The 143,217-nt window shown below is 43.9% G+C and overlaps 7 protein-coding genes and 1 long non-coding RNA gene across 16 annotated transcripts in view; 2 read left to right on the top strand and 6 right to left on the bottom strand.

Annotated features, from left to right (window-relative positions):
* Positions 1–1,507: 1,507 nt before the first annotated feature.
* Positions 1,508–9,768, bottom strand: laptm4b (lysosomal protein transmembrane 4 beta). Its single transcript, XM_054764180.1, has 7 exons — positions 9,485–9,768; positions 8,387–8,504; positions 7,126–7,199; positions 6,923–7,045; positions 6,533–6,631; positions 4,261–4,356; positions 1,508–2,641 (listed from the first exon to the last, which is right to left on the bottom strand). The coding sequence occupies exons 1-7, from the start codon at positions 9,575–9,577 to the stop codon at positions 2,567–2,569; spliced, it is 678 nt and encodes a 225-aa protein (XP_054620155.1). The 5' UTR covers positions 9,578–9,768; the 3' UTR covers positions 1,508–2,566.
* Positions 9,769–12,969: 3,201 nt separating this feature from the next.
* Positions 12,970–20,432, bottom strand: mtdha (metadherin a). 2 transcript variants are annotated; one of them, XM_054764667.1, is made up of 13 exons: positions 20,417–20,432; positions 19,806–20,265; positions 18,358–18,453; positions 18,176–18,290; positions 17,548–17,694; positions 17,416–17,466; positions 17,169–17,327; positions 16,098–16,178; positions 15,953–16,024; positions 14,807–14,931; positions 14,621–14,731; positions 14,458–14,542; positions 12,970–14,385 (listed from the first exon to the last, which is right to left on the bottom strand). In XM_054764667.1, exons 2-13 carry the CDS (start codon positions 20,163–20,165, stop codon positions 14,318–14,320), a joined length of 1,470 nt encoding a protein of 489 aa, XP_054620642.1. In that variant the 5' UTR covers positions 20,166–20,265; positions 20,417–20,432; the 3' UTR covers positions 12,970–14,317. The 2 variants fall into 2 exon arrangements, with proteins under 2 accessions (XP_054620642.1, XP_054620641.1); XM_054764666.1 differs by lacking the exon at positions 20,417–20,432 and having other exon boundaries at positions 19,806–20,415.
* A 652-nt stretch (positions 20,433–21,084) lies between these two features.
* rrm2b (ribonucleotide reductase M2 b) lies at positions 21,085–25,338 on the bottom strand. Of its 2 annotated transcripts, none has more exons than XM_054763215.1 (9): positions 25,153–25,338; positions 24,012–24,173; positions 23,817–23,933; positions 23,623–23,768; positions 22,584–22,678; positions 22,377–22,510; positions 21,897–22,001; positions 21,709–21,822; positions 21,085–21,641 (listed from the first exon to the last, which is right to left on the bottom strand). In XM_054763215.1, exons 1-9 carry the CDS (start codon positions 25,219–25,221, stop codon positions 21,489–21,491), a joined length of 1,095 nt encoding a protein of 364 aa, XP_054619190.1. In that variant the 5' UTR covers positions 25,222–25,338; the 3' UTR covers positions 21,085–21,488. The 2 variants fall into 2 exon arrangements, with proteins under 2 accessions (XP_054619190.1, XP_054619191.1); XM_054763216.1 differs by having other exon boundaries at positions 21,095–21,641; positions 23,623–23,756.
* Positions 25,339–25,487: 149 nt separating this feature from the next.
* LOC129172935 (nuclear transport factor 2-like) lies at positions 25,488–28,813 on the bottom strand. Of its 3 annotated transcripts, none has more exons than XM_054763220.1 (5): positions 28,665–28,813; positions 26,824–26,944; positions 26,669–26,740; positions 25,831–25,929; positions 25,488–25,725 (listed from the first exon to the last, which is right to left on the bottom strand). In XM_054763220.1, exons 2-5 carry the CDS (start codon positions 26,926–26,928, stop codon positions 25,609–25,611), a joined length of 393 nt encoding a protein of 130 aa, XP_054619195.1. In that variant the 5' UTR covers positions 26,929–26,944; positions 28,665–28,813; the 3' UTR covers positions 25,488–25,608. The 3 variants fall into 3 exon arrangements, with proteins under 3 accessions (XP_054619195.1, XP_054619193.1, XP_054619194.1); XM_054763218.1 differs by lacking the exon at positions 28,665–28,813 and adding an exon at positions 27,507–27,709; XM_054763219.1 differs by lacking the exon at positions 28,665–28,813 and adding an exon at positions 27,290–27,437.
* Positions 28,814–29,000: 187 nt separating this feature from the next.
* bloc1s4 (biogenesis of lysosomal organelles complex-1, subunit 4, cappuccino) lies at positions 29,001–30,997 on the bottom strand. The gene is made up of 5 exons (XM_054763217.1): positions 30,595–30,997; positions 29,835–29,906; positions 29,642–29,743; positions 29,229–29,363; positions 29,001–29,147 (listed from the first exon to the last, which is right to left on the bottom strand). Exons 1-5 carry the CDS (start codon positions 30,901–30,903, stop codon positions 29,049–29,051), a joined length of 717 nt encoding a protein of 238 aa, XP_054619192.1. The 5' UTR covers positions 30,904–30,997; the 3' UTR covers positions 29,001–29,048.
* A 455-nt stretch (positions 30,998–31,452) lies between these two features.
* On the bottom strand, positions 31,453–58,414 carry pard6gb (par-6 family cell polarity regulator gamma b). Its single transcript, XM_054763213.1, has 3 exons — positions 58,097–58,414; positions 55,040–55,262; positions 31,453–33,171 (listed from the first exon to the last, which is right to left on the bottom strand). Exons 1-3 carry the CDS (start codon positions 58,166–58,168, stop codon positions 32,114–32,116), a joined length of 1,353 nt encoding a protein of 450 aa, XP_054619188.1. The 5' UTR covers positions 58,169–58,414; the 3' UTR covers positions 31,453–32,113.
* Positions 58,415–59,945: 1,531 nt separating this feature from the next.
* LOC129172936 (uncharacterized) lies at positions 59,946–77,274 on the top strand. 5 transcript variants are annotated; one of them, XR_008567134.1, is made up of 7 exons: positions 59,946–60,010; positions 60,659–60,771; positions 60,954–61,096; positions 63,575–63,721; positions 74,593–74,638; positions 76,356–76,437; positions 76,544–77,274. It is a non-coding gene; the product is annotated as an uncharacterized LOC129172936 (long non-coding RNA). The 5 variants fall into 5 exon arrangements; XR_008567132.1 differs by lacking the exons at positions 59,946–60,010; positions 74,593–74,638; positions 76,356–76,437; positions 76,544–77,274 and adding exons at positions 60,136–60,219; positions 60,340–60,422; positions 66,465–70,511; XR_008567133.1 differs by lacking the exons at positions 74,593–74,638; positions 76,356–76,437; positions 76,544–77,274 and adding an exon at positions 65,795–70,511.
* Positions 77,275–118,613: 41,339 nt separating this feature from the next.
* jarid2b (jumonji, AT rich interactive domain 2b) overlaps positions 118,614–143,217 on the top strand; it is a 94,285-nt gene continuing 69,681 nt past the window's right edge. Inside the window, 1 exon segment of the mRNA XM_054762859.1 lies at positions 118,614–119,246. Coding sequence (XP_054618834.1) covers positions 119,202–119,246 — 45 coding nt within the window. The 5' untranslated portion in view covers positions 118,614–119,201.

A 143,217-nucleotide genomic window follows, 5' to 3' on the forward strand; every position in this document is an offset into this window, starting at 1 on the left:
GGCTTGTGTGCTGTATTTGTCTCCGTCACCAAGAAAAGAGACAGCTTGTGACCCACTTGTCCCTCCTGACAAAGTAGGTGAGCGTTTATCTGTCTGCTTCCGCCACCGCTGTCACATCCGAGGTAACGCCTCGACTCCAATAAATCCTTCTGGGAACGGGATGCTGGACACTCCCACGGCGGCCATGTTTAATATCGGGAGTACGGTGCCTCCTTGCATTAAAGCTGACAGACTTATTGAGTGTGACAATGAACCTTGACTCTTGCTAGTCGACGCGTACTGTAGGCTTCATCCTCACACCGCTGAAACCACTCTTTTCAAGGTTGGGACTGAGTGACGTTCATCACACTAAATGTCAGCAAGTTTTTGAACCAGATGGCTTGCAGTGTCCTTTTCGGACATTTTAGGTACACTGCATTGGTCTCACTTGAATGCGGCGAGAATCCCCCAGTTATATTTTAACATTCACAGCCTATTTTTTTAAAAACATTTTTAAATACACACAAAAAGTTCCTTCAAAAGAAATGTATTGATAATGACATAATTTTTTATTGAAGCGATTACTATTTGCAATGTTTTATTCACTTAAGTCATCTTTTAACATTGTGTGGCGTTCCACAGAGGCCTGATCTTAGCCCATTCATTATTTTCATTAAAAATACACACAAAAAGTCATGTCTTTGTTACATTAGTTCAAATAATTTTTTGTGTGTTTATTTTCATTCACTTACTACTTGTTCCAGTTGGGGGAATAGATCCAGAAAAATGGTAAAAATGTGGTAAATAAATATATGAAATAGAACGTATATCTTCAATGAATTCATATACATTTTAAATTAAACCTCCAAGGAAAAATAAGTCATTTCTTTTTAACGTTGCGTAGAGTGCAACAGGGATCTGATTTTTCGCGTTATCCCAAAAATTACCCCAAAAATTTCTACTTTCTGTATTCCATATAAATGAATCACTATAGAAATACATAATTACATCATATATGATATTTAAAATATTAGTTTATGAAAGTTTTCATTGTTTTTTTTAAATTTTCATTCACTTACTATTTGCTCCAGTTGGTTGAATGTAACCAAAAAATCTGGCCAAAAAATGTAAAAAAATGAAAAAGGAGTAAATAAATCAGCTTTATGAACTATAAAGATATTTTGTAAATATAGTCAGTGAATTTTAAATTCGGCCTCTGTGACAAAATAGGATATTTCTATTTAGCGTTGTGCGGAGTGCCACGGTCTGCTCTTGGCCCATGTATTGTTTGTCAAATTTATTTTTTAAAAAGGTGAGAGATAGAGATAGAAAATAAATATACATTTGAAAATCATCTTTATGAATGTAACTTATTGTTTGTGTTTTTTTTTTAGTTCACTATAAAATATAGCAACATAGCATGGTGTCCCACAGAGGTCTGATCTTCGCCCATTTGTGTTGTGATAAACCGGCTGCGATTATCCACAAAAATGCAGAAAATATGAAAATAAGCCACTAACAGACAGCATTTCATGGTTATTTCTTTGTATTATTTATTTACAACTGAGCACATGAGCTGACAAAACTCCCAACAAGAGGATGTCTTACTGGATCTCAACGTAGGATCGTCAAGGGATTGATTGAGGTATCTCACTCTAAACTTTTTTTTTTCCTCTCCAAACGCGACCCTGCTGAGTATCAAACCGCTCTGCAGCTTTTTTTCCCCCAAACGAAACGTTTTTTTTGTCTGACTTTATAAAGTGCAACAATTTGACTCGCGCAAACGACGTGATCATGACTCGCGTGAAGGCGCCCTCTAATGGCTGCACCATCCACTACACTAATTATGCAATTCTTTTGAAATGCGCTCTTGCATAGACTGTATGTACTGGATGATGGTTATAGTGGCATTTAGCATTTAGAAAATATTCAATCAGTGTTATACGGCATACTGCTTTGTGCTATTACTATGCTAAGCTAATATGCCTTTGATCCCTTCCCATCCGTGTTGTGTCACATGTACCGCATGAGAGACACACACACACACACACACACGCACTCAAGTCCAACTGGCCGATGACACGTGACACCCTAGAAAAAGAAAAGACACCACAAGGAAGACGTCGCTCGCTAATTTGGTCACATGATACGCCGATTTCCGATCCATTCCGGGTGTCACGAGGAAGACTTTTCCGGTCCGAGCGAGGGCACAGCGTTACGGCCACGCCAAACCCCTTTCGTCGCCATACAAAAAAAGTCGTACAAAAATACCCCGACGTTACATTCAAAGAGGGAATTGATCCTTTTTTTTTCCCCGGGGGGGGGGGGGGAAGTGCTCTTGCTGATTCACAGTTTCGGAGGGATAACAGTTGGTGGCCGACTCAAGAGTTCAAATGAAAAGTGCATGTCCTTGGTGGGGGGGTGGGTGGGGGGGACGAAACGATACAGCATCCAAAAGAGTTGCTAGTCTCAAGGTGGCGCTAAGTAATGTTGTCAAAAGTCACAACAACAGCTTCCAGGATTTGCTACAGCTAACAAATGGAGGGGGGGGGCAGGTTAAGACAAGGGGTAAGTTGGGGGGAGTCTCTCATGCCTCCACATACTGGGGAGGGGGCTCCTTAGGCGGGATGGCGACCACCTCCTCATATGGTGGCAGTAGAACCTGAAAACAGACAAAGAATAGTTTTTTTTCCCCCCCCAAAAATGTTGATTTCTATTTTTGGAATCTCTTAGTGTTTATAATGTGAATTTAACATTGCGGGGTGTCCCACAGGGCTGTGTTTGTGGCCCATTCCTAAAGTTACAATTACTCACTGGCCAATAAAAACCTGTAATCTCCTAATCTCCTTCAAATAAAAAGACAAAATATTGGAATATACTAAATATTTAGGATCAATTTGATTTGTTTTGATTTGAAAAAAAAGATTTTTTGGGACTTGGGAAAATGTTATAGCACGTCTTTGTACCAGTGTGTGGTGTCCCACACAGGTCTGTTCTTGGCCCATTTGTGGATTGAGCAAATACATTCTGAAGAAAAACATGGTTAATGTTTTTACTGAACTACTGTAATTAATCCACGTATCAGAAAAGCGTATGCTCGTGGAGTCCCGCAGGGGTCTGTTCTAGGCCCATTTGTGTTTTTTCCCCACAATTTCCAATTTGTTTTTCCGAAAATGTTGCAAAAATATAGAAAAAGGATAACAGTAAATACATTCTGGGGTTAAAAATGACTCCACGTTCAATTAAAAACGAGGTTCCTCTCGTCACTTTTTATCCTTTAGGAACAATAAAAGGAAGACAATATTTGTGTTTAAATGTAAATATTTATCATCCTAAATATAAATGAAAAATGTCCATTAAAAGTCAATGATGTCCTTTTATTTATGAAATGCATCCATGAACGTGTTGATATTCTTTTATTTTGGCTTCCAACGGTTGGACTTGTTGTGTTGGCATGGGGGCTCACCGACCAAAAACACAAAAAAGTGCTTTCAACACACTGGAGCTGCAAAAACGGGTAATAAAAGGCAAGTGAAAGTCTTTTGCCGTTAATGGCGTTATAAAACCAGCGCTGCGGCTGCTGCTAATTCGGGACAATGTGCTCCGAGGGGACGCGATTGTGAGGCAGCGGCCGGGGGAGGCCCTGCGAACACATCACAGCGAGGATTTGAAATGAAGCGGACAAGCAGACCGTTACGTAACGTGTCCACAAGAAGAGAGGACGGATGCATGAAGACATATAAAGCACTTTCATGGCGTGTCAGATAAGGAGGGCAGCTCCGTGATGTTGATGAAAGCCATTTCCATCCACTGCTGGCTTTTTATTTTGGAATGTGAATAAAAGACGCAGCACGCCATTCATTGAAGATGGAAGCTGCCGTGAACATTCATGGAAGTGATGCTTCCACACTGACTCAACTCATCACAACAAGGACACCGCAGCGACCCGGATGATGATCTATGTGACGGGCGCGAGGAGGCGAGGACAGATTAATGTCTTATGTATCAGTGTTGGGGATTAGCGCAGACGCGCAGATGGAAACTGTGACCACGCTAAAGCCTCCCAGAGGACCCGACGTTATTTGGACATGATGTCACCTCTAATCTGCTGGCTCGCTTCATCACCTGCACTAACGAGATGGTCTACTATGCTTCTTCTACGTCACGCCGCGTGTGCTTACCTTGCACCTTGAGCGGTATCAACTCACTCAACTGCAATAACAGAGGCCTGGTAAATATGGTGGCGGGCGGAAGGGGCGGAGTCAAGAGGCGAGGACTCACCGTGGTGTCGTTGGTGGTGACGTAAACGAGGACCTCGGTGGTGCCTCTGCCGCTCACGTATCTGTAGCAGTTCCACACGCAGCCGATCAGGTAGGCCTGTAACAAAACACACACACACACACACACACACACACACACACACACACACACTAGCTTAGTCTGGAATTCTAGTCTGACAAGATAGGACAGCTCTCATCTAGCGCTCTAGTCTGACGAGAGTTGTCATATCTAGTTTTTAAATTCATGCTGAAAGCTTAAATAAGGCAGCTCTCGTATAGAGCTCTAGTTGAACTAGACAGGACAGTTCTTATCTAGCCCTCTAGTCTGACTAGATAAAACAGCTCTAGTCTAAAGACCTGCTCTGACTCAAGCTGCCCTGTCTTGTCTTTAAGTTCATGCTCAAATATTGGATATAACAGCCATATTCTAGAGCTCTAGTCAGACTAGAGCTGTCCTATGTAGTCTTCCAGTTCATGTTCAAAGACTAGATAGGACAGCTCTAGTCCAGGGCTCTAGTGTGACTAGACAGGACAGCTCTGGTGTAGCATTCTAGCTGTAGTGTAGCGCTCTACTCTGACTCTGACATTTTGTGTGTTTGTGTCCTACCATGCTAGCATTAGCGTGACCAGCTTTTGAAGCATCGTTGAGTGTTATTAGGAAGACCAGTATTACTACAAAGATGACTGGGTTGTTCTCATCAGGCCTGATTGGCGCTGAGGTTGATCCTGGCAGAGGAACAGCAGGTTCATTGTGTGCTTGTGTGAGAGCGGCGTGCTGGGGTGGATCGCCCTGCCAACAACAGTAAGACCAGCGGGCCGGTCCGACGTGCTCTGTGCCATCTGCTGGCGATAAACTGAGAGACTGCGGAAGAACAAGCATCTTCCAGGGCTACGTGTCTGCCGGGGCCTTCAGGGTACGTATACACGAGCGCGACTGCTCCACATCAGCGGAACCGCAAGCTTCTCGGCGGACGTAGGACATGTGATCCCTGACGTCTCTTCTTCCAGTGGCTGCTTTTCCACGCCAAAAAGCCCTCCCCCGTCTTTGGACGTGTGCCCGGTGAAGTGATTTGATTGCACGGGCAGCGTCTTGGAGGAGCACCCACCCATGCAATGACGCTTCCTGCTGCTCTCTGACTGTGTGATCATCTCACAGAGGACATTGATCCAGCGGACGTGTGCGCATATTTTAGTACGCACGCCGCGGAGCTGGCAGTGACATCCATTTATGAGTTCATGATACCATGAACTCATCTTGAGCAATGTTCACTGCGTGTGCAACAACGTGCTCCTCGTGCGCTACGCTTAGTGCTAGCATTTCATTCTATTCAAATAAATATTCAAATATAATAATGGTATATACATTTTGCTGAAAAAAATACCATTATTATATTGGCTGGTGACCAGCTGGGATAGGCTCCAGCATGCCCCGCGACCCTAATGAGGAGAAGCAGTATAGAAAATGGATGGATGGATGGATATTGTACTTATATTGTACTGTGCATATGACAATAAAACTCTTGAATCTTGAATCTTATATTTATTTATTTTACTTATCTTCAATATATACATATATATATATATTATATAAGTACACTTCATAATACATTTAGCTAAATGTTACATTTTCTAAATGTTGCACTTAGATTTAAATATAATAAATCCATCATATTTCACAATATTTTGTTAATTTTATTTATATTATTTTACTGTTTTATTATTATTATTATTTAATTAATTAATTATTTAAATTTTTGTCTAGATTTTCTAAATGTTGTACTTGTATTTTTATATTTAGCAATAATAAATATAATATAATATAAATATAAATAAATTACATTTTTTATATCATTTTATTTATGAACTACAATAAAATAAATATTCATATATAATATTATAAAGCAACATATTGAATAATAGTCATAATATAATTATGATTTCACTTCCACTTCTTCAAATGTTTCTATTTTTTCCCAGGTTTTCCAAATGATGATTTATTTCATGACAGTAAAATAACACTATAGAATATGCGCATTTGGCAACATTTTGTTGAATTTAACTAGTATTTTTTCCCAGTAATCTGAGTGTTGTTTTTTAGCAAACTGAGAGCACAACAATGTGAAATGACTCTAGCCTGACAGCGTCGGTCACAGGTGAGCACTATTATCTTAGTGAAGGCAACATTTTGGATGCAGCTCTCATACGGGACGCCATTATCTTTGTGCAGGCGTGCCTAATAAAGTGTGGCGTGATGAAGTTGTCATGCGGTTTACCTTGAAGGAGAGGATGCAGCCAATGAAGAGGAGGACTGCGAAGACGAGGCACATATTATTGGTGGACATGATGTCCTCTTTGTAAGGGAAAGTCCCCGGCTGCCAACACAAAGAACCAAACATGAAAATGAGCCACATTTACAAAAAACCCCAAAACAACAGCGATGACCTTTGCGTGCTTCACATTGAAGAGATTTAAAAGCTCATCTACATAACTAAAGAGCAGAACATCATGCCTGGGTGAGCAAACCACCCTCCCCCCGCCCTCCCGCCACGCTTTCACCTCTTGTTTAGCAACAGATGCTACGTAGCGCACATGTCTTCCAAAAGGTTAGGCAATAAGCGCCAGCTTTAGTTGCCACTTTGGGATGCCGTTTCCTCCGCACTCACCAGCTGCTGGAGGTAGTCCTGCACCGTGTTGGGGTACACCACCACGCTGATGGCCACCAGGGTGTTAAGGGCAAAGTCGAAGATTTGGTAGCAGAAGAACGGAATGATCCAGGCGGCGTGTTGCTGCGTGGAGGAGAATTTCAATGAGGAGTGGGATGTTTGTTAACGGGACAAAAAGGGCTGAATGTGTTTTGTTTACTCACCTTGTATGCGCCGTATGTCGCCATGCCACATATTAGAATCATGAGGAGGGATATGGCGGTTGCTATGCAGATATCTGCCAGGGCAAAACAGAGCACCAGAGTAGTTAAGAGGGGGGGACAGTGCTGATATGGACAAGTAAAGAGCTTTTCAATCATCTGTGGCCATCAGCTGGCATAACAGACGCGCTGGCGCCGCATTTTCAACGGCAATATGAAATTAAAGAGTTCATTTTCATTTATTGTATGATTCATTCATTCATTCATTTATTATAGTCCCAAGCCTACGGCCCACGAGACTTTTTTTTTTTCCTGAACGAGAAATCTTGTCACGTTTTAATCTTCCGAGATCTTCCGACAAGAGATCCTGTGACACATACAGCCGTTATTGTCTAAATCAGACGCCGGCGGACTGCTCAATCGTAGCGGAATCTCATCACAAACACTAACCCGCCCCCTCCCAAACTAAACAATGTTGAAACGGTGGCCTAACACTGGTGAAAGTTGGCGAAAAACTTGGAAACTCCTCTCTTACGGCGTGCAAATGGAAGCTAGTAGAGATGCAGGAGAACTTCCTTTTCAAAACCATAACTTTCTGCTTCTCCAGACCGCTATGGTGCCCACTACCTTTTTTATATCTACTTTTCTAAAAATTTAGGTTTAACTGTAGTTTGTGCACAGCTGGAGGCAAGAAAGACGGGAACAAATTAGGATTTGTTGATGTGTCCTAATGAAATATGATGGCATGACTACCACCACCTGACTACTATCAAGAGAACCAGAGGATAGAGGGGGAGGAGCCACCTGGCATGGCCCAGCAAGGTGCACTGTATTCGGGCACACGCTCCGAGCAGCCGGTGTGACGCCACGGAGGTCTCTGGCAAACCTTTTGCACTTTTCAAATGTTTCAGGTGTCTGATGAGGATTTTTGTGTGCTCCATGAGGTTTTTCCCCCCTCACCACGCAGCATTCGGTACAACTAGCATGAGGAATGTCTTCCTCAGACAGTGAACGTTTGCTTACATGTGAGCTCAGGGGATGAAAAAAGGCGCGCTTGATTTGGTCACCCGCACAGTACGGGTAATCTCGCCTCATTGGAGCGTGTTTTTTTAATTTTAATTTTAGGTTTATTACATGAATTTAAAACGTTATTTATGTCATAATTCCCTGATATCGGCCCGGTAATTATCGTGCACCCCTAGGTGTTACCCAAGATAACACACGGTGAAATTAAAAACGTGGAAGCGTGCGGCGCTACACTCACTTGCGTCGTCCATGACGTCGATGTCGGTCCCCAGCTCGGAGCTGGTGAGGTGGTAGCGGTATTGCACGGGGTCGTTGAGAGCCGACAACAGGATGAGTAGGACCACCGCGTTGATGAGCTGGGGGGGTGGGAAAAAAAAAGGACCACAAAAGTGTTTTTTGCAGATGAAGCAGCGACTTTGACCTCAGGTTAAATGCACTCATACACACTTTCAAGTAGAGTGTGAGGTCACAGTGACTTTGAGTGTTCTTCTATAGAACGCAAGCAGCGGACACAAGCATTATCGTGTTTATCAGGAACTGACAGACTAATGCTCTTGCTACTGTATATTGTTGCTATACCACATAATGAACGCCAGTGCACTTTTTGCTTGCTCCCTCCAGTATCTTTCCCTGGACACACAACACGGTACGCCCACAGACTTACAAAAGCCAAGGGATTTAGCAGGCTTAGGAGGTGCACTATGTTTAAAACCTCAGGTTGGGTTAAAAGCAGAGGGGAACGTCTAAATTTAACCAAGACACTATACTTGTACAAATGTAGGACAAATCGCATCACGCAATTCCCATTTCTGTTCAACTTTAGACTTGATAAAAAAAAAACACCACTCTATATTAATGTTGGTGACAGGACTCAACATTAGGTACAACAACAAAGAAGACAATTATTAACATTTTATTGACAATTATTAAATATGCAGCAAAAGTGATGGAGCCCCATTGCAAACTGCAACCACAGAATGAATGAAACAAATTGGAAATCGATACCCCTAAAACTAAGCACCGTAATATTTGTAAAGGCCACATTTGTGATATAATCATTCTATGTCGTGTAGTGTTGTGGCCGATGAGCAGGTGCTCTTGTTATGTTTCTTAAATTATCCCAGAATCACTTTGACATGCAAAAAAAAAAAAATACGATAAACGTGAGTGGAAAAACAACACAAAAAACAAACGAGAATTGTCATTGTTGGGCTAGCTAGCTAGTTCAACATCCATCGGCATTTGGCCAACCCTCGCTAGCATGCCTTATTTTTTCAATTCTCAACAGTGTAGTCGGATAATGCTGACTTTCAAGTTATTTAAATATCATATTTACCATGTACCAAATCCCCAAAATAATGGTTCCGGTCCGGACATGGCAGCAAAGGCAGCAACTCGTCGAGTACCACCGGTCCCACGGCGAAATCATCTTGAATGGTCCTTTTCTCAAAATAGTAAAAATGTCCACAAATCACATGAAGGCTGCCGGGAAATGATGTATAGTATTTTAAGAAGATGTATTTTCATTAAAAAAGATAGTCGGTGTCGTCCTTGGCGCTACATCCAGCGTATCCGGAGAGAGATGCTCGCCCGATGGAGTGGAAGGCAGAGTGGACTCCAAGCTAAACCAGCAGTCGCTAATCTCGCTCATCCTCCAGTCACGTGACCACCTAGGGGATTTATTTCTTTATTTTGATTATATATTTATTTTTAGGATGAGGAGATGGAACAGGGGAAACACTACACTGGTACATTTATTTAAAAAAATGTATAAGCTTAAATTGCACTTTTCAGTGATTTAACAATTGCTTATATTCTGCTTCATAGCAGTAATTATGTTTTTTTTTAATGAAGAGACTGAAAAGGGATACTTGTCGATGGTGTGCTTCAGCGTTCAAAAACACCTTTTCCCCTCCAGAATATAATTCAAAAACAGTTTTCATAAGTAAATAATGAATTCTATTTTATATTCTAAATTGTAATTCTAATTATTTTATTCTTCAGGAGAAAATGAAAAAATATAAACATTTGAATAAATTCTGTTTGATATTATTCTTTACGATTTTATTTGTATTTTCCACCCCATGGTTGTTGAGTGGTTAATCAACACTGCAAACATTGCTTTTCATCATTTTTCAATGATATTATTCATTTTTTAATCATTCATTTGAATTGTAATCTGGGTGATTACACGGTACTTATTTGTAATATTATTAGTTTTTTATTTCTATGTGATTTTTAACACACTTTTGTGGGGTATAATTTCCATAATTTTTAAAAATATATTTTACATTTTTTTCCTTCACTCTTCCAGGGGCAGTTCAAAATTCTCTGTGGTGCAAGCACAGAAATAGCCCATCTCTTCCACGGAGGCTGGTAAAAACATGACATATACTTAATTGATTTTAAAGACATATATGTTGTTTTTCACGCTATACACTGACTTTACGCACCGTATGTGAATAGATGTATCTGTCGGGTCATTAGCGTAATTCATGAAAGTCCTTAAGTGCACTAATTTTACATTAACAAGCCATGTTATCTTATAGATTTATGTGTTTTTTCCCCCTACATGAATGGGTAATTTTTAGGGGAAAAAGTGTGGTTTATCTGCTCTATTTTCCTGTTGTTCGGCTGTCATCTGGGCAAACATGCAGGATGACGGCTGGCAGATGGGCGACAACGCTAAGCTCCACATCATTGCGGTCACATTAGGGGATTTTCCTTCGGTTGCTTAAAAGACCTCACCGCATGACTACAAGCTCTTTAGAGGGAAATCTCAATGGTGAACATTCCCGACTATTCAGCAGCACAGGTGTTGAATGACTCCGCCTCCTGCCTGCAAAACACTTGAGAGTATTAAACAGTGGGCACGACTCATCATAATCCTTGCACACATCTGCTTGTTTACACATTCTGTTTTAGGACGGCCCGTAACATCTTTTCTGACAAAACATTTTCAGCACGCATCCATCAGTGACCTTAATTAAAGTCCTGTAAAAAGCATCCCCCGGCAAAGAAAACCAGAACATTATCTCTCCGTCTAAAGTGAAGGTGAATGGGCCGCCAGCCCGAGATTAAACGCCGCTAAATCCTACATGGAAGCGCAAATAAGGGATGAAGAGCGAAGGAGGTCAGCCCGTGTAAGCGTGCCACGAGACCGAGGCACCACATTGAATGGCGGCGGGCCTCGCAAGGGTCAGCGTGGAGCAGGACTGACATACTTTTGTACGGTGGAAAAATAGTGAAAAGATGCAAACAGACAGTAAACGCGCTCAATGAAGCGATGACGTATTTATAGTTAAGGTATGCTGACATGCGGTTCCAACAGAATTCAGTACGAGTGCAAAAAAAACACTCATGTAAAAAGAAAAACCTAAGATCAATGATACAAAAAAAAAAGTTGCAATTTAGTTCAGGGGTGTCCAAACTTTTTCCAGCGAGGGCCACATCATGAAAAATGAAAGGATGCAAGGTTGCCACTCTTGGTGTTTTGTAAAGCAACACACTTAGATATGCTAAGAAGTTAGATGTGCTTCAAGAAAAAACTGCATGGCAGCTTTGTAAGGCAAGCGAAGAAGCCTTTCTTTTTCTTTCAACTTTGCTCTTCGCGCTTCTTTTTCAGATTCAGATTCAGATTCAGATTCAAGAGAGTTTTATTGTCATGTGCATAGTAAAACAGCAGTTATACCATGCAATGAAAATCTTATTCTGTTCATTCTCCCAAGAAAAGAAAGAAAACACAAGAAAGAATAAGAACATAAGAAACATAAACACATAAACATATATACCAATAAATTAAGCAACAACAACATTTTTGCTGCTTTTTTTTTGTAACTTTCCAAATATTTCAAGTTTCTTCTTAAATCGTCTATGTTCATTTTCTTTTTGGAATATTTTGACTTTGTTCCCAAAATAATATTTCCTTAATAGATCAACTGTATGCTACTAAAATGACATTATTTCTAGAGTCATGATTGTCATCACCATTACTGTCATTCTTAGAGAATACAGTTTTGGTTCTCTTCAGATTTGGACTTAATTCTCGTAAAATACAGCAGTTTTTTTTTTTTTTTAATTGTCCAACTTTTTCTTCTTGTAAATTTTCTTCTCTGATTATGGCTTTATTCCCGTAATACTTAATTCTTACTTAATTCTCATAACATTATACCTTTTTTCCCAACCGAATTTTCCAAAAAATACCAAAGTACTTGTAATATTTTAAATATTTAGTATTACTTTTAATATTTCTACTAGTACTGCTAAAATGACATTATTTTTCCTGATTATATTACCACATTCTTGCTGTCAAATTACAACTTTTTCTCGTTAGATTTTTTGGTCTTAATATTTTGACTTTATTCTTGCAAAATTACTGCTGATTTTTCCATTTTGTTGTTGCGTTTTTTTGTGTTGTTTTTTTTAGTTTTCTTATTCAATTATATTTGTAGGCCAATAAAAAAAGAAGCACTTTGGACACCCCTGACTAAGTTGAACTAGAATGAAATCTGTTTAAGGCAAAATAGATTTAAAAAATGAACAATAATTTCTGAATATAAAATCATGTAGCGTGCCCTGGAGGGGGGCCTGTGCACAAATTAAAAAATGAAATGGAAATGAAAAAAAAAACCCATTCACATGGATTTTACTTGTAAAAGTTACAAATGACATCATTTTTAAGATACTGTAGTTTTAAAATAATCCATCATGGCCTTATTTGGGCTACTTGATTAGGGATGACTTTACTTTTTTTGTCATGTAAATTGCAGAGGGAAAAGCAATTATTAGATTTTTAGCTGGTTAAATAAAACTTCCAATAGATCAAATCAAGCAATTCTTATTTATTTGTATTTTTTTATACATAGAAATATCATCTGTATCACCTCAATAAAGAAATCATTCACAAATGAAGTAATATAAATACATTGATTCCATCATCAGTAAAAACCTAGTCCAAAAAATAAAGGAGGTGCCTACAATCGTAGTAATATTTATTTTGTTCTATTTTCTTCTACTAACCACCAGCTCATCGTGGAACAACAAACACAACAACAACAACAACAACAACAACAGTACTGCTCATGTCTACTAAAGAGGAAAAACTGCCATTTGTTTTTTTTAATTGAGTTTAAAAAAAAGAAAAAGCTATCATACACAGTGGATTTACACCTCAAGGACAAAAACAGGCAAAGCTGCTTTAGATTTCATGTACACAAGTAGTACTATCATTATTATTATCAAAGTCATGCAAGACTCAATTGACATCAAAACTTACAATTGGATGGAAATTTTTAAAAAAGTCTGCAATGCACGCTTATATACACAACTACAAGTTAAGGCAATGGAATCCAATTCCCATAATAAAGACATAAAGAAGTACAATTAAAGCTGCTGCCAAGGTCGTCATTCATGGTTAATGCAACAACAACAAAAAAAGACAAACCAAAAACAGCCTTTTGCACAGTGCAAAGGTGGGGGAAAAGTCCAGCGTGTGGTCTTTTCCGGCACATAAAATGGGAAAATTGTCCAATTCTGGAGCAGACCGACTGATCCATGTCTGCTCAGAGACATAATAAATATCGGCTGTCAGTACAGTACTACTACGCACCGTGCTGTTGCATCAGGGGATAATCCCACTCAGCCTTTAATAGTCACGTTACAGTGCCTCCTGGTGGCCATCATTGGTGACGGTCTAAAGAACCGCTCTCTGCTGTTCACGTGTAAAGCGAACATGACGTCTTGAGAAACGTTGAATAATGGGAGAATTTTGTTTTACATTTAATAAGGGGTGGGAAATTGTAAACGAAAAGTGCAACATTCCAGGAAGCAAGTTACCCAAAAATGATAAAAATATACACAATGCAACAACAAAAAAGGATTTGATTCCATTCAAAAAATAAACATTATACAAAGTTGTACCTCCACTGCAGTGCAGCAAAAATAGTGCAAATTAGATTTAAGTCCATAGGACCCTCCCCCCCCCATCCACCCTTCCTTTAATCACTTAACAGAACCAAGCAAGTGACTTTTCTTCTTATTATTAATATTATGAATATTTTCAGAAACTGATAAAAAGTGTATCCCAGAAAGAAGAAGCTCTGTACCTGGTAATAATTATTGCATATGACTACTTCAACAATCGTTTGCATAAACGGTTTAACAGGACCTTTTAGGCGTCCCTTCTGACCTTTTTCTTGTGGGAGGGCTTGGCCGCCTCCACCACATGCTCAGGTGGCTCTACAAGTACATGAAAAGGGATTTTAGTGCATTTTTACCACCTTCCTTCCCTTTCAAATATTTAGGACTTACTCTGAGCTGGTGAGGATGCGCTGGGGTTGGGCTTTTTGGAGGCGGCGGTAGGAAGTTCTTGAGGTTTAAGAACTGCGTTGACCACCTAGCATCCGGAGAGAATACATGAAATTCCTATTTTTGCTGTATGGCTCCAAGTTTCATTTTGAGCGTTTCTTCTCACCCGAGCCTCGGACGTTGCCTCGTCTTCTGTTTTCTTCTTCTTTTTCCTTTTCTTCTTGGACTTGGCGGCCCCCCCTGCTGGATCCTCGCAGTCCTTATCATCCTCCGACACCTACGACAACACATTTGATTTTAGAAAGCCGGTCAGATGAAATAAAACAGTGCGGGGCGGGGGAATTAGTCGGACCTTGTTGGGCACGGGTTGTTCCTTGAGCTGAACCAGTTTCAACCCCGCGGGGGGCTCCTCGTAGTTCCCCCAGTGCTCCACTGGTGCGTTCCAGTCGGACGTGGGATCCACAGGGGCCACCCCGTCTGAGATAAAGCATCCAAAGAAGTCTGACTCTAAAATGAACCTTCATCCGGAGGTTGCCTACAGCCACACCTGTTAATGGTAATATTTTCTGACCTGGCGCTAATTAGATACTATGGTGGCTATTTACTTTTGTAGCTAGACCACACCCCCCGTGAAGACTGCAATATTGCAGTTCGAGTATCGCTCCCTCACTTTATCACGGTTTAGAAAATAAAAATAATAATGAATAAAATAATTTTGAGGTTGACTATGGCCTATTATTAATTTTAAACAGCATATTTAAGCACATTGTACTTCTTCTTGGCCTAAATGAACCTTTTTCAAGCATCAAAAGAGCTACATTAAGTAACTAAATGAACTGAAATACAAATACAAGGCAGAAGGAGCATTGTACTGTAGCTGTGACTGTAGTACTGTTTTCTACATTTCCACTCTGTGCCTCCTCACTAAGGTTCCCTCTTGAGCAAGACTTTTATTTATGCCTTACACGCCTTGTTTACGGTACTTTTTATTCTGTTGACTATTTTGGGTAATACGAGTGTAAAGCCATCTCCAGCTGCAAGGAAGTACGCTGTCTAGACAAAAACGACAGGGAATTGCTAACCTGTGAGTCTATGTTACCTTATTTATGTCTAATATGTCTTATTTTCTCTGATTATAACTACTAGATTGGGTAATACAAATGTAAAGGTGACTATAGGGGTGTTATTTCACATCTTGAGGGCTCGAATAATGTTAAAAAAATGTATTAAGATGCTTGCAAATGGGATTTTAAGGCACTAACTCCGACAATATTCAGTTTATTCATATAGAACTCTACTTCAGGGAAATTCACTTACCGCGGTCAGGTCTGGAACCAATTAACCGCGATAAACGAGGGATTACTGTATACATAGAAACTGTCCATCATCTACGACTGTAGTAAATAGAGGCGTAAAGTGCAGCATTTACAGCATGCAACTTCCTGTCATTCTGCCCAAGATGGTATATTTATTTATTTTACTCTGTAAAAACACTCACTTATACCGCCCCATTCATCGTCGGCGTCAGCATGGCTGGTCCACTGCATCTCCATGGACTTTGACAGAGGGTCTAGCGGGGACAAGAGGGACAGAATGACGTGTCTTATGCGCTCTGAGACAAGGCTTGCTCTCGTCTCGCTTGCCTGCAGCGTTGAGTCGCAGCATGGAGAAAGAGACCGGGCTGAGGTCCGACTTCATCTGGCCATCGATGCCGCTCCACGCCGCTGAAAAGAAACACAGCTTGCACTTGCTGAATTCATCCTTTTCAACAATGAAAGCTTTTCTAGAGTTCTCCTGCCTTTTGGCGACTACATATTTACCTTGCAGTACCACTTCTGACCACCAGTAGGCTCAGTTGCTCACAGTACTGAACGATAGAATGGTTTAAAGGAGCTTTTATGACAATAATCAAACAAATCTTTATTATTATCATATATTATCATGAGCATTTTTGGGTTATCGATCGCATTTTATAACAGTTCCTCTGATGTTTTTTTTAAATTGCATGGCTTAAGTCGCAAATTTTGTTCCCCGATCAGACCCAAGATCTCCATTATTGTCGTCCCTCGTTTGTAGCAGTTCATTGGTTCAATGTTAATAAATTGAATATTTTGTGGTTAGAACATAAAAACCCTGTTTATGACTTTCTAAATACAGATTTTAACATTATTAGTGCCCTGTAGACATCAAATAACACGCCTATTGTCACCTTTACACTCCTATTACTCACTGTTTGCAAAACATTGCTCAGCTTTTATGACGCAGGGACTCGAGACGGCCGCTAGCGAGCTAACCAGTTAGCCTCAAATGGATCTGTTCTAAACTTAGGAAGCCAAAGACTTACCACTTTCACATGGAATGGGAGGAGAACCTGTATTTCACCATGTTTGGACTAATAATAGACCATACTCTACCACAAAACAGACTGCCAGAGATAGATTTGGTGCAACTTAAAAAAAAAATGTAGCTTTGGTGCTAAGTGTTTGTCCTTGCTCACAAACAAACGATGAACCATCAAGAATGTTTCTTTAATCGCCTGTGCATGCTATAAGGCAGTCATAGCCATTTATGCACATTTTGGGGGCAATGAAATGATTATTACTGACTTCCACTGGAGAGTGCACTGCAAATAAAGCTGTGTTGGCAACCGCAACCGATGCAATCCACCAATGGTACATTTATTTAAAACACACACTATTGATGCCGAGTGGTACCTTGCGACTCCTGCGTCCAGGCCTGGGCTTCAGGTTGTGTCTGGTAGTGTGGAGCCCACTTATTCGCCTCCATAGAAGCCACCTGAGCAGGAATCTTCATGGAAAAGTTATTCCACCCGCCGCCATTGATGGAAGACACCTCTCCCTGGGTGGACAGCGCTGTGGACAAACATTGTGCTCCTTTTGTTTTTAACTGTTGTTGTCGCGTTTTAAAAAACAACAAAAAGATATGGAGTTCTTTCAGTACCAGCTGCTCTGGATGAGTCCACTTTAGCAGACGATCTTGAACGCTGAGATTCTGAAACAAAGTCAACAACTCACTGGTCACTTCATTGGGTACACCAATGAGCTGCAACGGCTCTCGTACTTATGTACATACCTGCTCTGTTCTTCTTAACCTTCAATGACGCCTCGGCGTGGCTCCGGGCACCGTCTGCCCCCTGTGGCCCACCAAGGGCCTCAGGGCCCTTGTCCTTCCGCCGCTGCTGCCTCTTCTCTCGGTTGCTAACTTTGGTCTCCCATGCGCCTAAGTGTTTTGCATTAAATACAAATTACACTGATGATTGTACAGATCCCGGTCAACTGAGATGGCAACTGAGTAGATAACTGTGTTGCGTCATTAATATACTGTATAAGAAAAATAACAGTGGCCCTAAAGCAGACCCTTGTGGGACTCCTTTCTAGACATTCAGATAGTTTGTTCGGAAACCATCAGCCACCATAGCTGGGGCTCGACCAGATAAATAATCCACTGCATTTCAGCCCTGACACAAAAGGACCAGCTGACATCATGTGCGTGATGCTCTGGTTAACAAAATGTCACTGTAGCCTGGTTAATATGAAGGTCACTTTATGTAAATGGAGCGTTGCTGGCGCTTTTTGGACTTTTTTTCCAGAAAGCTTTATAGGCAGAATAGGTGCGTCCCATTACGTGCACTCTTAGCTGTCTCTCGTTTATCTGTTTTTATGTCTATGAGTGTAAGATGTCGTGTGACGTTGGGGTTTACCATCATCAGGCTCCTTCCCGTCATGTGTCGACACACTGTGGACTACTTTGACGCTCGTTTTGGCTTTTTTCTTGGCTTTTTTCACCAGCACTGGAGGCGCTTGCACTTCAGGGGCCTGTCAATAAATCAGGGATGTCTTTGCTCTGAAACAAACAGCTTTAAATGACAGAGAGCTGACGAACCTTCCGGGTTTTGGTCTGTGGGGGTGGCGACTTGGAAAGCACTTTGACTTCCTCTTGAAGCACAGAGGCAGGCTGTCCGTTAGGCTGCTGAGTCTTCTGTGTGAACATTAAGCACATTAATGTTAGTGGTGGTAAATTTGGTTCATTTTATGGGCTCGGGTTACCCTGAGTCACTCACTAAAATGATCCGATTCACTTGGCTAAGTGTTGAGTGAAGACTGTAAGTCAAGTCATCTGAGCATGCATTGTTTCCAGTGAGTCCACTGACTCGAGACAGTGAATCGATTCAAACAAATCATGTGGGTCTGCTGTGTTTCTAGTGAGTCCACCGACCCAAGTCTGTGGTGATGCTGGTAAGTCGCTACCTCGGGTCAGTGAACCAATATCGACGAATCAGTGTTCCTGGTGAGCCCTCTGACTCCAGTTAGTCAACTAATTCAAACGAATCATCTGAGACTGTGTTTCCGGTAAGTTCACCAATACGAGTCAGTAAACCAATTCAAATGAATCATTGGAGTCCATCGTGTTTCTGGTAAGTCTGTGAACCAATTCAAACGAATCACGTGAGTATGCTGTGTTTCAGGTGAGTCCATTAACCGGACTTAGTAAAACAATTCAAATGAATCATCCGAGCCTGCGGTGTTCCTGCTGAGTCTACAGTGTACCTGGTGAGTCCGATACATTGAGTCAGTGAACCAATCTGAACGAATCAGCAGAGTCCGCTGACTCAAAGCAGTGAGCTGAATCAAACAAATAATTACAATCTACTAGTGATGACGACCAGAGTCGGTGAATCAATTCAACAGTATCATCTGAGTCTGCCATGTTTCCGGTGAATCCACTAAGTCTAGTCAGTGAACCAAGTCAAACAAATCTGCAGTCTTCCCGTGAGTCTGCTAACTCGGGCATGTGCACTTCGCAGCTGCCACAAGTCATAAGATCTGGGTTAGTGGAGACCTCAGACTCATGACTCATGATTCACGATTCAGTAACTGGTCGGCTCTAATTTATATTGTCTGGCCTCTGCATTTGGAACACAAGCTAATAATAACATCCAGTACAGGAGCTGTGAAAGAATTTGTGCCTTTACGAATATAATAATGCTAAGTTGACACTGTTTGACAATATGTTTATTACTATTTTTGTTTGTGTAGAACTGCCCTACATATTTTGATTACCAAGGAAAAAGTGTTTGTTGATATAATACTGCTAAACATTAGTGTCCCGTCATTAGCTAGGAGATTAGCCAACATGTAATTGCGGAAGAGATTTAAGAAACACATTTGTTGATTATTGCCAAATACCTTCCTCTTTTTGTTGTAACTGGACGACTTTATTAATTATTTTATAGATAATTTAGCAAAACTAGCTGGCGAGACGTATCTAAACAACAGTAGGCTTTGCGAGCTGAATTAATAATAAAAACAAAAAAAAAAACAACTCCAAACCTTTTCTCGCACTTTCTTTTGGTTCCTTTTCTTCACCTCTTCTGGCTTAGCAGGTTTGGTCGTCAAGAGGGTCTTGGCAGGATGCTCGCTGCCGACGCGGGGGACCGGGCATCCCCGCCGCCTCCTGCCGGCCATCAGCCCGCCACAGACGGCGGCCCAGGACACAGCGAGCAGCAGCAGTACACCCACGGCGGCCGTGGTCAGCATCAGCCACGTCGGGTACAGCTCGGGCTTCATACCCAAGTCCAAGCCGAACTGGCTCCGGACGTACGCTTGTCCGGAGGAGAGCAGGTCCTTCAAGCGGCCGGAAAGGAGTTCGGCTTCGTCCAGCAAAGCAAAGCCTCGCCAGTCTCCAGCCATGGCTTCGAATGGAGCCGAGCACAGCTAGCCGTTAGCTGTTAGCTGCTAACGGTTAGCAGCCGCATGCTAACGGAGGAGTGGCATCCGCTAGCTAGCTAAGCTGCAATCAAAACAAAACCAAAAGCGGACACATGAGACACTGCATTATGTACTCCCCCGCAGTCTAATCAGATCAATACCTATATGTTTGTCAAAAACGCCCGTCCAGTTAACTAGAAGTGTATGTCATTGACGACGGCAACGTAACCCACCTGACATCCGAGTGTTGTTTACATTTGGAGTCCTCCACCCATAAATTTACTATTTTGGATTTTCTATTTTGGAAAATGAGGTCTTGTAAAAAATTAAACAATGCAGTGTCTAAAAGTACTATAAAGATCATTTGTGCAGTAAATGTGTCAATTCTAAAGGTGACCTCCAGAAATGGGCAGATCGATTCAAATACGGTAGTGTAAAAACGGTACTTTTCAGTTCTCTTCTATGCTTATTTTTTGTTATTTACAATACATTTACATAGTTGTATTGTTTGCAAACTCATGGAATAAGTTCTTGTACATAGAAGTGGTTATATTGGGATCGAAAAGCCGAAGGATTCAAATGAGAGCAAATAGTAGTTCTGCAATGATTGACTTTATGTTGCAAAAATTATTCTATGTAATAAAAGAATAATGGCGTCATTTTGTTAGTATTGCTCATTATCTGATATTGTTTTGATATAGTTAAATTCAGAAATACGTTTTGTAAATTAAGTTTTATTTGCCTAAAATCGTTTGTTTCACGTGTAATTATGATTATAATCATGATCATCAAATTAAAGGCAAAAATCATTAATAAGCATGTAAAATGTCCAAATATTGGTGATACTGGGCCTGTTTTTACTTGTATCAGATCGTTACCAAGATTTGTAGTATCTATACATACTCCATAAATGATGACTTGTAGCAACGGTTATACTTTAATCCAACAATTTGATTTTGCTGAAGTAAAAGACGATTTGTGTTTGTAAAACATTTATTTTGCATCAAACATGAAGAAATGATCACACCATATGTCACACAACCAGTTGACACCATAAGATATACTTTACTTTTTTTTTTTTTTTTTTTTTTTTTTAAATAGGTACAAAACCCTTGAATTCAATCGTTTTAAAAGTTCATACCAAGGTCACACATTTTTGTCAGTGATGCTGTCAGTCCTTTATGGCAAAATGTTGTGGATGAATGCTTCAACCCGTCAAGCAAAATGACTGCGAATATTTTTTTGGTATTTGCAAGCTGACACATGAAGAAAGTAAAATAAAAATAAATATCACAAAGAGCAGCATCAGAAGTCCGCATCCAGAGTGAACTCGCAGTCCATCATGCTCGACATGACCCCTAACCTCTGGTACTCGCCTACCCGTTTCTCAAAGAAATTGGTCTTTCCCTCCAGGGAAATGGACTCCATGAAGTCGAACGGGTTCTCCGCCTGGTAAATCTTGAATCACAGGGAGAGATTGGCAAGATTATTGACTATACGACAGGAAATCACTCAATGGACTTACCTTGGCAAGTCCCAGGTCACAGAGAAGGCGGTCGGCCACAAATTCGATGTACTGCTTCATCAGAAAGCTGTTGATTCCAATGAGGTCCACGGGCAAGGCCTCCGTCAAAAACTCCTGTCTCAGCGTAATGGAACATTTATTCCTTAACATTTACGCTCAGTCTGTTCCAAAAGTAAACACCGGCTGACCTGTTCGAGGCTAACAGCCTTGGTGATTATGTCCTTCACTCTGTCCTCTGAGGGCTTCTTCAGGAGGTAGCTGTACAGCAGGCAGGCAAAGTTGCAGTGTAGTCCCTACACGAGACATCACATGACATTCCACACAACTACCAACATTCATATTTTAAAAGGAAAACTGCACTTTTTTTCCCCATCCACAATCCTTATGTGAGGCATACATGTAAAAACATGCAGGCACATGCAGGATAACAAAAAACAAAAGTTCAGCAGCAGCGGCGGCGGCAGCAGCTCCAATACGTAGCGTTACCTTTCACTAGTGGCCTGAGCCATTGTGAACGCGCGTGTGGTGTGGCAAGGTGTCACTACGCCACTAACGTAGTTCTTGGCCGTAACAATGTTAATAACAATGATAATGCCGCTGCAGCTTGGTTAATATGCAGGTCATAAAAACAGTGCAGTTTTCCTTTAGCTTCTCCAGCTTTTTCCTACTTCGTCCCGGCTGATCAGCTCATTGGAGTAGGTGAGGCCGGGCATGAGGCCTCTCTTCTTTAACCAGTAGATGGCGGCAAAGGATCCAGAGAAGAAGATGCCCTCCACTGCTGCAAAGGCCACAATTCTCTCCCCTGCCAGCACAAGTAAATAACAAACACTGTTAGATGCATGGTTATGAATGACGTGCATGTGATTCTTCCTCACCAAATGTGGACTGGCTGTCATTTATCCACTGGAGGGCCCAGTCCGCCTTACGCATCACACAAGGCATGGTTTGAATGGCGTTAAATAAATAGTCCCTGAATAGAAACAAAAAAGGCATTTGCACAATCTATCACAAACACAATTTTTTTACAGTTAACTGAATAGGTTGTAGTTTGTGGCGTATAACATAAGGTTGTGAACGATAAACCGCGAGACAAGCGAGAGATGCTACTGCGTCACTAGCAGCCTCCTGGATCAATAAGAATCCATAAATCCTTCGATTATTCGATTGGAAAGACATGCACCGGGTATCGCTCCCATGTAGCAAAAAAAAAAAAAAGTATGCAATATATTACAATAAAATATTTGTTTTCCCCTCACAACTGGTCTTTTAAATTACATTTATCAGCTTTAAAGTTGTTTTTTAACCCTTGCTTGTTTATTACTATTGTAGTACATTTATTTATTGCTTTTACTACTTCACTGTAATTATTGTAATATTTGATACTGCATTCACTGCGTACGTGACCGCAAGCTGTGAAAACATAACCGAAGCATAACCAAACCGAATTTGATGAATGAACCATTTTATATATAAAAAAGTGAACTGTAGTAATATATTATTCAACATACTATGTCAGACTTTAATTCATAAATAAAGAATTTAATACATTTTAATTCACTATTTAATAGCTTCAGATTTCTTCCGAGAGTACTTCACAAAAAACCTTCACTCAGTACGGCTTACAGCTTTTTTTTTTTTTTGCCTATTAATGAATATTTTTCATGCAGAAAATGTCTATTGTAAGCCAAATGAAATTGCCGTTTTGTGGCTAGAAAAAAAAAGAAAAAAAAAAAAAAAGAAAAAGAAGATAACGACAGTGCAACAGATGCGAAAGCCACAAAACTGTTAAAAGTGGTCAGGACACATCCTGTTGTGAACACCTGCACTTCCCAACAGTGTGTTTGCTCCGCCGAGCCCTGTTCCCCAAAGCCATCGTTGTCATTCAAAGACGAAAACAGAAAGTAATCGGTTGACCTTTCCTTCAGGTCTTGGATGTAAGTGTTGATGAGCATGCTGTACATCTCTGAGTGAACCGTTTCTATCAGGATCTGGAAGCTGTAGAAGGAGCGTGCTTCGGGGACCTGCACCTCCTGGCAGAACCTTTGTACCTGCCAAAAAACCTATGATGTGTTCAGGCTCACAACAACGTGCATTTAATGAACTCTCACCAGGTTCTCGTTGACAATGCCGTCACTGGCCGCGAAGAAGGCCAAAACGTGAGAGATGAAATGCTTCTCCTCGGGTTTTAGACGGTCCCAGTGCTGCAGGTCTTTGGAAAGATCCACCTGGAAGACAAACAGCACACAAAGATGTGTAACCATACATTACATTAGAGGATGATGTGATAAAACAGTATTATTTACCTCCTCCACTGTCCAGAAAGACGCCTGCGCCTGCTTGTACATCCTCCAGATGTCGGGGTACTGGATTGGGAAGATGACGAAGCGTCTGGGATTCTCTCGGAGCAAAGGTTCTTCTTCCTGTGAAACATTCTGGCAGCCTCCATCTTCTTCTTTTAAGCCATTCTATATTTAAAAAGCAAAATATTATGACTCATAAACATGCCATTTAAACACGCCTTTCCAAAGAAAGTAAGGCTACTAGTGATGTGTGGGTCCAAACTGATACTTCCATACTTCCCATACCAGCTCCATGCTCTGAAATCGATTCCATAATCAAAATTTCGATACTTCGGTCATGTTCGTCTGAAACGTTTGTTGAAATGTTGACAGATAAAAACCGTAGCCATGTTTGAACAGTGAATAAAGTTTTCATTCTGAAAGTACTTATTAATTAATATTTTAATCGTTTTACTTTATTATTTTTAGTGTTTAAAATACAATTTTCACATATTTTATATGATCTTGCCCTGTTTTTCCTCTTGTATATTAGCTTGGCTATATTGTATACCAGCTCTTCACGTTCTGGAATTGAATCGCAAATCTAAATTTCCATACTTCAGTCATTTGAGGTCACGTTCGTCTGTTGAAGGGTTGGCCGATTGTAAACGGAACCATGTGTGAACTGTGAATAAAGTTTTCATTCTTAAAGTAGTTTTTCTGTTGTATATTAGCTTGGTTATGCTGTAAAGCACCCCGCTTCAGGGTTTAAAGTAAATCAGTTACATAAATTAGTAATTTATTTCATTACTAAATTAATGATTCTTTATGCCATACAAATACTTTCTAAAATCTACCAGACACATAGATTAGGTGAATTTGCATGTATTCTGTCATTTAATTACAAACTAACTCTTGCGCATGCGCATTAACGCCGACCCATCCTCCAAAACAAAGGACATTTACAAAATACGCACAAAATGTTGCAACTTCCATTACATATACACATGCTTAAGACATTTATACAATGCAAAGAGTCCTGTTTTTCACATTTATACACATTTACGGACAATCCTGTCTCTCGCTGTTGTATCATGTAGCTAGCATTAGCATACAATGCTAGTAACTTACAACATACCTACAACAGCGTTAACATTCGTCTTACCGGTTCTCTGCGCGTGTTAGCCTTCTGGTTGTCCCTAAAACAGTCCATGTCTTTATTTCTCGGTGTCATTCCGCTGGACTTTCAAGAATCGACACACACCTACTCGGCGGTGTACTGTTAAATGTAAGCCATTTAACTGACAAGTAACTGACAAGAGGGAGGGACAGTGGACCTCTAGCGGTCAGCCGTGGTACTGCAGGTCGCCGCCGGACACATAAACACGTGCACACATCTAAGGTACGCTGCAGCAAGAATTCTGCCTTAAGATGAAACAACTGAATAAACACCTTATTTTCAAGCAGCTTGTGACAAATGACAGACACCTGACATCAGTATTCTGGGAAAAAAATTTCATTTTTACTCGCCTGGAACTCTGACATGACATTAATAGCAGGATCAGCAAATACTGAGGAACTTCGAAAACTTGTCCATATTAACACAGTGCACCGTTGATTGTTACACCGGTATGTTGTGTATACCCAACCGGAACACATCATTCGTGCAGACCCAGTTACAGTTATGGACCTTCAGCATGAACACTTGATGAAAGGCCATTGGTGGATCGTTGTCGGTCTGTTGCATAAAACCAAACATGAACGCATCATCAGGTTGTGTGTCTGTACTGTTGATCATTTGCTGAACACATTTCCTCAAATAGTGGCCAACTGCAGAGCTTACCTTTAGCTGTCCAAACACCATGATGAGTATGCTATTATCCACTGTAGGCTGCACATCCTGGTCTGTGATAATGTGCTTAATTTGCTGGAAAGGCAAGCTCTGCGGATGCAAGCATAACAAGCGCCATCACCCCCAGAGTATACATTATAGCATGGGTTGTCAAAGGGTGTGACACAGTGAACCTTGCCTCAAATAATAAAGTACAATTACAGCCACCAAAAAGCCTATTTTGTGCACTTTTCCGCTAAACCCAAGACTCAGTTTATTCAATGTATGAACAAAAAAATAATTCATTTTTGCTAACTTAACATAACATAAGTTAGCTAAGCAGGTTTGGAAATTTTTGTTGCTGCGTCTCCCCTGAAGGCAACCCCTTGCAATGTAGTGAAATGTATGAGTTTGGTTATCAGGAGAAGAGATAAGTCTGACACTCTTTTCAATCTTTAGTGAAGCAATTGTCTTGAAGATGTCACAAAGCTCAGCTCTGGACATCAGTCCATCCAATGTGAGGAGAAAGAAGCCCCCAAACGAGGTGACAGCTCCATTATCCTATTCGGGGGTCCCACTCACGCAGGGGTGGTACCGCAGTGGTGCGGCCATCTGACTAAATCTAACTGGTTCCAGCTCGTGTCAGTCTAGGGTATGAGTGTGTGTCTTCTAAGTGGAGCAAGCTGCAGCAAGCAGATAAGGTTGTCATGCAACCAATCTTTATGAAGTTCAAACATAGTGCCGCTATTGTTTAATTCTACAGTGCTTCTATTCTTTAATACTAGTCATCTCTAACAGTAGCTATTAATAAAAATGCACGTTATCTCTTTCCTGCTGATGCAACACCTACAGTAAGTTTGCTACCAATGGCTTCTCTCCCATGGTAGAAGGTCCCTTCCCACGTCATAGTGGCACCTTCAGCCTACAAATTGAGCAGACATGGGTGACACAGTTGCAATATTTACATTGATATCGAGGCCTACAAGCAATATAAGCCAAGCTCACGTATAGGTTAACCAGGTCCATCCTGTTGGTGTTGTCAAACTGGTTGTAGTACACCTGCACAAAACCTTCGCCAATCTTCTGCCAGAAATTGTCACATTGCTGCATGGCTGAAGCCTTGGAACTACAAAATGAAAACAGACGAGTTAATTCCACTGTAATTTGAATTTGTCCATGTGGGAATGAAAATAGTGTGCAGATCTCCCATAACAACGTGAGGTAAATCAGCGTAAACACACACGAAAAGAACATTTGAAACTATATGCCAAGAAACGGGGAGATTGCATCCACAGCTACAATCTGTAGCCACACTACGTCAACTGAATGCTAACACATGGATATAGTTAGCATAACATGTCGTTTCCCATTTAATGCTTTGCTGCCTGCAAAATTAACGGAGTACCCGAGTAAAATAATTTCACAAAGGAATTGAAGACGCAAGTATATAATTTCATATAAAGTACTTTACCGTGTCACGGGTTTTAATCTACTTTATTCGATCACCGACCGGCCTATACACCTCTATTCTGAAGTGAAGTGACGCGAGGGACAACGCAAAAATAAAAATGGAGGACTCCCGCTAACCTCTCAACCTACTACGTGACTCATGAGCCGACCAATGAGAGAGCGTTACAGAGCCGCCTGCTCCCCTCATCTGGCTTTATTTGTCTTACGTCATTGCTAACCATTCTCGCACATCTAAGGCTGCCTTCCAATCGCAGTTTAACGCCCTCGGAGGAATCCCGCTTGCCATCATAGGTGTTCCATTTGTCTGAAGAGCTGAAGTGAACTGGGAACAAACTTCAGAGGGCTGAGGTATAGATGGGCTGAGGGAGTCAACATTGATGGTCACGCGAGAGTTGAGTATTACCCACAATGCGTTGCAGTGGTGCAAGAAAAACACATCCATGGGGTGGCAGTAATGAACATCAAATATTGGTCTGATTGGTACAAATGTTTGTGATGTCTCCACGATTTAAAGTATTTTTTTTTGTAAACCTATTAATTTTGACTGTGACGATATATATTAATAGGGCGACTTAAATCGCCCAAGTGGTGACGTGTGTATACAGTACAGGTAATTCGGTTTTCTATCCATTTTGCATTGCGCCCAAACGCAAAATGGAGGTTCTACGGTTCTTTTTTGACACATCGTTTAAGGGCTATCAGAAGATATATATCTGCTAGTTTCCAGACTTTGTTTCTCCTTCACTGCCAACAGAACTTCTCGATAAGCTTCGAAAAGACTTGTCAATGGTGCCATGGCAACAGTGTGGCACGCTAGCGGTCTTCTGCGCCTGCGCATTCCTAGCCAGTTTCCGGGGTCGTCTTCCATTATATTTTTGCGAACACGAATAATTCAGCTATGTCAGATGTTATAAAACTTTATTACATTTGAAAATGTGATCAAAATAAAAATGTGACGTCCTATTTGGGGCCAGGGAAGACTCAAGTACTTAATCATAGAGCCATTAGTGTAATCATTGTCGCTAAACAACGTCGGGGTGACGTCACATCAATAAGGTCCAGTTGTCTTGCCAAAAAGCTCCCAGCAGTGTAAATAAAAATCCCCCAAAAACTTAGGCACATTTTCACTACTAAGCCAAACTTTGATGCACTTGTGCAACTAACACGTGTAAATATTGAGTGTGCTTTGCTTATGACAAATTTCGGCACCAAATATGCAGCCAGTAATAAGCTAAAAACTAGTATTTTGAAATGGAAGACATCGAGTACTTGACGATCAGGTCGATATTGCTTGCGGTGACTGAATAGACAATGGAAAACTGACAAAACAGCATGCAGAATTGTGCAAACACAACAAACAGGAAGGATATTCATACCAAAAAAAGCTTCTGTGTTGATTCTTTACAGAGTACAACTCCTCTTATTGTACCTGCGTTGACGGCTGATATAGGAATTGCCTTCAGGTTTCAAGCTATCAAACGCCATTGTTTTCTTCACTGTACGCATAAACAAATGAGATAACATAACAGTTTAGGCACTTATTAAAAATCAAATCACGTTTTTGCTACAGTTCAGTGCTCGATGCTGCCATGAGAGCGAAACACAAGCGCATCTCCTCACGGACATCCTGTGATTGAGAAAGCCAGCTATTGCTTGACTGAGCAGGCTGCACGTGGAGACCCTCTCTTGGCAATCTACGGCAGTAAAATATTAACGCTTTCTCCGGGAGTCTCTCTTGAGGTCATAGTGCTGCAGCCGTGTCACTGCTCAGGCTGAGATGTGATGTAATCGTCCGTGCGGAACACTCTGGGGACTTCTTGGTGCTGCTGTGGCGCTGTTTTTCTCGGGCTGTTTGGTTTCTATGACAGACCAAAAATCATAAAAACCGCACAATGCGTACAAGAAATGCATATATTCATGTGAAATAAGAGCGCGCTCACGTTTAAAAAGCCCGGGACGCTCATTGTGCGGAGGATCTTCTTGAACGCGCCCGGTAGCGTTCCCAGTTCTCCTTCTGCCTGCGTGACCTGCTCCTCCATGGCGTTGACGTTAGCTCCCACCATCTTTACGAAGCTCTGCAAGCACAAGTTCATTCAATACTTTGACATCCAATTGAAATCTGTCTGAGAACATTGATGACACAAACCTGAACACTTTGTTGAAGCTGTTTGAGTGGATTAGCTTGGAATATATGTTACCAAAAAGCGCAAAAACACACCAGAGTTAATCCTTTGATGCTGACTGATTTTAGCTGCATGTTTTTCCGAGAAAAATGTGGTAAAAATGTGATTCCATCAAATAAAACCCCTTTAACATAGAGTTTTCAACACCCTTAAACTATAACATCCCTCACCTCTAAATTGTCTATCCGTCTGTATATTTGTCTCATTTCCTCAGACTTCTGTTGGATTTGAGGTAGGTTTTCCTTTACTATCTGGGAGGTATCAGTACGGATCTGAGGACGTAACACAAAAGGATAAGCAGCAAGTGAGACTAATGCATACATTAAATCAGATAAGACACAAATAGTGGACATATGCTCATACCATATCCAGCATTCCAACAAACTCGTCCACTCTTGTCAGCATTTCCTCCAGGCTTTTCTCTAAGCACAGAATCTAGAGGAGGGAAAGGTTGGCCATTCAGGCCAAAATATGGCAAGCTTAAATTCAGTAAATTGCACTGACAGACAGCTTTTTGTCTCCCTTCCTGCCAGCCAACTGGGCCATGCTTACACAATTATGTGGTATCACAAGCATTCAGTCAACCTGTAAAGCTATGTTTTTTTCCCATCCAGCCAGTATTTCCAATATTTAATTCATGTATACGTAAAATGAACTTGCCTTGGAATAATTTAATAGGTAATACACAATAGAAGCTCTGTGCACTTCTGCAAGTGGCTCGTGCAGAACTGTCACATGACCAGAGAAGACAGCATCAAAGCAATATTTGTAATCGATGCGACATATTTTTCTGTTACTGGTTTTGTGAATAATGAATGACAAACTCTTTATGTTGTTTGCGCAATTTAGAACACAGTCAAAGCCGGAGAAGTACTGTCGGTTTAGTTAGCGATGCACTAGATGAGCTTCAATTACCCGCCAATCTCAAGTGCGAACGTTTTAGCACTTGGAAGATACTTCCAGTACTGTCAATTTAGTAAAGTGTGAGTCGTATCAAGACATAAAACGGCTGGCCCCTGTGCTGCAAACTCTCTCCCGAGCTGTCAAAATAGAGTGTTGCTTAGCAACGTCGCTAACCATTAACCTCTAAGCTAGCACAACTTCCGCCAGTGCTAGCACTAACCTCTTCTCCGGCCGTCGCCCTCACATAGGAGGAATACATGAGGGTCGTTTGGGTCAGAGCATCGTCGTCCTGTCCCGGGTCGTGCTGGTGAGACTGCTCGGCGTCGTGGAGGCTTGGACTCGGCGAGACGACATTAGCCGACGCTCCGAAGCTGGGGCTCTGCGACACTGTGCCGCTGCTGAGGATGTCGCTCACCATCGACAGGCTGCTGGCACTCTGCGAGACGATGCCGCTGTCTCGGCTGATCTCGGCGCTCGACTCCTCCAGGGGGGACAGGAGGCCCACCCTGTCCATGCGACGGTGGTCCATGTCGCCTGGCCTCGCTGTGTGTTGTGTGTGCTATGCTACTAGCTAGATTCTGCCGTGTTTGGCTAGTCAACTCACAGGGTCACGTGTGCGGAAGTCGACGGTGGCTTGCGAAGGTCCGACCAGTCTAAACAACAAAATCGCGAAAATAAATCCATTTTGTGGTTAAACCGACAGTCTTACAGTCCCGTAAAAGAACATACAATTATTTTGTTATTTTATAGTAACTGGATCTGTTATAAAATTAATTCCGCTTGCAACTTCGACCGGCAGATGGCAGCGTTGTCCATTACATAGCGAAGGAATGCAGGAACATGGTTGCACTCAAGTTTTTTCTGTACCGATTTCCTTACAGTATACTGTATAATGCATTGGATGGAGAGTAAAGTGCACGGGGGTAGTGTCAACGTAACATACTTATAATCCAACTCAACATTACTGACAAATAAGGAATTTGAGTGTTTTTGCACACAAATGAGACAAACTAATTGCAGAAATAACCCGAAAAGCATGTGTATGGGTCATTAGAGCTACATGTAAACCAAAGCTAGTGACTTAACTTGCATGTACTGAAAAACTTGTATAAATCACTTGAAGGTGATAGTGGATCCAGATTGGCAATCTACTGATTGATTGATGGTGCAGACAATGCCAATTTATTTGGACAATATGGCATCTTGTGTAAACACTGGAAAAAAAAAAGTTCATTAGCAGGCTGGTGAGAGAGGTTTCTTGCTTCTGGAGGACCTCTGGCCGAGGTAAAACCCTCGTAGCTGACTACATTTCAGTGAGATTCAAATACTTCAGAATGAGAAGTGAAAATAAAAGTAAAACGGTGAAACTTAGAATAATTTATTGAAACAGATACAAGGGTTTGATCATCAAAAAGCATAAAAGAACAATTAAAAACCATACTCTATGCATGTACTTATCCAAATATAAGAAATATAGATTTACCCAGTTTGGTCCCAGTTTTAAGAATGAGGGGAAAAAAGTGGTCACTTAAAAAAATACAGCATACAGTGGAGACAGGTATTTGTTCTGATGCATTATTACATACATACATTTTTTGACAAGACAAGAAAGAATTCAGAGTCCTGGGAATATTTACAGTACAATACATGCGCCTCCATTCTTCCTGTTATTATCATAGCCGTGGAGAATAAAACTTAATTTGTATCCAAGTCTTTTGTGGCAGTCTGAGTTTTGAGTATTATAGCGTGATGACCGTGCCATCCTCCTCCACCCCGCCCCTCGGCAGGGCCAGGCTATGTCGCTGGTCCGTTTTCAGGGAGTTGAGGATTTTGTGCAGGCTTACGTTGCTGTGGCGGAGGGTCGGGTTGCTGCTGTGATAAGGCGTCTGCGAGCTGGGCTGACTGTGCTGGAGGTTGAGGTCTCTGAGGAGCTGGTAGCTCAGGCTGCTGTGTTGGTGGTGGTGGTGGGGGGGCCCTCCGTTGAGGCTTGTGTGGGAATGGAAGGAAGCGGTGGACACCACCGAAGGGGGACGTGACGGGGGACTGGGTGGTGCCGCAGGACCCGAGGCGGCCGTGGTGGGCGTCTGCTGCTGTAAGCGAGCCACGGTGGACGCCAAGGAAGCGTTGGACCTCTGAGATGGACGCTTCAGGCTGCTCTCGATGACGATATCCGTCTCGTCGTCGCTCTCCAGGTCGTCTTGGTAGCCGTGAGCCCCTGAAGGCACCATCCCCGCGGGGGGCGCTGACAAAGCCGGGTAGCCGGTGGAACCGCTGCTGTCTGACGACTGCCCCGAGCTGCCGGAGATCCGGCTGCTGCGCACAACGTTGTTGCGCTGATTGACGGGCTTGACGGTCACGATCAGGTTGTGGCTGTTGGCGATCATCATGTCGGTGACTTGATCCAACGACTTCCCGCTCACCTCGATGCCGTTCACCTCCAGGACCTCGTCGTTGACCGCCAGCAGCCCGGTGCTCTCCGCCAAGCCGCCAGGGACCAGCCGGGATATGAAGATCCCCGGCACTTTTTCCAAGCCGTGGGCCGTCACACGGACGCTGGTTCCGTCGCGGATGTAAAAGCCCAGCGGTTTGTCCGAGCCGTGGCGGTACAGGCGGACGCGGCGGTGGGATTCAGGCAGGATGTCCACGTCGATGATGGAGGAGACGGGTCGGAAGTCCTGCGGCATGCCAATGCGGATGTGCGGCCGCTTGCGGTTGAGGTCATTGTTGCGCAGGGTGACCACCGCCTTCTTCTTGCGCGTGAGAGTGTTGGTGCCAAAGTTGGCGTAGTCCACCTCTTCTGCAAAGCAACATTAGAGAAGGTTTACACATTGGAACAAAAATATATGAACTTTTAAAAATGTCCCCTGTTGTGCAAAACTGTGTTAATTATCCTGTTTATCATCTCCCTCACTTTTGAGATTAAGAGGCCCCGTGGGGGTGGGGGCTGGGAGAAAAGGCTTCGCTACACATTGTTAAATAAAGCTTTGCCAACTGTCTGTCAGCTACAGACGTGGGAGCTGTAAGTCTGATCGTTTAGTTTTTCTTCAGCAAATAGGCTAGCCTAGCATGATGTTGCTGTTCAAATGCGAGCGTAATGATAGCACTGTAGCTCACATAGCTATGCTAGTGTGGCTAACATTTGCTCCTTAATGTTACATTGTTCTATGCGATAGAGAGCATTTATTGGACAATATGTTGGGCAAGAGTTACAGTGTATTTTTAAAAAGTGGATAAAGCACACTTCTTGGAGACACCCACTCTGTTGGAGAGAGGTGTGGACAAACACAGCTCATTAGCATTAAAGCTAAAGTGTTCCCTCTGGGGCTTACAGTTCTAAAAGCACTTTTAAACTGTTTAAATTCCAGCATCAAGATTTTAGACAACACACTATTGTGGGACCTTTTATGTGAAATTGTTGAAAAATAGTAGAACATGTAAGCCTTAAATCCCAACCACGCTCCCTTGGAGTTAAATCACACACAGATGTACTCCCTGGAAATTTTCCTTTGGGAGAAATCATTTTCACTTTTTGCACCAGCTCTTTTTTACCAAGGCCGTAAAAAAATAAAGTTTCATTCAGAAGAATACAAAATAAAGGGTGACAAATGATACGTCCATTATACTCACACAGTGTTACCAATGAGGCTGTGTGTGTGTGTGTGTGTGTGTGGAATGCTGAGTGTGCAGAGCGTTCCCGTACGCGCTGTACATGAAGTGACCCTCCTTTCAGCTACCAGGAAGGCCGCTTTTGGGATGACTACAACCCTTTTTACACTGAACAGGACACCATTTTCTACCGTCAAGAAGAGAAGCCAACTTCTTGATGTACGACCCCCCCCACCAAGAACACCAAATGCTCCATGTTCGCCACTGTGGTCTTCCTCTTCAGCCCACAACGGAAACTTAAGCCAAACCACATTCACCATTGCAAACTGCAGCTTGCGTTGCTGGACCACTTGGAGGAAACATGGCTTACAGCAGGGGGTGTCCAAAGGGCGGCCCGGTGGCCTTTTGTGGCCCACAAAAAAAATGATTTTGGACCACCACATACTGCAAAAAATGAAATTAAACATGGCTCCCATCAGAACACTACAAAGGACAATTAGGGCCACGTTGAAAAGAATAAAATACATTGTAATGTTAAAAGACTACTCGCTTTGTCACTTCTGTCACTTATAAACACAACTGAAGCACACAGATTTATGCAAAAAATATATGATTTATACCAGTATTTCATTTTGATCTTATTATAATTATTATTCATAAATAGAAATGAAATCAAAATGTATTGTTCAGAAAAATACAATTATTATTATTTTTGCAGCATCGTTGAGTGTTTGGCAAACTTAAAAATGAAAATTTGACTCTGACATCCAATTCCACTTCAAATACAAATATAGCAAATTGATCCAATGGGAATTTGATAATTAGACGTATTTAAGACAAGGGGGTGTCACGAGACACCCAATGGGGATGACACACGAGATTGGGTCTACAAGAACGAGACTTTAACATTACTTTTGGATTGTTTGTATAAAAATGGCATCTTACATTTGAAAATCCACATTTTGATCCATTGCAATATCGCTAATCCATCCATCCATCCACCCATCTTCATTACTGCTTATCCTCTTTAGGGCCGCGAAGGGTATGTTGGAGCCTTTGGGCGAGAGGCGAGGTACACCCTGAACTGGTTGCCAGCCAATCACAGGGCACATACAGACTAATAACCAATCATACCTATGGACAATTTAGAGTCGCCAATTAACCCAACATGCATGTTTTTTGGAATGTGGGAGGAAACCAAAGTATCCGCAAAAACACACGCACGCATGCACGGGGAGAACGTGCAATATCGGTAATCCCTTCTCTAAACATCCACCTTATTATGAGCCTGTGTGAAAGCGGGAAAGAATCGTCTTTCAGGTTGGCGCTGTTGGAAAATCTCTCCGACTAAACAAACAGCAGCCAAATTTGGGGGCTATCAAACAATGGAGACCTTCATGGTGGAACTGATAACGCTCCCAAAAAGAGAGAGAGAGCATGTGACTTCTTCAGGGACAAAGACGGGCAGTCTAAACATGCTGGCTCCTGCCATCGGATTGAAACGGAGGTGACAGCGTGGAGTGCAAATGATGCACCTTGATAGTGCATGAACATGCACGGGCTTGTTTGAGATGAGCCGGCAACAGCCTCCACGAAGCGCTCAGCTATCTAATCTTCCCTTCTCACAGACAGGAAATGTGGACACAGGAAGTGAGGAAGTCTGGCCCCCTCCCGCTGCTTTGGGACACCTGAATGATCTTTCCTTTCTGGTCTTTGCAGGGGAGGCAGCTGGCTTTCTTCATCTTTTCCCTGCAGCTCCCTACTGCTAAAATTGCTCACTCATCATGAAGATATGACCTCTCCCTGGACCCCGCCCTCCGCTATCTTCCTGTGCGGAATGTTGGCTAAGCCTGTGTCTGCCAACCTTTATTAAGCCGGGCTCTGGACATCCTTGCCAGAGAGAGACAAAAGGGCTGGGAACTAGTGGACACTGGGAGTACTACAGGTCTACGGATAAAGGTTATCTTGGCATCGATTCATCCCACGCTGAAGTACCATCAATGCAATTAATGCTGCAATAACAACGTGTAATCCCTTAAAACCAAAAGCCAAACCCCCAGTAGAGTCCTCTGAAAATGAGGTTCCCCTGCAACTCCATGCAAGGTCAGGGGGTAGAGGTCAGGGGTGAAGAGACGGCCTCCATGTGAGCATGTGACTCCCCTCACAGGAATGTAGTTTACAAATGTGAACAGGTTGAAGCCCCCCCAAAGCAACTGGCTAACTAAGATAAGGTCAGGAAGCCCAACAGGGTCACATGATCAAACACAGGAAGTAACTTTTTAAATGAGACTCACTAGTGTGCTAGCTTGGCTGTGTTCCACTGGACATGGTTGCCTCGTTAAGAAAAATCCCCCCCCGACCGCAGTAAAAAGACACAAAAAGGTTTTATGATCAAGCATTAGAGCCGCCCCGGTGCACACTTGCTCCTGGCAGCACTTCACACACTCGGACACGGACGTTACAGAAATGAACCGAAACAGAACACTCTTTTTCAGATGTGTGCAGCGTGTAAACACACACGAGTAGGGGTCTAGTATGTAACGTTGCGGCGGCGCTACGACCACTAAGGGTCAGGTGGGACATTTCACATGTCTTTCTTTCCAGGAAGCTTTGTGGAGGGGGGCGGCGCGTGGGCGAAGAACGAAAACATTACATTTCGGTGCAGATCGTGATAAAGGAGAGATTTTTGTAAGCCTACGTGAGGCAGTGACTCACCAAATCCAGGGGATGATGCTGCGCTGCCGACTGGCACACAAGTTGTAGTGTGCATTACTGCCATGCATAGGACTGGAGTGGAACTGCATTGCTTGAAAAAAACCAAACACGTTTGCTGTAATATGCACGCCAGGCCACTGGCTGGCGATGTCAGAAACTCTGCACACACCATCTTCAGACGAGAAATGTTTTTTGAACACCCTTAGTTGCCGTATGTGTGGATTATATAGGATTCAATGCTAATAAATGGAATGTTTTTGTAGTTAGAGCATAGAAAACCTGTTTATGACTTCTAAATATGTTTTTTAACATTATTAGAGCCCTGTAGACATGAAATAACACCCCTATAGTCATCATTACACTCCGATTATTCTTTCTTTAAACAACTATTATGCTACAGGGACTTGAGATGGCCGCTAGCTAGCAAGCTAGTGAGCTAACCAGTTAGCCTTGAATAAAAAAGGGTTTCAAACGCAGTGGCGAAGAAGGACAAAGTAAGAAGCCACAAACTTACCATTTCCACACGGAATGGGAGGAGCTTTTTTTCACTCTGTGTTCGTGACTGGCTACATGGAGTGCAAGGTAGGATAAAGTAATAAGGATGGATGTCTCATCGATGTAACATCACTGCTGCCGAGTGGCCAGAATATTGCATATCACTTGCATTTGAATATTTTGACTAATAACAGACCGTAGTCTACCACAGTACAGCAATACTGTGAGGGATGACTGTACATGCAAACACGTTGTCACTTCATACGTCCACACTGAGCACTGCAGCCCATTAATTCCACGCAAGTCGCATTCCTGCACCCCGACAACCCTTCTGACGCCCCCCCCCCCGCCCCAAAAAAACCCTCATGATGGCGTGACAAAGTACTTAGTGACAGAAGAGCCCATAATCGCTGGAGAAAAGGGGGGGATGATGAGGCACACTAGGGCAACTAGTGAATAGTGCGAGCATGAGGTCACTGGCTGCTGTGGCAGTGGGATTCATTCCTGAACCCCCCCCCCCCCCACACACACACAACAAACACACCTGGGTGAACCCACAATGTGACCTAAACACAACGTGACACGCAGAATGGAACTGGAGAAGCGTCCCTGCGCAGCTAAATTTGTTCTCCTGCATTGAGTTGAGTATATTATTAAATGTAATTCAGAGGGCTTTTGTGCTGCTCTTTCCCCGCAGCGTGGGATGACAAATCGCTGCTTTTTGAGATCCCCCTGCAGTCTCTAGCACGGAAAAAGGAGACAAACGGGGAAAATTCCTTTGTTTCTCTCCCTTAAACTACATTCCGTCTCTATAAAAGCACGCAGAGTACCTTTAAAGTACCCACCTATCTTCAAATAAAAAAGGGAGGTCTTGGACGTCTCCCCTTGTCCACATCGGAGACGGCCCTGCAAGGCAGTCTGTGTGTTTAGAGCCGGATGGCTGCCAAGGCACATCCAGCAGAGCGCTAACATGGAAAAAGAAGGCCAGACTGAGCAAAAAGGCAACATATTTCACATTCTTTGAGGGAGGGCCTGGATGGAAATTTGGACCGGTTCAATAAATGTAGGTGGTTGTTATTTTAAAAAAAACAGAAAGAAAGTGTAATCCACACAAACCAAAACTGCGTCACTGCCAATATGAGAAGGCAGACTCCGGTTATTGGCAGGTGCGTCCCTGGAGAAAGAGGAATGTCCTGTTTTGGAATGATCACACACCTGGCTACAAAAAGTGCACAATGTACCTGGCAGCCAGGTCGGACTGAGGTCAGAACACAGATGAGCTGGACTGCCGTTTACCGTAAACGCTCCTATTATAAATTAATTAGAAGGAGAGAGGCTGCTACCTCTCAAATTTCAGTAAAAACAGTTCATTTGTAAACTTTAATAATGATTTGGAGCGCATGGGAAAGTGGAAAGGAATACATACAGTAGCTCTGTGTCCACATGGTATACTGCACAGCACAGCAGCAACAGAACCAATGTTGTAACAGCGTGAAGGAAGCATTAATACGGCAGACGAGCTGATTGTAAACAACAGTACAGCGAGTGTAACACGCACAAGTTTCACACCCACCAACACTTTAAAGCGCATGCAGAGACTGGTGATATGTCAAATGCAACAACTACAGTACCTCCATCTTGTGGAGTTGATACAAAAACTTCATCAGGAGGTGGCCTACAGCCACAGCTGTTCATGTTTGTCTTGTCTTTTCACAATAAGAGACTTATGGTTCATAGTTTACAGCATTTGTAATTGTACAATGGTCGTTTTGGACCATATTGGCGCCCATATGAATGAACACATGAACAAACATATAAGAAGAAACAATTACGGTCTCTGAGAATGCGAGAATGAGCTGATGAAGCCTGCTCGGGTGAGAGGAGAAACGTCTTCTAAAACAACCTGAACAGTCCAGTTGCGATCGACCGAAAGCTCTGAGAATGCAAGGACGGATGGGTGGATGAATGGGAATATTCACAGGCAGTAATAACGTATGCTGCCTAAACAGGCTTTGGGAGAAATCCAAACAGTAAGTTAAAGCACACGTTCAAGCAACAAGGAGAATGATTGGGAACAGGAAGTCATTTTTCGCAGCCTGTTCAAGGCGGGATATTCGGGTAGCTGTTCAACGGAATGTGGGTACCACGCTGTCTTGTTGATGTTCCTATTTTGCTGGATCTCTGTGGAAAAGAGGCTACAAACTGGTGAATGGCGTGAGGTTCCCTTGAGTAGTGGCAGAAGTGCATTTGATAAGCGCTCTGCGTGGATCTTTTCTGCATGTATTAACACGCTCGACAGCAAGGAGGAAGTGAGAGAGCGTGGAGGAGTGTAGCGTGCAGAAGGTTACGCATTGTAGGGGAATTTTAATGCATGCACACGCTCTACACACAGTTTAGTTCCAAATGTGAAAATTGGAAATAGTTCATGGTGTTATATTTGTAAATTGTTATTTTGATGTAAAACACCCCCTTTTTTGTGTTATGTTGTGGTATAGTTGCTTAGATATGCGAGTTGTCACAAACACAAAAAATATTTGTGTCAAAGTGAAAGTTATGCTTGAAATGTATCTTTCACTAAAAGCTGGTTGTCTCCCTTTTCTAGTCACTACAGTATGTTCTACTGCTGATTACTAAACAACGCAAAAAGGCTTTTTTTTTCCCTGATGAAAGACAAAAGTAATCTTTCCTTTGGTAGGCTCCATGTTTATATAACCATAGAACACAATAGTATGTGTGCCTTGTAATATCTGTTGGTACTGAAGTGGTCGTCTTTTGAAAAATGTCTGGGATTGAATGAGTTCATGACTTTTGCTGCTGTGTTTTTGTCAAAACGGAAGCATACGCATCAACAGTTTAAGAATCTGGTTAGTCAGGTAGAAGAATCTCTGCGGGAGAATGAGGTAAAACAGGTTTTCTTGCTGATAAAAGCATGCGTCCTCCCCCTCACTCGGTGCCGCGCCCCTGCCGCTCCTCAACTCCCTGCAAATATTCCGGCGGCAGGCACACAAAGGGCCGCACACATCTGGGACGACTTAAACCGGGACTGCCTCGGCCTGCGCGCAGGGGTGGGGAGGGAGTATAGGATTCTCTGCAGGTGTCGCCTTCTATGTAATTAATATGCGCCAACACGATGGGCTAATCACCAAGGAGGAAAGCGTATTTAAAAAGGGAAGGGGGTCGTGTGGAGGGAGCGTTAAAGTGCCGACATCAAAGCATTCCTTGCGTCTTTCAATAGGAACAATTATATTACCAAACGCCGCTCCCCTTCCTCACATGTTGTCCATTTTAGACCCTGCAGCACCTCGCTCACCACTCACCCCCAATGTGGACTTACAATCAAAAGCCACACTGGAGCGATTCCATTTTCTCTAGTGACAATACTGTAAACTGACAATGTATCAACACACAACACAGCCATTATTGGCTAAGCAGCTGGCAACACAAGTGAGTAGCACGGTAACGGTGCCTTGCCCACAGTCAAGCATGGCGCTAACGTGCATGAGTGCTGCTGGCACTGGGGGAGCTGTGGTTCATTGAGAAGAATTCCAACTTGTGCTGTGATGGTGTGAAGCAGAAACTGGTCCGCGTAGCAGTTTACAGACATGATAAGGGGGCAAAACACACCTCCAAGATGATCAAGGGCCTGGCTTAGGATGGAGCAGGCCAGACCTTCACCTGAACTGAATGGAGCACCTGTGGGGCATCTTCAAGAGGAAGGAGGGAAGGAAGGAAGGTGTCCACCAGTGATGTCACATCATGAATTCTAGTGTGCAGCTCTGGTGAATTCCATGCTCAGGAGGCTTGAGGCAGTGCTAGATAACAAAAGGCGCTCACTAGCCTGTCACGGTAATAAATAAAAACAAACTCGATAATTTTGCCGGCCTTGATATATTGACATGTGCATGCCTGTATGTTCTCCTCCTCTCTCTCTCAACCCAACAGGCTGGATGACGAGGATTCACTCACCTGGGCACGTTGGGTCTATGGCGGAATAAACGGAGTGAGTGAACCCTCCTCTCAGTCGCTCAGTCTACTTGTCCCAGTGAGGAGAGGCGCGCTACGAGCTAGCAAGTGCACTACATGCTAGCTGTGTGTGCTACACCATAGAATAATTTCTTCGTGTCGTTGTGTATAAAACATGACCTCATGTCAATTTCAGCCCGTCTGTGCCATTTTGTGACATAAAAACGTTTGTGACAAGGACAATTTAATGAATAATACAAAAAGGGTGGAAACTCCGTTGGTGCTGCCTTGATTCCTGAAGTATAACACCTCTTTTTGCTGCAAAACATGTACTCTGACCAAACGCTGGCAAAACGTTACACCTCATTAACCCTGAACAGCGTATTTACTTGATATACCATTTTATTTACTGTTGTGTGTGGTTTTTATTGAAGTGTTTTTTTTAACAGACGGTCTATTTTTTAATTGTTTTTGGTTGTGGTTTTTATTCAAGTGCAATTTTTGCTAAAAGAGACTGAGAGTCCGTTTTATCGTCATTTGCTTTTGTTTGTTTTGTTTAATTTGTTATGTTGTTTGTTTCATTTATTTTATTTAAAAGCTATTGACATTCCAATTATTCCAGTCTTGAGAAATTCAAGTTTATGGCTTTTGATACAGTGTACTTGCACTACTACGCCATATATCAACATTACATGAATGGAAAAAGTGGTCTCAAAATAATGTTGACAATGATATTGTCTGTATCTGCTCATAATCATGGCAAATCTATTCGCCATGCCAGACCAAGCACCTTTGAACAGCAACGCCATGTCTGCTCAGCGACGGATCGGCTAAAGCGGATACGATCGTTTCTGTTTGCTTTTCTCATGCTTACAAACCAAAACGCAACATGGCTTCAAGCCTTTTCGGCCCATGGCTGCTTTTATTTGCTTCAGAACACAGTCGCTGCTCCCTTTAGAAGCGGAAAGCCATTGAAGACAGTTTGCAGCGGAGCAGAATGAAGGGCGTGTGGTGTGTGTCGCTTGAGTTGCCATGACGAGAGATAGCAGAAATAAACACACACACACACACACACACACACACACACACGAAAGCAAAAAAAAGACACATGACGCCGAATTCAGTGAACCCGATGACGTCATGCCCCCCCCATTTGATGTCTCAATATCTGCTAAATATAGCGAGCTGTCACTGGAGTCATACGAGAGATGTTTTTCTTCTTTAAAGTCGTCCTGGGGTCACTTTCTAATCTTTTACTGGCTGCGGTTGACAGACAACAAGCAGGCAAACGGGATTATGTGCTTGCTACCCCCCCCTCCCACACACACACACACACACACACACACACACACACACTCTCACACACAGCTGCAGGAATGCAGTGGTTCACGTGAAAAGATAAGACGAGCAGCGTCAGATTAAACAAATGACTCATTTCCTTCAACACAGGTGAATAAAGACTACGTTTACCAAAATATTTGCACCGTACCACTTTTTGCCAGCCTCTCTAGTAGACCAGCCAGTGTTCAGGAGGTCCTCGGGTTACGTACGAGTACCGTTCCAACACTGTCTTGGTGTCAGTCGGACCTAAAATCATACTTAAATTAACTCTTAAGTCACTCGGACATAAAATAGAGTAATCACACCCTAAATACAAGAATTACATTAAACAGTAATAAACTTTTCCTTCTCAATAGTAAGACCACTACACTGCTTGATTATTACTGTTGCTTTCAGAGTCTGTGAACCTGACATGAGTCCTGTGTGTGTGTGTGTGTGTGTGTGTGTGCATATAGAGAGGACAGTTGAGGATGCTGATGTTGTTTTGGAGTTGTTTGGTTCGATTATCGCTCCCTCGCAATATCACGTTTTATAGGTGAATTAGCCTATATCGTGTTTTTTCCAAAATGAATGCATTAATAAATGATCTATTAGACCTATTATTTGTGAAAAATGCACATTTAAGCAAATTTTACTTATTCTTAGCCTAAATTGAGCATTTTCAAGCATAAAAATGGCTACCTGAACTAAATGAAGCAAAATACAAATACAAGGCAGAAGAAACACTGTAATTGTGAATGTAGTACTGTAGTCTACATTGCCATGTTCCCAAGGGAACACATTTGGTGTGACACTGCGCGATCAGGAGTTATATTTGCGTCTTACATGGCTTATTTCCTCTTATTCTGTCTACTATATTGGGTAATAAGAGTGTAAAGCCATTTAAAGCCGCAAGGAAGTAGGCTGTCCAGACAAAAAACAAGGAATTGCTAACATGTGAGTCTGTTATTTATTTTCTCTGTTTATATCTACTATATTGGGCAATACAAGTGTAAAGGTGACTATAGGGGTGTTATTTCATGTCTCGAGGGCTCTAATCATGTTAAAAACCATATTTAGAAGATTGTAAACAGGTTTTCAATGCCAACTACGAAAATATTCCATTCATTAACAATGAATCCTACTTTGCGGAAATTCACTTATCGTGGTCGGGTCTGGAACCAATTAACCTCGATAAACGAGGGATTACTGTATTCGAGATTGTTGATCGACTACCTCCTCGTCACCCTAACAACATCTGGGAGAACGCATTATTTGGGTATGGAAGAGGTGGAGCTAAACGCACTACCGCCCTTTTGATTGGTCAACAGAGACTCATCACCTCAGAACTACCTTTTTCTAAAGCACGCGCAAACAAGAAAAGCCAGAATGTCCTCCATTGTTGTTGACAACTGTGTTGCCACACTATGATGTCACACTGCTGACCACGATTCCTCAAGCCAGATCACGACTTCCAAAGCACTCCGTGTCGACCCAGGACATGCACTTTACATCAAAGCACTGCAGCGCTATAAGAGACAGCATCTGGAGATATTCAGCACAAGACGGGGGAGTTATTATTATCATAACTAAAACATATTACCACACTAACTTTTCATTTGTGCGCAGCCAGATGAAATGTTATCATCAGAGAGTTCAAAGTGATCTGTCATTTGTTGTTCCTTCTCCTTTGAAGGGACAAAAGTATTTAGACACCTGGCCACGACACGTATGATAACATATGTAGTGTAGCGATGACAACCTATAGTCTGGGAAGACTTTTTGCAAGATTTGGGAGTGTGTCTGTGGGAATTTATACAATATAGTCCACCTCCAATGTGTCTTGATAGGCTGCCAAACCAAAATGTCCTGCCGAGACGCTAAAAACGACCACTTATTTGTCAAAGAGGCTTTAATGATGTTCTAACTGCAAAATGTGTGCCCAAGCTTGCAAACCTCATTAATCTCACAAATGGTCCTTCCTGTCCCACAGGTGAGCCCCCTCCTCCTTCAGTTTGTTCCAAATGTGCAAACCCTTGGCGAGCTTCAACAGGCTCACCTGAAAGCACCCACTTTTACGCAACAACACAAGCATAGCAAGAAAACTTCCTGCGCATGCTGACACATATCCTCAGCCTCTTCCTGAACACCCCCACCCCCACCCTCGCCCGCTTTGCTCCACTGACTCCGTTTGCGGGGTCTGACGTCATCCCATCCAACATGTCAGTGCGAGTATTTCCACACGAGCTGTCATGTGCCTATTGTTTTCCGGCCAGTCAAGAGTCAGGGCCCGGTCCTCCCCTTGCGCCGTGGCTTTCCTTCCTCTCCCGTCCTGAAGTGCTGAGGTGGCCTGATTCAAGCTACCAACAGTGTGGCCCGCACGGTTACAACGGGGCAGGGGGATGGGGTGGAGAGATAAAGGGCACGGTCTTCTCACGGTGTGGGTGTCTCGACTATTCCTGGCAAAGTTTTGTGAGCGGATGTTTTTGTCCTCCTCCTTTCCCCTTACACACGACACTCATTTCACACTTTACTAGGCACAGGCTCATTTTGTACACCTATATGAAGATGGTGACGTGCACTCACGGCGCCAAGATTAATGTGAGGACAATAGATGGTGGTGGGGGGCGCACAACAGCTTGTCCCATTGTTTTGGCCTCGTGACCTACATATACAGTACATATACATATACAGGCTTCCGGCACACACTGGAGCTGTAATGTCCAATAAGAAATGAGGTGCGCTCATGTTTGACACTTACAGGTTGTGCTCAAAATGCATGGGAAGACATGCTAGCATACATGTAGTAGAGATACTCACATCTTTACAATCATTAGACAAATGGTCAATAACTTATGAACAATTAGTTGCCAAGTAAGCAAGACGTTTCCCAACCAATCTTGCTCAAATTTTCACACACGTGCTTGTCAGCGCCCTAAGGGTTTAATGGTTTAATTCATCCTGAACATGCATGAGTCAAACTGGAGCACATCACATAGTACAATTCAAAATGTTGCATGTCCAAAAAGGAGTAGGAAGAAGCAAGGCTTATTTAATCCTACCCCTCATCAGTTGCAATACATTTATTCACCTCTTGGTAAAAGGTGTGTACCAAATCTGGTGGTGATTTGGCAAAACACTAACAGTTGCATTGAGTGCATTGTCGAGTTGTGTGAGAAATTTCAGGTCAATCCGACTTATGGGGTGCATTTGTCAGAAAAGCAATAGCAAAGGCAGCAACAATACGGTTTTCCATCCTTTGGTGGCAGCGGTTCAGGAGCACAAGAGTTAGCTTACGGAAAATAACACTATTTTCTCTTTATAGTCACACAAACGTAAACAGGAAGAAGTTTGGAGAAATGATAAAGTGATTGCTGATAAAGTGGCAGAGAAAATTAACAATGACTTGATTATTTCGGATGGGACAGCACACTAGTTGAGTTTGAGTCAACAGCGCCTCTGCTGGTTGCAAGCAAGTAGTGCACGGCATTTTGCATCGATACGCTGCGATAATACTGCAACATAATAACTTAGGGACTCGAAACGAGCTGTGATACGCAAAACACCTTTGTGATGTGCAGCCAAGCATGAAAATTGGCTGCTGTTGCCTGCCGCAGGAAGTGAACATGTGTTTGTGCACTGGCAGATGAAAGCAATGTCCGCATGCACTAAAAGGACAAGCTCCTCAGGCTGTGAGCAGAACGGACAATAAGTGACCTGACATGCTTGGTGGGCGTGCTGCATTGCAACGTATAGTTCTTCAAAACATACTCTGTGCCTTGCAGGAACCTCTTTTAGATATAAGTGGGATGGGCTGCTGGCGGTGTGGGGAGTGTGAGCTGTGGTGAAGCAAAGCTGCTCTCTTCTTTGTAATTATGGACTCCCAAAAATATCGCTTTGCAGACAAAACGCTAAGTTAAGGCCTGTAAACCTCTCTCTCAGCAACTTAACTTGTTAACATCTTAGCACGGCAACTGTATGCTGAGAATGCTTAAAACTTCCCTTAGATGCGACGTTAACTGTAAACATGAATGGGGTGTTTGTTGAAGGCTGCACCGTGGCTCCTTTATAGCAAGAAAATGATGCAACCCCTGTGAGACGGACACAATTCTTTTGTCCATGCTTGTGTCAATGAGCGAGTTTTCGGATGCACAGCGAGAGCAAGCCCAGCCTCGCCTTGCTGGAGCAGAGCTGTAATTAAGGAGGAGTCGCACAGCGAGCAGCCGCAACGCCAACCGGCAACTCGGCCCCTCACAAAACCCACAACACCCATTCAGAGTCCATCCATATTTTCTCCACTGGAGCACAGAAAATCTCCCTTTTCTTTAAATTCAATCACAGTTCTGGTCTACAAAGTTGATGCATGGGACTTTCCGCTGGACTACTTTAGGGCAAGAACTTTGACTCCTTGTTCGGGGCTGCCAGTTTGTGTGATTTCTATAAAATGCCGCAGTATTCCTTTTCATGTTGCCCAAAGGCTGCAAATAACGCATCGATTCATCTATCGCACTCTGCTCTAAACATGTAAAGTTGTAAATATCTCAACATATTCACACCCTCAATATTCTTGTAAATAACGCTGTAATGCTATGGTTCTATTTATAGTTCTTGTGCTGCTGTTTTGCACTGCTACACTGTCATTTTTGGATGTTTTTTAATATTTATATTTCTATCTTAGACGTTCTTTTCCCACCACAACAAATTCCTCGTATCGTGTGATCTATAACTGGCAATAAAAGCAGATTCTGATTCTCAATAGTTGCCGGGAGCATGGTTTATAAAACCATAATGACCAGTTAGGTCACAAAATTGTCATTGACAGTTGCGGCTGTAGGCAACCTCCTGGTAATAGCTTTTTAATGAAATCCAAAGCTTTACCTCTGCTTTGAACCTCAGCTGTTGGTGTGAACCTCGTGCATGTCACACTTGCCTTACTGTTGCTCCTTACCGCTATTACAGTATTGGTTCTGTTGCTGCTGTGTTGTGCAATATACTTAAATGACCATGTGGTCAAAAAGAGCTACATTTTGCTTTCCCCTTTCTAATGCCCCTTATTAAAAAGACACAAAATGAACTTGCCTGCTTTTAATTCATGCCCCATCCTCTTTGCAGTTGACCTAAAGCAGGGGTCGGCAACCTTTAGCATCAAAAGAGCCTTTTGGCCACAAACACCTATTTGCCCACTAAATTGAAGATAGCGTTACATTTATAGTTTCCTGAGGTAAAAACACACCCCGGCCGTCATGGCAGCATCCTAATACTTTCTGCAGGTGCTGTCAAAAGTCTGTAAAATCCCTTTCTGCACGGCTTTTCTAAAACGACACCATGACACCAGACGGGTGTCACACACGTCACAAGAGCTGAAGAAACAAGCAAGCACAAGCGTTCCAAGGCTGTTTTTGTCCTCTTTGAAGGCAGATGCTGACGAAGGAAGTTGTTTCTCCCTTGAAGGCCGGATATAATCATCACATTTGGAAAATAGAACAACTTAGGGGGACTCATTGTAAGAATCCTGTCAAGACTCCCTGCTGGCAACAAATGGCTACCAATATATTCAAAAAGAGAAAATGTGCAGGAAACATGCAAATAAACTTGGGTACAAATAACTTTGAAGTTCTCGTGAAGGGCGACAAATTGAAGAAACCCTGAGACAAAAAAAATCACTGCCCAACAATGTCTGGAAAATTTCTCTGTGGGGGAGGAGAAGGTGGAGGGTGGGGTGGGGGTCAGGGTTCAAAGCGTGGTTGTAAAGCAAAATGAAAGCCAGAGGAAACACAAACACCCATGCGGGTTTGCCAAACACAACAAACCCTTACCAGTTTAATTAAAAAGATGGAGGAGCCCCCCCGCCTCCCACTGGTTTGTAGACCAAGAGAGAATACTTGAAAGGAAGGGTTGTGGTACTACAGTGGGGTTATGATCTAAAAATGATCCCGTCTGGCTGCATGTTCTGGGATTGGTGCTCCCTGATTTACGGGACGGGCCACACTGGCTTGGGGCACAAAGAGGGGCACCAGCCATCTCCCTTCAAGAGAGACAGCATTGTCTAAAAGACATTATGGAGGAAGGCCACACGCAGGTTTTTACTGCGTGGCCCACACACACACACACACACACACACACACACACACACACACACACACACACACACACACACACACACCTCTTTAAAGAGCGGAGACGTGGATGTATTCAGTGGAGCTCAGGGACGCCACGGGCCACATGCACGCATAGCTGGTTGCAAACAGGGTTTGGACGCGTCCCTTTCTGCGAGAGATGAAGCTTTTCCAGAGGTAGCCGAGGTTCCCATGCATGTGACCCAGATGTGGCTTCAAAGTGCCCAATAAAAGCCAAAAGGTTCCTTTCAGGAGCTTTCAGTTTTCCGAAGACACTTTCTTTGATTTCTGCTCACGTTGCAGCAAGGAATAGCACCCCGACCGCAGGGGGGAGGCGGCCTCAACCTGCACAGCATCTTCCTTCCTCCTGGCTGCCAGGGCTATTCCCCCACGCCCCCCTGACAACTTAGTCATCCTCCAGCTGTGCTGTGAAGGGTCTGGGGATCTGAATGTTAAGGTAGCCCTTAGGGCAGTCTGACAGATGAGGTGCAGGGTTTTGTTGGGCTTTAGACTTTAAGCACGGGGCATCCATCACCAACCCGCAGAACAGGGAGTCAGCCTTGGCGATGAGTGCATCATCTCCTTAACCCTTTCCTGGGAGTACAACTGGATGATTTTGGAAGTTAACTTTTAAGACATCTTGCAAGTCCATCAGATCTTCTGAGGTCCAAGTACTGCTGTTCAGGAGGGGTTCCTTTTTTGGTTCCCATCGTTGTCATTGCCTTGTTTATGTTTATGATCACAGGTACGCTTGTGGAAGGCTGTGCAAAACAAGACTTGGGACTCGGAGGCCAACGAGAGCAAACTGATGCTGAAGCACTTTATTGCATCTTGTCCTTTTCTTTGTTCACGTTCAGGACTCTTTTTAGGTCAAATTCCGAGTCACCAACCATGTACACATTTGAAGAAGTGTCTTGTAAAAGGATAATCCAACAATGACGCAGTACAGTACTGCATACCGGCATTAGCCATACAAACGGTAGGACGTCCTTTGTCTGGTATTTTTACAGATTGCCCAATTAGTGTAAAGTGCACAAAGAACCATTAACTGGATTCAGTCCCTGGTGTTTTTACCAATGACGTTTTCGCGTTCTCTGTTTGGCGATCAATGGAATCCAGTATAGCTCCACCCGAAGCCGAACGTGTTTGCGAAGGGCATCAAGATGTTTTTAAACCTTTAACCTGACCGATGATGTGTAAAACTGGTGGGAAAGCGTTTGAGAGAAGCGACAAACACATGCAAGCGTCCAATCAGTGTCAGAAAAGGACAAAGAGTCAGTGCCTTCCCATGGCCGACAGAACTGCTGGTATGAGGAAGAAAGGCCTTGGCTCTGTCGTGGTATGTGCGGCTGGCATGCAAGTTAATCATCGACTGGGAGGCTTCCAACAAGCAAAAATGACAAAACACGACATGCAGCCTGGAATGAACACAATCAGGAGGTTTCTAGACACACCGATGGAGAGATTTATCCCTAAATCCACAGTGTCCCCAGGACTAAATCAGCTTTCCCCCGGCTGGCATGAAGTCCCGGCGCTAATTATTATTGGGGGTCAGGCTTTTAAAGCTGCGGCTACCATGACTGAGCGCTGGCATGTTGACATCCAGTGTGTGGACAGGAGTGCAAACACACAAATGTTCTCAGAAGCCTTTTGGCTGCCGCACAGGGGAGGCCAGATGGAGAATGCACAAAAACACACACAGACACACACTCGGGTTTCTAATATGCGCCGGGGGGGGGGGGGGGGGGGGGCACCGAGACCCAAACCCAACAGAAAATAAGAAGATGAGAATGTATTTCACAAAAACAATCATGCTCCAAGACAAGTAGTGGAAATTCCAGCAGGAGGAAATTGGATGTCTTACCTGCGCTCTGCATTTCTTTTCAAAAGGGAGGAAATAATAAATCCTGGCCAACAAACGTGTCCGTATCATCATGCAGACCCGGGTCACGGCTCCACTCGTTGTTGACAGTACCATGAAATAACACACTTGAATAAATTAGAAGCGAATACCGAGGCGGACTGAGAAAACATTTATCGTTTCCTCTCGGCTCCTGGCTTCCACAGCTTGAATGGATCAAGTTCAGGTCAAGCTCTTGCGCAATCCTCAAAGGCACAGCAGACACGGATGTGCGTCTATGTTAGCTAGTCATCAAACGTGAAAGAAAGACATCATGCAGTCTTTCCCATGCGTCTTCTCTTCTTCGCAGATGAAGACGGTCAAAACAAACCGGAGTTGTAATTTAACCGACCGTGAGCGTTTGATCTCCGAGCAAGCGTACGTTGTTGAGTAACAGCGGCGATTTGGCCGTCTGCGAGCACATTTGGTGTAGCTTTAGCTGGCACTGCCCGCGAGGTTCTATCAGTCCTTCCTAGCCTCTTAAAGGTACGGTGTTATAGTTTATTTAAAGTAAGTCTCAGAAGTCCCACCACAGTGTACTCCAAGCGTGCCTAGCCTTGTTGCGGGAACATAGACAGTTTAAAAGGGCTTTTAGCAAGCCCTACTGTTTTGTGTGTTTGTAGCTTTAATGCTAATGAGCTGTGTTTGTCCACGAGTGTGTGTCTCCAAGAGGCGCTAGTGCGCACTCGAGCCACTTTTTACACATACGCTGTAACTCTGCACTTGTAACAGGCGTCATCCATCACAACAACGTAACATTAAGCTGACAGGAGGACACAAACATTAGCAACACTTGAATAGCTATGGGAGCTACAGCGCTAACATTACACTGACACAGCATCATCATGCTAGGTTAGCCTATTGGTCAGCTCCCACGTATGCAGCTGACTGACAAATAGATCCTGTATGTAGCAAAGCCTGTTTATTTGCCAGAGCTGTCCCCGTCAAGGGGCGGGCCTATACGCGGCATTGGCTCATGATGGAGGATTTTCCTTCATGACTTTACGAAAAGCTTCAAAAGCGAGAGCGTAACCTCTCTCAAAAGTGAAGCAAACAAGCGAGAGAGATGATCGATTTTTCTCACGTTTGGTGCTCATAAAACGGCTCTCGGGACAAAAAAGTGATGATTTTCTTTTGTGTCTGGAATCGCAGAATTGGCCAATAAAAACAGAATCTACTGCTAAACGCTGACTCTCACGGCAATTCCCGAACTTAACACGTCGCAACAGCCACCTGAAACACTGGCAAAAGTTGCAGAAAAAAACGTTAAAACTCCTCTCTTGCGGAGCGTGAATGGAATCCAGCTGGGTTAGCTTGCATGCTAGTGCGACTCAGGCTGTGCGAGTGTGTTCACACTGCGTGGCTTTTACCGCTCGTTCATGCAAACGTCGTGGAAGTTCTGAGTGAAATAAGGACAAGAGGCACATTTATTCTTGCTCCTTCCCGGCTCGTCTTCTATGGAATCACAGGAGTGCCAAAATTAAAAGGGAATACGTGCGGAAATACAAAGAGAATCAATAATACAAAAAAATATATACAAATGTAGTCATATTTTTTTTACTATATTGACTTTGTTTTTTCTGTATTGTCTTTGTTTTTTCCAATTTGCCGTTGTTTTTCCTGTTTTGTATTTGTCTTTTCCACTTGCGTTTTGTCATTGCATTGGTAATACCATGCAAATGCAGAAGAATGAATGGTCATTCAAAAGTAAACGGGGGAAATTTAAACAAGATAAAGTAAGGCATTTACCTCGTAAAGATTGCGCCACACAGCTTCATCCTTATCTGCATTCATCAAGGCAGATATAGCCTTTAAAGACTTTTTTTAATCAAAACTTTCCATGACATTTTCCACCAACCGAGCAATTGCTCATAATTCTCGTTGAACACCTCATCTCAATTCCTCCACGTCCACCATAAATTTCCCCGTTTACTTTTGATAAACATGTACCTGTATTTGCGTCTACTTGCTGTCCGTGACATTATTTCCGGGCTCCTGAGTTTCCTTAACTACAGAGCCCCTGCAAGCAGGAATGGTGTAATCACGTGTGGAGGAGTCATCATCCTGGCAGAATGACAGGTCATTTTTCTGCATTTGCATGGTATTACCAAATGCAATGACAAAACGCAAATGGAAAAGACAAATACAAAACAGGAAAAACAACGGCAAATTGGAAAAAATAAAGACAATACAGAAAAAACAAAGACAAAATAGTAAAAAATTTTTGACTACATTTGTATATTTTTTTAGTATTGATTCTCTTTGTATTTCCACACACATTGCCTTTTACTTTTAGCACTCCTGTGATTCCATAGTCTTAACCGTCAGACATTCACAACACACACACACAATACACTTCCAGCCTTCAAAATAAGAGCGCTCTTCGCCACATACACATTCTATGCTGGTAAAATACGTGTAAAGGGTAAAAAATAAAACATGTCATAGGGTCCTAGACGAGATACCTTTAAGTTTAGGTGTGGTTGCCTCACCTTTCACCCTCCGACCTTGGCCTTCTGGCCCCGTTAGCTTAAACCTTCAGCCTTGTCTCTGTTCTGTGCTGAAAGTTTAGTCTGTGTGCAGCGCGCAAAACAAGCCCTGGTGTTTTGCTTGGACAAACACTATTTGCAAACGGAGGGTGTAAATCGCCTCAGCTTTTAACCCTACTCTGCTTTGAAGAACATCTGTTGAACATGAAACTGGCTGCTAACCCGAGCTGTTGCACCAAAAAATTTTTGACAATGTCGAAAGCAACTAGATGCCAACCCGAGACGCTACCTTTGGTTTGATGAATTCATCTCCGGCAGCTCCCTGCGCCTGTGAGGCATTAGATACTTCATGAAGGAATAGCGGGCGCCGTGCACACTCCCAACGCTGCTCAGTGGGGGACTTGTGCTGAAAATAGGTTGACCAGAATGTGCAAGAGGCGTTCTTATTCTGTCCAAACCTCAGACTTTCTTAAAGGGGGTGTTGCCAGTTCCCAAGGAGTTTTGGGGTGGCTTACTTTGACAAAAGCAAAAGTTTTGTCTTTCCAGTCTGTAGCGCAGGGAATGAGAGGCTGGTGACAAGTGGATCTGGATCTGGGTTGGATTAGGGATCCGTTTCCTGTCCAACTTATCTTTTGCCTAAAAATAACCAAATGTAGGCAGCCTTCTCTCGGTCAGGCCATGTCCTAATTTGCAGGACGGAGCAGCAGCACAGGACTATAATGCGGACAATTAGCATCAGGTCCACGAGCACCCGAGATTACCACCGTTGTGCTGCAAGTCAAGGTGCGGCAAATGGGATAAACCTGTCTGACCGTTCCAATTCCACTTGGAGAAGCACTCACAAGACATTCAAAAAAATGTTGTTTGAGTCCAGCAAACCCATTTAGCAAAATCCTGCAATCGTTAAGAATTAGCCAAGCCTGCGATGCGGACCGGTTCGACCCGTTTCGTTGACACGAACGCAAACTTTGGCTTAAAAGGTTTTATCAGACAGCTCATGAATTTTGAATGCAGTTACGTAAACCAACCGGCTTCACAGCGACTGTAGAAATATTTCACATAGAATCCCTTTGGGACTTTTTGGATCAGGATCAAAAAGAAATCGCTACTTTTGCAACAATAAACCCAAAAGAAACCCGTTTCAGCTAACCTGGCAACCTTCGGCATCTCAGCCAAGACTTCCATAACATATTTTTCTTGAATATTTCCCCTTTATGCTAAAATGACGATGCTATTCTCGTAAAATGCAGACTTTTTCAGGTTGGATTACAACTTTTATCTCTAAATATTTTGACTTTATTCGTGCAAAATGACTTCCAATGTTTCCATTTTTGCTGCTTCTATTTTTAGAATGTGCTGTGGGCCCCAAACGGACCCCCCTGGGCTAAGGTGACCTCGTGGTCGTCCTGCCACAGGTGACTTGCTTTTCTTATTCCCCGCAGGCTTCATCGCGAGGAAGGACGGCGTGCAGGAATGGACACGAATAGCGGCCGCCTCGTATGGCCAGCCGTCTAGCCAGCGAGCTGCTACTCCAAAGCTCTCCAAAAGCGGCCGGCGAGGGGTTCCCACTTGGGCCGCTGAGCCGCCGTCTTTATCCAAAACGGAGGGCGCTTGGCGAGGACTCTTTTCTTTTCATGACCGTCTTTTGTCTCGGTGTAATGTCTGGTATGCGGGATACAAGCTTTGCTCAATGACCTGATTTCTATGGCCTCTGTGTGTGTGTGTGTGTGTGTGTGTGTGTGTGTGTGTGTGTGTGTGTGTGCACTTGGGCGTGCGTGTGTGCCTGCAAGCCCTTCCTTTGGAGAAGACAGAGGGCTTAGCCAGGCAGACAGACACATCCAGCCAATCAGAGGGCAGTAAACACAAGAAGCCTGACATGAAATAAACAAAAAGACCTGGCGTTCCCGTAGCGGGAAGAGGCACATCATTGGATTAGGGGCTATTCTCCGAGGCAATTACCAGCCGAGATGCAATATAATGTCATTTTTAAAAAGGTTTACGTCTCGTCAGACCATTGAAAATCAATATTTACCCCGGAGGTAATCACGCCCAACACCCTACCTTGTCTCTGGATGAAAATCCTCAGCAGGGGGTGCGCGGTCGACACGGCCTTGCAGAAGTTGTCGTCGTTGTTGATGGGCAGCAGGTCGCCGTGGACGTCGGCGTACCCGATCATCACCTCCATGTTGGCAATGCGGTGGATGTGCAGGATGAGCTTGTAGAACTCCTCGAACTTGCCGGGCTTCAGCCGGTCTACCGAGAAGCGGCGGAATTCCGCCCCGTACTGAGAGGAGCAGGGGAGGACAAACGGCACAGATAAATGAACAGGAAAAGCGGCACGTGAATTAGCATTGAATAGCTTAGCTCTATACCTTCCATTGATTGCTAACCCTTTAAAAAGCACCATGAACACTTTCATTTTGTATATTTGGAAGAATTACTGCTAGATTTTCACATAATAGTCCATTAAACATGAAAAAAAACAATGTAATTCATATAAAGTACGAGTAGTTGCCATCTTCAGTTAGCAGCTAGTTAGCTTAGCTTAATTCTACACACGCTGAGTACTTTAATCAGTTGTTTTAGATGACGTAGGAGAGCAATTGTTTCAGTTTCTGCTTCAGCTCTTACGCATTCACACGCAATGTCTTCTGGCATTGCCATCATCTAGTTTGATGCTAAAATAGCTACATGGTGAGCTCGCCTTATGCTAATACATGATGGTCTATGCTAAAGTAGTTTCTTACTGAACCAAGCTGAATTAATACTAAAGTAGAAATATGACGCGCTAACCTATTGTGTAAGTGTGCTAACTTGATGTTAAGGTAGCTACTTTGCTACATTATCTTATTACCAAGCTGCTTGGTGCTAAAAGAGCATATTGATGATCTAGCCTCATGCTAATCTAACTTGAACTCAGAAATCTGAACAGTATTGGCATAAAAAAGGCCTTTAACCACGACTCTTTCTTTATTAATATTATTATTTTTAATTAGGTATTAAAAGGGACTTGGGAGAGGAATTTGAAACGACAGTGTCAGGCGTCTGTGTCGTCTCCCACACATTCACACAGTTTGTGCTGATGCGTTCTTTCCCCCGGCGAGGTCATCAAAAGCGCCAATGAGGCCGCCGCCGGGGGTCACGACGAGGTCATCATGTGACTCCGACGCAAAAAAGGCGAGAGATACAAAAGCACGCCTCAGCAAACCAAAACAAGGGACCGTCACGGACAGAAAGACCACCCTTGCTGTGCCAGGGAGAGATACTCCGAAACGTGAACGATCCTCGTGTCAACTCTGTGACGAGCCTCCTCGACAAACAGGTTTGGCCAAAATAACGGTAGAAAAAAAAAGAAATAAAAAAAGTGAGTGAAAGCGCTGCTTCAACGTGCCCGAACACGACTGAAGGTAGCTTTGCTCCAAAATATTACACCATCAGCTCCTCAACCACCAGGACACAAGGCGATACAAACAAGTGGAGACGTGTTGAAACAATTAAAGTCTCCTATTTTATTGCCACCTGGTGGCCTGGAGTGTAAACTACAGCATTTTTAAAATCAGATTTATGAACGGTATCAATGCGGAAGATGGGAAATGCTACATTTTCATATACACAGAAGCTTAAATGTCATGTGTGGCGCCCCCTATGGGTTGCGGAAGACATGCTAGCATTAGAGACTGCGCCTACGAGACAAGACTTTAACATTACTTTCAAGGAAGGAGCAATGAAAAAGAAAACAGGACAATATGTTGCAATCCACTCATTTCATCTCCGCTTCGTTACGCTCTCCTGTGCTCTTTTACACATTTGAAAATACTGAAAGAACGCCTCTTTTATACAATTGGCTTCTTTATTTTTTAAGATGAACGCCTTGCATCAACAAATGTAACCACCAAATCGTCTCGATTCAAATCGAGTTGTTTGCACGTTGTATCGGATCGTTCTCTTTTTGAAATACATCTTTTTTGACCGGTATCTTAACCCATGTATCGAGATGCGCATGGAATCGTCTCCCACAAAGCGAGTTACATTCCCAGTATCGTCTCCTCTCGTGAAGCGAGCGTCACGTGACAACCCTAGCACAAACTGCTGCCTTCCAATGATGAATTTGAATACATTTGGGCTCGAGGGTGGTCGTTTGGGTCTTGTTTGGGAAATCCTTCACTCAAAAACACCCCTCCACCGCATGCTCCAACAAAGACAAGTGTTTGGAAACCTTCTTAAATCAAAGTCGAGGGCCTGGTGTCAACATCTCGTCCTACACTGCCCCCCCCGCCCCCGAAACCAAAAACATCTGGTCCCTGATAAGAGCATGAGTGAAAGCAGTACCAGTCTCCTCCGACACGTCCTTCCTGATACTCTTATCGCTAAAAGCACATTCATATCATCATTAAGACCTCTAGAACATGAAGAAAAGTTCTGGAATGAAGGTGGTCCACATCGGTGACTCACCTTGCGGGCACGGTACATTTACCTAAACTCCAAAATGCAAATGTGACGTGACGCCGCCCTGAGTCAGCTGCGGGTGACGTCATGCTAAAACCTGCCAGAAACCATTTTGTAGCTACCTGAACGGCAATTACTGATTATTGGGGCTCGTTCTGATCCACCTTTACACACCTTGAAATAACAGCAAAACCACTGGAAACGTTGATTACAACTACTTCACCGCTAACAGACGCCATCACATGTTGATTTCTTAGATTATAGCAGCGAATGTACTCGCAGAAAGATGAATTTCTACTTCTGTTACACTCCTATTGCATTTCAGCCACACCACCTGGACGTTTTACTCCCTCCAAATTTACTTTATGGATAAGTTTCAACATTTTCGGGACTAAATGTGCGCCGTCAGTCTCTCAGAACCGATGCAAAGCAACAAGGAGGTGAGAAATCAGCACCACAGTGCAACAAATTGAGTAAAACGACACACTTTTTTGACATGCGCCCCCCCGGTTCATCTGTGCTGCCAAGACATAACAGGAATGCAAGGGCGTCTAGTTAAAACGCGTCAAACATCAAATAAACAACGAACGTGTAGATACTGGTGCGTTCAAATGCCCACTGCAGACGACCATGTGTGCACTATTCCTCTATCTACGTGCACATCGCACCCACCTTGCTTTTCACCTCCACGGCGTTACAATCCACGTTTCGCAGGGGTTGCGATCGGTTAAAGCTCCGGTTCATTCTGGGAATAGAGCTTTAAAACAAAAAAAGAGAAGAAAAGAGTGCCCTGGAAGAAGGGGGCTCCAGTCGGTGGGCTTTTCAGCAGTAAAGTCTTTCCAACACAAACGATCGCGATTCCTTTTTTTTTTTTTTAAATCGTTCACCTCCGAAGAGTATTTTTTTTCAAATGTACTCCAGTTTTCAGCAGAAGGAGACTTTCCAGGTTAAAAGGCGAAGAGGGACTAAGCGGTGTGGAGTTTTGGAGGGTTGGTTAAGTTTTGAAAATGACATCAGCGCTCCGAAAAAAAAATGGGAGCCTGTGATGCCTTCATGGTAGCTGGTTTAATTTGGTATTACAATCTAAAGTAGGACCTGCACATGAAAAATCTGCTTTTAGAAATACAACACTTTGTACTCATATTGTGAATCTCATTAGAGTGCAATCCTTTGGCTAGAAAAATACGGAGATAACCTTTATGAGTTACGATCTATCTGGACATTCAGCTGAATCCCACGAATTCCACCTGTTCTTGAAGGCAGCATTTGGTGCATCGCTTCTCCAGTCCGCTGGAGGCAACATTTGCAAAAAGATAACATTCTCTGTGCTACTGCCACTGTTTATTCCATTAACTACGGGTGACGATAGTAATGTATGTAAGAATATATCAATATTGTTACATAATATATCAATATTATTACATACATTATTAAATCATAATATATAAATACAACAATATAAGACAATGTGACATCGACAAAATAGTACATATCATGCATATATACGTATTATGTACATATATAAATAATACAATACAGAAAATTACTGACTTTTATTACATGAAGTCAAGTTAATGGGGCAAAAGAAGTAACTCATTCAATTCTGTGACGAAGGACTTATTCGCTGAGTTTGTATGCAATATATAGGTAAAATATCGATTTCATCACTCTAGACTCGTGCTTATGCTGCGACTACTCTTGGTATCAGTACCATCGATATTTGGCTCGAATCCCCTTACTACAGAGTTAATTACCAAATTCATGTAATTTAAAGCCAAATACACACAGAAAAGCTGTACTAATAGCAGATAAGCTTCGCAAATTCGAATCTCTTGAGTTATTTTCTTGTTTTTGTGAGCAACACGACACAATATATTGCCATTTGAACTTAAACCATGTCGTCTATCTCCTTAAAAAAGGAGGCAGCATGGGTGTTGACGAGCGTCCTGCTTTACGACATTCCCAAAGAGCAGCTGCAGATTGCAATGACCTCCCAGGAGAAGCTGAAAGCACTACTAGTTCACTCACTACTGGAAGTTACTGGACAAAAAGCAAACGCTAAAATCTCATGCTTGGGTGGAGGGCGTCTACCTGTGGTCAATAGTAGTACTGCATAAACCATGTAAATACACAAAATGTTATTGATGCAATTAATTGTTGAGTTGTCAATTGATTACATTAATATGTAATAATAATAATCTAATACAATAATAGAATTATAATATACTAATAAATATGATAATATATATTATCGTGCATGTGTAGTTTTTGTCTTTAAACAAAAGAACAAAAACGGTGGTTCTATAGTGCTGCTACCATACTACCGGTGTTGTTTGTTCTGCATATACAGTATGTATTTGGAAATGTTGTATGGAGAAAATATTTTTTTAAGCAATGTACAGCTGCCAATTACATCTGCATATATATCACTTAACCATTTAAAAAGACAGTAATGCACTTATTATCGTCTACGCACCTTGATCAAACGGTTGCAGTTCCGCATATGACCGGCAGAGGTCAACACAATGCCATACAAAGCAACGACACATCCCAGCGCGACACAACCACGAAGAAGAGCGACGTAAGGTAAGCTAATAACTTAACATAACATGTATTAGCTTATGATATGTAAAAGTCCAAGTCTAAACATGAATACAGTGCACCTATTCATATTTGTTCAGTATTGTTGAGTTAGCTGTGGTGTTTTAAATAGGTTGCGGGTGATACGGTGACCAAATTCGCGAGTCTTTCTGGTTTGTCCTATGTACTCTTCCGTATTTTTCACGACTCAGCAGGTAATAGCAATCAAACTTAACTACGTAAAACAATGCGTTTCTTTTCATGATGACGTCTATGGATTGTTATCTTTACTGTGATTTTTGTTGCTTTGTGTCTGATTAAACAAACCTCCACAGTGAACATGGAGTTTATTGAGGCCTTGCGGCTTACGACTACTTGTGGAGTGAACTTCAGAGGGGGACATAACTAAGGATAAAATGTAAGGGGGAGAATATCAATAAGCTCTCATCATCATAATTATTTGTATATTGGTTACTGAAGAGCAATAATGTACTGTATTTCAGTGTCGCTAATTGCAAGTACGCTTGTGGGGATGTCATGTTTTAACCTCACCACCAGAGGGTACCATTGCTCCACAAACAGGAAAACCTGCAAACTTATCTGTTGAAATGTCTGCTTTGCATCACTTCCTCCCACTCTTTTATTCTCCCACAGTGGCACCCGCCTCTTAAAACATCCCGTCTGCTTTGCTTCAACCCCACACACGTCCCTCCTCATTCTCACCGGACCCCTTTTGATGTGTAAAGAGGGCCGAGACCTCCGGGCAGGTCTGGACTTTGTCTTTTTCTAACCCTTTTAGTGGAGTTTGTGTGCTGTCACTCGTGTGTACAGTATGCACTTGCGTAAAGATGCCGCAGTGTTTTTGTACTGGCTGTGCGCATATTTTAGTCACCGCACACCTGATTCAGCACTTAAACGCCTCATGGTGTTTGTGTTCTTCTCCCTGCAGCATGAAAACACGAGCCATCTGGTCTCAGGGGGTGAAAGGTCAAATCTCTGGCTGGTAATGAGGATGGCGTTGCCAGGGGGATGTAGGAGGGGCAGTGTGTGTGTGTTGTGAGGCCAATGGCGACCGGCCTGTCTGCTTCCTGAGTGAGCATTAAACATTAACGAGTGTGGACGCATGAGGAGATGTTAGATTAGTGGCAGTGCAATCCATTTATAAAGTGTCTTGTACCAAATAGCTGGATAATCACAATGGTGAGCCTCTTAAGTTGAAGTAAATTGAGTTTCATTCACTTCATCTCAAGGTCTATGGATATAATTCAGCATGTGTGTGTGTGTGTTGCCATGGAGATGCGGGGAAAATGAGAGGAATAATGGACTTTGCACATCCTCGGTTGTGAAAGTAAGCCAGCAACCTTCGGGACTGACAAGGTTCTTATTTGTGACATTAAAGCAGCCACACACTCAGCGGTGACATCATCATCATCGTGTTGTCGCTCACCGCCCATGATCCGTGGGACATCCGCCGCGCTCTCATGGGGACCGGCGCAGACAGGACGTCTCTGGCGGGATTACGGAGTGTTTACGCAGAGCGTCTCGCACGCCTCCTCCATTGAAAGAAAACAGCATCCGTCTCGCTCAGGCCTCCGAGCCGTTAAATAAACGTCAGTCAGCCAACCAGTGTGTAGCAGAGAGAATGAGACCTCAGAAGGCGACGGCAGAATCTCAACACAAACACACACTTATTGACCTTCTCCTGGTACAGTGTTGGAGATCAACATCTTGATTGTTTCTTCTCCACACTCTCCTGCGTGGTCACTTTCACTCGGCGCCTCCGCTTGATGATAAAATGTCAAGTGTACACACACACAGGCATTCAGGCACATGCTGTAGGTTTTGACAGTGAAAATCTTAAGAAAAAGTTAATACATAAATAATACACCAACCCTGCAACTAACTAACTAACTAACTAACTAGGCCACACACCTTACAATTAGTGAGACTCTTAAGTTAATTATGGCTACTACCAACTCGCCGACCATCACTAGGTAAATTGTGTTGTTAGTGGCAGTTACGGTTAGTTGGCTGGTTAAAGGTTTGTGTTCATTAATCATACAACGACCACCAAGTAACAGATTCACTAACTCAAGGCTAACTGCATTGCTCGGTTTACATTTGAGTCGGTAGCCATTACAGTCAGTAACTAGTTAACCAGCATAATAAAACAAAGTAACTGACCAACTAACTACTACCTGTGTCTGGTAGTAGCTACCAGACACAATATCAAGGTCGGCCGCATGTGTAGATTTATTAGTCATTACACTAACTAACCAACTAGCTAACTAGCTGAGGCCAGACACAATCTTTCATCTCACTTTACAAGTTGAGTCTCTTCATAAGTGAATTGTGGCTACTGCTAACTAGCCGACCACCGCGAGGTCAAATTAGTTGTTAGTTCCAGTTACCGGTAGCTGGTTTGTGTTAATACTAGGGGTGTCACGAGACACAAGATTGGGTCTACGAGAACAAGACAAAACGGGATTTGAACATTACTTTTGAGAAAAGTACAATGAAAAAATATCCAAAAACAAGACAATACATTGCAATCTACTCATTGAATTTCTACTACGTTACACTTGTCTGCGCTCTGTGTGTATGCTAGCGGCCCCGCCTCCACCCACCCAGACAAAGAGACTGCATGACTGACAAAAGGGCTCACTCTGTTCATGCCGTTGTTCTGTGGAGCAAACATGCCAAGGTGCTGCTACCAGTGCACAGAGTGAATCCTCTTCCTGCCTGTTCGGAGGCGGGAGACGAGGAAAACAGACACGCATGCACATGGCAATATATTGAGGGCAGCACAATTCTCCAGTTGTGGTTAATTGATGAATTTGTTATCGTCCCAGGCCTAGCGCCTGGGGACAACTGAACCAGAAATCTTGCGAGGTTTCTTGTGACGCCCCTCGTAGATACTAAACCAAATATTACATTTGGCATGTGTGGATTTGAGTCCTTACACCAAGTACTAGTGGAGACCAAAGTATTTTGTTAATTTGTTTGTTAATTACAAGTACTAATGACTAGCAAGTCAATACGAGTAGACCAGTCCAAACCATTTTCTGTGTGCTGGTTTTTTTTGTCGATGTACTAAGTAATTAACTAACTAGCAGGCTTTTTTCCCCGTTATTCATGTTAGTCATTACTTCTGATTAGTAACTATTCGGTAAGATTATGCAATGTTTGATTATTATAATGCAATGAGGTTGAAGCAACAGAGAATGGAAAGTTGCATGGAATTGTAGAGAAGAGGTTCAATGAGCTGCTAGTTTGTTTACTACGTGGAACTCTGCTAGCTTGTGTGCGTGTGGCTGTTTAGCGTGCAGCTAACAGCGTACAGTGTCGCAGGGAAAGCATACATGTGTGCATGCTGTGGTTGCCCTTTAGGCTTGTTGTCACGACTTTCTTTCCATTTGTGTGTGCGTGTGTGTGTGTGTGTGTGTGTGTGTGTGTGTGTGCGTGTGTGTGTGTGTGTGTGTGCGCGCAAGATTGAGGCTAAGAGAGGCTCTGCTCAAGCTATCAAGGCAGACATGGTCACTCCTTTCTTTGTCTGTTCTCTCCTTGCAGATCTTTTCCTCCCGTTATCCCTCCCACCATCCCTGGGGGGGGGGGCCTCAGTGATGGATGGTTTGGAACGCAGGGGTGAAGGTGGAGGAGTGTGTGAGCAACAACACAGCCAAGCTTCTGCTCCACACGTGACGCCTGTGTAAGCAGGTAAGCGCCCACGGTGATGGCGATTTCCATTGATGAGACGTCTGATTTTCTTGCACTGTTCAAACACTGACTTGCACATTGGGAGAAGAATGTGTCCCAAGTTTCAACTGTCACCATCATAATAGCCCAGAGCTCGTCTTTTGGTGTCTCGTCAAACATGCAAGCGTAAAAAGAAGTTCACCTCCGCTAGGCTCAACTTGCATGATGGTGATGTAACCCAAAAGCTGAGTCATGTGACTGATTGCAAGCGTAAAAAGAAGTTAACCACCATAAAACATAAAAAGGACAAAACCCCTCTGCCGTAACCTTTATAGCTTTCACAGATTTCAACGTGCTCGCATGCTTCTTGCTGCGTCCGTTCCTTCTTTGGCGTGAATAAAAAGGAGTGACAAAGCAATATGCTGTCACGCAAGCGTAAAAAGAAGTTCACCTCTGCTGAAATGATTTAAAACAACACTCAAGTCTTAACTTGCGTGACCAAGACGTAACGCCAAGGCAAGTCATGACACCGGTGGACGCCAATGTATTTACATTCTTTCTCTTCATGCAAGTGTAAGAAGAAGTTCACCATTAGAAAACATAACAAACGCTAAAGTACAGTTTAATAAAATAATAATAATACTTAGGGATGTCCGATATTGGCTCTTTTGCCGATATCGTCCAACTTTTATTATTTATTATTACTATTATTTTCACTTTCCGATTCCGATATTGACCGATACCGATATGTGAACAATCACTGTCATGGAATTAGTACATTGTGGTGACCCACACTATTTCTATATTTCTGTATCTGCCGTACTTCCATTTCCACGTCATGAGGTTGTTGTAGCCACTTAGCTATTGCTAAAGAATTGTTTGCTGTTGTTGAGTTGAGTGGAGAGTAAACTGATTGGCGCCGCCTACCTCGACTCTTGTCTCGTTGTCAATGGCATCTCCCCATCGCTTACCCTTGACGTGGGTAAAAATGACTGCCGACAACAGTGACGACGAGACCTAACGAGTTAACTGATGTCCGCGCTCTCTGCGGCACAGCCACGGCCGTGGTTTCAACACGTTGAAGCCCAGTTCCGATGTCGAAGACTAACACAGGACGTCACCAAGTATTTCCATGTATTGGCGCCGCTGCATGCCTCGATGACAGCAAGTACGGTAGCCCGTAGGCCTAAATACACAGCTGTGTTTTATTATTGCTTTTCATTATAGGGAAAAACCCCATGCCAATATCGACCGATATCTCATTTTTATGCCAATATGGGGCCGATATTATCGGACATCCCCAATAATAATAATAATAATAATAATAATGATAATAATAATAATAATAATACAAATAACAATAAATGAAAAATAATAAATACATTAAATACAATCAATGTTTGACTTGTTTTTATTTTATTGGCATTTTGCTTTTGAATGTTAACCTATGCTTTATTTGCAGAGCAGGCTGGCCTATTAGGCAATATAGGCAAAAGCTAAGAGTGCCATGGCCTCCAGAGGCTGGCAAAAAATTCACCTTCCATATAATAATGTGTATTCATGTCGAAAAAGATACATGACTTAGTCTCGACCGCTGGAAAATGTGGGTCCCATGTGGAGACAATTTGACAACCGCTGTTGTAGATGACGAAGCTAATTAGTGTTAGATATCACGACATACAGTATCTCATTCATAATCAATTCATTTTATGTTCAGTCTGCCGAGAGCCAGTGGAAATTGGAGTCCCCGGCCCGCGTCTTGGACACCCCCTGCTTTAGAGGTACTGTTGTTTACACGTCTAAAGTTTCTCCGTTGGTGATACGGTGCGTGCGTCAACTTCACTCACGCCGCTTATGTAACGGCCTGTGGGGTAAATAAAAAAGCCGATATATGACACTTCAATCAGCCACCATTAAAAGGAGCCCCGTTTCAGCCGGCGTGAAAAACGATCCAAGGGTTTTTAATGACGATCCGATACCATGTGTGCGTTCAGGGGGTCATGCGGGCAGACGAGGGGGCGTACGCTGTGGGATGAAACGCCGTTAATGTTTCAATGTTGTTGCCGAGCGTGCTTTTGTGATGTTTGCTTGTAGGGAGGCGGGTCCTCTGTGCCACCTCTTCTGCATGTTGTTCTTCCGCCGTGCCTCACATCCTGCGTGTGATCAAACAACGTGCCGTATATGTCACCCCCCCGCCCCCACCTCCCCTTTCTGTGATGCCAAATAGCTGGGAACACGCCAGCTTGTTGTTGTGTTTTGTTTTTCCCTCCATGGCAAAGTGCCTGCTGTGCTTATCGAAGCCAAAATGTGAGCACACTACCGTAGCTGCTGCTAAAGTATTGGGACACGTAGCCACGCCCACAGGAAGTCATCCTGTGCCGTGACGTCTGCTTCCGCTCAAACTTCTTGGCAGTTGTGAGGTCAGAGGTCACCGATATTGGACCTGAGAGCTATACCAGAAGGACTTAAGTATTGGGACACCTGCAGGAAGAGAAAATATGGTGTCGGTCGCTGTGGCTACTTCCACTCTCCAGGGAGTCTCCTGCAAGGTTTCCCAGTTTATTCTTGTCGATAAACTCGAGCACATTGGGCGTTTTTGAGGTCAGAGGTCACCTGACAAACCGGAGAGCAAAACTACAAGGACAAAAGTATCGGGACAGCTACAAGAAGAGAAAATAGACACAAATGCGGAGTTTGCGGCTGTCACGTCCACCCTAGGAGAAGACTTTCTTTATGATTTTCAACTTTGTCTTTGGGAATTTAGGTCATGGACACAAATACGGAGTTTACTGCTGCAGCAACTTCCACCTTCCGGGAGGACATTCAATAAGATTGGAGTTCAACGGTGGGAATTTTGGCCGTTTGTGAGCTCAGAGGTCACCTGAGAGACCACAGAGCTAAAACACAAGGACACAAGGTTTGGGACAACTACAGGAACGGGGCAAGTACCACATGAGCCACGCCGCCGCATGTCTTGCTGGGATGGAGACTCAAGAATGAAAGAACCTGGTCACCTTTTGCATCACCTGATTGTAGCACAGCTGGATGCCTCGAGGTGGAAAACTCCTTTGCTTTTGTTTTGTGAGACCCCGCCTCCACTACCCAGCCGTCCCCTCCCTTTCCCACTGCGTCCATCTGCTCAGTGGAGTGGCTTGAAGAGACATGCACACACACACACACATGCACACACACACACCTTACACTTTTAAAAATAGAATGATTTTGTCAGGCTAGACAAGTCCTCAAAATGTCACCTGAACTTTCCCATTATGTAAACACACACACACACACACACACACACACACACACACACTCTGCAGGGTGAGCCTGTCCATGGACATGTTTAATTGGACCCAGTAAGACAATTATGCTATCATTTTGTGTCTTGTCATATTGTTTCATGAAGTAGATTAAAGCGGTAGGAATATCCCCCCTCTTCTTTGTGGTGTTACCATGGCGATAAGAGCACAACCTTTGCCCTCTGGGCCCTGGCCTTTGCTCACCTCGAGGAGGGATGGGCGTGAAAAACAAACTCTTCGTCACTGAGAGATCCTCCAATGAAAATGTGTGCGTTCCTCCGTTCGTGTGTGTCTGCACAGTGCAAAAAAGGAAATGGAGATGCAAAAGGAAAAAGGCAAATATTTGATGATTTGACAGCTGCTTTAATGTGTCAGCCCGCAGCCTGGCAGCACAGGGAAACTTCCTTTTGTAGAAGCGCATTCTTATTTCGTTTTCACGGATTGTTCCCTGTCTTCTGCGTCTCGTGCGCTGCAACCCAAAGACAAGACAGAAAAATATTGAAATTCACCTTTAAATAAGACGACAGTGGAGGAATGGAAAAGATGAGACACAAACACTGCAAAATAGCTTCTTATGATGCAAATATTCAGCCAACAATAAGATCATGTTCATGAATGGAATCATTTTAATGGATGAATGAATTTACCAAACAAATGTTCAACCATGAGGCACAACTCTCTTAGAAGTCTTTTCAGGGCACAATAAGCATTTTAAAATCAAATTGGTAACACCAGACACCTTTTTATTGTAAGTTTTTCACTAATGAAATACGCTCATGTGTTTCTGAGATTGACATTTCCGTTTGTTTTTTCTCATTTAATTCAATTTCTATCATGACAATGTTTCCTACCGAGGCGTGGCACCCATTTTAACGATATCAATGCTGTATAATGTATAATATATCATGGGTTTTGTAGAAATTACAGCTTATTCATTTTGTAATTTATATAAATATATATGAATACATTTTATATGAATTGAAATAATAAATCAAAATTATGAATAATGAACCGAAATTGAGGCTACAAGAAAAATATTTTTGTGTATAGTTAATTTAGTTAAATTACAAATAAATAAAGAATTAAAATGAGATATTTGACCATATTTAATATATTTACTTTCCAAATGTAAACAACCCAACATTAATGTAGGAAGGAACGGTGAGGTATATTTGTCTTGTTTTAATTGTAGTGGTGACCGTGTGTGCTGTGAGTCTGGAAGATGAATTGATGAGCTCAGAAGGTGCTATTTGAGTCCTGTTGGAGGATGTTTATTTGTGCGCCTACAAGATAAACAACCGCGCTCTTTCTTGCTTGTTTATTTTCCGCTCACGGAGAAGGCGCCTACGTGCACACACAATAAAGCACACGCATGCACAGAGAGTGTGTGTGTGTGTGTGTGTGTGTGTATAAGAAGTGTGAAAAATCTCATTAATGCAGTGTGGCTGCTGAGCCGCGGCTGCTGCTAAGTCCCCTTGTATTGTCACTCTCCTCTAGGGCCCCTGAGCACTAGCTAGCTAACTAGCATCATCGCCATGGAGACCCCGCCAGCTATGCTTCCCCACTCATCCTCAACACTCCCACCCTGACACACATATACACACACATACACACACCTTGCAGCCTCTTCCTCCCTCTCCTGCCTCCTACTCACGCTCTCTTTTTGTCCGCTGACAAAGCTTGACAAACCGCATGTGACTTGCGGGGCTTAGCACGGGGGAATCGTCACTGATTCACACACAGTTCAAACTCTCACGGAGGGGAAAAAAGCAGCCATATTGATTTTTAACGATGGCAGCCAGTCGGAGGACCCTCACAGCCTGCTGAGACGGAAACAAGGAAGTCAGCGGGAATTGTCCAACACGCGGGGGTCCCTGTTATTTAGTTTTTTGCAATACAAAAATCATTGAATGCCTTTTTACCGTAGTCTTTTTTTAGTCATTGTTTTTGTAACACGTCAAATGAATGTTGACAAACACAGTATTGTCTTCTTACCACATTTTTGTCACAAGAAGTTCCAATGCTAACAGTAAGGGTTTACAGTCCTCCCTCGTTTATCGCGCTTAATTGGTTCCAGACCCGACCGTGATATGTGAATTTTGAAGTAGGATTCAATATTAATAAACAGAAGATTTTCGTCATTAGTGCATAGAAAAGCTATTTATGACTTTCAACATTACTAGAGCCCCGTAGACATGAAATCACGACCCCATAGTCACTTTTACACTCCCGTTATTCTTTGTTTTCATCACATTTCACAGGCGACAGGTACATAACAGACGGCCGCGCTAGCATAGCAAGCCAGCGAGCTAACTAGGTAGCCTCTCCAACTTACTTATTCTAAACATAAGAAGTCCTTCAAACGGAGTGGGGAAAAAGGACAAAGAAGCCAAAAACTTACCACTTCCACACAGAATGAGAGGAGAACCTTTTTTTCCCCCACTCGATCTCAGCCGTGGCATGTCCGTCTCAGCCATGGCATGTGGGCTGGGCTCTGCTGGCTCAGTAGTCAGTCTCCACTCAGGGTGAAAGGTCATGTCATCTAACGTCATGTCTCTTAACCCTACTGACGCCGAGTGACCACAATACTACATAGACCTTGACTTTCAATATTTTTTGACTAATAATCGGCCAAAGCAGCCATCCTTTATTAATAATTAAAAAAAAAAAACGCAATATAGTATGGGAGCGATATTCGAAACATTAAAAGAATGTGAATGAATGATAAAAGAATGAAGCCTAAATAGTAAGTAAAGGAATGAAATTAACTGATATAATGAACATACTTGGCATAAACATCTGCAATAAGCAGAGAAATATGTCATAGATAATGATAATCATGTGCAAAACAAGTATTTTCACTAAGCGATGCACATCTTGCCCCTTACACAGGACGGGCCAGAAGTTTGGACACACTGCGTTTTCTTTATTTTCATGATTATTTACATTGTCGATTCTCACTGAAGGCATCAAAACTATGAAGGAACACACGTGGACACGTGGACTTAACTCCAAATATGTCTCATATTTTAGATTCTTTAAAAAGTAGCTTTTTTTTGATAGCGTTGTAAAGCCTTGGTGTTCTCTGTGAGCTTCATGAGGTGGTTTCCACTTCACGGGTGTGCCTCGTCGGGGTTACGTAGTGGAGTTTCTTGCCTCATTCATGGGGTTGGGACCATTACTTGTGTTGCGTGTGTCAATGATGGTTGTATTATTTGATGTGTTCAATTCATATTGAATGATGTTACATTTCATTTATCAATTTTTGTGCTTAAATCCAAATACGAAACACAATTCTTGCAATAATTGCTTCACTCAAAACACCTCGCAAAAGTATTTCCCGAGCTCAGTGCGTGACGAGTGTACAATTGGACATTTAACGCTGCCAAAAGCACGCAGGCATTTTCACAACGGCTCTCTTGTCTTGCATGATTGTCGTTAATTTGACGTGAAATCACAACAGCAGTCCAGCCGTTCGCATTAAACGACTTACACACGAGTGATCTCCATCCACCGCCATCTACTTTTTTTTTTTTTTTTTTTTTTTTTTTTTTTTTTTACAGAAAACCGTATTGGCAGGCTGACATGTGGCCCAAATCCAAGCCTACTGCTGCTAAACACATAGCTGGCTCCACATATGGAGGTGATTTGATAGATCAAAGTGCCGCTCCAGCTAATTAATCTACATCAACGTTAATTAATCAACTTAACCTCGGGCGTTGCGGACCACCCTCTGTTCCTCGTGCAGTAAATCAGACCTGCTTTTTCATTTTATATGCAATTAAATGCTTAAGAGAAAAGGTGAGGGGGAAAAGGATTAATTCAAGATAAAGATAAATTAGGCAAACGCCAGAGAATCGGGCACATTTGTGTGTTTAAGGCAAACACTGGGCGAGCGAGCCAGCTGAGCGCTGCGAGGAGAAAGGTAAAAACACTCTCCCTAAATAGAAAATCGGGAGAGAAAGGAGGGGGAGAATGATTAACCTCTGAGACATTCGCCTAATTAATTCTGTCCGCCGCTTAAATGCAGCCGGCAACCTTGAAACGCTAGCCGGTCAGGTGAACTCATGTAAAATGTATGTCGTCATATATTACAAGAGCCGCTGCTTAATATAGTGACACGTGTAATCTTTATTCAACTCGTAGCCTCCGGGCGTGCGCCGGGCTTGGCGGCAGACGCCGAGTAGGAGCTCGCTCACGACACAGCCGGCAGGGCTTATTTACACAGGTGGGAAGCTTTTAAATACATGTTTGCGTATCGTTACAATTGTTTATGTTGGTATTAATACGAGATTTGTCCTCGACTGCCATAACATTGACTTCAACTGTACATAAACTAATGATGGAGAACACAGAAGACGGGAATTTATTACAGCAAGCATCACAAATGCCAAGAAACTGTGATGGCTTACCACATTTTTTACTCCACTTTGGGTCATTTTTACTCCACTTTGGCCAACACTACTGTACTGAATAGACCTTTCTGGAGTTTTACAAAATAAAATGTTTTTTTTTCGAGTAGAAATAGCACAGCAGTCCAATGAGGCTTGTAGATAAGCATTTTAATACAGATTGGCTGTACAGCAATCCCTCTTTTATCGCGGTTAATTAAACAGACTCAACCGTGATAAGTGAATTTTTGCGAAGTAGGGGGTCCTTAATTATAAATAGAATATTTTTGTAGTCGGAGCATAGAAAACCTGTTTCCGACCTTCTAAATACATTTTGTAGCATTATTAGAGCTCTCTCGACATGAAATAACACCCCTATCATCACTTTTACACTCGTATTACCCAATATACCAGACATAATAATTAATAAGTAGGGGTGTCACGAGACACTCGGTTCACGTAACGAGATTTGGTCTACGAGAATGAGACGAGACAAGATTTTAACATTACTTTTAAGAAAAGTACAATGAAAACTCTTTAAAAAAAAAAGACAATTTTTTGCAATCCACTCATCATTTCTACTACATTACACTCTTGTGCACTCTGTGTGTATGCTAGCAGTCCCGCCTCCACCCGCCGAGACAAAGAGACCGTATGACTGACAAAACGGCTCACTCTGTTCATGCCGTTGTTCTATGGAACAAACGTGCCAAGGTGCTGAAACCAATGCACAGAGTGAACTCTCCACCTGCCTGTTTGGAGGCGGGAGACGAGGAACACAAACACGCATGCACATGGCAACATATCGAAATGATGGAGTTTGCTTTTATTTATGTTGTGGTTAATCGATATATTGATTATTGTGACACGCCTAATAAAACACAAATGTGACCACTCTACTTGTTTTTATAGTTTTCCCTTGCCTCCGTGGCCAAAACTGACTTGCTTGGCTTGTGTTTTTCGTCCAGAAGCAGAATTCCATGGCCAAGCTGTGTCTCTAACAGATTGCTGGATATAAATCTCCTGAGTATGACCTGTCCCTCTCCATCTTTAGCCCAATCTGTCAATCAGACGCCCTGAAGTACGTCTCATCAAGCCTCAAAATGGCTGTTGAGTGCTTTAGTTGAGCTAGTCGCTCCATTTCCTTCCATGCGGTGACGTCTTTCACACCTGCTCTCGCACCGACCGTCGCCGATTCCGAGTCCTGATTTTCTAAGTACTGCAAGGAGCATTCCTGTGGTTTCGCACCATGCTCTGGAACTTTCCTCCACCCACCCCCGCCCCATGTGAAACCACCCGTCTTCACTCTGCATGTAATAAAAATATGAGAGGTTGACTCCTGCCTGGGATTTCTGGCAAGCTACTGTGGACGTACTGTACAGGATAGATGTCATTCACATGTGTGTAGGAACAAGTGTACACTAAACATGCTTGCTGGTTACTTCTCCAAAGCCCCCGCATGGAAACAGCCATGCTGGTTGTTGAAATAGGATCATCCCCCCCGGGCACTTCGCCTTTCCCAGTCCCCAAGGTGATCCATCTGGCAGCATGATGATGATTAACTCCATACTCCATGTTTCTTGAGTCCATCATGGACTTCAGCTCTACAAAACACTTGTAACTTTAGCATGTTTCACCCAATCACCAGCAAATTTGCTACACATGTTTCGGGCACTGACAAGCCAGTTTGGTTAAAAAACATGGCCGCCATCAAGCAAAACTCGAATTGTCCCTGCGATGTTGATGAGGAATGCAAAGAGCACTACATTGGGGAAACTAAGCAAATGCTCCAAAAAAGGCTTTATCAACATCGCAGGGACAATTCTAGTGGTCCTCAATCAGCAGTACATCTACACCTTAAAGCAACCAATCACTCTTTTCAGGACAGCGAGGTAAAGAAAACAGATGGTTTGAAAGAGGAGTAAAGGAAGCTATTTTTGTCAAACAACAGAACCCATCATTGAATCGGAATGGTGGTTTGAGGTTTAATATGGACCCTGTGTTCAGCAGGTTACTGAGACCAAAACCCACAGCTCTTAGTCTTGCAAATGAGGTAGAGCCAGGGCCCAGCCAGAACAATAGATGCTAACGAGCCAGTATCAGAGTCGTTCATACCCAACTCAGGGAGCGACACTTCCCTTTTATCGGAGGTGCTAATGGAAGGAGAGGATGAGACCACAACTCCTCCCAGTTTTAGTGTAAGGAACCAATAGGAGGAGGGTGTTGGCACACCAATTCCGCCCACTCGTACTGTATTTAAGGCCTAGGCTACCAGCACTTATTAGTTTGCTGACGAAGCTCTTCGGATGAGGAGCGAAACGTCCGACACCTTCTTCACAGAAGTACAGATGACGTCTCAAGAAGCCTTTTCCTTGTTGGACAACTCCTGTACGACTGAGAGCCTACACAGACGCATTCATATAATATTCATTCATTCTTTCAATGTCTATTATATTGATTGATATTGTATTAAATATTGTTAATATTATGATACAATACAATACAATACAATGACAAACAAAACAATGAATAAAGTTGTAATTTTTGGGGAAATTAGTGTGTGAAAAATGTTATAATCTCACGAGTATAAAGTCATAACATCATCGGAATAAAGTTGTATTTATGAGAAGAAAATTTACAAGAAGAAATTTTATTTTACTTTATTTCAAAAAAGTTAGGAAAAAAAAATGGGGGGAAAAAAGCAGCTGTAATTTTCCAAGAAGAAATTAAAAGTATTAAGAGAAAAAAGCTGCAATTTTACCAGAATAAACTCGTAATATTATGAGGAACAATCATGTCACTTTAGTAGCATAAAATGTTAAAGTTGCAAGATTATGAGAACAAACAAGGTGCAATTTTCTTTCTTGAAATATGTAACGTACGTTCTTGGTCATCTCATACTTTACTGACTTGGCTGTCTTATGTTATATCTTTATTGTATGTTGTCAATATGTTTATAGTCGATTAATCATAGCAGATTGTTTGTCTTTTCTGTGTCCGTGTTTTGTGTGTTGTGCTTTTTGCGTCTTTCTGCTGCTGTAACATTGACATTTCTCCATTGTGGGATAAATAATGTCCAATCTCATCTCATCTAATCTAATCTAATCTAATCTAACTTCTTCTCTTATGTACGTATATTGGTGGTTTCATTTTTCACCGTGGGGCCCTTGACGGAAAATGTTTGGACACCCCTGCTTTCCAGAGTGAAGTGTATCCATGCGACGCAGTCCTCCGGTCTTTTGGCAGAGGTATGTGTTTCCACTTGCAGCGGAAGGTGTTTTTTCACCCAGACGCAGCGTCATGCCGTTTTTAATTGTTGTGTTTGGCGGCGCGCGAGCAGGCAGGTTGCGTTGTGTATTTCTGCAGTTCCAAACAATATTGTCGATTGGGCCTGTCTGCAGGAGTTATTGGAGCACAAAAGCTTTATTGCTTGTTAGGAAGGGGAAGCAGGAGTGTGTGTGTGTGTGAGAATATCAGTGGTCTAATCCTCGCTCCAGTCCCAGCCCATAATGGAGGTGTTTGGTCTCCCTGAGCCCGGAGGCAACATCCACTTCACTCACCGCGTACTGAGGTTGGAGGTCGTCATCTGGATAGTTTTAGGCGTTTGGGAATGTCCCCCTCAGCGCTGATTGAGGTCACGCGGTGTGGCCTCAAAACCTGTGAACCCCTTACACCCCCTCGGCCACATAGTTTCCACACTCAGGTGAACCCACCTTTTATCACAGCCAAATCATTCATAAGCGGAAAGTATTCAGGTCCTTGCTGACAAACATTCCATTCCCTTTGGTGACGTTCCCTCTTTTTGATTTCATGCTCAGCCCGACAATACAGCATATGTGAAAATAGACCGTTTCTACTCTGCACCAGTCATTACAAGATGCACTAAACAGAAGCAGCAAGGCCAAATCAAGCCAGTGTTTGTTCCATGCGGCGGCCGATTGAACTCCTGTGTCCAATATACTTTTATGTGCTCCCACTGTGTTAATAACAGGGACTTTATGGAGTGTGTTGTTATTAAATAATGCAGCAGGACTTTAAAGTGCTGGATTTCTTTCTTTTTTTTTCATCCATTTCGTGCTTCGGCGGCCCTCTCGTGGCCCTAATGGGATACAGATGGTGGCCAGGGGTTGGTCGGCGCCGTGGCGGAGACTTAGACCTGCGGGGAGTGCATGTTTGTGTGTGTTTGGGACAGCGAGAAGAGGAGGCAGCGAGGCTTCTCTTCTGTTGGATATCATCTGAACAGTGGGGTTTCCTTACCGGGGTGCGAGAGAGCATTTAGGAGGTGTATGATGTTGTATTCTTCATCAGTAAATTCTAGGGGTGTAAGGGGCCGGCATAATCAAGGTTAAGTACGTACGCCTTTTAAGGCCACGGTACAGTTAAACCAATTGTAAAACATGCTTAGCTGGAATGATTTTTCAAATGCAACAGGTAGCAAAGGTACCCAAACGTGTTGATCTCGCTGTGGCCTCGTGTCTTTGGCAAGCATCATGTCTGTATCGAGGGTCAAAGTAACCTTCAACGTTCACTCATCCCTTTCATTGCTCATTCGTACAGAATGCATGTGTCTCAAATTCTTTTCTGCATGGAAAACTGGAATTGTAAAACTACAAAAACGTGTTTTGTGTCAACATTTTTGCCTTTCTGGAAGAGATTCATTGGATTTACGTTATTTCTTATGCGAAAAAATTCATCCGGCTAGAGCAGGGGTGCCCAAACTTTGAGGCACAATGAGGGAAAAAATCAAGCTGTAAAATAAAATTATCTAAATGCGTTTCAATTTTGGAAATATTTTTATATTTTGCTCAAAAAATAATGTACAGTTAGAAATCTCACCTTTTTTTCATATTTATGTTGTTTTGTTTCATCGTGTTCCGGCGAGCGGCGACCCGTCCCACTTTGTTTGACGATCCTCGAACGCACCGTAGTTGTGTGCGTGTGCTAACTTTGTCCCTCTCTGCACAGATAGACTACTATACTGGATGTTGCCCCTTTTCTTTCACCTCATATTTGGTCCCAAACGCTGATACTGTGAGAATGCATGAAGGTAAGGTTTGATGGCGTTATTGAGTGCTAGCGTGCGTATTGCTTTGCTGCACAACCTGAGGTTAATGCATGCTAGCTAGCACTAATGTCCAACACCCACCCCCCAGGTCCTCCGGAGACTTGTGGGAACACAAGTATGTTTTGGTCGGACCTTCTAGAACGGCTTGATGACACTAACCAAGGTTCCACTGTATATTTGAATACAGTCGTCCCTCGTTTATAGCGGTTAATTGGTTCCAGATCCGACCACGATAAATGAATTTCCACGATATAATATTCAATGTTAATAAATGGAATATTTTTGTAACCTGTTTATGACTGTCTAAATGTGTTTTTTACCATTATTGGAGCCCTGTAGACATGAAATAACACCCCTATAGTCACCCTCACGCTCCTATTATTCATTGTTTACAACACATTGCGCAACTCTTATGCTGCAGGGTCTCGAGACGGCTGCTAGCTAAGAAGCTAATGAGTTAGCCAGTTAGCCTTGAATTTATTTCTTTGACACTTAAAAAGCCAAAAACTTACCACTTCCACATGAAACGGGAGGAGAACTTCTTTCCACTCTGTCAGGTGGGTCACGCCGTGGATGACCAGAATGCTGCTTGTATTTCAATGTTTTGGACTGATAATAGACCATAGTCATCATTTATTCTTTCATCTATTTATGAAAAAGCGCAAGCTAGCAAAGGGACGACTGTAGTCACATTGCAGATTTAATGATCCAAAGTTTTGATGGAGGAGGGAGTCAAAGTTTGTGGGGGTTGGAAAGTTTTTTTTTTTGGATTGTTCTTACAAATGCACCACAGGCCCCTCTCTTGGGAGGGGGGGGTCAGAGAGCATGTGAACCTTCACCTTTAACCTTTAGCTCTTGACAAAGGCAGGGGGTGGGGTGCAGCAGAAATTACCCCTCCCGTGCTGCAGAGCAATCATCACAAAATTCACAAAACTAGATGTCTGGGGAAAAAAACTCAAGTTGTAGCACTTGAAGGCATCACATGGAGCAAAAGAGCCATGGAGAGAGACACACACTGGGTGGGGGGGTGCTGGCAGCCTTCCTGTTTGATTAGCCATTAGCCCGTAGTGGTGGGAGTCGCAGTTGGAGCGCCGCTCCCTTTGATTACAGCACAAAGGAGCGCTGGAGAAGTGCCTCCCTCCCCAGCCAATACGCAGCACACAGGGGGGCTGATTTGGCTTGTTGCTTTTTACGCTCGCTCGCCCGCCGCACCTTGGACGAGAGCGACGACAACACCAACTTTCTGGGTTTGGGATCGTAAGGGAACGTTGACACAACAGCAGTGAGGGAAACCCCAAATGGTGTAATGTGCACGCCAGACCAGTAGTTGGCAGTGTCTCTTTGTGAAGCAGCACTCCACACGATGAAAGACCAGGTTAGACTAGCACAAACAATGCAGTGGTGTTGGTTGTGATGGATTTGCTCCACACTTGGAGGTTCCCTGTTTGAATGACATAAAATGTGTCCCCAGACCCAAATGGGATGTTAACCAGGGTGATTCCACCCAAACGACTGCCGTTGACTAGCAGAGACCTCACTCTACTGTATCTTAACCACTGTCCTTTTGCATCCTTGGTTGGGACGAGCCTCTACCTCAAGCCTCACACGAGCTCCTACAACTGGTCTACGTGCCAAAGAACACAAGAAACGCACGGAGGGTGTGTGTGACGTGCTGATTTTTGAGGCATGGATTTGCCGCAGACCGCCCTCTTTGTCATGTCAAGCAACCTCTGCGGGCGCTTAACGTACCAACGTACGGACATCTTTGTGCGTCTTTCCTACGTTTTGCTGGTGTCAGGTTTTGGCAAAATGTCAATTTTTTCGACTCCAATGCCACACGTGCACCCCACACATGGAATTAGTGCGGCCGACGCACATTCAGATTTCGTACGTCCTCCATGCGTGTGGAGATCTTACTCCTTCATGGTCACCACAACCATGTTGTCCACGAACAAAAATTTGGGGAACACCAAAAATGGTGATCCGTTGTGACCTAGGCTTGAGAGTAGGTAAATATTTGGATCCTACTCCATCCCATCTACAGTAGTCGTGAGCATGTCCTATGAAGCCTGCTCCGATGAGAGGCGAAACGTCTTCTGAAATGACAACCAGAACAGTCCAGCTGCGACCGATCCAATGCCCTGAGAAGACAATGACCTGGAAGCTCACATATCTATGCTAGTGTCGCTAACGTCGTCCTGCCCCACTTCTTAATGTCTCCGCTGTTGTATGTCATATACGGCGTCCATCACTACGCTTTTGGGAGCCACACACTCTCTGCAGTTCCACAACTGGCCTCAAAGCCACGTTTACATGAACAGTTTGGCTTCGAGGCTGCACAAACGGCCTTGGGACTGTTTTTATTGACGTACGGTATCGTAATGCGCAGCAGGAAGCGGTATCCACCGAGGCAAAGTAACCGCTAGCATGGAGACGCCAGACAAGACCTTATGCAGCATTATGCAACAAGTTCACTAACAATTTTGCTTATCAGGAAGAATAATAACTTACGACGTGCCCTTGGAAAATGACAACATGGCTGCAAGCGCGCCGCTTCTCCGCTTCTCCGCATTTGTCTTCCCAAGGGACTCTTGAGTTCAGTGGGGAATTTCTTTTTTTTCTTTCTTTTTTTAAAAACCAAAACACTGAGCTTTTCTAGGCCCACGTGAGCTGAGTGTTGAGATATCAAGCCTGTAACCCATTCCAACATGGCAGTCTTTACTGCAGGAGCTGGCTTGTCTTCAACACAACAGCTGGCGGTTCATGCCCCCTGCTATTTTCTCCCCAACACACCCCTGATTTCTGTTTTGGCTCTCCCGTCTGCCCACCACCACTACCACCACCCGGCTCTCCTCCCTCCTTTGCTTTTATGCTTGACTTGCATCAGCTTTTGTCCACTGGCTGAGGAGGAAGTTTGGGGGGTGGATTGTGTAGCAACTCCATCATAGCAAATTTGCGAACGGTACCGCAACTGTGTGGCGTACTGCGAGGGGAAGGGTCCCAGGAGGGTGGAGCGAGGCACAAAGTTGATCCAAAGAACACAAAATGCTGCATGTTCACCATCGTTGTTTACCTTGTGGCTTTCATGCTCTCTCATTGGCGACCTTGTGATCCTGTGACGTCACGCCAAACCGAGCTACAGCTGCACTTGAGGCCAAGGAAATACCCGATGAAACAGTAGCGCGCAAACACGTCACATGCAAGCGTGTAGGAAAATGAGACGAGTTGTCTCACCAATGTTGGAAAAACAGGAAGAGACGGGAGGCCCGCCGCGGACACTGGCGCACTTTGTCAATGACAAAGTAATTGGCGAAACAGAGACGTTAACTGCAAAGGGAAGTGGGGGGCGGAGGGGTGGTGGTGGGGGGATCAGAGGAGCGAGACAGAGGAAGGAAATGGCGAGGCGTTTGATGGGCCGCGTTAGACTGCAACGAGACTGTAAAAATGCCAGTCGTAACAGGCAGCAGCGGGACGCGGGGGGCCATTAAAAGGAGAGGCCGCAGCCAAGCCAGGTACAGACATGCAAAGTGGCGCACACACTGCATGCAAATGTTTCCCCGTGTCAGACTTCACTAAGCTGTTACTTGGACATGAATTGAATGTAGCATGTAGCATTTGTGACAAGTGTAAACATACGAGAGGACACACGCTAGCACCGTGCCAAGCAGCCTGTGTTGTAAAGTGGAACACTCCAATGTGATTATGTTCAACTCACTTTGTGCTTAACTTTGTTAAAGGAAGCGTATGCAGCGACTTCCTCCAGCTGCCTACATTCCCACGTACTGCTAGCGTTATATCCCGCCTCTTGCGGCTTGGACAAACACACACGCGCACTAGTTACTGTAGGGTTGTTGTCAGCTAACGATAGCAATTTGGCAAGGTTTAGCTACCAATGTGAGCTGTCAATGGGATTCAATGGGATGTCCAGACTTTTTCCAGCGAGGGCCACAAAATGAAAAATCAAAGGACGCAAGAATCACTGATACTTGTAAATCTAAGAAGTTGAAAATTGCTTTTCAGCTTTGCCGTATAGGAGAAAAAGTCTTTTATTAGTCTCAACTGTTTTTTTTTAAATGAAAATAAAGGAATATTTCTTGTAATATTATGACGTTTTATATATATATACTGTATATATTTTGACTTTATTCCCATAATATTACAACTTTTTCCACGTCCTAATTTTCCCCAAAATGTGTTCGGTTTTCATTTTACGACTTTAAAGAATAATGTATTTTTTCACTATGCTGCGAAAATGACATTTTACACGTTTATGCTTGTAAAATTGCGACTTTTTTTCTCCTTAAAATACTGCTTTTTCTCGTAATATTTTGACTTTATTCTCATGCCATTATAACTTCTTCCGCAACCTAATTTTCCAAAAATTACAACTTTGTGTTGTTTTGTTTGTTTCTCATAATAGTACAACCAAAATAAAATAAATTAAATAGTTTCTGTCATAGTTCAACTTTATGTACTAAAGTTTTCTTGCAACTCGCTTCTCTTCATATTTTCACTTTATTCTTGTAAAAACGACTGCTGATTTTCTCATTTTTGCTGCTGTTGTTTTTTTTCCATGTACGTTTTCTTGTTAAATTGTATTTAACAACAACAATAACAACAAATGGCCCCCAGGCCGCATTTTGGATACTTGTGGTATAGCGTATCATAAAACATGATTGCTTTTGTGTGTGTGTGTGTGTGTGTGTGTGTGTGTGCGTGTGCGTGTGCGTGCGCGTGCTGTTGGTATTCACAGACATGAATACCAACAGCCATGAGTGACAGTTATTGTATTTGGGCCAAACGAAAAGTTACGACAATTTGTTTGCATTTTAAACCACTACTGGTGCTAGCCGGTGGTGGCGTTCTTATATTTTTTGGTTTCAAAAAATGCAATTTAGGGCAAGTTGCAATGTTAGCCTGTTTTTGGTTCATTAGCTCCACCGAGCATGACAGCATGAGGCTAGCTAGTTAGTTAGAAGTTTGTAATGAGGTGTCTCATGGAAGGAAGGAAAATTATTTTCACTTTTCGCTGTTACAGTCTGCTTGAACTAGGGCCAGGTTGGGGAAGGGACCCACCAAATCCAGCAGATGGAGCTACAGTATGTTGTGTGGCACCAGTTGGGCATGCGCGTTATTGCCACCTACAGGACAGGAGTGGAATGGTATCAGTAAGATGAACGGGGTGTCCGCCAGTCATATTTTGCGATACAGTTCGTGCATTGGATGTCAGTGCAGGTGTAGCTAGTAGTATGTGCTTTGTATGTGTGTAATATTTTGGAGGGACTAAATGTCATGTGTGTTTATTTAGATGAATTCAATCAATTCAACCATACCATAATAGCAGCATTAACGCCAGGCTTCTTCCCTCCACGTGCTACAAGTGTTCTTGTCGCCATAACAACACAGTCATCGTTTATCATAACCGAGTGGCTAATATCCCTATAAGCGCCGTGTGACCTTTGACCTCGCACTCACTGGCTGAAACACTTAATATTCCCGTTCTATTGTCTGCTAATCCCCCCTCCACCCCCAACACACACACACACACTATCCTCCCCCCCATCCTTCCCAGTCTCCTTCACACTCCCCAGCATGTGCTGGCATGTAATTGCCTAATTCGAAATGCATTAGAAAATGTAGTGTTTAAGTAATCATCTGAGATAAGATTGGGATAACATTTCAATTAGCTTGTCGGCGTGTTATCTTTGCCGCCTGTGTACATAACAATTAAATGTAATCAGCGCAGCTTGACGGCAGCAGCTGTTGTGTGTGTATAGAAGTATTCATAAATCTCACTGTACCTGTATGGGGCCGTGTGAGCTGCATGCTGGTGTGTTGCATGCGCATCTCTGAGCAAATGTTGTGCAATGCAGAGAAGTTTCTGCTGATAAGCCAGAGTGAGAGTCAGTGGTGAAGTAATACCCGCCTCTACCTTCAAAATGTATCTTAAAATACTCTTCGTTTGACTGCCTAAACAGGTTTTATGTTTCCTTGGTGTGATCGCAATCTGTCAGGGCTCACGTACAACCAGAGAGCGTCGATGTAAGAGTGAAGTTTCAATACAACCGCATTGCAAATGCACATGCCTTTTCCCTTTTTCATGGAAGGTCCCATCTCGTAGTATTTTTCAACAACTTTGCACTTGTCCAACGTAGGTGCTGTGTGCCGCATACAACAGGGGTGCTCACACTTTTTCAAATTATTTTTTTTAAATGACCAAGTGCCAAAGATCTCCCTCCTACTGTAAATATAGAAAATATATACCATAAATGATATGTAATATAGTAATATGTAATATACCGTATAAGCCGCACCCACTAAATGTAGAGGAAAAACAGATTTGGACATATATAAGCCACACATGTCCACGTCATAAAATGCCATATTGTGGCGTGCACAAGTCCGTGTGGACCAGGAGCCAATCATGAACTATGAAAGAACTCCTGACGAGCTTGCCACCCCATTGGAAATTGCAGGAGGTCATTACTCAATCTAACAGTCTGACTCACGGTGTCATCTTACAAAGAACACTCAACTCATCACACAGCAACTTAACACCGCAAAGTTATACCTAATAAATATACAAACGTGTACCAACACCAGTTTAAAACGGAAAAAGCAACTATTTTAAGGCTTTCCCATAATGCATTTTGGTCTGAGCAAAGCATTTCACTGGAGGACAAGCGGCATAGAAAAAGGATGGATGGATGGATGGATGGATGGATGGCGCTGCAATGCTGCCTCTGTCCACCAGAGGGAGCCAGTGGAGCCCAGAGGGAGGCTGACGTCAGGCAGGCACTAATTAACGTGTTGCTCAGTTTGTTGAAAAATACTACAAAATCACACTCACATTTTAACCGCAACATCATGCCCCCTCCCCCCCAAATCATCAAACCCACAGCTGAGTTTCTGCTAGGTGGCAGTGATCCAGGCTGGATTTTAAGGCATGTAGTGAAGCCTGAGGAAAGAGGCTTCTTTCATTGACCAAGTCATGAAAACCCGAAAGCAGGAGTTTGAGAGTCTCTTCTTTCAAAAGTGAGGGGGAGAGGTTATTCTCACGTTAAACAGGCTCCAGGGACACGTCTTGCTGTTAGAACTTCATTCAAAAGTCACTTTGCCTAATAGGGCACCTTTTTCAATCACACATATGTGACAGTGTCAGACAAGCGGAGAATTGTTACATTTGCCAAGTTTTGATGCAGCTGGATCTCAGCAGATTGCACAGGTGTACCTCGTATTGCGGCTGTCGAACGTCTTCTGCAGAGTTATATTTAGATCAGGAAAACCGCAACGTAGCTTCTGTCAACCGTCGCGAGCTGTACCTCGCGTGTCTCTTTTGTTCTCATCACCTTTTAAACACCACTCGTTTCCGCCCGTCGCCTGTCTCCTGCTTCCTCTTACATCAACCTCTTCCCTCCCCTCAGGCCCCTCGCTCTTCCTCTATCTCTTTGCCTCTTTGCCCCTCGACGGTCTTTGCTCTTCATCTGCAGCTGCGTCCGAATTGAGCCAAGCACATCTGCCTCTGGAGTAGTCTTTAAGGAAAGGCAACAACAGCAATAACAACAAAAAGCTAACAATACTCAAGAGTGGTATTGGACCTGAGGGATCGGCTTGAAGTAGACGAGTAATCACAGCGGCGCCTCCATTGTTCTCCTTCCTCCCGTCAACCTGAGGCACAAGCAGGGAGTTTTACCTCATCGATAGTTAGGTCCGTATCCTCAATCAAAGCACATTTTCAGTACGGTGCAACTTGCTGGCATAGCGCTACTAAGAGTAAGTCCAAAGAATTATCAAAGTCAAACAAGAATCACTTTTTTAGTGATCATTTTTTGCCACACATGAAGATAAAGTACAATATTAGTTTTAAAAAATTACCAAAATTCAAAAAATATATTTTATGTATTAAATATGATTGTAATAACTAATATGATAACTCATGAAAGCCACTCTCGCTGATGATAATAAATAATTAATTACCAAAATAAAATGTGAAATAAAGAAGATAAAAAAGCAAGATGAAATGATCCAAAGTAGTAGAGGTGTCACGAGACACTCAGTTCACAAGACGAGACGAGACAAGATTTTTATATTGCTTTTAAGAAAAGTACATTGGAAAAAAAAACATGACAATATATTGCAATGTCCTAATTACATTTCTACTACATTCCACTCTTCTGCACTCAGTGTGTATGCAAGCGGCCCCCGGAGACAAAGAGACTGTATGACTGACAAAAGGGCTCACTCTGTTCATGCCGTTGTTCTATGGAGCAAACACGCCAGGGTGCTGAAACCAGTGCACCGAGTGAACTCTCTTCCTGCCGGTTTGGAGGCGGGAGACGAGGAAAACAGACACGCACGCACATGGCAATAAAATGATCAAGTTCATTTTCATTTATTGTGTGATTAATGAATGAATTTATGATCGTCCCAAGCCTAGTGCCAACGAGGCAGGTTTTTCCGAATGAGAAATCTTGTCAGGTTTGATCTCGCGAGATCTTGTGCCGCCCCATAGTATTTAACGATTACGATTCCAAAAAGCCACTCATGAAGATACTAAAGTTGTCCACCACTGTCAACGGTCAGCCAAAATAATAAACATTGTGGCATGAACACTCTGACAGTGCCAACCCAAACTGAGCATCTTTGCGCAGCCTACGCATATAAAAACACTTGTTCCATTTTTAAAGACTCGGTGAGAAAGTGCACTCATTCTCAGGACTGCATGTCTCATGACAGTCATAATGTTGCTGTCAAAGACCTCAGTGTGTTTGTCATTTATAGTAGCAGCCTTTCCCTCACAAACATTCACGTGTAAGACATCTTCTTATAGATGTGTGCATATACATTCAAAAGAGGCCTTTGTGCATGCAAATAGCCTGTTGGCCATGCTGATAACATCTGCACACACAGCGTTTATAGACTAGTTACAGTATGTAGTCTGCAAGTCATTCAAATTGCCAAAAGTGTAATGTAATTACACTGGAAGAGACACTCCTTTGTGTGATACAGTGTCATCCCGAAGGGCGAAGCATTAAATAAATGAGAGCGGCCTGGATGTATTCATTGTGTCTTCATGGTGTGTTGGAGTGCTCGCCATGTGGCTCCCCAGCTTCTCGCTTTAGTGGCCGTGGCTTTTCAATGCAGCCACAGGGTGCAGCCTTCCTTCTTCTCTTCTTCTTTTTAACAAGCTTTGCCACTGAAGAAAGTTTTTCAGGGCATTTGCATTTGAAACAGCTGTGCCCTGCCCACCTCCCCATTCTACATGCATGGCCCTGGGCTAATGTGCTCTTCTGTGTCTGGAGCAGGACCGTGCACCTGTGGATTTAAACTCTCTCTTTGTTTACATCACTTGCCTTATTTGACCTTAAACCGTGATAGTTTGTTTGGGTGATGTCAAACAGAAAAGCCCTTCAGCCAAAGCATCGACTCACTCAACAGTTACTGTATGGATGGAGATAGAAAAATAAAGGTACAAATGTAAAAAAACATGACATCAAATATGGATAGATGTACCCACAATCTAGTTATTTTTGCGAGTTATTTCTTAGCAAAAAAGTGCTTTTCTTTGTTTTGAAAACTAATAATGCAGACATGCTTTTGTTAGACTTTTTATTGAATAAATGTAACCATCCATCCATCCATTCATCCATCCATCCATCCATTCATCCATCCATCCATCCATTGCCGTTCACTATCCATGATCGAGTCGCGGGGGCAGCAGCCTAAGCATGGAAGGCCAGACTTCCCTCTCCCCGGCTACTTCATCAGGCCACTTGAGAGACTTGGGGTCTATCCACACAGAAACGTTTTCAGGTCGAAACTGCAAAGTAATTCATGGTTTCAGCCTTTCATTCACACGGAAACGGCGTTCTGGATGACCTGAAACTGAATTTTTTGTGAGTGGGAAAGTCTGAAAACGGTGGCTCATCTTTTCCTTGCAGACAAGTGACCCGCTTCTTTCTGAAAACGATGACGTCACTGACCAGTCACCGTCATGTGACCAGAAGCGAGCTTTGACGACAAGCCAACATAATGTCTGAATATTACGACTGGCATGACTCACCCCAGTTGACATTCTTCTGATATTTTGTTGCCTAGAAATTCTGCCTAGAACCCTCATGTATCTGCTGTTTGTCTTATTATCAATTAGTTTAAAACTTTCTACACTTTTGAGTGATCCAGACTTTGTCAGAGGTCCGAGGAGCTTGGTTACGTCAAAACAAATGTAGTTCATTTGGCAATAATAGAAGAACATTTAAGAGTCATGTTTTCCCACCAGTACAAGGCTTCCTCTCCTCATCCATCTGGTACCTTGCAGAAGCCAAAACACAGACGCCTTTCAGCTGTAGTCCATTTAAGGACACATTTTTCACAGCCAGCAAAGTCAGTATGTGGACTTCCTCTATGTACTGTAATCCCTGAAGCTTCCCTAATCGCTCTCCCTCCATCAGCCTTTTTTCTACTGTGGACTTTGTGTGCACTTGGAGAACGCAAGATTTCCTTCCCCCTACTTTTGTAGTCTATATAGTGTACATCTGATTGCTCACTGAGGAGGTCCTTGCGGTGGGAAACGTCTGGACATATTGGAAGTCAGCCCCGAGGGGATATTTAGACACTGCAGGGGGTTATACGGGAATCCGTGCTCTCTCAGACCAGAGGAAGTGACCTTACATTAACTACTTGGAGAAACCCATTTAATGATGCCGGGTCCACTGCTGTTTTTAAGGACCTACTGCAGAAGCTCTCGTCAAAGATCCTCTATATGACAGGAGTGCTCTGCTGTTTTGGGGAATCTACTACAAACCTTTGTTAAAGATGCTCTGTATGAGTGGCTTCCAGACTTTTCACAGTGCCGAAGCCCTTCAGACCTTTGACCTGAAGCCACGCGTCCCCTACTTTTGTCACATGACAAGGCATTCAAGCGCACTGCGTAACACTTGAGTGTTAAGCCTCGTTTACACTTGCGCACACTTTGTCCCCGCCGCGGTGCGCAATTTTGCATGCCAGTGAGTAACTGGTGATTAACAGGTGTGAAGTACGTGTCAAGTGTGAAATGTTCAACATTTGTGGCATGAAGAATTTCCATGAACTAGCCGTGAACGCACCGTGAACGCGACGGAACCTATGTGCAAGCGATGCGTATGCCTCGGCGTGTCTCATTCACAAGAATGGGTTAACTTTTCCACCACGTCTTGGGGAAATTCGCGGGGCCTTTTCAAGTAATTTCTGGATCCTCTTGGGTCTTCCTTGTGATTTGCTGTTAATAACTAATCATAATGCCCAAAGCGGTCTTCTAGTCAGCAATTCCCTCTCCCACACTGTCCATGTCTTTTTTTTTCTAGTTTATTGCCTCCTTCCTGCTCTTTGCACATCATCGACCTGCAGGTGCGAGACAGTATAGACTTACATTTCTTGGCTGCAGGAGCTTCTTCTCTGGAGTTCGACATCTTGTAGGTCCCTTGCAAATAGAGGAATGAATGAAGCTATGGGTGATGCCTGCTGTTGAATGGCGTCACGGGTGACATGGTGGGAGCAATGCATACCCATGCGGCAACAATGCGCATCGCGCGTACTATTGGCGTGCGCTAGACGTAAATAGTACTTGACTAGGTGTAATTAAGTCTTGCGGGAGCGTGGTCATTTCGTACTAATGTGCACCATTTTCAGTCGCATCCCAAGTGCGTAATTTATGCGTAAACAGAACACAAACGGTGTAGTCTTCACGCTTCTCAGGCGTGCCATAAATGAATAAATACATGACTCGTATTGCCATGGCAAATTGCGTGCAAGTGTAAACGCCGCTTTAGGCTGCCAGACACTAATGTAGTCATGCTCTTTTAAGTTTGTATTCACGTGCCCCCATGACAGTTTGCGGAGAACGTAGGCTCTGTATGACTGTTCTCCTGGCCTACCATGCTGATTGCAGCATTTCTTATTGATCGTCTTCACTCAGAGCTTTTGCTACGTTGCATAAACGTAACCAAATACGACGTCGCAGAAGCTGCGTGGTGAAACGTTAGCAGGCCGCTTCAGGCTTCCATCAGTCAACAGATCTTTATGTGACGCTCCTATTAGATTTCACAGATATAAAAACCCAGAAAGACGAGTTTAATTCTGGGAACTTTCCAGGCAAGTTGCTGCACCTTTAATACAGGCAGCACGTGCACACACACACACACACACACACACACACACACACACACACACACTGAGCACGGCTGAACAGCTGTAGCGACGGGATGGATTTTGACTCGTGTTTTACGGGCTCACAGTCCAGACCGCCGGATTATTCTTGGTCTTAATGATCTATGGGCTGCGGATTTAGCGGCTCTGTATGAAGTGTCGCGCTCCTTGTAGTCACGCATGGAGGGATGTGGCATGAGAGGGCCCGATGTGGATCGCTTTACACTTCCTGCCTGTTGCAGCGGTCACCCAACCTCCTTCCCCTGAGATTTAATCCCAAAGTCCTAAGCGCACCTTTTATAAGGAAGGTCAGGGATCAATAATGCACGGAGAACGAGGAAAAGGCTTCTTGAGACGTCATCTGTACTTCTGTGTAGAAGGTGTCGGACGTTTCGCTCCTCATCCGAAGAGCTTCGTCAGCAAACTGCACGGAGAAGTTTGTGCGCGTTGCTGTACTGCGTCTTTAAGGGGTGCGACACAAACGTTGTTCATATTTTTGGGTGTAATAAACGAAGACATAGGATAGGGGAGGATGTTTGGAAGGAAAATAAAAGATTTGCAATCCCCCCCATCCACAGACAAGGATCAATGCCACCAAACGCAGGCGTGTGAGCAAGGACAATGCGGGCCATGCTCCATTTATCGCCATGCGTCAACAGCCCTGGTTGAGCGCTTAAAGTCTCCAATGATGGACGCTCCCAGGCAGCTGCTGGACTTCTCCTCCTCCCAGTCCCAAACCTTCCCAGTCAGTTCCGATGAAGCCGCCAAGACAGTTTGCCTACAAGGACATGGCGAGACTAACAGCCGCTGATTTACAACAGAGGGAACAATTAGCGTCCAAAAGGCTCCAATTAAAATGATTCCCTTTGATCAGAAGAGGAGGAGGAGGAGGCCGCCGTCCACCCGCCCGCCCGCGAGAGCGCAGTCGGATCAATCTGAAATGAAATAATTATGAGCAATTAATGGGTGTAAGAGACAACGAAGGATGATTTCTTACGTCTAATTGGGAGGACAGGGAGGGGGCAGCGCCGGGAAGATTAGGACAGAAACAAGCAATGATGGGACGAGCGAAAGACGGACTTGGAAGAACAGGAAGTAAGGAAGGAAAAGGAAGCGTGGATGGAATTGAGGGGGGAAAAGGAAGGAGAAAAAGAAGGGATAAATAGAATGTAATAAAGGGAAAGGGAAGAAAGTGCTGGACTTGGAGGAAGGACCAAATGGAGACCAGGATAAGACGGGATGTAAGGCAAGGCAAGGTTATTGATGGAGCACAAGATCATTCCAAGTGCTTTACAGGAAAGAAAGGTAAAATCACTTCATAAAATATCAAACCATGATATAAAATGTTATAAAACAAAATATTAAAAATGAATTGCAAAAGTGAAGAGTGCAGATAAAATACTTGAAGTTGTCCAATGTGTTGTCAGCCTGGATTGGAACGTCGCCAAGGTTAAGGATTGTCGCACATCTCCTGGAGGAGCGTTCCAGGCTTTGGCAGCATAAAACTGAAACGCAGCCTCACCATGTTGAGTCCTGACTCTGGGCACCCGCAGGAGCCCCTCCCTCCCTGAGCTTCTCAGAGCCCGACAGGGTTCACGTGGCTCCAACATGAAAAGACGTGTACACAAGTCTGTTCTCTGAGGACAGGAAGCCAGTGCAGAGAGCCGAGCACTGGACTAATATGATCATACATCCATTTCCTGGTTCTAGTCAGGACTTGAGCAGCAGCATTGTGGGTGTGCTGCCGCTGGTTAGAGAAGGCCGTTACAGCAGTCGAGCCTGCTGGAGACAAAGGCATGGACGAGTCTCTCTAAATCTGGCTTGGACACTATTCCCTTGAGTTTGGCAATGTTTTTTAGGCGGTAAAGACCTGCTGATGGTATTGATTTAAAGTTCAGATCCAAGTCATTATTGCCCCCAGACTTCTGACCTCATGATTAGGTTTTAGAGAAAGAGTCTCAAGATGACTAATAACACTTTGTCTTTGCTTCTGTGGGGCACAGACGATGATTGCAGTTTTGTCTGATGCAAAGCAGGGATGAAAGAAAGAATCAAAAAAGAAAGGAAAGGAAAATGAAGCAAGCATAAGCGAAGGGAAGGCTGGGAAGAAATAAGTCAAGGAGGGAAGGAAGGTGGGTGTACAGGACGAAGAAAGGATGCAGGGAAAGAAGGAGATGATGGAAAGAGAAAAGCAAGGGAAGAAAAGAAGGCAAGGAAAGGAAGACGGGAAGGATGGACAGATAACAGAAGGAAATAGAGAATGGAAAACATAGGAAGGAAATCAAGCATAACCAAAGAATAGCGAAGGACAAGAAAGCACACTCGTGTCACTTCAAGCATCAATAAAGAGATTCATTCATCAACGTGGGCACATTATTTCACGTCTTACATCCATGATGGGGACTTCTTTGACTTTTCAAGCCACCGTGAGTCCGAGTTAGCGCCTTCTCCACCTCGTTTGGGGAAACAAAGACGTCGGTTATTGTGTTGTTTTTGTGTGTTTGTGTCTCACCTGCATTCAGCGTGACAGTGGTGCTGCACATCACCATGCAGGAGACACACACACACACACACACACACACACACACACACACACACACACACAGAAAAAGAGAATAACTGAATAGCTAATGGAGCTGACAGTGCCTTGACGCGTTTTGTTTGCAGCCACAATAAAAAGGCAGTAGTGCAAATATTCTGTGCAGGGAATATATGGGAGCGATCACAAAGCTGCATTGCTGCTGTTTATCATCACGTCATATTACTGGAATCCCTCTCCAAGAAACAGAGTGTGAGGTGCTAATTAAAGAGCAGAAAGGTGCAATGTGGTAGAAGGACGTTGTTTTGTACATTTTCACCCTCTTCTCTCAGGTCTCAGCTTTCATTTCACATAAGCTCCACCCACGTTCCTCCTCGTGCTCACGTTTATAAACCGCAGCAACTTTTTAATCTTCTAACATGAAGTAAAAGTGGATTGCTTTAGCACACGGCGCCTAAAACTACTGAAACTTGCACAGCTCTTTTCCTCAAGCGTCTTCATTGTGATCAATCGCCTTTTAGGGGAATTAAAGCAGGAGTTCAGCACAATAGAGCCCATCTGTCACAGCGGCTACTAAGTATACCTGCAAAATGTGGACAACTCAAGATACCAGGCTCCCGCGGTGCCTGCGATTGGTCGCCTAGTAAGCGCTATGATCTCCCAGGCGTGCCATGACGTTGCCATTTGCGGCCGTGATGTCACCTTTTTGATCCTCTTTTGAGAAAAAATGACAAGCATGAGTTGAGTTCCATTTTCAGTTTCAGTGTCCTGTTGTTTATCTTTTCTATCTTTGTATGTAAAATACAGTAAAAGTGGGCACATTTCACACTCAGTTGCAAATGGTGATTAATCCCGATGAATTCATTTGACAACTGCGATTCATTTCATTCCAATTTTTAATCATTTGACAGCCCTAATTTTTAGTCTTTAATATTTAAACTTTATGCTATTTTTTCTCTTAATAATATGACTTTATTTTCCTAATATTTTGTCTTCATTTGTGTAAAATTACGGCTCTTTTTTCCCATTTTTGCTGTTGTTTTTTTTGTTTCTTGTTTGATTGTACTTTTAGAGCGGCCCCCACGCCGCACTTTGGAAACCCTGTCACAAGTGGGTTTTTTAAAATCATTTTTTCCCATTTAATACGTGCTATACATGAGGAAATGAAGTATGGCCTTTTACTGTCGTCGTAATCTTGAAACAGATCTACTTACTGGCCAATTCATTAGGTACACAGAGGTACAAAGATCTGCTTTTGTCAAGAAAATCATGCTCGTCTTTGATGGACACAGTCAGGCCATTTTATCGTGCAACAGTATGACGGTACTGTGAAGTGTTCCTAATATTCTGACCCTCCTCAATAAGGTAACACACACACTTAGCAGTGACTTTTGTGGTTCGACATTGTGCGCTTCCCCCTTCCACAACAAAAGGCTCGCCCCGCCCCGCCCCGACTTCCACGTGTAAGAAATGCTTCCCCCGACGGCCGATCCCCGGTGAGCACAATCAAATAAACAATGCGGCGTCTTGGAGTTGAGAAAAGCCAGAGTGCCTATTAGCCGGAGCAAACGAGCTGATTTTTGATTGTGTTAGCATGTCTGAGTGCCTCGCTAAATAGCCCACAAGGGCTGCAGGAGGGAACAGGAGAAGGATTGTGTGTTTGGTGAGGGAGGGAAAAAAAACAAAACTCTTGACTTTGAGATGAGAGGCAATAAAAATGAGTGGCGGCTTTTTTCTTTTCTTTTTTTTCATTTTGGAAACAGGGGAATAGATTAGCGTGGTTGGAGCGTGATTACACGGCTATTGTTGTCGCAGGAATACATATCGTATCACGGCCACTCCTGCAGGCTCCCCTAAATAAATCTGTCTTAATCCCCCATAGCCCCGCCACAACACACCCCTCCCTCTCCACGGTGAGCCCCGCCGGCGTCCTGAGCGCATACTTAACCTAGCTAATTAACGCTTCCTCATAGTATTGCTTTCTCCCAGATTTACATCAGATTGGAGACAAGTCCCCATTGCTGGGTTTCAAGCACGTGACCTCGAGGCAGGACACAATGGCTACGGCAAACACGCTCCCTATGTTTACACAACATTTGGCAGATTCATGCCAATAATTGCGTGAGCGTACGTGGTGGGATGCAGGAAGACATGAAATAATTGAAAATGAGACGATCGAACGGCAGTGAAAGCTGATCTTCCGTGTGTTTTAGTCCCGACTGCCAACATTCAAACTGTACTCTACTTTATTTGCCGAGCAGTGGCCTTCGTCTTTATGCTATCCTGTGGTCATTCGTGGTTTCTTAAAGGCTTAAAGTCGCAATTCAGCAGTTGTAATAACAAAACTACTGAGCGTTGAAGCAAGTATTCTTTGGCCCTTTGGTGATCTACTCACGATCAGCGAGCGAGCGAGGAGACCCCTGTGATGGTCTCAGCATCACAAGTCTTTATGTTCACTAAACCACCCACAAATAGTGTTTGGAGGACAAGACATCAGGAGCTTCATGACAACAAGACAGCAGAATGGTTCAGTGACACTTGAAAAAGTTAGCACGTACCCCATGAACGTGATATCCACTTCCCTGTGGGACAAAAACCAGCTCCAAACTAAAGAGCAAAGGGGCTAGCCACATGGAAACGTTTTCAGGTGTTTTATGGTTTCAGCCTCTCATCCACACAGGAACGGCGTTCTGGGTGAGCTGAAACGGTGTTTTTTTTAAAAAGACGGCTTCCAGAGTGGGAAAATCTGAAAACGCCGGCTTGTCGTTGCCGTGTAGACATTACGAGAACAATGATGTCACCGCCGCACCGCCGCCTCATTGCCGTCACGTGACCAGAAGTGAGCTTTGGCGACAAGCCGCCATAAGACCTGAATATTTCGATGAACATGACTCACCTCAGTCGACATTCTGCTCTGGAGGTCAGGAGAACCAGGTTGGAGAGGGGCCAGGGACACCTCGCCTGTCCGCCTTCGAGTCATCATGGGGCGGAGGTTTTTCTTTGTATTTCTGTTTATTTAGACCACACATACACGAATACTGAAGTGTCCCTGAACGCACCTTGCAGCCATCTAGTGACAATGAGGAAGTGACGTGTTTGAGAGTTGGAGATACATATATGGTGTCGGGATTAGACACCATTAGAAAGTCAAAAGCGGACACTGCAAAATCCATATTTTCTCGGCTAATGTCACTTACTGTAGGTGCAATGGACGGGTGTCCCGAATCCCTCCCTATTTTGCTCAGGTCAAATGTCAGTGACATGAAATCTATACTTTCTTTAAATTTCCCTTCCGATGGGTGGCCCAATACTTTTGTCCTTATAGTATAGCCATCAGGTATAACATCAGTGACCTCTGACCGCACAAATGTCCCGAATTTGCTCCAATTTTTCAACAATTTTTCTCCAAATTTCCCTTTTCGTAGACAGACTGGCCGGGTGTCCCGGTACTTTTGGCCCTCCCAGGTCCAACATAAGTAACCTCCGACCTCACACGTCCACAATTCCCACGACTAAACTTATAAAGTGGACGTGATTATAGCTGCAAATGTCACACTTCCATTTACTCTAACGTTGGTTAAAGTTGTCCCAATACTTTTGGCCCTTCAGTTTATCAGCGTAGCGTTTCCTTTCCCGCGCTGACCCACTTTTGCGGGACACACGTGAGGAGGAATATGACGCGACGTCATCGGGACCATAATTGTCAGTGAGCTAATTATGAAAGCCAATTAGCGCAGCTTACATGGCAGATCGAGTACAACATTCCCACATTCACTTCATGGAAATGGGATAGAGAATGCAGAGTCTCCTGGGAATTCCTCACGTGGGACTCGCTAAATCATGCGGATTTGTTCAAGGTGACATGCAGCGAGGAGACTGCGGTCCTCCCTTAATGAAAGGACGTGTCCTCAGGCTTGCCGCTCAACTTTCACTGCATGCGGCACACAAAAAAAAGACGGATGAGGCGATTTATGGGGTTTTTAGCTAAATCTAATAGCGGGGGGGTTGAGATGAAGAGGTTGCGACGCGTTCAAGGCTCTAAATCAACATCCAGAGAAATATTTATCATCCTCGCTCAACAAGCAGGCCATAAATAACACGTCATCTTCAAGAAATAAGCACGGTGATGACTGTCAGCGTGTTTTATATCCACGCCGCCTTCTGGGCTTTTTGCTGACAACAGCAAACAACATCAACATGAGAGATGACCTCGGGAGGCGTCAGTCAGTCAGCCGAGCTCACTTTTCCTCTTTTTTTTAGGAGACTCTACCGTCACACTAGATTCAAGTTGTCATTTTTATGCCCGATTGGAACGTTCCTTTGCTTTTTTGCTGCATGTTCTCTAAATGGCGAGTCAAATGTCCTCATTTACACTTTCGTGACACGTAGTTTGTAACGTAGCCAATGAGATGAGGTGCCAATCACATCTTGTATCTTCAGTGGATCACCGATATCAGGGGTGTACAAAGTGCAGCCAGGGGGCCGATTGTGGACCGCGGCTGTTTTTTTATTGGCCTGTGGCACATTCTAAAAATACAATAAAACAAGAAGATGAAAGATTAGGAGAATAAAGTCCTGGACGACTGGAACGCACGTTCCACTGGAAGAAGACACGATGCAGCCTCTCGCTTCCAGTTAGTCCACAACTCCAGCAACCACAAAAAGGGAGCACATCGCCCCAATCCCCGCCTCCCTGCACTGGCCGCCTGTTGGTTTTACAATTGATTTTTAACATTTAGATTTTAAGACACAAGATGGGCGTGCATCATCATAGATTTTCCAAGCAACCGTCGTCTTCGAGGCAGGTGGACCGATTGGTGTACCTAATGTTGTGACCCAGAGTCTCCAAGCTGCGGTGGGTGTTAGGTAGGGTCCACCTTTTGGCCCCTATGGCGGCCGCCTGCAAAGCTCTTGTATTTATTTTGGGTGTAATCATTAGGATTACGCTGGCACAGAAGCACATTAATTCCTAATCCCCCCCCATACGCCCTCCACCCACCTCTGCACCCACCTTCCTCACCCGTGCATCACAGCACCATTTAATTCGTCAGCCAAGGATGGAGGAGGTGGTGGGGGTGCTTCAGGGGAGGGGGGCCGTCGGAGGCACTCGCTGGGGGCGCCTTTGAGCCTCTGCCAAGCCTCTCCTTTCGCATTGTGTCGCGTACAGCTGGGCTCTCCCTCCTTCTCCGCTCCCATTCTTCCACGGCCTTTCTTTCCTCCCATGTGGAGAGTTTTTTGGGAGGGGGAGGGGTCACTTGTCATGAGGCCAACTTTGGGGGCTTCCATCTCACGCATAAGCACACGCCGGGCAGAGAGAAGGGACGGAAACGACACACTTTTTTTCATTTCCTCACTTCACTGTATGCATTTAAGGCAGGCGTGTCCAAAGCCTGTCCCGGGGGCCGTTTGCGGACGCACGTCTTTCCCGAGACTGTATAGGCTAAACGCTGAACAAAATGATGTAAAAATGAATTGTACGCAACGTTTTGCTACTGAAACACCCACCATAATCGTGCAGAGAATTCAAAGCTGTTTGAGTAGATTTTGATGACATTAATAATAATTTAGTAGCAATATTAAGGATATGACGTCTTCCCCCTCCTGTTTGAATATCTAATGGACTTAAGTACAGTATCCATCAACTGATATGTATTTTCATTCCTTCTATGTTCAGTAAAACATGAAGGAATGTTATGCACTCTTTCAAAATATGGCGAAAACGGCCCAGCAAAATATCCCATTTTTAACCTCTTTTGCATTGTGCTATTTTCTACGGTACTAAATTCTTGCAAGGACGCATCGCCTGTAGCTGTGACTGTAAGGAAACCATTGGTCAAATGGATACATTCCGTGTCCAAGTATGTGAAAGCATTGCAGTAAATACACGGCAGCAGGTGTAGGAGTTGCTCCGACGTATCTTCATGAGTCGTGAGGGAGACGTAGCATGAGCTTGCACATGCAGCCACACACACACACACACACACACACACACACACGCTTGCAGCGAGCACCACGTGGAGATGTCTAAGTGAAACAATGTGCTGAGCAAAGACGCACATATTGCTTTTTGGCAGGAGGAAACACGACCGTGGCGTGACTCCTGCAGGCGTACACGTCGCTCTAATCGCCTGGGAAAACAGGAAATTGCGGTCTTGGAAAAATGTGATGTTTATACTTAAGAAGTCACGTTCAGGTGGAAGCGCCGCTCCCCTTCATTTTTTTTGCTGTTGTTCCTCCACCTTCCGGTTTGCTTCTTGGACATGCTCGATGAAGCCGTAACGAGAGCTTTTTCCCTTTTTTCCTTGTCCAGTTCTTTCATGTATGAGGTTGAAGACCTGCACCGTGTGCGCTCTATTTGTGTAAGTAAACACTGGTTTATACGCGCTTTGTCCCCGCAGCGGCGTAAACTGGTCATGAACGGCTGTGAAGTATGTGTGAAGTGTGCGGGGCTGCGTGCCAGCGCGCAAAGACAACTTTGAAATGTTCCAAATTTGTGGCAAGCGTGATTTCCGTGAACTAATCCTGAATGCAGCCACAGTCGTGCCTCATTCACATGAACGGGTTCACTTTTCCACCACCTCTTGGGGCAATTCGGGGGGGGATTCTCAAGTAATTTCTGTAGCGTCTTGGATCTTCCTCGTGGTTTGCTGTTAATATCTAATCATAATGTCCAAAGCAAAGTCGTCTAGTCAGCAATTCCCTCTCCTCTCTCCGTGTCGCTTTTTTTTCTAGTTTATTGCCGTTTTCTACCTGCAACTGTGAGGAAATATAGATTTACCTTTCGTTATTGCATGAGCTTCTTCTCTGGAGTTCAACGTCACGTGGGTCCCTTGCAAATAGAGGAATGAATGAAGCTGTGGGTGATGCCAGCTGTTAAATGGCGTCACGGGGAACATGGCGGGAGCAATGCATACCCATGCGGCAACAATGCGCGTCCCGCGTACTATTGATGTAAATAGTACTTGAATATGTGTAATTAAGTCTTGCCGTAGCATGGTCATTTCGTACTAATGTCCACCATTTTCGGTCACGAATTGCATCCCAAGTGCGTAATTGATGCGTAAGCAGAGCGTTAACGGTGTAGTCTTCACGCTTCTCAGGCGTGCCGTAAATAAGTAAATAAATGACACGTATTGCGGGACAATGAGGATGCAAATTAAGGGTGGAAATTAGTCAGAATGTGCGCCCCCTGCTGTGTTGCCTGTACTGTTATTTTCCTGACAATTCCACCACATGGTGGCGCTTGGTTGACTTGAAATGTCTCCTACAGCTCAATGTGCTCAACAAAACACCCGCTGTAACTTTACGGTGTGTAGCTGAATTGCCAAATTTGGTCAACATTTTTAGGGGACTGATGAGCACACGTGTGTAAAATTGGTTGAAAAACACGGCCGCCATCACCCAAAGCATCTCTGCGGGGCCGCAGGCGGTACTCAGCAACTAACGACCATTCATCTAACGATTATAAAACTTTGAGGATATCTGTATGACATGTATGCTAGCATGTGTTCCAAAGCCTTTTGACCACATCCCATAGGGGGCGCCAAAAGTGTCATTTCCAATCATGTGACTATATTTCGTCTACAAAGTAAAGTATGTTTTCTAGCTTGATGAGATTTTCAGAGGGAAGCGTCTGTGGCTGCAAACTTCAATGTGATCCATGTGGCGCGGTGGTGAGCTCCTAATGATAGCTTAGCCCTTGGCCGCTGCCTAAATCAGGGCTTGCTGGGTAAACCGACTCAGTCCGACCACTTAACCCCAGTCTCTCCGTCAACCCCCGCCACTGCTGCTGCTGCCAGAACCAAACACAAGTGCGTATTCACATGTAAATTAGATTGGATCAGCCGACCACCACCCTTTGATTGTACCCTTATCTGAAAATAACGCGCAGAAAGTCGTGCCCGCTTCTTTCACACAGATCCCACAGCAGTAGGTCATGCTTTTTTATCCATCATGAGGGGGAAAACCTTGTGGGGATATTAAAGGGTGAACATATGGAGCTGTAACTTGATGTAGAAGTTTATGCTTGCGTCAGCATGTCTTTGTTTGCAGGGTGACACAAAACATGTACAGTACATGTACAGTGCATGTACAGTACATGTACATGTACAATACATGTACAATACATGTACTGTAAATGTATTGTACATGTACAGTACATGTACATGTACAATACATGTATGCGCCGATACCACGGCTTGTAAACATGTACAGTACATGTACATGTACAATACATGTACGCACCGATACCACGGCTTGTAAACGTCTGGAAGTGTGCAGATTTTCAGTGATGCACTGTGTGCCCCTCACTTATTTCTGCAGAGGTCTCCCTCCCCACAAAAAAAGAGCTTATATTTCTATTGATGTGATCCTTCGAGCTCCCTGCAACGTCCATCCAGGAACGCCGTCTGGACATTCACTCAACTCAGGGACTCAATTTGTCTCCATAATGCGCAACTGTCAACACTTCACAAGGCTCGGCCCTTCACTTCAGGGGGGCTTTTAGAGGGAGCATTAGCGCTCCTGATTGTGTGGCGCCTCAAGGTTCCAGGTGTGTTCACCGGGCAAAAGACACTTATGATGTCCAGATCACGTTACACTTCTCCCACAACAGCACGTGCAGCAGCTCCGTGAGCCATGAAATGGAGAGTAAAGGGTGCTGGAAGCTATGATGGATGGATGGGATCAGGTAGCCGGGGGGGGGGGGAACAAATGGTCAAACAAATGTGGATCAAAACAATTCATCGGACCCTCTGAGCTTAAGAGGTTGAAAGGCTGAAAAAGATGAGGATTTGACTTGAAATTTCCAGGCAAGTAGAGGGACTAAATACTTGCAGCGTAGATATCCTCAAAGTTTTATAGGTGGTCAATGACCTGACCTGCTAAGTAAGATGTAGGATTCACCCCAATGTGCTCAAACTTTAAACACGTGCGCTTGTCAGCCCCCTAAAGGTGTGTGCCAAATGTCGCGGCGATTGGGTTAACCACGCTCAGCTTACAGTCCATGCGACTTACGTGGTTTAATAACAGCGGCACCATGTGATATACTTGGCAAAAATATTAGTACAGGCAACAGAGTAGGTGTGCAGGTTATGACAAATGTGCACACTTTTGTGTGCAGCGGTTCAGGAGTAGATGAGTTGGTTTCCCCAAACAAATACTCCCATACATACTTCGCCTCTTACTCTACTATTTATATTGTTTTGGATGATAATTGAATACAAAATGGGAATAGAGTAATCCCTCTTTTATCGCTGTTCATTGGTTCCAGACCCAGGAAGTAGTATTTCTAAATGTAATATTTATGTAGTCACAGCATGGAAAACCTGTTTCCAACCTTCTCAATATGGTTTTTAAAATGATCAGAGCCCTGTAGGCATGAAATAACACCCCTATCCTCACCTTTCCACTCGTACTACCCAATATAGGAGACATAATACGAGTTAAGAAGCCATTTAAGACATACAGTAAATAAGACTCGTGCTCGTGTGTGTTGCTATAAAGGTCTTCCCTGGGGGAGCAGAATGGCAGGTGGACAGGATGTGACGTAGAGGGTTCAGAGTTGAGTTTTAGCTTGGCGTGGGTTACGGCCACAGCAGTAGCCTGTGTTTTTATGCATCTTCTGAATGCCTTATATTTGTATTTTAGGTCATTTGGCCATGTTCATATTCTTGAAAATGCTTAATTTCAGGCCAAAATATGTCAAATTTGCTTCAATGTGCACATTTTTGACAAAAAATGGACTGTATTCAACCACGGAACAGCATGATTTATGAATGGTGATAGAATGAAGCCGCAAAATTCAAACTACGAAGTGGCGAGGGGCGACTAAATAGTGATTTTAGACTACCGTAGGTACTTGACTCTACATTATTATATGCTACAAGTCGGTTTTCTACTTGAGTCCACTTCCTTAATGCAAACTGACCAATAAAGTGTAAACAGTACACATCTGGGTAGCAAAATGATCTTTGAAGGTGTAAAATACACTTACTCCCTTGCTTCTGTCCCTCAGTAATGTCAACAAGTTTGCATAGCGTGCATTTATACATCATTATATTCATCTGATGCCTTCATAAATCTTTAAAGACAGAAGGAATGCTGTCAACACATGGCCAGAAATGTCAGCAATGTGTGCAAAATCAACAAAGTGGTGACCTCAAGCCGCCTTGAAGTAAAGGTTTATGGTAAAAATGTGTTCCGTAAGAGGAAACAAACAGGATCTAATTGTTGAATGTCATAATCACACGGGAGAGGAGCTCCCGCTAATAGAAGGAATAATTGACACTGACATGATCCTTTCATAACAAGCCGCTCTATTTATAGCGAAGGCCACAATTAGAGCGCGACGTTGCGCGGCACATGTAATTAGCGGCATGTTTGTGCACTCGAGGAAGGCGAGAAGAAGTGTCGAGCCTCTCTCCTGCTTTTGTGTGGAATTTTAAGAGGTGGTGGTGGTTGGAGGGGTGGGGGCGGGGGTGGGGGGTGGATAATAAACACGACAAAAGGGGGCCTTGGCGTGGTCGTCCCTTGACACACAGAGAGCACAAAAACAGCTCAAATGGCATGATTTGAATTTAAATAGCAGGGTACAGTATTGTGTGCCGCATCCTCCATTAGGGAGCACTTCCTTAAATAAGCCTTTGCTGCGCGCCTCCCTTCTGGCCTTTGTCAGGAGATGACAACGCGCACGTTATCACAGCCACTACTCAAAGTGTGCCGCAGATGAAGACATAAAAAAGATGTAATATGCATTCCAGGCCAGTAGTTGGCCAGTGGAACTGTGAAGAAACACGAGCCTCACCAACTGATGTATTGGCGGTTCTAATCCCAAACCGACTTCAATACGCGTAGTGGGTTTACTGCACGTCTGGGTTGGATGTATTTCTATGCAGCTTAGTAAATGTACCCTTCGTCGGGGAAGTGCTTGTTGTTCATCGTTGTTTCCATTGCGGGACGCTCACGCATAACCACATGCAACCATTTTAAGACGTTTTAAGTTGTTTGGGTTTGTCTGCTCTGAAGCGTCATTTGTCACGAAAAGGAATGGCGAAAACAAAAAGGCCCCCCATTATGCAAATGTGATCTTTTTAAATGATGTTCTAATAGTCATACATTCCTGATCAAAGACCAGCTGAAACGTTGCAGGAATTGACGTTTTCCACTGTTGGATCTGAAGCCCAGGTCGCAACCGGTCGTACGGCCGGTCTACGTGCAAAAAACCCCACAAGAAATGCAAAGAGGGCGTGCGTGTGACGGGCTGAGTTTTGAGCTGTAGACTGGCCACAGGCCGGCCGCAGAGGTTCTTTGTCATGTCACACAAAACCTACGAGCGCTTACGTTTTTTTTTTACGTTTTTTTCAGGTTGCAAGACAAACTTACGCACTTTGTACGTCTTCGTGTGTGAACACACGCAGTTACGGGATTGTCCCAGTTTGCTGGGTTCTGTGTGAAAGGCACGGATGAATAAATGTTTCAGTTTTGCAGGAGCGCTGTGTGAAAGGGGGCTCGAAGTAACATGTTGCGGCTTTGTTTAAACAACAATTCAGTATTTCTCAAGAGTTTTTACATCACCACAAAGTTTAAAATACATGCGGAAAAACCCCAGCTTCAGCTTTTCTTGGCCTTAACGACCGCTTCCCCACATGGCGTCTTTGTGTAAAAGGACAATAGCGCTAAATCACATCAAGCTCTTCATCATGTTGTCTTCAACATGTGTAAACTCGCTCCACTTCCTTCTCTTGGCTGACGTTTGTTGCTAAAATAATGTCACAGACAGGAAAGAGCTGTTGTATCATCAAGGTAAACACTTTAAATGCAAATTAGGAGGAGGCGATAACGCGCTCTCGATGTCCGAGCGATGCTTTTGGCGACCGGCCTGACTCTTCAAAGGCTTTCCTCTCTCTCAAGTTTATTTCCGAGATGACTTTTTCACAGCGGTGTGTGGGTTTGGCCGCGGTTTAAAGACACGAGAGCTCTTGAAACAAATGGGACTTCATCATCAGTGTACATCAGTAATGCTTCCAGGCTGCCCGTACAGCCGTAATCACTTCCAGAGGGAGCCTCCATTGCCGAGGACCTTCAGCCAAACAAACGCTCAGCTTTCTTTCATAGCTTTGGGAGAGGAAATCAGCCCTGTAGCTTTTGTGTACATCCCGCCTGCATGAGAACAGGTACAGTTTAAACCCAAAGTAAATCCGGTTAGTCAAAAAAAAACAACATTTGTCGATGAAAGCACATGTTGGTACTTGGCAGTGTGATTTGGAACAAAATGGTGTTTCATCTGAAGCGAAGGACCTTTATGTCCAAAACAAATGCAGCCTATTGTCGTTCCGAGGGAAAGTTAATGTGGTGTGACGAGGCGGTGGTTTCTGATACCGGCAGCCAGCCAGGCGGATCAGGCAGGTTTGGATGTTTGTGCACCTGTGGCATCCTCGTGGACTTTGTTTGTGGAAGTAACTCTTCTGCTTCTCAACCACTGCACACAGAAGGGTGGAAAATTGGCAAGACATGCACCCCTACTGTGTTGCTTGTGCTATTGTTTTTCTGACAAATACACCACATGGTGGCACGTTTATTAAACCCCATAAGTCGGGTTGACTTGAAATTTCTCACACAGTTCAATGCGCTACTCTACAAAACTCTTGTAACATTATAGGGTGTTGAGGCAAATCATCACCAAATTTGGTACACATCCTTAGATGAGCACGCTCCTTAGATGGTTGAAAAACAACGCAGGACGGACAGGCGGATTGGTGCGGACTCTGCATCGGTCTGTTGGGGTGAAGAGGGCGCTGAGCCAAAGGCAAAACCCTCAATTTACCGGTGGATCTATATTCCTAGCATCACCTGCGGTCATGAGCTTTGGGTAGTGACCGAAAGGACAAAATCGTTGGTACAGCTGGCCCAAATGACTTTTCTCCGTAGGGTGTCTGGGCTCTCCCTCAGAGATAAGGTGAGAAGCACCGTCATCCTGGAGAAACTCGGAGTAGAGCCGCTGCTCCTCCGCATTGACAGGAGCCAGATGAGGTGGCTCGGGCATCTGGTCAGGTTGGTATTTGGTCAGGACGTCTCCCTGGGGCACGTCCAACCGGTAGGAGGCCTCGGGGAAGACCCAGGACTGGCCGGGGAATGCCTGGGAACGCCTCGGTATCCGCTGGGAGAAGCTGGACGAAGTAGCCCGGGATAGGGAAGTCTGGGATTGCCGGCTTAGGCTGCTGCCCCCACGACCCGACCTCGGATAAGCGGAAGAAGATAGATGGATGGATGGATGGATGGATGGTTGAAAGACATGGCCGCCATCAACCAGCAGTCGGGACTTATCAACTAATTGGCCATAAGTCATTAACTCTGTGTTTAATGATTAAAAACGTTGAGTGTGTGTATTACATGTATGCTGGCCTGCCTTCCAAAGCTTTTTGATCGCAGATGGGAACCAAAAATGCCATTTAAGTCCTATTTTTTTCACTTTATTGACAATGTGCACCTTTTTGTGATGTACTGTCTTGTAGGTCGAGGTCGTGGTCCCAGGACGACGGGCGTTTCTGCTAAACCAAAACCAGGACAAACCAGTTGTCTGTCAGTTTGTGGTCATATTTGTGCAACTGTCCATAACCGTCCCCGTTTAAAGCGTGTTCTGAGCGCATGGACGGGAATTGTTGGACAAAGATAGACCACCAGATTTGACTTCACTCCAATCACAAGGGAATTAATGAGGATAAATGGACAGACCCAAAAAGGACAGATTTGAGAGACAGTTGGTCCCCCCTCCCCCCATCCCACCACCACCACCACAACCTGGCTGACTTGGCTGGTTGTCACAGGATAGCCACGCCCCTTGGATGAATCTCCAATTGGCAGGTGCGGGTGTGTTCGTAAGAGGGCGGGACCACATTGGCAGTTCACGGCTGTTGTGGAATCATCGCTATCATACGCTGACAGACACAGAATGAAATATCTCCTACCTACCCCACACCCCCACCTCTTCTCACCGCTCTGTTTGCACACACAGCCGCCCTCATGCGCTCACATCACTGGTACCTTAAAGCTCCAGCATGTTTTGCTACCATGATGTGCGGTGCAACCAGTGACTGATTTTGATCAGCGACGAGGGCCTGAATTCATCATCGAATGAAAACCTTTTCTAGCATGTTTTCTAGTAACTGTCACTACCTGATCTTTAGCCTCCACTTGTCTTTCTTCACAGTGTCTTTCTTCACCTCGTTTCTCGTGGATAGTGCGGCTGGATAGACGCCCCGGGGCGGAGCCTGTAATCCACTGCTTGTATCGGCGTGCCGATATCGGAGATTTTAGATGCAGGCCGATGTAATCTAATGTCAGATTGCGACAGCCCTGGTTATTTAGCAGTTACACTGAAAAAAAATACGTGGATAGCCAGCAGCAAAGTGTCGGGTGCTTTGTTTGGGCATTCGATTTCGCGGCACGATACAGTGCAGGGTTTGTTACGTGCAAGATTGTATGAAAACTGAGACAGTGTGCAAAATTGAGTGAAAAATTCTTCGACAAACTGAATCATATGAAAACTAGGGTGCATGAAAACTGTGGTTCACTGTGACTCGTGGCCATTTTGGCTAATTCTACTTAATTTGACAATGGGTCAAATTAAGCCATTGAATTATTTTTAACCCGGAAGAGCACTCCCGCATAGCCCTCAGTCAAATACGGGTTATGTTAAATTGGACCCAATAATTCATGTTTTTCCTTTTTGCATTTTTGTCCACTGCATTATTTGGGAAGCCAAGCTTGTGGGACGATGATGACAGGCTCGGTGACACACAGCTTGTCCGTCTTGCACCAAAGCTCCGATGCCGCTGCAATGATGTGGTCGGACGAGCCGGGCGTCCGAGGAGAGCGCGCGCGAGAGTCTGGCAATCCTATTTCCTGAGAATATTGATCAGGATCATCTCTTCCTCTTCTAGCGTCTTCTGTAGCGCTTTTATGACTCAGTCCTCGGAAAGATGTGTGGAGAGAAAATAAAGGCGGAAAGAGTGGATGGAGACACACAGACGCAGGGGGAAAGAGACAGATAAGGTGCACCAGCGGCTCAGCAATATACGGTAATGGCGCGGGGAAGAGATTAATAATAGATCCCCACCATCTTTCAAGTGGTGTGGCCTCCCAAGTGCTCCATTATAAGCACAAGTGCACACGGTGAAGCACTTTTGGTCAGGCGGGCCCTCAGAACGCTGATCAATCACACGCTAAAACTGTTAAAACCCCAAAGATGCGAGGTCCACCTCAGAGGTTGGTTGATCGCTCTCCACTGGACTCTTCTGTTTACGAGGAGGGCGTCGACATAGTGCTGCAGGAGAATGCACCTCCTCCAGGGCCCTTCGATGCCGCATAGCACGTTAGGATATTGATGGTCATACGTGGACGCTAAGTGCATCGTTGCTGTGATGCATCCTGTTTGTCTGCGGGAGGCTCATTCATGTTTGAGACATGATGATGACTTTGTTTGTGATTGTCAGAAGTTGTGGAGAATTTTCAGCAATGTTAAATGATGAGCCAGTGCAAGGGGTGACGCCAAACCAGGGATGCTCCGATCAGGGATTTATTCTGCTGAAACACTGCAGGTTTTCTCTCCATCAGGTGGTTTCATTGATGAGCTCCTTCCCTCAAATTGAAGGAGGTGTTGATCAAGAAAACCACCTGCTTTAGTGACCGGCTGGAAGGAAAACCTGCAGTGTCTCGGCCCTCCATGGCGTGAGTTTGACACATCATATGAAAAAAGGAACCATAAGATCGCCTTCATTTAGACAAAAACAGATTTGGCTTCATTTTCAAGAGAGCATGTATCACTGCTGAAACTTCCAGTTCTTTAAGGAGACTTTGGATGTCAGATTGAGTACGTTGCTGGCGTCCTAGCAGGACTTCCAGGTTGCACATGGGTGGTCTCCAATTAGAGAGGGGTGGGCGAACCCGATGTCTTCTACCGCTGACAAAGGCTGGACATCTCGTCCGATTTCTTTTGCTTAGCCTTCTGACTGTCACGCACATCCGGGCGAGTGTTGTCCAGCGTTTTGGATGCATTAGCTCCGCTTTGACTGATGAGCCTCGAAAAGTGTTAGTTGTTCAAATGCCGTATTAAATGAAAGCTTTGTAACGTGCCGCCCCCTGCCAGGTATTTTTCCTGGCATGTGTTGGTAGGTAAGTTCCACGCGGCAGACATGTTTGTTTTGTTCATGTACGCCTGCAGCGTGGGAAGGGGACGCTAGCCCAAGACACTCTGCACGCGGGGATCGCCGCAGGCTGCGATAGTACGAGCCACAGGTGATCGGCTTTGGAGTATCAAGCGTACCTCGGTGCAATTGACGTGTTCTTCAATGTACTGTTAGTTAGCACAAGAGTAACACACTTCACACTTCCACGGAAACATGATGTAAAACAATGGTTCCCCTAAGTGTACTAATTAGAAAACAAACCAAAACCTCACGGGTATCATGGACACTGTGCCACATTTCTTATTTTGAGTCAGTATCACTTTTGTTATTGACAGAATATTGACCAAAAACTGAGAAATCATTCGGAAATACTCTGAAGTTCACATTGTCTGTCTAGCTACGCAGATGTCAGCTCATTTGCAAGAACACGTCCTTGCATTTCATGATACTTTGGGAATCATTCAAACGTACCTTCCGCCATTTGTGTTGTTCATTTCATTGTCTTTGTCACAAACTTTTCATGTCACGACATGACGGGCTGACATTGACATCAGATTGTGTTTGAAACACAACAGGCACAAAGAAAGTATTCAATCGTGTCGCACGCAACACACACAGCTGGCGAGTGCGCACTCGCTCGCGCCCCGCCTCTCCCCACTGGGACAAAGAGACTGAATGACTGACAGGAGGGTTCACTCACTCCGTTCATTCTGCTGTAGAACCAAGGCGCCCGGGGTTTGAGACAGATGCACAGAGTGAACCCTCTTGTCATCCAGCCGTATTTTGTTGAGCCGAGGCTCACTGTCCCACACTTTGAAAACCGCTGGTCCAGAGCCTTAAACATGTTATGATTCGACCCCAGCAGGCGTTGTGGTTGTTGGACCGGTTGTAGATTTGTAGCTCAGACCCAGGGCATCCTGCCTAAAAAGTACCCCAGCGATGCCATTGGCAGGCACGCCGCTAGCCCGTAAACAATTCATGAGGAGCTTCTCCATATTTCATGGGGCTGAAATGGATGTTTTGTGTCACGAGCGAGGAGGGACCACGACGACATCGAGCAGGTGGAGCGGTGACAAGGGGCGGTGGATTCGAGAAAAGGGGGGGGGCGAAGGCAAACAAAAGGGCACAATCTGTGTCAAGGACTCCCTCAGCGCTCGTCCTGATCCCTCAGCGTTTAACATCAGGATCACGCGCTGGCCGACGCTGCTGATAGTCGGCGGGATGGGGAGGCAAAGGACACCCTGAAGATGGAGAAGAGATGGAGCGCCACTAATGAATGTGCGACGGAGGCGGTGGGTGGCGTCTACTCCACAGGGAGCTGCCCTGGTAGCTGGCAGGGCCTGGCTGGATAAAGTAATTGAAAGTAATGATAATTAATATCATCACCACGGCGGGGAGGATGTTTACGGCTTCTTTTGAATTCAACCGCTTTTTGGGGGGTTTAAAGCAAAGCAATCTCGTTAACCTTTTAGCGGTACAGATCTTAGATAATTTCAGGGAGAGGTGAAAAATAATAAGGGTTTTGCGGGCGCAGTATTAATAAAGATGGCGGGGCGGTGCGGGGAGGAGGGGAGGCGATCATTAATTCATACGCCGGTGCTTTTCCTCTCCACCGAGCTGAGAATTGATGTTAAATCTGGATAAATTGGGTTTGATGTCGTAGATAACAAGCCGGGATTAACACGCGTGATGCATCAGTGGAAAATGGATTTTATTTTATACATTTAACGCCTTAACACTCAACACAGCAGCGTAGGGGAGAGGCAGCTCATGAGTCTAATATGGGATCCAAGCACTGAGCATGACCAGGAACACTGCCTCCTAACGTCGTCAACACATTGTCGCCTCACCGCAAGGTCATAAACCCCTCAAGGCCCCCCAGGCTATTCTGTCCAAACAGGAACAGGAAGAAAGTCACTTGTGGAAAAGGCCCTTGTTTCCCCAATGATTTGGTTTTGTACGCATGTTTTTTTTGTTTCCGTGCTGAAGGGTCCCCAAATATCCAAGTAGGTGCTTGTTGATTGGTCGGCAGCTATTGTCACTTATGTGTTGTTCAGAGAGGGGAATGCTTAAAAAAGAAGGATGGATTGAATCAAAACGCTCCCTTTGTTTCACCACTTTAGCCTCTTTTACGCAAAGATGCCGCAAAATTCATCTGGCATTTATCCGGCCGAGTGGGATATCGTGCACTTTTATGCGAAGATTACAGCGTCTGGAGTGACGTCTAAAATGCTTGTCAGGCAATCACTTCCAACACTACAGGGTGGGGGCCCCATTTTGTGGCAGTTTATACATGGAGTGGGGGGGGAGACTTTACAGGCTTTTTGATTCAGAATTGTATCATTTCAGCTGGACTTGCACAACATCTTGTTTTCAAATTCATGACTTTCTGCGTGTCAGTATAACTGATACCGATGACTGGTGACTTTTTTCTATCTACTTTTGGTTTGTGCTCACCTGGAGGTAAGAAGGACCGGAACAATTAGGATTTGACCAACTTGATTAGTCCTAATGAAATATGATGACATCACTACTACCAGGAGAACCAGAGTATAGAGATGGAGGAGACACCTGGCGTGACCCAGCAAGGTGCACTGTATCTGGGCACATGCTCCGAGCAGCCTGCGTGTCGCTACGGAGGTCTCTGGCAAACCTTTTGCACTTTGCAAACGCTGCAGTGCTGGCGTTTCAGGTGGCTGGTAAGGTTTTTTGTGTGCTCGATGTTATTTTTCCCCCCTCACTACAGAGCGTTTGGTACAACATCCTTCCTCTTAAAAACGTCCCTCCTTTTCAAAATGGCTTGCGGAGTGGGAAAATCTGAAAATCCCGGCTTGTCGTTTCCAAGCCGCTCATTTCTGAAAACAAAGACGTCAAAAAAGCTGTTTTTGCTTCGTGTTAATGTGAGTTACCCGTATCAACATTTCAGGTTTTTCTGCTTGCATTGTGCCATTTATGTGCATTTTTCCCCCATTTTTGCTGTTTTCTAAAAATAATTAATTTATTTCTACAATGTTCCGCGGGCCAATAAAAAAAACAAAACAAGCTGTGGGCCGCACTTTGGACACCCCTACGCTACACAAGCTGTACATTGACTACTCGGTTGGAGTGCTATATGACCGTCCCCTGACAGGATGTGCTGTCATAACTGTGCGTGAAAATACATTTGGAATGTGAGCAATCAAGGCACAGTACGTCACACACTGACTTAGTGTTTCCCCCCCAAATTCCAAAAAAACCCGCCCCTGTGTGAGGTACTTCTATTAGACCGGCGTCCCGTGGAGAGGATAGCACTCAGCTAGCCCCATCCCCCCTCTTACATACCCTTTTTTGAAAATAAAAAGAAAGAAAAGAAAAAGCGATGGTTATTCACTTAGTTCAAGTACAATGACATGAATTTCGACTGCAAATCAAAGCGGAGCTGCTAGGCAGTCACCTCACCATCAGCAGCCTATTAGCCCACAGACACATGTAGCTAAATTACAGCGCACACACCCGGGGGCGGGGGTTGGGGGGCGATATGCAAATGCACAGGACCTCCCGCATGACTTACCTTCTTTTTTTTATCATGCAAACCGTGTTGGCGTGATAAGAAACACGGGGGGAAATTGGCTCACCGAGCGCACATGAATGCCTCCTTCATAACAAACACGCTAACTTTGGTAAGAATTAATTCAGCGTGCTGATAAATGGAAGTGAATGAAAGGTGGTGAAAATGTGTCATTTTTCTGAACGGTAATTGGGCCGCTCTTACAAGACAAAAGGAGGGGGGGGGAATAATGGTTAGTGTAATTGTGAGCCAGTGTTGGCACTTTTTGTGCATGCTTTGAATTGCATTGCTGCACCTAATGAGACTTTTGATGCAAGGACTTCTTTGAATAATTACACATTGATGGCAATTGATTGGTTGGAGAAAAAAGAAAAAGCAGCCTTGGTTAGTTCATTTTGCTTTTGAAACATTTTTAGCATCTGTGTCTATCTTTGTGTGCTTTTCACTGCTTTCCTCTGCAAGCTCGCAGCCCCCTCCTGGACCACCCAGACGGCCGCCCCAGTGGGCTCCAGCTGTTCCCCTGCTGTGGCTCCAGTTTCTGTTACTTTGTGTCCGCACGGCTAAGGTTGAGGCAGCCCCTCCCGCCCCCGCCCCCGCCACCCATCCGACCCACTTTCATTCTCCCTTTTCCTCGCTCTCCTGGAAGAAGCACAGAGGGGGGGGGGGTTGTGGCTTTTGTGTGCGGTGCAGGTGTCCCAGCCTGTGGTTGCCTTCTGGGGTGTGTGTGGGGGGGTGTTATTCAGCCTGGGATCCCCCCCACCTGTGGCAGGTCTTGACCCACATGAGTCAGCCAGTCACTCCTGAGCTATGGAAGCTTTGTGGCGGGGCGTCATTAGTCTCCGTGTGGCAGCACAAACAAGAGAGCTGGCAGCGCGTCCCTCGCCGTGCACACTCCAGTCCAGACTGGTTCTGGCTGAGGAACCGCAGCCAGACTGTGAATGCAAAACATGGAAGCCTTCGGCTTCAGCTACGACTCGTTACGACGCACCGCATTTTTATTCCTCCGCTGCAGAGATTTTCCTCTCTTTGTTAAATGCTCCCATAGGAAACAATGTAAACACAAATAGTCTGTTCCAGGGTCAAGCTGTGGCCATCAAGTAGCATTACAACATTCTTAACTGTTCAACTTTGTCATGGGTCACTGCTCAGGCAAAATTATTGGGACGCAGCTGGAGTCTCAGGCTACGACACAGGGCAACGACAAGGTGGCGTTATCAGATCTATCTATCTACCGATATTATCGGACATCCCTAATAATTAGTTTGAATAGTTTGAATTAAAGGGACCTGGTGTGTGTCAATTAACATTAAGCATAGCTGCCCATTTAAATCCGTCATTAACAGAACACACACCGCAGTGAGGTTAAGAAGAAGAAAAATGAACAACTTGTTCATAAAAACAGTCAATGAAGGTGTAATTAGATGAAAAACCTTCCAAATGTGTTGCGGCAAGACCCAAGCTTACACAAGAGCAACATTATGGACATCCAGGAGGTAAATACGTGGCTACATTTATGTGGATTTCACTGTTGTGTAGTGCGCCTTGTTTAAGAGGAAATTGTACACGTAGTGAAGCAAATCTGCCCATAAAGGAAACCACTTGAGTCCACTTTAAAAAGTAAACCCTGCGGTGGATGGCTGGGTAGGGGTGGCGGTGGTGGGGTTGCCAGGTGAGCGCCGGGGATTTCTGCCTCATTAGTGAAACACAAGCGGCATCCTCGGGGCCACAGCGTCCCGCGGCTGTGATGATCACACACACGTTTGCATTTAGCTTCCAGATGGGTCAACTGAGGGCACCCATGGAGAGGAGGAGTGTGCTGATAAGTCACTTCGGAGTGCGGGGCCTGGAGGCCTGGCTTTTCCTCCTCCTGTTGATGCTTCCTTTAAAGACCCCCCCCCCTTTTTGATGGGCGTGTCCATCATCGGCGTCAGCCTTGGGGCATGAGCAAATGATGGTCAATTAAGGAACTGCGTTTCAATTATTAAAGTTTGCTTGAAGTCGCCAGATAATAGCCAACCTGAAAGACGCCGCCATTACAATCGTTTGTGCGTCACCGTGTGACGAAAGAGTCGGTCAAAAAGAGTCAATTACGCAATACAATATTGCCACTGAAGGCTGCTGTCTGGGTTCGCCTGCCACAATGTTTGCTTGGACTGGCTACAGCAGGGGTGTCCAAAGTCTAGCCCGGGGGCCATTGGTGGCCCATGGCTGATTATATATCAGCCCTCAGCACATTTAAAAAATACAATTAAACAAAAACACAAAGAACATTGGAAAAAAGAGCAGTAATTTTTACAAGAATCAAACAAATATTAGAATAAAGTTGCAATATAATAATAAATTGAAACCTTATGAAAACATTTTTATGAGCACGTCGTGAGACTGTGAGGAAGAAAAAATAATTTTCACATTATTCTTCACAATATTAGCAATAAAACAAAGAGCAAAGTTGCAATTCTGGGACAATTAGGTTGGGAAAAAGTTGTGATATTACGAGAATGAAGTCAACATGTTATGGGAATGAAGTCACGGTGTTATGATAAAAAAAGAGTTGAAATATTTGTGAAAGTGAAGAAGAAGCAGTGGAGGAGTGAGTAATAATCCACAAAGCTAAAATGAGGCAACATGAGAGCTTGTTAGCATATCTACAGTACGTGGCTTTCTTTACAAAATGTTAAATATCAAGTGGCCCCTGTATCCTTGATTTGACCAAATGTGTCCCTTTATAGAGATCACTGGGTCAGGAATTATTATTATAAATTATTATTGTGGTTATTTATTATCTCTTGTGATCATATATATATATGTTTTAGTTATTTAAATTTTGTATTTTTTATATATTGAAATATGTTTTATTTGCTATACTGTGTTCTCTCGTTTATGGCGGGGGACAGGTTCCCAAAATAGCCCGCAATAAGTTGATTCTTTATGTTTTAAGGCTGTAAAACCACTCAACGTACACTTGATACACTTTTCTCAAACAGGCATGAACATTCTCTCACATTTCTCTCTTGTTTAAAACTCCAAGTTCAAACCTTCCTTTGAGTTTTAATGGCCAACCTACGAGGTTGGACACAAGAAACGACCCGCGTGTATTTCACTCCCCTGACCGTGCCTCTCAGTCCCGGCGCCGCCACACTGAAGCCTTTTTGTGTCCTTGTTAAAACATATTGTTGCTGTTGTCCTATTTTGCTCATCCTCCTCCTACCGAAGATTCATTTATTCCGTAATGGCGCCCCAAAGCCGCGTAACGTCTACCTTCCTTCAGCATGTCCACAAGTCCCCACAAGTCCAGCTTTTTGGGCGATGGTGAGCATCTTCCTCTGCCTTTTGGGTGCAGAGCGTTTTGTCGACATTGTGGGTTTTGTCGGGGAGAAAAGGCGCAAACATACCGAGGTCAGAGTCTCTGCGAGCTGTTTGCTAGCGAACAGACGACAGGAAACACGGCAGAGATTGATTGGCTGATTGCTCTGCAGCCAATCAGGACGCAGGAGACAACGGGAGGGTTCTTCCTGAGCCGATCAGGACGCAAAACACAATGCGCGTTCATATGCTGTAAAAAAAGGAAAAAACACCAGCCCCTTCTTTTATTTTCTAATAAACACACACACAGCTAAAATATCAGGTTGATTTTTGATCTTATTTTCAGTGACTTTAGTAGATGAGTTACATAGTCTCTTATATTGGAATCTCTGGATATTGGCAGTTTGGGGTTTTTATTGTATAATAAAAGACTTACTCGAATAGAGTGGCGTAAACCCCCGTCACTACTGCTACTTTTATACTCAAGGCAGATTAGAGATGATTTATCCTAAACGACTCCTCTGTAGTCCGTCTGCAAGCGACTGGCGATTATTGTCTGCGATGAGTTTCCCTGCATTGAGCGGAGCATTTGAAGTGGCAGAGACCTCGGACTGCTGGATTACTTTCGCTGCGCCTCATAACACAGATATGGATCAGCTGCTTGATTCCGAGCCAGTATCCAATCATTGTTTTTGGAGCTGGAGAGTCAAGAGTCGGGTCAGTGGCAAACTGAGAAAGTTGCTAAAAAAAAAAGAAAGCAACAACACAAACATGACAAGACTCTTTGTCACTGTTTTTTTTCCCTCCACAGTGTGAGACATTTAGGCATTCCATCTTTCAACATTAATTGGGGAATTCTTGGCCCCTTATCAATGCTGCCTAAATCAGCCCATCTTCCATCACACACACACACACACTGACTCCCCCCTCTTCTTGGATATCGGACATCAATCTAGCCAGCACCGTCTGCTAAGCCTCACTGGGCAATTAACCACATTGAGAGTGAAAGCTCTAATCAATTCCTGGCCTTCTCCACCACACACACACATGCAGGATAGACACTCCCTAAACACACACACACACACACTTTAAATCTGTTGGCTTTGCCATTTATATGAGAGCGGAGCGTCGTCCAAATAGCACTTTTAAATCCTCCTGTCCCTTTAAAAGACCAACAAAACCACGCCAATAGTTTCTGGCGTTGGCCCAACACAAATTCTGCTTGCCACATTGGTAGTAATCATGCACATCATCTCGTAAACTAAGTGTTTACACGACATTCTGGAGACTGAAAATGCAAACATTTGGGTCTCAAAGTGGACGTTTTGGGGCGCACTCACACAGCGCCGCGCTCACTCCGCTTGTAGCACATCTGTGCGTCGCTTCATCATGCGGCAGAGTACTACTGTAGCCGCCCACACCTTGTCCTGGGTCGTTCGCTTTGTTTCTGCCATGCAAGGTGGCTGAGATCATGATCATGTTGAGCAAGTACACCCTAGGCTTTGATCTTGTGGATTATTTTGGATCTTTTGCTTTACTTCTATTGCGCTACGAGGCAGCTAGCATTAATAACTGGTGGGAGCGAGGAGCAACTATGTTGATTATACGACACATACATTGTATGACTGTGAGCGAGTGTGCCCTAAGATTTGGTCTGGTGGATTATTTTAAGTTTATTGCTTTCTTTCTATTGGGATGAGCGATAGCATTAGATACACGTCAGGTGCATGGGTTCGAGTGAGCGGAGTGAGCAGTAGGCTTTGATCTTGTGGATTATTTTGAGCCCTTCTGTTTATTTTTATGACGCAAATTGACTGTTATCATGAATAACTGGCAGGGGGAGCACCCGCTTGAATTATAGGACACGTGCGTCACGAAAGTGTGAGCAACTTTACCGTAGGCTTTGGTCTTGTGGATCATTTTAAATCTTTTGTTTTATTTCGGTTGTGAAATGAGGCAACTAGCATGAATAACTGGCGGGAGGAGTAACTGCATTCATTATATGACACTTACGTTGTACGGTTTTGAGTGAGCGTACCGTAGGCTTTGATCTGGTGGATTATTTTAAGTTTATGGCTTTATTTCTATTGTGGAAGGTGCGAGTTTTCATTAATAACTGTCGAGATGAGTGACTGCATTAGCTATACATCATGTGAGTGGGTCTGAGTGAGCGTACTATAGGCTTTGATCTTGTGGATTATTTTGAGTCTCTGTTTATGCAAATTGGTAGTTATCATGAATGACAGGCAGGAGGCGCGGCCACATTAATTCTACAACACGTACGTTGCTAGAGTTTGAGCAAGTGCACCGAATGCTCTGATGTTCTGGATTATGTTGAGTCATGGTTTACTTCTGTGATGCAAATTGACAATTATCGTGAATAATAGTCAGTTATAGTCATGATTAATCATATGACACCTAGTGTGAGAAAGCAAACCAAAGGCTTTGATCTTGTGGATTATTTTGAGTCATTCTGTTTATTTCTATTGGGCAACGTGGCAGTTATGAAAAACAGACAGGGGGAGCGATGGCATTGATTATGACACGTACCTTGCTAAAGTGTTAACGCGCGTATCATAGGCTTTGATCTTGTGGAGTATTTCAGTTTATTTCTATTGTGCAAGGTGGCAGTGATCTTTAATAACTGGCGGCAGGAACATTCGCATTGTGCTTGTGCATGTGCGCAAGCGTTCTCGGGTACGAGCTAGGTCCTTGCCACGTAAACGTCCAGAATCCTCTGTCGAGTAGGGTCAATCTGCACAAGACAATATCCGAGGATAAAGATGCGACCCTTGCAACCTTTTTTGCAAAGCGAAATCCCCGCTGCTGCTTGTCTCATCGATTCACGCGAGGCCCGAAATGTCAGCGCCGGCGGGGTTTGCGACCCTGGATAACCATGGCCCTGGGGATGGGGGGGAGGCTAAAAGCAGCCTCACAGAATAGCCTACGGGACTCCCGAGGCTGTCATTGATTGAGGGGCTAAATGAAGAATGATCATGCAAATAAACCACCGCACATGAGCATTATTTGAAAACACATGTAAGGATATTTTGTCAGCTCTTTATTGCTTCTATATGACATATAACATGACTTAATGGGGGGGTACATAAATATCATGTCACTCGCTAGCCTTGCACAGGAATTATTGAACCGGCTCCTATTGATTTTGTGTCTTTGTTCATTCATTCTCGCTTAAGTTTGTGCTTTGGTTGTTCGGTGCCGAATCTTTGAGTTGGTGGCTCTTTCTCCCCAAACAATGATGGTGGGATTAGCATTAGCATTAGCATTAGCGCAAGCAGCATGGTGGGGCTGTTGATTTAGACAATATTTAACTTATTTTCTATTTAAAAGTGAGGCTTTTATGCAGAGATGCATTGATCCTATTATGTAATTCAGCAGTTTCATGCCGAGACACAATGCTGTGGGGGGTGGTGTGATGAGTACCGGGAGGTCGGGGGTCTCAATTTACATAAACAGCCTGTGACTTTTCTTTTGTCCCTTTTTTGTCCCTCCCCCTAAACTTCATCCCATCAGCATCCCATGACCCAGGGTTCTTCAACTGGCAACCCGTGAGCCAAATCCCGGGACCGAATTGAGACAGCACCGCTAATTCCATTCAAAACTTGTGGAACTTCTGTGTAGTTGCTTTTTCATTTGAATCATTATCCCAGCCATTCATCATTTAATCCGAGTCATTTTATTTTAACTTCTCCATGCACACAACAAACCCACATGGTTTGGTGCATTAGCATGGAAGCAAATAGCTACCTGATTATGTGCGTCCAACTTTCATCCCGATGTGACGGCAAAGTAAATTCATTTCTTTGCATATTATTTTTCAATTGATATGTATTTATATGAAATTCAATGTAGTCATTTGTATTAAATGTTTATTTTATTTTTTGCTTCTGAAACTTTTTTGCAGTTTTTTCTTAAACGGAGCACTCCTGTCATTTTTTTGACAATCACATGTGGTGAAAAGATCGATAAGTCTAAATTGGTTCCTCAGGCAGTGTTCGTGTTTATTGTGGTGGTACATTTGCGGTTTCCTGGGAAAAATATGCCACCTGGAGCCATTGAACTCCAAAGTCATCATAAAAACATCCATAAAACAACCCCCCGCCCCATTGGAATTTGTGTCAGTATGTGTCCTTCGAAAATTAATCTGTAAAATTTAAAAAAGAAGTTGGGCTTCGTTTGTCAGTTCTATCGTTTTTAACGTCTTTGCTTTCCCAGTTTCTCTGAACGCATCACGAGCATTCGCCCTATTTCTAAGGAAAATTGGTAACATCTCAATGTAAGGTAGGCGAGATTGTAAAATATGTCCATAAATGCATTCATACGAGGATTAAGAGCAAGATTACGGGGTGTTTCAGTGGTGTTGGGCTGCGTGGGGGCTGTCTCGGAGGGGATTTTAAAGTTACCGCTGCACACCGAGGGACGTGATAGGCTGACGCCGAGGAAGAAAGGAGCTGCTGGGACTCGGCAGCTCAGCAGTGCCGCTGGAGAGCTTCTTACTCGACGACCGCAGCAGGCTCCGGCGAGAGAAGTAGTCGCGGGGAGACAACAACAGAGAAAGGAGGACGTTTTTACTTTCTATTCGTTATTAATCTTATTTATTGTTTGCGAGTGGGAGACGAGCATGCAACTTTGGTGACCATCACCCCCTTGACGATGGTGAAAGAACCGGGACCGAGCCTCCAGCAGCCGAAGGGAACTTATTGTTGTTGTGCGATTGTTTTGGCTATGTTACCCCCTCCTGTGAGTTCGGGATCGGCCGTGCACCCTTGAAGATTCTCCCTTTTTCCATGCAACACAATCGAAGGATAAACATCAAGGAAGGATTGTGCTTTTAAAAAGAAGAGTTTTGCCTTCCCTTTGCAGAGAGCCGGGGATTTAAATCGACATTCGCTGTGTGCTCAGCAAAGAAAGACATTCATGTGGCCATTCTCTCTTTAGCCAAACATTTTCTTGGGGGAAAATTTGCATAATGACCAAGGAAAGACCTAAAAGGAATATCATACAGAAGAAATACGTAAGTACACTACTAAAACAACTCAAGTTTGTCACCTCGATTTTTTTAAAGAATAAACTTTAGCCAGGGGTGTCGCTCGCTGCTGGCGGCTTGTTGTGCTTTAAAAACACTTTTAAACGATCGTTTTCTCCATTTAGTACCCAAATTAAACCCAAGTTTCTGCACGTTGATAGTCATTTTTGAGGTCGTCGGCCATGGCTCAGCTCTTTTTCCACTCGTAGCTCCACGCCGAACGCTTTATCTCACCTTGTTGTGTGTGGAAATTTGACAAAACATCAAAATATGCTTTAAAACCTACACCGTTTCACGGCGTTATGTTATCATTGTGGGTTTTAAACGGGACTGTTGTGGCTCTTTAATTTTAAAGCGTGAGTGGGGGGAGTGAGTAAATGAGTGTGTGTGTGCGCGTGCATTGGAGAGGGGGAAAGGGAGCATGCAAATCAGCATTTTTTGTGCCTTTTCCACTCCACGACACTGCGTGGGGGGTTACAAAGAGTTATATTCCACACTTTTTGTCATAATTCAATGATGTATGTATGGCATTGGTGACCTCTGTTTGCTAGCTAGCTAATGCAATACAGGACAGCAGTTAGCATGCTATCGTCCACTTGCCGTCATCAGAACACTCAAAATGGCACGTTTGTGGCGTCAAAGGTGTGTTTTCATGAAAAAGGAAAGCTTGTTTTGAATTAAAATAAGTCGTATGTGTAGTCGCATTGCGGGGGAGGGGGTCTCACGTATGAGACGACCATTTTCTGCTAGCATGTAACGCCGGTGACCGTGTCGTACTCGTAACATGTCACTCGGTTACATTTGAAGGAATGCTGCTTAATGTGAAGAGTAGGGTTTTGTAGACATTCTTCATTGTGAGGGAAGAGGTCAACATTGTCCAAAGCCTCAGAGTCGTCGCTTTATTTCCCACGTCTGGTCTTGTCAGGCCATTTAAAGTTATGGCTGGTGGTGCGTTTGAGTGCATGTGCTCATGCTAGCAACACACGACTCATTTGTTGTAACAACATGACGTGTCATTTGCTGATTACAACCAAAGACGGCATAATACTACACATACACTACAAAATAAGCGCCAAATGTGTCCTTTTCACGTCTGGTCGTGTGAGGCCATTTAAAGATATGGCTGGTGGTGCGTTTGGGTGCACGTCCTCGTGCTAGCAACGCACTCGTTCTAACAATGGTTACATGGTGTGTTTAATTGCTAGCAACACGCGTGACTCATTGTAACTACATGGCGTGTTTAACAGGTGATTTGAACAAAAAACACGTAAATCTCTACAGTAGATACTGCAGGTTAAGATTGAAAGTTGCCTGCTTTTCACTTTGTTTTACGTACATGCGCTCATGCTAGAAACACGCGACTGAGTTGTTGTAACATGGCGTGTCTTTTACGGATTACAACCAAAAACAGCACAATACGGGATGTGTCGCTTTTCACGTCTTGTCTTGTGAGGTCATTTAAAGTTTTGTCTGGCGGTGCGTTTGACTTCACGTCCTCATGCTAACAACGCACTCATTGTAACAACAGTGCATTAAACGGTGTGTTTAATTGCTAGCAACACGCGTGACTCACTCATTGCCGTGTGTTTCATTACTAATTGGAATCAAAAAACAAGCAAATCTCTATATACTGCAAAAGAAGCATCAAAGTTTTGGCCTGTCATGTCAGGCCATTTAAAGTTATAGCTGGTGGTGCGTTTGCGTGCACATGCTAATGGTAGTAACACATTTGAACAACAATGCGTTTTAAGGACGTGCTTGAAATCGGCCAACAGTAATTTGTTTGTGATGAGCAGCACTTTGCGCTGACATGACTGTCACCATTGTCTCCTTTTTAAAAGACTGCTTGTGTGCTGCAGAAAATGTGACCTTTGGCATTTGGCATCATGTTGTGGTTGCTGGCCTCCTTGCACACTTGCATTTATCATGTGATCATTGGAGCTCAAGTGGTAGCATCAGGGGCCGGGTGGATGTGGCCATGTTTCCACATCTGTCTTGCATTTCTCAGCAGCTGCTTGCAGTTGATCCCTCAAGTCTGGCCTGCAACAAACACGGCCTCGCAAATGTTGCGGATCCAACCTGGAGGGACTCCCTGCCCTGCCCCCTCTTCCCTCCTTCCTTTAGGCTTGAGGGATGGGACTACTTGGTCCTGCTGATCCTCCCCCTTACCCTCTCTTAATTAGCGTACGACAATTATACATGCTTGGCTCAACCATTTCCCCTGAAACACGAGTCCACCCCCCCGCTCTTGAGGCCCCCCAATAAACATATTACAAGCCGTGGATGATATTTGAGTTTAATGGTAATGAAATGATGGATTAATGCGGAATGACATCTTTCATGAAGTATGCATTAACTATAAAGGCAATGCTTAAAGTATCAATTTAACTGTTGTGCAAGTATAAAAATAAGTCCCGTGAGGATGTGAGTTGATCGGCACACTTTGGGGTGTACATTCCATGCTTTTATTATTGTTATACACTTGGCCATATTGCACCGAGCAAACCCGACAGAGATGCATGTACAGAATGACCCATCGAGTGGCGAGTTTATGTCCGACAAAGTTTCCTAACAGCAGGGACACGTGCTGACGAGGGAGCGGATCACGTTAAAACCAGGTGTTTGCTTTGTTGTTGTTGTAGTAGTCGCCATATTTGGAATTTGGAAGGGTCCCTGAAATGATTTATGAACTTCGCTCAAAAATATGATATATTGTTTGTAATTATGTTCCACATTGTTCGATTTGTTGAAGGCCAAGGGTAAATTAGCAAAAAATACCTGTACATATATACTTAGTGGCGCTAGCCATGACAAACTAGCTCGCAGCTCAGCCTCATTTCCGGAAGTGACGTATTGGGGGTAGTATGCTCAGCTACGCAAACATAGCGGTGTAGGAGACAGATGATGTTTACAGTGAAGGTTTGAGCGATGTGTCAATAGTTTTGGAGGAGGAAGAAACATTTGGAGATGCACTAGAGGACTTGCAGAACAGGGACTTAAGCTTTAAGACATGGACATTGAGATTGGTCACCTTCAAAACACAGTATGGTAAGTATAAATTACTCTGGGGTTGCTTATTTTTCAATTATTGTTTTAAAAGGGCTTCTTAGGTGGAGAATGAATGATGGACATCTATCTGTCTCTTGTTCTCTGTACTTTCTTCATCCATTGTTGTCTTAAACCTTCCTTTTTTTGGAAAAGAAACTTACAGTATCACTCGGGATTCCGTGAACATCCAGCAGCAACACCACATTTTGGCATGACTACTATTTTGGTGAAAAATACACTGAAGCAAGTCGACAAGCTATCTCGAGAAGCATATGCTTACGCTGATTTCCCTGAGCAGTATTACCCTCATCACGTGTCTTTCGGGAACGAGGCTGAGCTGCGAGCTCGTTTTTTGCAAATTTAACGTCGGTTTTCAACAGACTGAACAACGTAGAACATAATTATAAACAATATTTAAGTTGATGAGTCATGTCAGGGACCCTGTCATCTTCTGCTTAGATGAATTGTGCAACTTGTGGTGTCGGGTTATGAGAATTTTGTGTGTCATAGCGAAGGGCACCTTCATACCAAAATGGTGAAGGTTCCGCAGTGACTTGTGTATGTCCCGACATGACAAACACTCATGCCGAATTCCGGGGGCTAATACCTTACAAGCCACGTATTGACGGCGAACAGACCAATCCGCAGGCCAAGCTCTATTCGCACCTTGCGATGGAAACTCTGTTTTCATAATTTATCATCGCCCGTCCGTGTATTAAACGCAATTTAATTTTGGTGGCCGTCCAGCCAAGTTGCTAGGTGGAATTTGTTGAAGTATGACCTCTGGAAATGCCCCAAATCCTCACCCGTAAGCCAAAATGGCCGACAACCTGACCATGTGCCGGGTTCGGTGTCAGCTATTCGGGGTGGGCGGGTTTTTGTCCGGGTGATAATTTGCATATATGATCACCAGGACACACACGCTTGCAAAATTTGGGGAGTATGTTAAAGCTGTCATAAAGGTGATTTAGTTGCCGTGGTGATAGGAATAATGGGAAACAAAGCAATTCCAATAGGGTCCATGCACCCTCATTGCTGGGCCTAGCGGCCGAGGGGCCGAGCGCTAATGTGAGCCGGTGTTGTTGTAGCTAACCAAGCATGACACGCACATTGTGAAGAAAGATAGCCAGAGTGAGCATCATAGCGGCGTTGCGGGCCGTTTTGTGCCGAAGCTGCTTCTTACTGCCTGTAGGCCCCAGCTGGAGCCAGGCCTCACACTCAGACTTTGTGTGTGTGTGTGTGTGTGTGTGTGGGACAAGCACAGCTGCTGCAGGGGCCTTTGCAAATGTAAAGAGGCTGTCAGTGTTTGTTTCATCAGGCACACAACTGATGAGGGCCAAGTTGGAAATCCACAGCGATGAGCGCGTAAAAAAAGAAACCAAAATAGAGCAGGGCAGTGCAAAGCCTCGGCCCACCCTCCCTTCGGTCTTCCTCTCTTTATCCCCCCACCCCACCTCTGGTTCTTGGGGCTGTCCAAATGAAATGTGGGCCCCATGTCGGACCACGCCGAGAGGGTCACCGGGTTGTTTTCCACCGTGCCCGAGCCTCTGCGTGCTTCATTTAACCTTATGTTTCAATGCAAATCCCCCTTTCATTATCCCCCCCACCACCTCCTGACTCACGTGTGCAGGGCTCACTTACTGTGCAGCCTCCCTCCCCCCGTCGCCATGGCTACCACTGCAAACCAAAAGCGGAGCTGTGCTTTATTGCCTGTTTATTTGACTGGCCCTCGCTATGTTTATGTTGCACGTGGAGCCGGTGAAAGGCGCCGGGTGGAGAGTTACCGTCTTTTCCATATGCTTCGCTTGAGTTTGACACTGGAGCAGTTCTGCTGCGACATTTTCTTTCCATATATGTATATTTATGCCAAGTGTGACACGAGGACGTGTCACACTTCCAGCCGGCAGTATTTTTACTCTTGACAACGTCTTCTTTGATTGGGGAAGACGACACCGGCGCTATAAAATGACCCGAAGGCGTGTTATACTTTACTGTATACTTAAAGCTTTAGGCTCACTCACTCTTTGATTGACACTACTGTCAGGTGTTGTTAAACTAGTTTAGTGGAGTTTCAAACAAAATTTGCACGACCTTTTCTAACCAGCCAATAAATAAGTCATTTTGATGCAGTTTTTAACACTACAAATCTGCATTTCGTATTTGTCCTTTGTGAATAATGCAAGAAACCGACATGCACGGACTACAAAGACGTATAATTGCTCATTTTTGTGCAGATCTGGATAAATGTGCACATTATGTTTTTTAGACTGTTTTTATATTACAAAGGTGCGTTTTCTATTTGTTGGTGAATAATTGAATAATTTGACTAAAAATCCAAGTACATGGTCTACTGTGAACTATAATTGCTCATTTCGGTGCAGATCCGGATAGAAGGGCACATCCAATGCATCGTTGTGTCTGTTCGTGATGCATAATGAAATCATTCTACTAAAAATCATGTGATAGCTAGGCGTGTGAAAGGACTACTGTGAGCTGTAAATGCATACAGTGTGGTGTTGATTGTACTTGTACGTACTTTTAGAAAGATGCGCTGTTCTGATTGATTCATTGATTTATTAGTGCGTTTGTGCTTTGGGAATATATAGAATGGCACTGCTTGACACTGGAGAGCGCTTCCTAATATGTTGTTTACATGAAGAAAGAAACTAGGCTTTCTGCATGATGTGGAGCAGCTCTGTACGGCTGCAAAGCACTAATTGTCAAAACAACATTGCTGTAAAGGTGGAACTTCTCTTATTGGATCTCATTGGATTGTTCGGGTGTACCTAATGTTGTGTCCGCCTCTGTATTTTATTTGTTAGACTTCCACTGATGGCCAAGACAGCGCTTTGTTTGGTCATATTGTGGAAAATGACGTTAAACCAGCCCACACTGCACCCCTAATTCCCACGTCCTCAAAAGTATCATTTGTGTTGCCAGTAAGTGCCGCCTTCGTGTCATTACAGTCCCTGTTGATTGCTGGTTATGTTTTATGCTAGTTATCTCACACACACGCCACAAAACAATCACACTCTTGTTATGCAATGTGACCTTCACTCCTTATCAGTTGCTCGTGTTAAAAAATGTTTTCTTCTTTTCGTCTGATTTGCTGGCAGCGGCTTGCTCACGTGCAGAGGCAAAGGTCTCTGGGTGCACGCCAACCCATTTGTTCTAGAGGTCTCCGTCATAGGTGTGTGTATACTGTATGTGTCACGTACAACAGGAGCGCCTTCTCTGTGCACCACTTCACTCGGTCATGTGATTTATTCATTTTTTTGAATACGCTCCTGTGGGTGTGGATAGAGATGGGGGAGTTAGACAGCTGGTCAGGCCCCGAGAGGCTCCGTGTGTGTGTGTGTGTGTGTGTGTGTGTGTTGTAGCACAGCTTATCCGTCCATGATCAGCATTTCATTTTGGTCTCTGGCTTGGTTTTGCAAGCGGGGGCAAGACAACAATTATTTTTATTACTGGAGTTTGTGCATCACATTATTTTCAATTTAATACCAGCTTAGCTTCTCTGTAAACCATGTCCATCTGCCTAAAAAAGCAGGTATTACTTTGTTTTTGTTGTGTGTGGTTGCTTGACTTGCTTTCACTTGTACTGCGCGCTTAAGCCAGTTGATGGGTTTGGTCAGGTTGTCTTCCAGCGGTATAATGTCCAACAGCCATGTGACGTCGCTCTCTTCACTTATTGGTTTTGTGAAGTGGAATAATATTCAATATATGACCAAGTGAGGGGGGGGCACTACTAAATTATCGTTACTCAACAATCTACCACATCATATATCTTCAAACCTTTATAATCGTGAGACAAATGGTTAAATACTTATGGAGAATTAGTTGCTACGTTGGCAGGGGTGTCACAAGATCTCGGCAGATTGAAACGTGACAAGATGTCTTATATTAAAAAAACTGCCTCATGGGTACTAGGACTAAGACGACAATTAATTAATTAATTTATCACACAATAAATGAACTCTAATTTTTCCGGCCTCGATATATTGCCATGTGCATGTGTCTGTTTTCCTCGTTTCCTGCCTCCAAACAGGCAGGTAGAGGGTTCACTCTGTGCATTGGATTCAGTACCTCGGCTCGTTTGTTCCACAGAAGAACCGGGTGAGCCCTTTTGTCAGTCACTCAGTCTCGGTGGGTGGAGGCGGTCCTGCTCGCATGCACACAGAATGCAGAAGAGTGTAATGTAGTAGAAATTAAATTAGTAGATTGCAATATATGGTCATATGTGTTTCTATTGTTTCATTGTACTTTTCTTAAAAGTAATGTTAGTGTCGTCTCGTTCTCATAGATCCAATCTCATGTATCGTCTCGTCTGACCACTAATCAGTAAGACATTTTGGTTGATGGTGGCCATGTTTTTCAACCAATTTTGTTCAAATTTCATACGCTCGTGCTTGACAGTCCTCTAAAGGCGTGTGCCAAATTTGGTGTAAAATTTTGTCGAAACACCCTAAAGTTACAGTGGGTGTTTTGTCAACGAGTGCATAGAGCTGTGTGACAAATATCAAGGCAGTCCGATTTATGGGGTCAATAATGTTGCCACCATGTAGTGTATTTTTCTGAAAAATAAAGGCACAGGCAACAGTGGCACGTTTTCATCCTTCAGCGTTTCAGGAATTGAAGAGTTGGCTCACACAAAGGATCAATAGTCTCATCTGTTTACATGGTGTCTGTAGTTTTGATGCTATTTTGGGGAAAAAGCTGTTTATCTGTCAGTTGCTTTGATTTCCTATTGCTTTCTCCCCAATGGAAAATGAGTCTGTTTGGAACCAGGCGAATTGATTACAAAACGCGCTAGTGTGGAAGCACCCTTAATCTGGCGAGCGGCATGTCCGTCTCCCAGCCCCTATTCTATCCCGTTGAATAAACACTCCCCCCATATTTTCACCCGGCCGTCAACCCCCCATCTCATCCTCTATTGTGTCATCTTTTGCGCGTCCGGTGAATTAAGCCTTGGGATGAGGGGGGGATTGAAGCAACAAGAGGTGGTATCGATCCTCCGCCACTGCTACTTTTTTTTCCCCCCAGGCCATGAAAACATCTTCATGATGCCAAAGATGCTGACTGCTGTAATGCTTTGTGCAAATGGTCACAAGAGGTCGGCGTGGGGGGGTGGGCATGGCACGTATCTCCCATGCAGCGAGCATTCTATGACTGACGGTTCTGATGGAGGCTCTGTTCTGCCCTCTTTGGTTCAGCGCTGCATTGGCTGGTCATGTGCAAGCTAATGGAAGTCCCCCTGCATACTTCCATGCTATCTCCCCAGCAGTTACTGGCAGCTCTTCTGCCAGTTGTGGAATGGCTATCCCCCCCTTCTGTTAGAAGCCTCATAAAGACGACCAGAATCACCCACAGTTTGGCCCCCGTTGCAAGGGAGGCTTTTGTGTTGCATCCATTCAAAGTTGAGAGCCAATTTGTCCAGAATTGAGGACATATGTTGTAAATGATCCTTCATTAAACACAAACTCTGCATCTATTTCATCCCCGACGTCTTCCCAGGCATGCTGAGTACAGCACAGTCGTCCCTTGCTACATAGCATCACTCACTGAGGTTTGTCAAAAAATATTATTAGTATAATATAATATATTATTAGTCAAAAAATATTGAAAGACAAGTCATATGCAGTATTCTGGTCACTAGGGGTCACTGGTCAGTAGTGTTACATTGATGGAACATGAGACATGGAGTCAGCCGTGGCATGTCCAACATGGTAGAGTGGGGAAAAAAAGCTCTCCTCCCATTCTGTGTGGATGTGGTAAGTTTTTGGTCTCTTACTTTGTCCTTCTTCCCCAGTTCCATTGAAATACTTCCTTATGTTTAGAACAAATACATTGGCAAATACATACATTGGAGGCTAACTAGTTAGCTCGGTTGCTTGCTATATGCTATGAGTGGCGGCCGGCCCTCTCTTATGTCCGTGCAGTGATTCCGTAGCCTGGGCATTAATTAGTGTTACACGATGTGATGCAAACAAAGAATAATAGGAGTGTAAAGGTGACTATAGGGGTGTTATTTCATATCTACAGGGCTCTAATAATGGTAACAAACCGTATTGAGAAAGTCAAACTGGTTTTCTACGCTCTAACTACAAAAATATTCCGTTTATTAACATTGACTCGTACTTTGGTCGGCTCTAAACGAGGAACGACCGTATAGTTCACGTTGCAGTGGTGTTAGCAAACCTGTTTCAAGGCAGAAAAGCATATCTTGATTTCAAAAGATTCAAAACACTTAAATTGGCAATCATAGTCTAGTATCACATGTAGGGCTCGGTATTTAGGGTAAGGGTGTCCAACTTTTTCCTCTGTGAGCTGCATAAAGAAGCACTGAAGGATGTGAGCGGCCACTTGGACATTTCATGCAATAAAGATGCTAACACCAATCCAATGTAGGCCAAGCTGTCAAACAAAACATCACTTTGTCTCATACAGTAGCTGACAAAGCAATTAGTATAATGTCTAATCGTATCTCTTAATGATGAATCCATTTCATTTTTAGAATATACCGAGGATCAATACAAAAAAAAAAGAAGCCCCTATGACTGCATTTTGGAAAGCACTGGGTCAGGGATTATTAGGAGTGGGTGTCTTTTGAGTTGCTTCTGACTAAGAACAAGAAGTAAGGGTGATGTGATGGTAAGGTAGGTGGCTGTAAGAGGCCGTGTCATTCATAAGTCAGCATAATAACGCATTACATCGCCTACTGAGGAGCAGCGAGTGGTTCGCTCACTCCCTCTCAGCTGAGTCGCTCTATTACTCAGCGCAGCTTCAAGCAGAGCGTAGAGTCGTGTGTGGGGGGGGGCTGTAGGGGACCTCCATGGGGTAGAAAGAAGGGGGTATTTTTGCAAAAATGTCTTTCTGTGAAGGCGTAACATTTTTTTTAATCATCTGAATGCCATTTTAGTGCTGCCGGTGTTGTTTTGGATGCATTCTGCCAAAAGGACATTTTTAGGAATCTCTTCCAATTTGACCAGCCAGCGTAATAAAGTGCAAGCACACACATCTAATGTGGCCATCTGCGCTCGCTTGTCCTTGCCCTGCAGACTGCTAGCCATGATTGTCGAAATAATACAAAAAAATAAACGGCACTTAGTGGAAGAACATTCGAGTCGTTGACTACTTATTGGCGTAAGCTCTCGTACTCCTCAACCGCTGCTCACAAAAAGCATGAAAAAGTGTCAAAACATGCCTCCCCAGCATTCTATTTCCTGTGCTATTATCTCACTGACAAAATACACCACATGGTGGCGCTGTCATTAACCTCCATACGCTGGATTGACATGAAAAACATCCACTGTAGCTTTAGGGTATTAAGCCGAATCACCACCAAATTTGGTACACACCTTTGGGGGGCTGACGAGCACATTTGTGTAAAACATGAGTGAGATTGGTTGGAAAAACATAAAACGTCTTACTTTTTACTCATTGTGCATTTTGATTCGCAGAAGTAATTCCACTCCATAAGTGTAGATGACCCTTGGAAAGTGGAAGACGGTGGACTTTCTTCTTCTACACTTTGGTGTGTCCCGTGCTTTCGTCTGCGTGTCTGTTCACAGCGCCACGTGTAGGTGTGCCTTGTGTATCACATGGTTTCCACCCAGTGATCCGTTTGCGTCAGGATGCAACTATTTACTAATTCGGCACAGTGTGGACACAAATATTTTTCAACCCGCCAAAAAACACAACGTTCTCGTGTGGACAGGGCCTAAGATTTCCTCCAGGCCTGCAGCAGCAGCTAGCTGGGGTGTGCGTTACACCAGGGGAAGGGTGCCACAATCTGGGCCCAATTCCCTGACCCGCCTCCGCTGGCCGTGGATCAAAGAACATCACAAGGGAAGGAAAAGGACTGCAAAATCGCAACCTGTCAAGGAGAGGCAATCTGAGAGTGAGGAAATCTAAACTCCACACAAACGTAAGCCTTTGTTGCTCTTGGTATTCGTAGTAGCACGTGGAGAGGAGAAATTCACACATTGTAAATGAACAATGCAGGTGTGAAACATCATTTCAACGCCAACTCGTAGGAAGTTACCATGGAAACTTGAGCGTATACACCCAGCCCCCCGCCCTGACTGCTTCACTTCTTCATATCCGTCATGCATGAAGAGAATCACCGGTTACTATAGGAACCAACACCATGACAAAGGTGCCACAGCAAGTCGGAGGTGGTGTATCTTTAGGAGGAGGAGCCAGACAGCGCTTCCGTTTCTTGTTTTTTTCAACTTTATTATGCTTCATCATGTGGTCAGTGGCTCCACTCAAAGTTACAAGCTTCGTCTCGCCATGGTGTGAGTCACACAAGTGACGCATCCTTAAGTGGTAGCTGATAAAAGAGGGTTTTGGGGGGGGGTAGTTGTAAATTTGACTTCCATTTCCTAGAATGTTTTTTCACGTTTTGGATATTAGTCTTTTGAACCTTGGATGACATCCTCCAGTAACTCCCAATTATTTTCTCACTGTGTTTATTTTTGTTACGAGGAATGTCACAAGATATCGAGACATTAAAACGTGACAAGATTTCTCGTTCAGAACAAAGCGGTCCAGTGGGCTCTAGGCCTGGGATGATACTAAATGAATCACACAGTACATGAAAATGTGCTTGGTCATTTTGCCAGCCTCAGTATATTTCCATGTGCATGCACGTTTGCTTCGTCTCCCGCCCCCAGACAGGCAGGAAGAGGGTTCACTCTGCATTGGTTTCAGCACCTTGGCGCATTTGTTCCATAGAACAATGGCATGAACGGAGTGAGCCCTTTTGTCACTCATACAGTCTCTTTGTCTCAGTGGGTGGAGGCGGGGCCGCTTAAAAGTAAAGTTAAAATCTAGTCTTGTCTCGTTCTCTTAGACCCAATCGCGTGTATCGTATCGTCTCGTGACACTTTTTTAGTTTTTACCCTTATTGACAGTATTTGCATAAACAAGCCCAGTAACCCCGTCAGCGGAAGACATCACCGCTTTCCATATTACTCATAGCGTTGCGTCATTCTTGACGTTATTTCTTTTATCCACAGCAGGACGGCGGACAAGACGCAATAATTCCCCCCCCTTTACAATACAATACATCAATTACTGGTCACAGCCAAACGACTAAATCAAGCACCAACAAATCAACTAAAGCTGCGCAGTGGCAGGTTAAGCTATTTAATTAAGCAAAAAGTAGTACATTAAATTAAGGAGTGACGGAAGCCAGCGAGGTGTTCCGTTTGTTGTTGTTTTTTTTTTTTGTATTTCCACCCTGCATCTTTTACGTGGTAGACGAGATGTTTTATACACGCTTGTGAAACAATATGGAAGATATGCGGCGTGTGAACCGCTGCGCACACACAAGCGTGAAACATTGTCAAAACCTGCGTCCATACTGTGTTACCCGTGCTATTATCTTTCTGACAGATCCACCAGATGGTGGCGCTGTTAATAAACCCTGTAAGTCAGATTGACTTGAAATTTCTCACACAGCTCAACGGGATCCACAAAATATCATTGTAACTTCAGGGTCTTTTAATGGAATCACCATGAAATGTGATACAATGTGAGACCAATGCACAGAGTGAACTCTCTTCCTGCCTGTTGGGAGGCGGGAGATGAGGAAAGCAAACATGCTTTGCGTGGCAGTATAAAAATGGCCCAGTTCATTTCCATTTTATTGTGTCATTAATTTATGAGTTTATTATTGTCTTGTCACGTTTTAATCTCGTGAGAGCTTGTGACGCCCCCACTAATGATTATAAAACTCTTGAGGACACCCGTATTACATTTATGCTAGCATGTCTTCCAAAGCATTTTGACCGGGGGGGGGGGGGGGGGCAACATGCTATTTATTGTCATTGGCACAAATTAGGCTTTTCCATACTGCTAATATATCCACTGGAGTCGCCAGGGAAGGGTAGAGAAACGTTATATTGCCAACTACTGGCCCGGCATGCATCTTACAGTGTTTACGCGCAGGTGTGAGCGCGAAACAATCGAACCTCCTGAAAATGCAAAGAAAAAGCCCATTTACCATATACTGTACCTCCAGGCCTCTCTGTGTATTCACTTTCACCGCACAAGACATTGAGAAGCACAAAAAGGTGGATGAGGTTGAAGGTGTGAGTGTTCAGTCCCAGAGCTGAGGGGGTGACAATCATTCCTTTAATTGCCTCGTCTTTGCATCGTGCCAGGGAATGGATTCCCGAGCCTCGCGCTAAAAGTCCCCAAGCATCGGAACTCCACTCCTTGCCTAAGCCCTGGCTTTGTTTCACTGGCTGTAATCACACACACACACACACACACACACACACACTGGGGCGGGGGACGGGGGGGCTTTAAAAGGCTTAAGATGTCGGACACGAGCGGAACGCGGAGAAACGTGATGTCAGTGTAGCGCGCCGAGGTCTAGGTGAGTGGTAAATGAGCGTACTTTTAGTGTTATCACGTCATGTACCTGGCAAGCATGGACTCTATTCACTTAGTATTGATTCATTCTGGCTGCAATTGTGCGAATAGTGAGAAATGTTGTCACAGAGGCTTAAAATGTCAAAGAAAGAAATGTATTTTAAGAAGAATAACTCGTGGATGACGGCAAATCATTGCAAGTGGTCCCCAGAAGCATGGGCTATGCCCCCTATGGGCAAAGAAATGGGAAAGTGGCATTTTTAAAATATCCTATAGTCCACGGACGTATGATCTATGAACGCATATAGCGCTGGACCTAAAAAATAGTGGCTGTAGGCAACTCCTTGATGTGTTTTTTTTATGAACTCCAAAAGATGTCAGTACAGTCGTCTCACTTCACGCTTTTTCCAAAATGATTTCATGAATAAATGATTGTTGTTTTGTGGTTGAATATGGCCTATTATTAGTATAAAAATGCATATTTAAGCAAATTGTACTTATTCTTGGCCTAAACGAAGCATTTTAAAGCATAAAAATGGCTAAATGATCAAACTAAAATAGAAATACAAGGCAGAAGAAGCATTCTACTTGAGAATGTAGAACTGTATTCTACATTGGCCACTAGGTGTCAGTAATTGGAACCACGATAAAGGAGGGACGACTGTACTGTTTATATTCGTAAATGACTATGTGGTCAAAGCCAAGTTGTATGTAGTATTGTACATTAGTATTTCAAGCATCGTGAGTGGTCAGCAACCAGCACCTTTATCTGCCTCTTTTTGCGCTTTAAAATGTTGGTTGCTCCTACTCAGCTACATTTTTTCCTTTACACTTTCTCATGCATTCCATATCATGAAAGTTAAAACAATTCATTTGTTTTGCAACTTATTTCCTCTCCAATTATGGCCTGCTTGCAATGAACGCCCCGCCCTTTACGCGGTTCAGGTAATAAATTCCCAGGCTAGCATTACAGCATTTCATTCATTGTCGTCCTGCATGCCGGTGTGTTTGTTTTTTTTACCCTGAAACATCCTTGCAGCTACTTTGATGACTGTTGCTCGTGATGAAAGCACGAGGTCAAGGTTAGACAAGCATCTCATTTGTTTTACGCCCCGACGATAAGAACACACGCCTCATTGAAGCCATCGCTCCCTAGGATCGGGTTCTTCCGCGCGGCGTCCGGTTGCCAGTTGGGATGACGGAGGAGCTTGCAGTGGCGCGATTGTTGGCCAGTTCCTGTCTTTCCTGTTGGCTGTCAGCGGAGGGCTGCGGTGGCTTCCATGAGCCACCGCTGGTAATCTTATCTGACTGACAGTGTGCAGCCTGCAGCCCTCTTAACGCCTTCCTGGCTGTGCTTTGATTGGCAGCTTATATTTTGCTTTACATTGCAACTCATAAAGAGGGCGTGCCAATTTAAGTCTCTCACTCACATTATCCACCCTTGATTGTTGTTTTCCAAGGGCTAATGCGATGTTGTAGCACAATCAACGGCCGCCGCCGTTCTGGCAGGCTGCGTGCTGAAATGTATCCGCTGCTTTTTGCTTTTATGGGGAGTGAACTCTCTCCGCCTTTCCTCGTGTTTACCAGAGCGGGCGCATATCTCTGCTGGCAGGCGTCAGAGGTCAGGCTTGTGATTTTAATTAACGCCGCCAAATGAATGAAACGGGATGGGGAGTGACTCTGCAGATATTTAGTTTCTCACAAACGGCCCATTTCTTGCGAAGGTCAGGGTTGTACCAAATCAAGACGCGTTACACATTCTGATCCTTTTTCCTGCCTGTAATGAAATAGTAACCTGGTGCATGTTAAACACAGGAAGTGAACAAGCCATCAGTAATTGGTAAGAGATAGGATTAGGGAAGCTCTGCTTCTCTCGAACCCATTTCAGACCTATTCAACTGTGAAAGTGCAAACATATAGTGCGTCTTTAATGCACCTTTTGTTAATATGTTGAAAATAAATTAAACCATTACTAAAAGTGTTTTTTTCCCTTTTCCCTCAATGATTGCCTACACCAGGGGTCTGGAAACCGCAGCTCTTTTGTCCTTCTTCTACGTCTCCAGCTGGTTTATGCTTCCGTGTAGCCACTACGTTGCCGTGAGCCTTTCAAAGCTTTGAGCATGTGCCGTGCAGTTCTCCGCCTAATTCCTAGGAGCAGTATTTTGTGGTGAGAGACTGTCATGCTGGTCAGCTATTTCGCTTGTTAGCTTCCTTTGTTGCACCTAAAAAGTGATAGGTGCAGAGTGGTAGTGAAACCAATCGATGTGTGACAACACTTTTGTTGCAAATGCTGAAAAAAAACAAAAACAAAACACACACTACATTACCTTACACTGCATGAAGTCAGTCAGTGGAAAAAAAAAAGTTGTCCTCCCATTCCGTGTGGCAGTGGTAAGTTTTTGGCTTCCTAAGTTTAGAAGAAATAAATTGTAAGCTAACTGGTTAGCTCGCTAGTGACCCTCTCGAGTCCCTGCAGCATCAGAGATGCACAATGTGTTGCAAACAATGAATAATAGCAGTGTAAAAGTGACTATAGGCGTGTTATTTCATGTCCACAGGGCTCTAATAATGTTAAAATCCGTATTTAGAAAGTCATAAATGGGCCCACTTATGAAAATATTGCATTTATTAACATTGAATCGTATATCGCGGGCGGATCTGGAACCAATTAACTGCTAAAAACGAGGGATGACACTACTCTTAAGGAAACTATATATGTAGCGTCACCTTCAATTTGTTGGTCAAAAAGGTTTTGTGGCTCCGAGTAGGTTTGAATTTGGTTGGCTCTTTGATGCTGAAGGTTGCCGATCCCTGGTCTACACCAAGGGCACCCGAAGAGCTTCTATTCATTTATAAAGTATTTTTATTTGTAAAGTTTATTTATTTGTATTTTTAATTGGTCATTTTAAAGATACAATTACAAAAAAACGCAACAAAAATGGGGGGGAAAGTGTACTATACAGTAGGGACAAAAAGTTAATGCTGATGCTATTGACAGAAAGGTGACTTGCAGGCTATTTTGAATCTTTTAAATATATATAGCGTTGTTTTAAATTTTTAGTCTTTTTTTTTACACAGTGAAAAATCTCAGCATGGCCTCTGGCATCCTTTGATATTTCATTATGTGTCCCTCAGTGCTCCCTTTGCTGGTGTACACGCTCCTAAATAACCGTGATTAGTCTACAATTGACAGAAAAATCTTCTTCCTCATTGTTGTCATCGTAACGCCACCTTACCATACATGTCAGTCAAATAAACACACATCCTGCAAGTAAATGCATCGCTTCCTCCTTTCGTTGTTGCACGTACAGCACAGCAGAGTCCCCACAGATGCAGCAGATTGACCCCTGACCCCGTCTGGGGGCCCACAAGCCTCCCCTCTCTGCCGGTGACGCGCACAGGATGACATTTATTGTTTCAGCTCCGGAGTGAGCTGTTAACAGAATTCCTCGCAGCACCTGCGCTTGGCGGGGCCGTGAAAGGCTTTAAATCAGTCTCGCCCCATCCAGCCCGACGACACCACTGCTGTAAAAATAAGTTAAAAAAACTGAATTGGGATTTTAGTCGATTCTTTAAGTGGGCCAATGTAGGATTTATTCTTGCCTTTTTGTGGAGAGGAGTACAAAAATGTTGTCACTTGCTTTACAAGTCCCATCTTTATGGGGAGGGAGAGTCCAATCTGTGTAAATGATTACTGGAAATGGTCCGGCAAACTGATTTGTATGTGAGGAGGCCTTCACGCACTGCTTGCTTGCTCGCTGCATTTTTATTCTTGGCAAATGCACAATTATGTATTGTCCAAATATCGGCCTTGAAATGAAAAATACCTACTAGCAATATGCAGTGTTTATGTGTCTGTAGCTTGGCCCAAGGTAACAGTGGAACATGAAGGAGTGGCTCAGGATGACAACAATGTTGGCTACGCCAGCACAGCCATGTGAGCGACAGTGCTAACATTACACTCCCATTTTAACAGCAACTTCATGCTAGGGTAGCCTATTCATTGAACACCGCAGCTGACTGATGGACTTTAAGACGTGTAGCAAAGCCCCTTCATGACTTCAGCGACTGTTTGAGGACCTCTTCTCTCAAAAGTGGAGCCAACAAGTTAGGGAGATGATAGATTTGGTGCTAATAAACAAGCTCCAGGGACACATTTCACTGTTAGAATATCATGTGGCAGCCTTTTAAGGCTTCATGAAACAAGATTGGTGACTAGAAATGGGGAAAAAACTATAGTTGGTATAGTATTAAGATGTGTCGCGAAGCTTGTGTTGTAGGACTTTCCTCCATGATGTCAACAAACTTGAGTTTTTGGGCCTCTTCTCTCAAAGTGGAGCAAAGATGTGAGGGAGATGATACATTTTTGTCACATTTGGTGCTCATAAACACGCTCCAGGGGCACACATCACTGTTAGAACATCATTGATGGACCCTTTCCTTTATGGGCTCATCAAACATGATTTCTGACTAAAAATGGAAAAAAAACCCTCCCAGAAAGTTGGCACAGCTTTATTTTAAGATGGCTCGCGAAGCCTGCTTTGGAGGTTTTTCTTTCATGATGTCAACAAAAGCAGGCGTTTGGTCTTCTTCTCTCAAGAGTGTCGCAAAGTGGAGCAAAGATTTGTGGGGAGATGATAGATTTTTCTCACGTTTGGTGCTCAAAAATAGGTTCCAGGGACACATATTATTGTTAGAACATTACTGAGGGGCCCTTAAAGGAAAACTGCACTTTTTCTCAGAATTTTGCCCATCATCCACAATCCTGATGTGAAACATGAACACATTAGCTTTCTCTTTTCTGTGCCTTCTAAAGATATAACTGCTAAAAAGAGGCAGCTAAGAATGCACGTAATGGGACCTAGTACGCTTATAAAGCCTTCTGAAAAAAGCGCCAACAATGCTCATTTCACATAATGTGACCTGCATGTTCAACAAGCTACAGCAACATTGTTACGCTTTGTAGCGCTGAAGAACTACTTTTCTGGTGTAGTGACACCTTGCCACACCACACTTGCTAGCGACTAGCTTCACCACACACTCGGACCACAAGCGAAAGGTAACGCTACATATTGGAGCTGCCGCCACTGCTGCTGCGTTTTTATTTTTGAGTTTGGAAAAGTTAACACTAGGTGTAGTCTTAAAATGACCAAAATACTGCAAGTATCACATGTTTTCATGAAGGTGCCTGTTACTGCATGCTCACAGCATGGATATAAAACCATAAAACCTTGTTGGAGGTTTTAACATCTGGAGTAGGTGTGTCCCATTACGTGCATATATTAGCTGCCTCTTTTTAGCTGTTTTTGTATCTTTAGAACGCACAGAAAAGAGAGACATGGGTTCACGTCTCACATAAGGATTATGGATGAAAAGTGCATTTTCCATTAGTTTAAGGGCTCATGAAACAAGATTTTTGTCAAACAATGGGCAAAAACATAGAGCTTTATTTTGTTTAAGATGTGTTGCAAAGCCTGCTTTTGTAGGTTTTTCCTTGATGTCAACAAAAGCGAGTGTTTGGGCTTCTTCAAGTGGAGCAAAGGTGTGAGATGATAGCTTTTCCTCATGTTTGGTGCTCATAAACAGGATGAAGGGACACTTACTGCTGTTAAAGTCACTTTGGCGTAACGAGGAGCCTTTTCATATGAGAGCTGCATCTACTGCATCAGTGTCTGGTCTTGCTTTGCTGGCATGAGATGAATGATACGTTGTGAGTGTCAGGGAAGCACCTCTCACCTGTTTTCCGTCCGTGCCACCAAGCTCAAACAGTCCATGACATGGTACCTCACACCGCCCTTAAATAAACACACCCACCACCGCAGCTGCATACTTGAACCTGCTGTACCTGGAAAGCACCTGAAACGCTGAAACCTGAGACATTTCTCGCTCACATAAACAGCAGCGTAGACCTAACTTTTTTTTTTTTTTAGCTAAAAAAAATCTCAATGAATAATGCACTATTTTTAATTGCATACAATTCAAGCGTTTGTGGGTTTTGGAAGTGCAATTCAAAGAAACAAGATCCAGTTGACTAAAACCAAACCCTGACACGAATGTCTCACAGCTGTCTGGATAGCAGGCCAGCATTCAGTCACATCCCAACATCTTTCTTCCCTTCAGTGCGTCTTTTCTTCTCAAGTCAAGATGGCTGCTTTGGCCTGTGGCTGGCTGTTAACACCTCCAGCCTGGAGAAAGGGGGAGGGGGGGACCTTCTCTTTTTGTTGCTGCTCACCACAGGAAAAAGGAGAAGAAGAAGGGGAGGGGGAGCGTTGGACGTAAAGGGGCCCTCCTCCGAAAAACTCTCGGCAGTCGTCGCAGGCGTGAGTTTATGTTGCGTGAGCTCAGCGTTTGCCTGTGGAAAAGAAGTAGGTCAGCACAGAGACCTCGTTCAACCCGAGCCGAGCCACTCACTTGTGTGCACGCGCGCACGTGTGTGTGTGTGTGTGTGCGTGTGTGTGCGTGTGTGTGCGTGCGTGCGCGTGCGTGCGCGTGCGTGCGTGTGTGTGTGTGTGTGTTTGTGTGGGGGTGTGTGTGTGTGTGTGTGTGTGTGAGAGTGAATTCCACGTCCGCCGGGATCCAGCCTGACCTCCGCTGACTTCCACAGCACAGAGCACTAAATCTGCGCTGCTCGGCGTCACGGCGAGCAACCAAGTCAGCACTCGAGACTGACAGCAGGGGCAGGAAGTGAGGTGTGGTGGCGGGGTGACGATGGCGGAATGGAACAGCGCTCTTTGGGAGAGGTTTGGGCCTGAGGGGAGACTATCCACTGGTCCAAATTCTCTCTCCTCTTTGCCTCGCTCATTTCACAGCATGCTGCTGTTGTTAGGGGATGGCTGGGATGCTCCGCCCCTTTACCCCCGCCAGGAGCCAATCAGAGATCATATGCCTCCCCGGCCTGCCATCTGATTGGTGGGCTGTCTCAGCCAGTTGAGTAAAATGGAATTGATGGGTAATCTGGGGCCGGTGAGGACTAAGTACTGTACACCAGCATCAACGTATTAAATGATTATTTTTATAGATCACAGATGATCCCAGATTTAAACATTCAGTCCTTCAAAAGTCAAGCAAGTCTGTGCTCCATAAGCTAATAATAGCTCAGTTTTCTTGACCTGAAATGAATCCTGTGTTGCGTGTTGAGCTTGTTGCGGCTGGTGGTGTTGCAGAGTGAGTGACTCATGCGAGGGCCTTGGCAGGCAGGGCTGCTCTCTCTCCCTCCTGGGTATTGTCATGGCTCTGAATGGCTAATGGGAAGTGAAACCAGAGCCGTAATGGCCGCCCAGTCGGGTCCTTCGTTGCACTAAAAGAGTGTTTGTAGAAGTGGAACTAATGTGGGTACTGATTTTTTTTTTTTAATGCACCTTTACAGTTGGGCAAACCCATGTTAATAACACACTGGTAATGTTAACATGCCGTGCATATGGCGGATTCCCCCAACACCTTTTTGTGAGCACACACTCCCTCTTTCTTGTTTTACCTCCCTTAAGGATGCTTCACAGCATCCAAATGAATACAAACGAGCGACCCAACAAATACGATAACAAATGCTCCTCGCTACTACTAGTCCCGTCAATACAATATTGATTAGGAACAGCTGAGAGTGTTAACATAGTGGCTTTGTTCCTACCGCCCCGCCCCCCAAAAAGACAGAGGGACCTTTTAAAGGTTATACAAATCGGGATTTGACCAATATTTTGGCGCTAAAGTCACACAAAACGTCTCGAGAACAAAGTAAAGTTCAAAGCAACTCTGGACTAATACAGCCAGTGAAAGTAGAACCTGGGCTCCTTCAGCACGTCTCCCTGAGGTGTGATATTCTACTGAAGGAAGACACCTTACTCCCCCTTCGCAGTGCTTTACAGTCATTGCAGATTGCATATTTACAATCCAAAAGCCAAACCTACTGAGCTAGCAAGCTTGTTGCTGTGCGGAGCCAAAATGAGATTTAATTGTGATTAAATATTTGAATTGATTGACAGCCCTACTTAAAAGTAACCTGTAGAGCAGGGGTGTTCAAGCGCTTTTTCACCGAGGGCTGCGTACTGAAAATCAGAGGATGCGTGGGGGTCACAAAAAAAAGCTCACATCCGTTTAAGCCTGCCGCACTTAAATCCAATTCCTAGTATCGATTTAATCGATTGATTGCCTTTTAAACGATGTTAGATCAATATATATGTTGTCCTGAATGGAAACGTGAGAGCCCTGATCAATGTAGTTGAATCGTAGGAATATAAATCGATTCATCGATGTAGTGAATGAATTGTTACACCCCAGGTACAAAGGCTAAAAAGCTTCATATGTATTTAAAAAAAAGCTTTGTTTTATTATTGGTTATTACCGCTTCAGCTTCTTCTCTTTACATTTTGTCTTTTTGCTCTATTTCTCCCATTTTTACTGTTTTTTTTTTGTTTTTTTTTTTTTAAGTAAAAATTGTATTTTTACAGTTTGCTGTGAGCCACAACTGGCCCACGGGCCACACTTTGGACATCCCTGCTGTAGAGTTAATAACGGTTGTAAGTTTCCATTCAGGAATTAAAACTAGCATGATAAATCTTACAAATTTCTATTGTTTCCTATGATTGGCTGGCATCCAGTCCAGGGTGTACCCCGCCTCTCACCCAAAGTCAGCCGGGGTAGTCTCCAGCATACCCCCGCGACCCTAGTGAGGAAAAGCGGCATAGAGAATGAATGAATGAATGAATATTTCCTATGGCCGCTAACTAATAAAGGTTTTAAGTTTCCCTTCAGGGGTTACAACTAGAATAATACATAAAGACACACTTTGACCCCAGAACAGATTATTTGATTATTTCCTATGGGATGGTAGAAATCCAACAAATCGGAGGTTGACTCGTGTCCCCAAACAACTTTCAAAGTTCCCCTGTATTTAAATTGTATGAATTTGTTACTTTTGTCTCTGTTTCCTGACACAAGGCTCACATTTAGAAACATTGCAGGAATCCCCACGCTGCTTGTAACGGAACAGAGACTCTTTTTAAATCATTTGTTGTCTTTGGAGATGACTTGGCTGGGCCACAAACCCACAAACCTTTCGAAAGTGTGTGTTGGCTTTAAGTGCACTCCTAGGAGCCGCCACCTCTTCAAACCACGGCCGGAAAAAAAACATAAAGACTTTTAAAAAGGGCGAGCGTACGGTCCAGCAGCTCTGAATGCGCCCGGAGGATAAACACGGCCCTGAGTTAATTATTCGAGCCAGCGGGAGGGGGGGCATGCTTGGCACGCAAACCTACACAAGGTTTCCCCAAAGATAGCGCAGGCACCTCGGCGTCCTCTGCAGAATAACCATCAAATGTTATTTTACAGCAACAGGCACGAAAGTAAATGTGACCAGTCAGACGTTCGGTCTGAGTCATCATGGCTGCACTTTCACCCCGCACTGCGTCCTCCTGACAGGAATAGATGACTTTAAGCGAGTTTCACTATGACGCAAGCGTCAAAAGTGGCGGGCGGGCACGCACACATAAACATAAACACCCATGAGGAGGGGAAAGTCTTTAATAACGTCATCAGCCATTTTCCAAAATACAGCCTTTTTACCATCATTTCTAGCTACAGAAAACAAAAGAAGCTGACTTCCCCCCCCTCCAGGGTGCCATCACTGCTTTGAATCCAGCGTATTTATGCTGATGAACATGCTGTGTAGGTGTCAACAATACGAACACCCATTCTTGCTCTGACTGCATCGGCCCTCCATTGACATTTTGTAGGAGCTGCTGTGTGGTGATAAATGGAGGCGTGGGAAAGTGAGGGAGTGTTTGGTCCTCCTCCTCCTGCGTGGTGAGTAGCGAAGCTGTGATGCAGAGTCACGGCGGGGGAGGCTGCGAAAGAAAGCGCTAATAATGTGATAATGTGCGTTTCGAAACACCGTCCAAACGGCGATACTTGACAAGATTGCGTCTTAAAAGCACCGACGTACATCCTCGCAGGATTTACACACTGCAGTGTGTTCTAGTTGTGCAGTACAGTGTGCCTTTTTTGTATTGTATTGTATGTACTTTATTGATCCCACAGCGGGGAAATTTACTTGTTACAGCAGCAAGCAAGCAAGACAAGTAAAGAGCAGGTATTGGGGCTAGAAGATGAGACGAGATTTTAACACTTCTTTCAGGAAAAGTATAATGAAGAAATGAATGACAATATATTGCGATCTACTAATTGAATTTCTACCGCATTACCTTGCATTGCTTCTCACGAGGCTACACTCTTGTGCACACCGTGTGTATGCTTGGGCTCACGTCATCCATCCCATTGTTCTATGGAACAGACGTGCCAAGGTGCTGAGACCAATGCACAGAGTGACCTCTCTTCCTGCCTGTTTGGAGGCGGGAGACGAGGAAAACAGACACGCATGCACATGGCAATATATTGAGGCCGGCAAAATTATTACATGTCACAAACGCCAGTTTTACAGAGTGAAAGATGACATATTAAAGGAACTATTGCATTATTATGGTATATTATTGTTATACATTATTCCTATTATTATATCTTATCATAACATTAGTGG

This window comes from Dunckerocampus dactyliophorus, chromosome 20 (assembly GCF_027744805.1).
Source record: "Dunckerocampus dactyliophorus isolate RoL2022-P2 chromosome 20, RoL_Ddac_1.1, whole genome shotgun sequence".
Classification (NCBI taxonomy): domain Eukaryota; kingdom Metazoa; phylum Chordata; class Actinopteri; order Syngnathiformes; family Syngnathidae; genus Dunckerocampus; species Dunckerocampus dactyliophorus.

Bases quoted from the DNA above. Each gene is read 5' to 3' on its own strand.
- laptm4b (XM_054764180.1), bottom strand. From the start codon at position 9,577: ATGATTTCGCCGTGGGACCGGTGGTACTCGACGAGTTGCTGCCTTTGC. The intron at 7,200-8,386 runs GTGAGTGTAGCG...TTGCCCTGGCAG, and splicing joins CGACGTCATGGACGACGCAA to ATATCTGCATAGCAACCGCC. The intron at 4,357-6,532 runs GTAAACCGCATG...GTTTTGTTACAG, and splicing joins GCTGCATCCTCTCCTTCAAG to GCCTACCTGATCGGCTGCGT.
- mtdha (XM_054764667.1), bottom strand. From the start codon at position 20,165: ATGGCTGGAGACTGGCGAGGCTTTGCTTTGCTGGACGAAGCCGAACTC. The intron at 17,328-17,415 runs GTACTGAAAGAA...GTTTGTCCACAG, and splicing joins GGACTCATCCAGAGCAGCTG to CGCTGTCCACCCAGGGAGAG. The intron at 14,386-14,457 runs GTAAGTCCTAAA...ATGTACTTGTAG, and splicing joins CGCATCCTCACCAGCTCAGA to AGCCACCTGAGCATGTGGTG.
- rrm2b (XM_054763215.1), bottom strand. From the start codon at position 25,221: ATGACACCGAGAAATAAAGACATGGACTGTTTTAGGGACAACCAGAAG. The intron at 22,679-23,622 runs GTCAACCGATTA...GTTTCTATTCAG, and splicing joins ATCCAAGACCTGAAGGAAAG to GGACTATTTATTTAACGCCA. The intron at 22,511-22,583 runs GTGAGGAAGAAT...TTGTGCTGGCAG, and splicing joins TGACAGCCAGTCCACATTTG to GGGAGAGAATTGTGGCCTTT.
- LOC129172935 (XM_054763218.1), bottom strand. From the start codon at position 27,577: ATGATGGCAAGCGGGATTCCTCCGAGGGCGTTAAACTGCGATTGGAAG. The intron at 25,930-26,668 runs GTAGGTGTTGCA...TTGCATCCGCAG, and splicing joins CCATTGGTAGCAAACTTACT to AGCTTGCCTTTCCAGCAAAT. The intron at 25,726-25,830 runs GTAAGCTCTGCA...TTTATGCAACAG, and splicing joins TGGTGTTTGGACAGCTAAAG to ACCGACAACGATCCACCAAT.
- bloc1s4 (XM_054763217.1), bottom strand. From the start codon at position 30,903: ATGGACCACCGTCGCATGGACAGGGTGGGCCTCCTGTCCCCCCTGGAG. The intron at 29,907-30,594 runs GTTAGTGCTAGC...TCCCTCCTCTAG, and splicing joins GGGCGACGGCCGGAGAAGAG to ATTCTGTGCTTAGAGAAAAG. The intron at 29,148-29,228 runs GTGAGCGCGCTC...GGTCTGTCATAG, and splicing joins GCGTCCCGGGCTTTTTAAAC to AAACCAAACAGCCCGAGAAA.
- pard6gb (XM_054763213.1), bottom strand. From the start codon at position 58,168: ATGAACCGGAGCTTTAACCGATCGCAACCCCTGCGAAACGTGGATTGT. The intron at 55,263-58,096 runs GTGGGTGCGATG...TGCTCCTCTCAG, and splicing joins CCGTGGAGGTGAAAAGCAAG to TACGGGGCGGAATTCCGCCG. The intron at 33,172-55,039 runs GTAGGGTGTTGG...GTTGCTTTGCAG, and splicing joins GATTTTCATCCAGAGACAAG to AAGAGGTGGACTACGCCAAC.